A 144179-nucleotide genomic window follows, 5' to 3' on the forward strand; every position below is an offset into this window, starting at 1 on the left:
GACCATGCCCCCTTGTGGCATGACCACACCCCTTGTCCTGATGCTGGATACCCAAATGTTGGGAGGTTTGCAATCAAACTAAAGATATTATTGAGAAAATCAAACATTAAATTGTGCTCTGTGATGTCTAGTACTTTCTTTTAAAAACCCTTATGTAGTATTGAAATTAGCTGTAGGTGTGGATGGAAAAGCCTGTTACTTATTTCAGTGGCTAATCAGAGACTATTTTGGTAGGCTGGGGGACTTCCTACACTGTGATAATATGACAGGATGTGTCTCAGGAGCAGACTGAGAGGTATATTTACTAAACTGCGGGTTTGAAAAAGTGGACATGTTGCCTATAGCAACCAATCAGATTCTAGCTTTCATTTATTTAGTGCATTCTACAAAATGACAGCTGAATCTGATTGGTTGCTATAGGCAACATCTTCACTTTTTCAAACCCGCAGTTTAGTAAATATACCCCTGAGCATGCTCCTGACAATACAAGGTCTTTTCACTCTCATTATTTATTCATAAGTATTTACAGCTGCCAGGGGCGGATCTAGACTATTGATATACCCGGGGCGATTTTAGGGGGGGTGATTTAGGCCCCGCCCCCTTTCTGATTTCTAAGGCTGCCGCGGCTGCACAGTATGTGCAGGTCCGCTCGGCAGTGGCAGTGTGCTGCCCTGCTGCTCTGATTGTGTTTAAAACACAATCAGAGCAGCCGGGCAGCACACTGTCACTACCGAACAGACCTGCACAGTGTGCAGCTGTCGGCAGCAAGCCCCTGCTAGGGGGGGTGATCGCCCCGATCGCCACCCCCCCCCCTGGATCCGCCACTGACAGCTGCCCAGAAGATAACTGTAGAAGAAACTATACAGCTGTAGCTCATTTGTTTAGTTACATGCTATCCAGGAAAATAGACCAGACTTATTTGCTATAAAAAATGTATTGCTCCTTATTCTTACATTAGTTTTTGCATACATTGGGTAACATTTATGAAGCACAATGGGTGCATGCTGCAAATGTGTTGGTTTTGCACGGGTGGCTTGATTATGCGGTTTGCGGTCAAAAGTGGGTGTGGACATTCACATTCTCAAGTTCCATGCACATCGGTTTATATTCTACAGAAGAGGGGTTGGAGTAGGGGTTTGACAGAGTGACACGTAGAGAGGAGGTGGGCGAGGGATGAAGGGTTAGACAGTAGTCTTTTAGGCTTCGGTAAACAAATGAGTTTTGAGGGAGTGTTTGAAGCATTGGAGGCTGGGAGGGAGTCTAGTAGAGCAAGGAAAAGTATTTCAGAGGTGGGATCAGTTCAGGAGAAGTCTTGAAAGTGGGAGTGAGAAGTATTTACCAGAGGGAAGGAGAGGCAGCATTATGAAGGTGTGTGTGTGTGTGTGTGTGTGTGTGTGTGTGTGTGTGTGTGTTAGGGAATTTAGACTGTAAGCTCCAACAGCGCTGCGGAATTAGTGGCGCTATATAAATAATGATGATGATGATGATGATGAAGGTGAAAGTAGAGAAGGAAAGTGTTTTGTAAGTTTGTGTGAGGAGTGTGAATTGGGTTATGTTCAGGACAGGGAGCCAATAAAGGCATTTGCCAAGAAAGGAGGCAGATAAAATGCCGTGAGAGGGTAAGATTAATATTTTTGTGATGTGAAGCAGATACTGAAGAAAAAAGGCAGGTGAGTGAAAGGGAGACCAGACCGGAGGAGGTTGCAATAGTTGAGAAGAGATATGATAAAAGAGTGGATAAGTGTTTTGGTAGCCTCAAGTGAGAAGATATGATTATTCCTGGCAATGTTCTGAAAATGGAAATGACAGTAGTGGGAGAGGGACTGGATATGGTGAGAGAAGGAAAGGGAGGAGTCGAAGGGAGGAAAAGGGAGGAGATAAAACCCTGAAGCGAACCAAAGGAACTGATAATATTGTGGTGTTATCAACAATGAGGGAGAGGTGGGGATGAGTGGAGATTCAATAGGGAAAGAATACAATGAGTTTGGTTTTGGACATATTTAGTTTGAGAAAGCATTGGGGCATGCAGGAGAAAATGGTGGAAGGATAGCTGGAAATCTGGAGGAGGGAGTGGGAGAGGTCAGAGAAAGAGAAGTAGATTTGGGTGTCATCAGTGTAAAGGTGGTACTGTAAGCTGAAGGAACTGATTAGTTCACCAAGTGAGGAGATGTAGAGTGAGAAGAGCAGGAGGCTGAATGTGGAGCCTTGTGGGACCTCAAAGGGAAGTAAGAAAGAGGGAAGGTGGAGCTATAGGCTGGGACAGTGAAACATCAGTTAGAGAGAAAAGAGTAAGCCATGCTAGGACAGGGTTGTGAAGTCCTATAGGATGTAGAGAGCACAGAAGATGGTAAGATCATGGTGAAGGTGTCAAAGAGGCCCCATGAGTTGGAGAACTGTAAGGACATGTGAGATGTAAAATAGGATTGTTTAGTGAATAAGAGGGTTGTAACAGGAGTGGATGAATTCAAAGTAGAGGGATTAAGCAAGAGAGTAACTTCTACCAGTGGCGTTTGTATGAACTGTAGAGTGTTTTTTGAGTATCATAGTTGTTGTTTGGAACGTTAGAGGTAAACTGATGAGACAGGGGTTGCGGACTTGAGGGCAAAGATAAGAATTTGGTTGTACATGGAGGAAGCTTGATTCGGGCAGGCAATGGTAATTAGTGAGATTAATGTTTAGAACTAGGAAGAAAGACTGCAAGATCGAGGGCTTCATGGTTGCATTTGATGAGCAAGGATTTCTGGGAGGGGGAGGTGCCAGAGGTGAGGAGAAGGCAAAGGTAGGAGAGCAGGACAGGAGAGATAGAGAAGACAGAAATGGCACATAGGTGAGAGAAGATGACGTGTAAGGAGTGGCCGAGATGGTAGGTGGAAGAGAGTGACCATTGAGAAATGTTAACAGATGAAGTGAGGGAGAGAAGCTTTGTGGTGGCAGTGTCCATGGGGGAGTGTCAAAGGGGATATTGAAATCATTCAGGTTCAGAGTAGAAAGGTCAGAGTAGAGAAGATTGGGAGCCAGGTCACAAAGTTGTTAAGGAATTGGGAGGCGGGTTCTGGTGGGTGGTAGATGACTGTGACTCAAAGGTGTATTGGGAAAAAAAGACGGATGAAGTGGACCTCGAAGGAGGATAATGAGTGGGAGGGTTTGGGGGAATGATTCAGAAGGTGCAGTGGGAAGAGAAAAGGATGTCCAGGCCACCAGCCTTGAAGAGTGGGTGAAGGATGGCACCTGTAGGAGCGGGAAGCAGGAGAAGTGGTATTGGAAGAGGAGGACCAAGTTTATTTGATGGCAAGAAGGTTAAGAGAGTTGTAGATGAATAGATTACGGATGGAGGCAAGTTTATTTCAGACTGTTCTGGCATTAAAGAAGGCACAGGAGTAGGGGAGACAGGGAAGTGGGGTGATGTAGATTGAGGATGTCAAGATTAATGTTGCACCCAACAAGGGAGGTTTTGGGGTGAGGGGATGGCCGGGACTAGAGGAGGTTAAGGATGATGATGAGAAGGGTTGAGAGGGGGGAGAGGCAGTGTAAGTACCTAGGGAGAAGAATGAGCATGGGATGTATTGGAATGACAATGGAATGTCAGACAGAAGTGCATGAGGAGACAAAAGTGGAAGGCAAGTAGTAAATGATAAATAATGCAATAAGGAGTATAAACTGGTCATTCCTGTCTACTTAACATGATATCAATAAGCATCTGGGAACAGTCAAGAGCAGAACAGAACTAGGCAGGGTGAAGTTAAACGATAAAGTACAGGTAGAGAATACTAAGACATATGTGGCAATAGACAGATGGTCTAAAAGATTTGGACTCTGGGTTTAAAAGCAAGGGTCACCTGATCTAGACGCCCATTAGAAGCCCATGGACAGCTCAGAATGTTCGTGTAAGTCCGAAAGCAGTTCCAATTGGATGGATGAAGGCAGATTGTGAAGCTAATAAACAATTTTGCTGGTTCCTCCTCAGCTGTCTGATTTAACCTCATTTAGGGCTTTCATTAATAATGAGAATAATGAGAATAAGGAGACATCTTGGGGTAAATGCATCAATCTGTCCTTTTAGTAAGTCACTGATATTCGGCAACTTTGCATGGCAGATTTAAAACGGCAATGTCTTTTCAGGCAAAACTGCCAGATTGATGCATTTAAACCCTGGACTTTGAATTACTGGTCACTTTTATGTGTTTTAATACATCATCATCATCATCATCATCATCACCATTTATTTATATAGCGCCACTGATTCCGCAGCGCTGTACAGACAACTCATTCACATCAGTCCCTGCCCCATTGGAGCTTACAGTCTAAATTCCCTAACACACACACACACACACACACACACAGACTAGGGTGAATTTAGATAGCAGCCAATTAACCTACCAGTATGTTTTTGGAATACAATACATTGCTACAAGTGCACCTAGGAAGCGGTAACAGTTATTGCTTCATTGGACCTGTATCTGCAGATGTGCGTATGCGGGAGCCAGGTTGCAGATGTGCAGTTCCAGTTTAAAGGTAGATAATACAATTTTTAAAAACCGTTATACATGAAAAAAATTATTTATTCAAAGAATAAATTATTTGTTTAATTATTTTAATCAGTTATCATCAATCTATACCAGCACAGTACTTGTGAAATAGGTTTTTAAAATCATAGAGATACAAGTTATTGGTTCACTTATATCTATACTGCATCTAAATTGAATTAATTGAAGTCTGACATTGAGTCTCACTCTCATGAGATCTCCTCAGTAAGGAGCTTACAATTTGCAGCGGAAGGACTACAGTTACAGGAGAAAGAGGTAAGCGCTTGGGCACGGGCGGCTCACAGGGGGCCTCACAGGGGGCGTCTCACAGAGGAGGCCTCACGGGGCTTTTGTTAGTGCATTTTTATTTTTATGTTTGTTATGGACAAAAAACATTATGGGCCAGATTTACTAAGCTGCAGGTTTGAAGAAGTGGAGATGTTGCCTATAGCAACCAATCAGATTGTAGCTTTCATTTTGTAGAATGCACTAAATAAATGATAGCGAGAATCTGATTAGTTGCTATAGGCAACATCTACACTTTTTCAAACCCGCCATTTAGTAAATATACCCCTATGTGATTTGGTTTGCACAGTGATTTGGCACCACTAAACCAGGCACATTTAAATTCCTAACAGAAGCACCTGGAAAAAAGGTGAGGTGAAATGACCAGGAGTGAGGCACAGTAAGGAGATGGAGATTGTAGACAGGGACGGTCTGAAGGCCAATGAGATGACGCACCATGAAGAAATAAATCCATGAAGTCAAGAAGGTTTAGAAGTTAGAAGATAATTTACTATGGTGGGAAGGATGCGGTATGGGTCTTAATCAAACAGAATGTCCCAAAATGTAACAATCAGTTCATCAATTACTACTTAAAGGATTTACAGCAACAATCTGGGTCCTATCTTCTCCTCTGGCCTCTGGTCCAAACACCAGCATTTGTCAAGACATCTTCTCAGTTACTGTTGACCCCAATAAATGAGGTTAAATGCTGAGATACCATTTCACAGTGAGGGGTATAAGGATGAAGCTAAGTGGATGGCATCAGTCCACATGAAAGGCAATTTGTTACTAAATCAATAATAAAAAGTATTTATAATCCTACAAAATCAGTTGTAATAATGTATGAGGTTGAGAGCATTAGAAGGAACATTGTGAATTATTTAAAGGATGGCAGGTTAAGAAATATAGGCAGTTTGTCCCTTGAAATGAAGATTCTGGATTCTGAAGCACTGAACTCATTCAGTTTGTTGAACTCAAACCTCTGTCTTATTTCACTGATAAATCTATTCTCGTCGTCTGAGAGCTGTTGGCGTTACACATGTTCATTACCAAACAGCTGGAGATCAATCACCACCCTCTGAGTGTCACAAATAATTAATACTTAATACATTAATTTCTTTTCCAATATAAATATTTTCCATCAGTTCCCCACACTGCTCTCTGTGTAATTCTGATTACACGTCATGGTCTGTTAATAGAGAAGACATACACGGACACATCTGCTGTAAATATCGGGAGGAACGTGTCTCTGCTTGAGAAATGTTAGTTTGCCGGGGTTATTTGTTGATGAGAAGAAATCTCTATTTTCTTCTTTCTAAACAGTGTATGGAGCGTAATCGCAGAGAGGTCAAGGACGTATCACTGGGAGCTGTAAATAGGAATTCATCTCCCCCAGAGACTCTGCAGCTTAGGGATATCTAAAGTCTTTGAAGTGATAGGGTGTGACAAATGGGGTAAATGTCAGGAAGTTTAAGGGAATATATTAGTGATGCCAGAATGCAATACATAGTAAATAAAACCCATCTGCAGTCACTAAAGGGGTGGAAAAATAACAACCTAAAGTACAAGATGCAGGAACTTGTCAGTAGGAATTCACAAAATAGGTTCTTATGTATATGTGTGTGCATGTGTATATTGCAGATGGTAGTTGCACAACAACTTGAGGGCAACAGCTTCCATAATAGTATCCTGCTTAGTCTGATAATAAAGCCTAGCCCACCCCCAACAGTTCAACCCTAACCTCCCCTCAGCTGCCTAGTTCTAATCTCCCCATTAGCCTAGTCTTATCTTTACAAGGCAGAACAGGCCGCTTGTCAGAGGTGTGAGGTTCCGCAAACCAATATTCTGCTTCCGCTTTTGCTTCAACATTCTGCGGAATGGTATTCCATACCGTGGGCAAGGGCAGGCTGGGCTGGGGGGCAGCTGCCCCCTGGGCCGGTCCCATAGAGGACTACCTTGGGCTGGGTCACTGGCCAACCTGCATTTTTTTTCCATTTAAAATAGGCTGTTGAGTTGAGTCTTGCCCCCCAGGCTGAAATTTGCCAGCCCTCCCATGACTGTGGGCATCATTTAGCATTAAGAGTAAATCCATCTATAACGTGCAATTTTGTACATAGGCAAAATGTTGAGGACAGATTAAAGTTGGAAGGGGGAGCTCAACTATGAATCACAGTGAAATAAATAAAGCTGCCCAGTATTTTGTCTTACAAGCAGAAGCAGGTAGCATGCTATATCCCTACAAGTGAAAGAAAAATGGTTTTGCACCACATCTATCACAACATGATCTCTTCAGGTGCAAGTTTGCACCTGTTATTCACGATTGTCGAATCTCGATTTGTGTTTCCAAAGCACAAAGTAATTTAATATCCAAAAGTAGCAGAATAACAATGCGAAATAAAACAAGTACAGCCGTTACTTATTGCAGGTGCTCTGGATCCAGTGAACAGTCATTCAGGTCTGAAGGCTGTGGTCAAAGAAGACTGGTCACTAAGCCCAGAGCCCCTGCTTATATTATGCAGTCAGTGAATACAGTAAAACAATGCAGATAATGTGGCTTGCTTCTATTGGTCCAGGCTTCAGGAAGGTCCAGTGTACTGCAGGTCATAGGCCAGTTCAAACCAAAATATCCAAAGGTGGGGGTCATCTCTCCAGGGGATGTGCTCCAACTTTCCCGCCAAGAATCCAGTTTCAACTAGTCTATTAGCATTTTACAGTCTGTATCACTTTAAACATTTATTCCCTAACATCGCTAACTAGAGAATGCAATGTGCGATCTCTTCGGCGAATGAACCGGACAACTGCTGATAAAAAGGGGATTAAAATGATACTAAACATGACATAGTTCCAGCAACCTGAACCTTTGTTTTCACTAACATGTATTTATCTTATAATATTAAACATAAATACTGCTATATTTCAACATAATTAACTATGTGTTGCAACTACAATTAATGTGTACTAATTACAAATGTGTGTGTTCGTGTGAATGTGTATAAAAGTGTAAAACATGTTATTTCCACGTGTTGCGGCTGGAAACACCCTTCCACGCCGTAGCGTGCTCTACGCATAATTTCAGACAAGGACAACCAAATCTGCTTGATATTAATTGAAATGACTTTATCCAATTTGCTGACTTCGACACACCCTTTAGCTGGACTCGCTCATAACTCTAAATAAGGTCCTATATTTACAAATTCTGCATATAACTGAATTTATTGTCTATAAGTACATCTAGGGCAACAATGGTGTCAATTCAATTTGACCAGAAGTCTGGGCTTAACAAAATTGATAGGGGAATTATGGACAGAATAAAAATGATTAAGGGGACTTCAGTGTGGAGCAATGTGTAAAAGTCTGCCCCCAAATGCAGAATGAGCAGTTTTGAAAATTGTTTTCTACTCTATTGAGCATCCTAACTGCAGTCTCAATTCCATAGTCTACCTTAAACCATTTCCATTACCTGAACCAGCACAGTCATGAAGGAGACTGGAACCAAAGGCAATTATCCATATATAGTATTTGGACTGTATCTCTATATCTATATTCATGTACAGAGAAATTAACAACTATGCTGTAAAACAACAGTGGTAAATGCTGCATTTTCCCCTTCGACGCTAAGTAAACGTAGCCCATGAGAGCCATGACTTTCACAGACATTGACCTATTGTATATATCAGATCTCACCTTCCTGTAAACAACCTGAAATCTGTATTAAGAAAATCCCTGCAAACGTGCAATTTATCTCATGAAAGCTGACAAGATAAAGATTAATGGAAGCTGTCACTAATCACCCTTTTCTCCAAAGGGCACGCTGTTCCAACGTAAGCAGGGTACTGATCTCTCCCGTTACCCATATTGCATCAAGCAACCAATGACCTGGATAAAAATTATTCTTTTATAGTCGGCTTTGTCTTCCCCTGAGCACAAATAAATCAATCGCTATTCCTCTGACCCCACTGCCTCTCATTTTCTTGTGTAGTAATCTACACAACACATGATCTCGCTATCTCTGAAATGTGGCTATTAATCGTGTCATCTTTTCTAAAGTATGCTGTCAAAGCAATTGCATATTAAATACTGAAGTATATATATATATAAATATATATATATATATATATATATATATATATATACATATGTTAGATATAGTGTGGTATATATATATATATATATATATATATATACATGGGTGTTTCTTGGTGACGAGGCATTTGGGGTGTGTGTTTAGGTGTTTTGAGGGTGACTAGAAATGATTTGGTGGGAATGGGTGGCTGGAGGTGATCTTGTTACTGGGGTAAGTGTGGATGTTTTGGGGTGATTTGAGCAAGACACACTGACTTCCCACAAAAGACATGCCCGTTGAGCCATGTAAGACAAGCCCCCCCCCCACTTTAGCGCGCAGCGACAGCTTCCACCCTCTTTCCAATATTTACATGTCAGAAGGTATGAAAAAGTGGAGAGATTATTTGCTCCTTAAAGGGACAACTTAGCTAGAAGTAAAATAAATCTGTAACCAGATGGGTGTTCCTTTACATTCATCCATTTTGTGCAAAATATTTAGATCTGTTGACATAATGTCTTCTTTGACTCATCCAATATGAGACTTGTATGGATTGTTTCACGGATTCTTTCATGTACCCGCTTCCTACAAAGGTGCTCTCGCACTGCTGAACGCCTCTGGAGGAAATCTCGTTACCTGGCTGACTTCCTTCAATTTAAATTCATCCTCTCCTATTTATGCTCTGTCCTCACATCGCTAAACAATCCTTTTTTAAGTCCCTCATTTCTTCTCAGTCCTCCAACCCCCGCTGCCTCTTTGCCACCTTCAGCTCCCTCCTCTCCCCCCTCCTCCTGTCCCGCCCTCCCTCTCCGCAACTGACTTTGCCACATTTTTCTCCTCTAAAATTGAGGCAAACAGACTGAACATCTCCTCCTCCCCTTCTCCCGCCACCCTCATCGCCTCACCTCCCTCCAACAACCAACTCTGGTGCTCTTTTTCGCCCTACAACAGGGGAAAAAGTTTGCTCCCTTATTTTTCCTCTCCTTCCTCTACCTGTCCTCTCGATCCCATCCCCTCCCACCTCCTTCGCTCTCTTTCTCCCACTGTCTGCTCTTACCTTGCACACCTCTTCACCTTATCTCTCTCCTCCGTTGTAGTCCCCTGCTCCTTTAAAGATGCTCTTATCTCTCCTATCCTTTAAAAACCCAATCTTGACCCCACCTCTCTCGCTAATTTTTGCCCTATTTCACTACTTCCCTATGCCTCCAAATTACTTGAGCGGATTGCCTGCAGCCACCTCACAAGACACCTCTCAGACTTTTCCATCCTTGACTCCCTCCAATCCAACTACCATCCACTTCACTCCACCGAAACTGCTCTGGCCAAGGTTACTAATGACCTCCTATCGGCCAAATCCAAGGGTCACTTCTTCCTACTTATCCTCCTTAACCTCTCTGCAGCCTTTGACACCGTGGACCACCCCCTTTTGCTGCAAACTCTTCTCTCTCTCTGCCTCTCCGGATCTGTCCATGCCTGGTTCACCTCATACCTCGCTAACCGCTCCTTCTCTGTATCCACGTCCAGCTCTTCCTCCTCCCCCTACACTTTCCCTATAGGTGTCACGCAGGGCTCTGTTCTTGGCCCTCTACTCTTTTCACTCTATACTTCCTCCCTTGGTGCTCTCATCTCCTCCTTCGGTCTTCAGTATCAACTTTATGCTGACGACATTCAAATCTACATCTCTTCTCCTGACCTTTCTTCCACCGTCCTCTCTCGTATATCTGACCGCCTCTCCACCATCTCCTCCTGGACGTGCGTTTTCTCAAAATCAATATCTCTAAAATGGAACTCATTGTCTTTCCTCCGTCCAGACTCCCATCCCACCATGACCTCTCTATTGTCGCCAACAACACCACCATCTCCTCTGTCACCCAACTCCGCTGCCTGGGGGTCACCCTCGACTCCTCTCTCTCTTTTTCCCCCCACATTCATTCCCTTGCCCAAGCCTGTCACTTCCAACTATGCAACATCGCCCGCATCCATCCCTTTCTCTCTCAGGATGTCACCAAGACTATCATCCACGCACTCATCATCTCCCACATGGATTACTGCAACCTCCATCTCACCGGCCTCCCCCACTCCCATCTCTCCCATCTACGCTCTATACTCAACGCGGCCGCAAGACTCATCTTCCTCTCATGCCGCTCCTCCTCTGCCTCCCCTCTGCCTCCCCTCTCTGCCTCGCCTTATACTGGCTTCACTTCCCCTACAGAATCCTTTTCAAACTCCTCACCACCACCTACAAGGCTCTCTCCCACTCTACTGCCCCTTATATCTCTAAACTCCGATCCATTCACACTCCGGCCCGCTCCCTGTGCTCAGCCAATGATCTCCTCCAATCTTATCACCTCTTCCCACTCCAGAATCCAAGACTTTTCCCATGCAGCCCCCTTCACTGGAATGACCTCCCTAGCTCCATCCGTCTCTCTCATACTCTGTCCTCCTTCAAACGGGCACTGAAAACCCACCTCTTCCTTAAAGCCTACCAACCATCCACATAACCCTTTCATCTCCTCCAGTCGCTCTCTCCCCTTGCCTCATCTGGCTCCCCTTGTGCCTGTTCTGTTTTCCCTCCCTTAGGATGTAAGCTTAGATGAGCACGGCCCTCTTCCCTCCTGTCTCCTTACCTGTTCTTCTGCTCCGTGTTTATTGCATTAGCCAGCCTGGAGTTTCTGAAGTATTGGTATTTTTGTTTACTGTTTTGTACTGTTTCACCCTGTATAGTTTACTGTTTGTACTGTGTACGGCGGTGCAAAAACCTTGTGGTGCCTAACAAATAAAGGATAATAATAATATACTCTGCGAACCAGCAACGTCCAAACAGAAAATTTCCATTGTCTCTAAGCCTAAATATACTTTAGAAATGTTACTATCCACAAAAATATAAATAGAGAAGCTTATTCCAATCCAGAAGATATAATTCTATGTGTTTGTATTGTGGAAGCATTTTGGCTTGACGGAAGCTAGTGTCCAATCAGATTTCATTAATCTGGCCAAACTCGTCTGATAAAAGCTGATATCCAATTGGTTGCTACAGTTTCACATTTCCTTTTGTGCCTTGTAATTAAAAAAACCAACAACATTTATTCTGAAGAGGCTGTTGGCAAAGTTAATTAATCAATTTTTACAGCTTAGTTCACTTTTATATGATGAACTATTTGCATGAATAGAATTTTATCTAATGCTTGTAAACCGAACACTTGAATTTACAATGTTTCCCCTCTAAGTCACTTTTTCTGTGTTGCCCTAAACCACCATTAGCCCCATCTGTATAAAAGGTCAAATGTTTATAATATGAAAATAACATATTGTTAATATACAAAATGTTAAACAGTTTTGGATTTCATATCAAGGGCAAACCCAGGATTTCTAGACAGGGGACTCTAATGCTTGGATTTGGAACAAAACAAAATCAAACTTGCTGCAATAAGTAAGCTTGCAGTAGACACTTTATAGTCAAATTGTTTTACTGTCAATAACAAGTTCAGTTGAGTCACAAAGTCATGTTTATTCACAAATTGTAAGACTTTATCTAATAACAGCTGGCAATTAATATTAGTGGACACATCCGTAAATTAGCACTCATAGAAAAACACTATTAAGGAGCATTCATGCAGAAAGGAAACCATACGACAAATATGTCTGTCTCATGGCTCCCCTTCAACCCAACCCGGCATGACTGGAAGCAACGTGATTGGTCACTATAGCACCGTGGAACGAACAGATAGAGCATGTTATTTCATTCTAAGAGGTAGATGAGATCTAGGGCAAATAGCAAGAACGGAGCCACTCATAGAGCTTCAGCTCTCTATAAAAATACTAGATGCCGAATGTACAGAACATTGAAGAGCACTTGTCCAAAACTGCTGCTAAAAATTTCATAAAGAGAAGTGGTACTGTGCAGTTGTCCATAGGTGCAGCATAACAAAACAATTCAGAATTGCATGTAGATCAGAAGTTAGGTAGTTATACAATAGTCAGGTATGAAAACTAGAAATAGAAAAGTACATAAATGTACATAACTGTAATAAAAAATTAAATTGAAAAAATGAAGGATAAAGTATGTAAAATGTAAATCCCAACATAATCACACATTAATAGTAACCCACTATATAAAAATCATCTTACCAAATTAATAATACTCTAGAAAACTACCTTTAATCTCTCCTCACACCCAATTTAAATTCAGAATATAAAAACCCGGTATTTCCCATCAGGAACCTGCAGAGGAGCACAGGTCATTTTCTTTCTACATTTACATTTTTATATGTCAAATAACACTAGCATATTAGATTCAAAACTGTAAAAATAATTAACTAGAGCCCGATCAGAGAACTCTTACTGCTTCGCCAGACAGTTTTTGGTCCTTCTGATCATGCATGAGCCGGCCATCTGCGCACGTGGAGGCCAGGGCTTGAGCTTCCAATTAAAGATTTGTTAAAAAAAATAAAAAAAACAATCTGACAAAAAAACAACAATATACTATTTTAAAAATGTGCCGCAGGTGCCGCTGTTCATCCACGCATGTGACGTGATAGGAGAAAAACGACATCTCCCAGCAAGCTCCGCTGCTGCTGGGGAGAGGCCAGAGGAGGAATTTAACCAGCCCAGTGTATATGCCTGCTCAAAAGGAGAGAAAATGTGCCAAAACAAAGGGGCGTAATCATAGTTTGCGAGGAAGAATCTGAGTGAGAAAACTGGGAAGATAGAGAAGATGAGGGAGGAAGACACCAAGTTTGTGAGAGAAGAGAAAACCGAGCTGAAACATAGAGAGACAGCAGAAAAGCACTGAGAGAGAGGTATGCTGTGAAGAGAGAAAAAACTGAAGCCTGAGCCTGCTTGAGACAGAGAAAGCGGCCATTGAAGAAGAGTTTAAACAAGGAGCATTGAAGTGGAGGAATTGCAGAAACATATAGCTGGTTATATTGCTTATTTGCTGGTGGACTGAGATACTACTCTTAGGGGTAAACTTATCAAGCTGCGAGTTTGAAAAAGTGGAGATGTTGCCTATAGCAAACCAATCATATTCTAGTTATCATTTATTTAGTACATTCTACAAAATGGCAGCTAGAATTTGATAAGCCACATCTCCACTTTTTCAATCCTGCATCTTGATCCATTTACCCCTTAGAGTGAAGGGTATAGGGATAGTGTGGGGAGTCCCGAAGATGTGGATTTGTGTTATGCCCTTCTACTAGTGCTTGACTGAGAAATATTTTGCAAGGGCATTAGAGATTAGAGAGAGGGTGGTTAGGTTTGAGAGACTTGAGAGTTTGACCTGCCTTAAGTTATATAGATGTTTGCTGAGCTAACAAATTGCTACTGCTGTCAGAAGTTGTAGGACTACAGGAAAAATAAAGCTGCTGAACAGAGGGAAGTGTGTTTGCCACACACAAGTTTGTGTGAATACAGTTCAGCCCATAAGGGGCAACCATTTTGAGATTGCAGAGAAAGTTTGTTATGGAAATCTGTAGCTGCATTTATTCAAGAGTCAAGGGATTTATCCTGTTACCTGCTGTGTGTGATTAAACCATTTATTCAAGTCACTATTTTTGAATTCCAGTTGTTCATCACTATAGAGTGAGAGTATTCAAATGTGCTATTGTTTCTAGAAAAGAGTAATAACTGGATCACAAAGGGATCAATTCAAAGGCACCTGTGTAACGTATTGTGTCCAACTAAAGGATATCTGCCTATTTTAGTTATATGCATAGGGTGCGAAGGATCACAGGCCATCAGTATGTACCAACAAGAGAGCTAAAAGTATTATTAAACATTTACATGTTTAAAGGGTTTGGGTGTGGTACAGTGTGGCGTGAACTGTGTAAAATACTGTGAAATTATTACCTAACCTGTTTAAATGTTAAACTGCTAAGGGAAGGGCTGCTGCAGGCTGTGCAATCAAATGAGGTAGATTACTTAGAGTGCCAGAGGTACCACATCTATAGGCACAAAGTGAGAAGTAAAGGTAGTAGTGCAAGGGAAATTATCAGAGTTGCTATGCAAACTGATAGCTTTCTAATATTTAAATAATTGTTTTCTTTATTATTGTATGTTGATTTGTTTTATAACTTGTCATTATTTCATGTCAAAGATATATTTTTGTTATAAAATACAGAAAAATAGTTGTTGCCCAATCCTCATTTAATAAATGTGTCGGGGTATCTTCTATACCATTCTTGTGTCCCACTAATGTGATTTTCGTATTTGTGGTCATTGTGGTGGGCAAGGGTTCTCTCATGTAGTTCGTAGGCCCAGACACTCAACAGAAGAGAAGCCAATTGATAAGTTTTGGGTGGAGGCACTATTCAGAATAAGAGGTAAACCATCCATGCCACGCTCACAGAGGGCAAAGCCTTTCTTGAGGTATCCCCTCTGCTATCGTCATCATATAATGCAGATAGCAATAGGAGGACAGCAACTATACCACTGATGTCTATGGTAAATAGTCTGGCACAATGAACCAACAGATTGAGTCCAACCGACCAATGTCAAACTTTAAATTTGTTTTGGCAGCTCAAACTTTTAGTTTTGTTTACTCTGATTGGCATTTTCCAATTTCTTTATGTCCTGCCCCATAGAGTAAAATAAATGATGATGATGATGATGATGATGATGATGATAATGATTATAGAGTTAAGCTGCTGGTACTCCAGGTGATCAGCCAGCTGAACCTTCTCTCTGTCTTTGTGGTCGAGGCTCCGTTTCAGATCTTCGATCTCAGGCATGATGGTTCTAGGCTTTGTAATAAACATTTTACAGCCTCCTTAAATTAGCAGCTTAACAGCGCAAATCAGACTGTGGCCCTTGAAAGTGACGTCATTGTAGGCTGCCGGGATCTTTATTTGTCTGTTTTGTTTGATGTCTGTTTTTGAAGCTGTCACTATTACCACTCTGTCGGCAACTACACCTTCGGTCTCATCCTGTCGGGGTATCCAATGTTGGCGTTTTCATCATCGGGATAAGGTACCCAACCCCCTAAGATATCCAAACAACACCACAATGAGGGTAATGGTTTCCACTATCTCTGAGCAGGCAAAAAGAGCGAAAAAAAGAGCTATGCACTGGTGTTTAAATTCCAGAACACCTTGAATGCTACTTTCTTGGCCCCTTGTAGCTTATTAAAAGTACTCTAATCATAATATACAAGTTGCTTCAAATAAAAGAGTTAACATTAGCGGTAACTTTTTTCTATGCACAGCAGACAGCTTATCCTTAAGTATTTTAAAGGATCCTGAAGTCAGGTCCCTGAGATAGCTGGTAACATAGAACCACATAATATAGAGCAGTAGTTTACATTTTATATCTGTATATCAGTTGTACATTCTGTCAAGGTATTTAAAGTTTTACATCTTTATTTGTGACTGTTAGAGGATCTTTTATACTTTTGTGTTTTATATTGCATTTACTGTATTGGTCCCTTAAATATCTTGTTTGCATTAAGCGAAATCTAATCTTTGCATTGAGCCTTTTTGATAACAGGCTATTCACAAAGCGTGCCCTAATCCGTCCATTACTAAGAATAAAAGTTTCTTCTTCGCAAATGATCTTGCACCCCACGGACATTAAGGAGATGACATACTAGTAACAAGTAAATCAGACTGTATAATTCAAGTCTATGTAGACTTAAAATAAGGCAATCCTGCCAAGTACAGTGGATTTATTGTCTGATGTCCGAGTACCCTGTGATGAGACGTTCTTATTTTCATTTGGATTGTGAGTTTATTTTTCGGCTGAGTTCACAGATGGCCTCTTCATCCTCATTTAGAATAGCTGCAGGGAGGTTTTTCATTTTGAGTTTTCATTCCTCCAAATGTACTTTTCTCTGCCTCATTTTAAAGTACTGAGAGCACAGGTAACTGCAAATTGGGGTTACAGGTGCCTGTGATTCCTCTAGGTAAGAAATCTGAAATTGTAATTGGAAAAAACAAGCTGAAAGTATGAACTTCTCTGCTGTTGGTGGATCCTGCTCCAACCACTACTAACTTTGATAACTTGTTCACCGATATGTGCTGGGAAAATCATTAAAGTAACGTGTGCTTGAGAGATGTGTCCTAACGCGTTTCTCTTTTGATACATTGTGCTTTTATCAATAAAATAAATTGTGCTTGGAACACTCAAAGGCACAGAAGAAATTGGTCATGCCCCATTCTAATTAATTTTAAGTCTTCAAGAAAAATTTCATCCTGTTTTTAATGCACTTTTCAGGCCATAGTGGCTGAAAAGCACATTAACAGCGGATAGTAGTGAACAAGCCCTCAATCTATATGTTCCCACTTGCCTCTATTCCCCTCCTTACATTATGTCTGCCCCTGACCACCATAACAGGAAGATGCAAATGTGGGGTCTCCTACCGTAATGAAAACCAGTGCAAGGCTCAAAGACTCCACAAAAGCCTTGTTCACCATTTTATTAAATATAAAAGATATTAATTGAAGTTCAAATTGGAAAATAAAACTACCTCTCATTTTTTCTTGCATAGTTGTAATGAAAGATAAAATCACAAAAACCTTCTTTAAATAGACACACCCGTTGATCAATGGAAATGGTTTACAGCTGGATATCAATCACAAGCATGTTCCCACTCTGGCACCCTGTGCCTGGCAGTCTAGGACTTCACTTCATTGGCCAGTCAATCATAAGTAGCAAGTGGTGACCAAGCGTTTGGGAAAATTTCTTTATACCATTAAAGTTAGTTTAATTTTTTTTAATATTTTTTTAATAATGAGCCACTGCAGAGATCCAAATCCCAATATTATTATTAACATCTGCACCCACAACAGAGATCCAATGTTAAATAGACTCCACAAGCCGTTACATTACATGAGTATTGCCCGCATTACATTAATATCCTCACCAAACCCCATATTACATTAATAGCCCAAACAAGCCCCAGCATTATATTAATACCCCCATTACATTAATAACCCACCACCACACCTGCCCTGAAGGAATTGAATACTCTGTCTACCAGCCAGACCAGGTCGCTTGGCCTCTATCCTCCATGACAGCCAATGAAAAATGTAAAATAAAGTGAAAAAAAAGCCCAGAGCAACAGGCACCTCAGTCAATGGAAGCCCACAGGGATTTATGTGGTATCCTGATGGGTTGGCTAAGCCAATCCCTCACTGCCTTCAATATTATTACAAACCGGAACTCTACTCTATGTAGGAAGTCATTCCAGCAGGGGTCCTCATCACAACTTTGTCTCAAATACCTTTACTTCTGGTAATGTAATAAAACTTTTAAATGTATATTTATGAATGGTATTAATATTTTTTTTTGTATACGGCAGCTTGATTTTTAAATTTAGTAGCTCTTAAATCATCACTTTGCAATTACCCCATCATTTGACTTTGTCCAATGAACAAGCAAAATAGACACTCTTTACTTTTACCTTTTTGTCTAAAATACATACCACTGTAATAAAAATAACTATAGTCACCAAAATTAAGCAAAACAAGATAAATAAAGGTATATAAAAACTTGTTTGTGTAAACTTCGTATCATTTAGAGGTGTGTTGACTCCAAAATTTTCCTACATTACATCACTACTTTACTTATGGAGGACCCTGCCTTAACTCTCAGTCTGTGGCTTCCTGCCTTCCTCCGTTCACTTCTTCACATTATGATACTGACCCTGTCACATCCAGTAATGTCCTCACTAACACAATCACACAGGTTGACAGATCACTGTCTCCTACAACATCCCACTAATCTCCTGGAATGCTATATTATATATAATATATTCCGCTGTGAACATTCCGATGATCTGTTTGGTTACAGGCTGTTCCTTCCTGGCCCACTTCAAATTTGTGGACATATGGATCACCAAGAAATAAATATTGATCATCAGACCCGAGTCAAACGCACCATATATTTATAGATATTTTAAAATAATAATAACCTTATAGTTGAAATCTTAAAATATATGAGGTCTATTCAGAGAAGAATTTACTCCAGTTTCTAGTTTCAGGTTAGGCAGAAGAGAGTTAGATAAACTCATTAAAATTACGTGCATCAAGAATCCTTTGCAAAACAGTTGATGTGTAGACACTGCAAATTACAGTAATCTAGGTTAATACAAATGAGAATTTGGATTGTATATTCATTTGTTCATATGTAGCATTAAAACTCCCTTCCTTAAACAAGAATAACGATGCTAAAAATTATCTTACACTTAGATTAAAGACCAAGTTTAAAGAATTAAAAGGAAATGTCATAATGAGGACGTAAATGCAACAATGCTTCATTCACTGACCTATAACCGCGTAGCCCTTTCTGCATGAGTGTATAAGGAGTGCCTCGCATACAAGTGGGTTAGGACTCCAAGTTGGGTACCTGAATTTGTTTTTGGAGTCACTGGACAGATATGCAATGCGTTCTATTGGGAATCGCATCTCTGGGGGTCCCAGAACAATGGCACATTGACATGTCCAAGAACAATGACACACTGGCACTTGTCACCATGTATTCTAATGGTTCGTACTCTGTATGTAAATGCAAGGATTCTGCTCAAGAGGAATCAGCAAAATATATTGCTCCAAAGGTGTAGACTTCCTTCAGCTAAAATCCTCTATGAGCTGTGGTGTAAGAATCAGATCCGAGGAGCAAGTATAGTCCAGAATACAGAAAGAATCTTTTGCAGAATTCTCTCATTTGCATACAGTAGGCAATGTGTTTGTATACAGTAGGAAGGTGTATAGAAAAACATTGATACATACTGCACTAGTAAACAACTAATCAACCCAAACATGAGGTTTTCTTTAAGTACGAAACAAAGTCATACTTACCTGTACTCTGGTGATATCCTTATTTGAGAGGTCCCGGGTTCCCTGTAGTGATCCAGTATTGGACATCCATTTGTCTACTCAAACAGTTCTTTTTCACACTATCAGCAGGTCAATGTGAAATCATTCGCTGTCACTGCAAATAACTGTTCTCCAAACACAAATAACCTAATATATATATATATATATATATATATATATATATATATATATATATATATATATATATATATATATAAATATATATATATATTCCACAATATACCATATTTTGTCTTTAGCCATCTTACCCGTGTACAAGTAATGACATATCTGTCCGGGGATCAGTAAGCTTCCATACTGTACACCAGAACTTTACATTAGAGCACCTCAGCAACAAGTAACAGGTTATTTTGTGTGCCACTCTGAATTGTTGCTTTGATCTCCCTTTTGTATTTCGGATCTATTCCAACTCTCCCTGTCTATGTGAGAACTTGGGATTTTGTATCTACGGGGAACATAATGAAGATGTAAGGGTGTAATACATAACAGAAGTTGTCCCACCAGAATATACTGAGGTGTTTCACACCAGAGCCGTAACTAGACAGGTGCGGGTGGTGCCGTCGCCCAGGGCGCAAGCCCAAGAGGGCGCAGCAGTCGCCTGCTACCTGCCTCTGTTTCCTAAACCTTTTACTTTCGCAGTGGAACGTATGTGTATTCCACTGACAGGAAGTTCAGTATTTGGAACTCAAACTTGCGTTCCAAATGCCGAACTTCCTGTTAGTGGAACGCACATGCGTTCCACTGCGAAAGTGGATTTTCTCTCTCTCTCTCATTTAGATCAATGTACAGCTGTCTCCTTCATCAGCAAAGAGGGTCACACAAAATCTCACCAATTAACTACCTGATTCACTAAGTGCGATATGGATATCAGGAAGAAATGTATCTATAAATGGCTGGATAAATTTACAGGGAATATCAGATCATGGGAGACCACCCAAAAAGACCTGCTGCTCTGGATCATTAAGTCTAGATTTATTGCCCTGTTTTCTTTAATGACAAGTCGAATTTTGCAGAGGCAGATTCTCCTCCTCACTATCTTCTCATAGTCGCCCCTTATATATCTATGTGCACGAATTTGGGGGTGTGATGGGTGGCGAATGGGACCACACAGTCTCTCTCGCCCAGTAATAATCTCACAGTCTCTCTCTCTTGCCCCAGTATAAATATGTGTAACAGAATTCTTTCAGTAAAGTGCTAGCCACACCCCCACATTAGGTTGGCCACATCCACTTGGCAAATGTCACTCCCACTTAGATGGGGGGCGCCAGTGCCTTGTCTCGCCCATGGCACTAAAATGTCTAGTTACGGCACTGTTTCACACAATAGGCAAAAAGCTGTGGGTACAGCTGAGTACATGAAGAGTAGCGATTTGGTAACGTACAATAGAGTACACAGAGTTTGTAGGCACTGCCTGGGCAGCACGTAGCATGTACTGGGGTACATGTAGCATGCAATAAGGTACATGGATGTGTTGGCACTGTTTGTTGCATAGCGTGCAATAAGCAAGTGGATACAATGGAGGATTTCACAGTGACCCTGTAGAAGAGAGATAGACAGCAAGTTTAGCGGAGTACACACACGCACAGATGACAATAATTAGCAGGTGGGATTGGCGCAACCAAATACACTGGTGCTGAGTCCTAGACCCCCCACCGGACTTCACCAGCAATCACCGAATACAGACTTTGCTCAGAGAGGATCCAGGACGCAGCCCAGTGTAGTTGGTTCCCTCCAGGGATGTCTAAGACTGCTGGTACTGACAGCCTGCGAGTGACCCTGACCATTGGCTTTTATTCTAACATTGGACTTGCACTACTTATCGCCGACCATGTTTGTGTCTCGTACGGTTGTCTAGCGGGGTGAACTTATAGGATAGGACTTGACCAGCGGGTTGCAGCACAAGTCCATGACTTTCTGGTGAAGACCGGGAACATATTTAGACTACATGCCTATCTGCTAGTGGTACAGTGGCTCCACTCCCACAGTCTGTGACATCTCCCAATGCTCAGGCCATGGACTGATGTGCCATTGCCTACATTGGCTATTCATGACCTGAAGAAACTTTAAGACTTAGTGAGTGGAGAAGTTGGATGCTACTAGCAACGCAGTTTCAAATGCATATTCAGTTCCTGCACCATCTGTGCCTCTACAGACAGTCGTTAACCTGCAAATTTCCTTGTTAAAGTGTGGAACTCAGTCCTGCAGGGGTCTCCTCAACCAGAGCGACACAATTCGAGCTGTGCCCTTGGAATTTCGTTTTTGAATTTATGCCTGCCCTGACCTCTCCTATCTCAAACTATGTTTGTGATGTCAAACACACCTCTATACAAAGCGAAGTTCATTAATCCAACTTGTTGATGACACTTTTCCTTTAAAAGCCTAACCTGGCATGTTTAAAAACTGTTCTGCTGCGACTATATCCAGCTCATCATCTGGATACTCCACCGTAAGGTATAGTCCGATTGCTTATCACAATAGCTTCTGTCTGTACGAAACAATTATTAAAAGATGACATTGAGCAGAAATTTTCAGATATATTTTAATCCCAATTTTAACAATTTAAATGGAAACTTCCTGATACAGAATAGCTTTTGACAATAGGTGACCTTATTTCTTAAACTATGATTAAGCTTGTTTTATCACAGCATGCTTAAGTCAGTGAGCGGGTGAGTTGAAAAAGACTTTAAAAACGATTTTGGATGAGTTGGCCATTTTCGTACATGCCATTTAAAACCAAATATAGTTGACCTTTGCAATATATTTTATTAAAAATAAGTGCACATATGTATAGTCTTTTTATTATGTTTGTTTTTTTTCCAGATATCTTTTAGCCATAACCTAAACAGTTAAACTAAATAGCTATTACCAATGGCAAGGTAAGGCAGCACATCATTTGGCAGATCTGGGAGTAAATGTATCAAGATGAGAGTTTCCGGCAGGTTTGAAAAGGGGCAGATGTTAACTATAGCAACCAATCATCATTATCAATTTATTTATGTAGCACCACTAATTCCGCAGCGCTGTACAGAGAACTCATCCACATCAGTCCCTGCCCCATTGGAGCTTACAATCTAAATCCCCTAACATACACAAACCAACATCTCTACATTTTAAAACCGCAGTTTAGTAAATATAGCCTCAAGTGTGGAAACAGTTTTGAAAATGTTTCTCATCTCAAAACAAATGAAACCAATTATATATGTTTTTGCTTTATAATAACTAACATGCTCCTCTCTTCAGCAGCTGAAATCACTGTGAGTTACAGTACATACATCAGACAGCTAATCACGAAACTCTGACCATCCACCACAGTGCAGGGTCCCACGATCCTTAATGCTTTTGCTAACTATGCTGTATATATTGCAGCAGGCATTAAGATACAGTTGCGTCCACCACATTTGCACAGGGGACGGGTGTGAGTGGATGAGCATTTACATTCAAAAGGGTTCTAAAACTTTCAGCTATAATATTAAGCCCCCTTTTCCAACACTAGAGCTTCAGTGGAGTTCCCTCCTTTAGACCCCTTTAATTAATCAGGGTCCAGATACTTACATTACTTATGACCTTTGCTGGTCAGGATCCATAATCCTCTCTGGGCACTGGGGGATCTAACGCACTGGTAAAAATAATCCCAGCTGAATGGTTTTAACACTCTTCCAACTAGGAACTGGCTGTCATCGCTAGCCAAAAAAACAAATCTATCTCTCTTCAGGCTCTCAGGGATCAACATGGAGACTAGCAGAGATCTCTCGTAATTTTAGGTACATGGACCTTGCTAAATTGAGCAAAGGACAATAAAACCAAGCTATTTTTTGTGGTCTCATTTACTAACTTCTTATACAGGTGTAATATTTGCATTGAACCACTGCAACCACACATTTGCGAGTCACGATATTTCCCCACCTACCTTGCAACAGGTAAGTACTATCTGGAAAACTTGATCCACAGGAGTCTACCGGATATTTCAGGTTAGTAGGAAGTCCTGCTTTGTATCCTGTTGTTAGACACTTCTCTGGTGTCAAGCACACTTCATTTTATGTTTTCATAAAGTAAAACATAATCCACAGCTTGATTGCGCCAAAAATACTAGGTCTGCATGGGCTGTGAATGTGTAATGACTTATTATTTTTAAAAGAAAGTTCTTTCTGCATGCTGTCCATCAAAACACTTGACATCCTTCAAGTCTGACAGCTGACAGGTCTCCCGATGAGCATCAGAACCTCCTGCAAAGTCAAGTAAATGAGTTAATTAAATTAATTGATGTGTGGTTCTTCCTGGCTCAGCCTATTCTTATGTTTTGTGCATTATTTTGCATACAGGAAGATATTTATGACAATCAAACACCTGGCAGAGTTTGACAATTACAATATTAAACTTTCAAATAATTTATGAATCCCCGTTAAATTGTTTAGCATTTAAATGAAGGTTCCATCTTTCCGTTCTTGGCAGCCGATCAGAGGATGCATATTCCAGCTGCTCTGTGATCAGCATGCACCTTGTAGAGATACGCTCAGCAACAACCGTCTGCCTCTATTGGACCGTATGTCTCACTTTTTGTATTGCTTTCGTTCTTTGATAGTTTTTTTCTCATTCTGTTATATCCCATAAAACTGGAGACCGTTTGGCCTTCAAATGGAAGCTTACATTTATTCCAGATGCATAACGTCATGATTTCAAATGTGCTTTACTGTTAGTGAATTAGGTTGGCTAAAAAAGACTCAAAAATAACCTAAAACAAACAAATAGTGCAATTAAATAATACAATTTGACAGTGAAATCTGCTCCATTAGCCAAAAAGCAGTATTAGTCTAAAGGTTGCTCCAGTGGGCGAAGTGAGAATTTAAAAATGGTAGCAAATATATTTAGAAGTGGCTGTATGGAATATGTATGTGGATGACATTTGATAGTTTTATAATGAAGGCAGTAGAAGAGGTGGTATGGCCTACCACCACATACCACCACATACCAGCCCACTTCCACCACTGGGTGTCTCCTTAACATAATGACAGGATGCTGTATTTGACACCACACTTCACCTCCATCATTCTATGCCATTACCTTGGCATTCCAAGCTCACTGGCTACCGTGGGAGATGCTCCTGTTCCACGAGGGCTTCTGGAGAAAGTCCTGCTTTGACGCAGACTTTATCCATTTCAAATTCATCCTGTCAGCTTATTACATTGCCATCTCTCTTTCCAAACAGTTCTACTTCAAAGCCCTTATCTCATCTCAAGTTCAAAAAACACCCGTTGTTCCATCAACTCCCTTCTCTGCCCCTCGCCTCCACCCCCTCCACCCACCCTCATTGCCCATGACAGAGAACTCATTCACATCAGTCCCTGCCCCATTGGAGCTCACAGTCTAAATTCCCTAATATAGACACACACTCACACACAGACACAGACACAGGGAGAGACTAGGGTCAATTTTGATAGCAGCCAATTAACCTACCAGTATGTTTTTGGAGTGTGGGAGGAAACCGGAGCACCCGGAGGAAACCCACGCAAACACAGGGAGATCATACAAACTTCACACAGATAAGGCCATGGTCGGGAATCGAACTCATGACCCCAGTGCTGTGAGGCAGAAGTGCTAACCACTAGGCCACTGTCCTGCCCCTAATGACTAATGATCTACTCTTGGCTAAGTCAAAGGACCTTTTCTCCCTGCTTTTGCTCCTTGGCGTTTCTGCCACTTTTGACACTGTTGATCATCCTCTCCTCCTTGATAACCTTCACTCCCTTGGCCTCCGTGGCACTGTCCTTTCCTGACTTACCTACTACCTCTGTGATCATCATTTCAGTGTTTCTTGCTCTGGTACCTGCTCCCCTCCTATCCCTCTATCTGCTGGTGCTCCCCAAGGCTTTGTTCTTGACCAAATACTTTATTTATGTAACAATCTGTCTGCCAGGAACTATATTGGACCTTTGTATACATATATATATATATATATATATATATATATGTGTGTGTGTGTGTGTGTGTGTGTACGAATATATATTTGTATCCTGCCTGTAGTACCACTGTTCCACCAAAGTGGCCACTGTGGTGCTTAGACTGCTCTCTTTCCTGTCAGAGCTGGCTCGTTACTCCAGGGTGCTTAACACCTGTCTCTGGCCTATAAAAGTCTTTTTGTCCTAGCAGCCTTTGCCAGATCATCTGTTGCCTTTACCTGTGTTGCTTTTCCTGTGTGCTATCCTGATTGGTCTTCTGGTATTGAACTCTGCTTGTCCCTCCATTTTTGCACCTCTTCCTGTGACCCCTGACTCGGCTTGTCTGTGACTCTGTACCTGCTTTCAGCTCCCCAGTTATTCAGCATTATTCTGCTGCAGAGTATTGCCACCAAAATTTGCTTTCAGCTCTCCAGTGTTTCAGCATTATCCTACTGCAGAGTATTACCATCAATACCTGTTTTCAGGTCTCCAGTGTTACAGAGGACTAACCTGTTGCAGATTGTTACTAGTAGTCTCCACGCTCACCAGACCATCACATCCTGTGTCTGCTACCCTCAGTGCTTTGCTCCGCAGACCGTCGCACCTAGTGCGTCATCTCCACTACCTCGTGGTAAAGTCTTGTAGATCATCGCATCCTATGTCTGTGACCTTCAGTGCCTTGCTCAGCAGACCATCACACCTTGTGAGTCATATCCACTACTTTGTGGTAAAGTCCTGCAGACCATGTCATTCTGCATCTGTTGTTTACTGAGTTTTCTTGCTATTTCTACCATACACTACCGTACTGCATCCTGAAACCTGTGCAGCCGGTGTTTAATAAAAAACAATTTGTTCACTATGCTCTCTCTGTGGTCTTATATTGGGAATCATGACAATTTACACCTCCTCTCTTGGTCAACTCATCTGCACATTTGACCTCCAATATCATCTGTATGAAGATGAAACTCTAATCTGCCTTTCCTTCCCTGATCACTCTCCCTCCTTCCTCTCCTCTGAGGCTGACTGCTTTGTGCCATGTCAACCTGAAAAGTTAGACGCTACCTCAAGCTCAATCTATCTAAAACTGAGCTTATCACCTGTCCACCACCTAGTGTCGCATCCCCTCCTCTGATCTCCTTTAGCGTTGATGATGTCACCCTCTTCCCTGTCCCCCATGCACACTGACTGTGGGTCTTCATTGATTCCACCCTCAATTTCACTCCCCATATCCAGTAGCTTGCCCCTTCCTGTTGCCTCTATATTTGCAACATTGACAAGACTCACCCTTTCCTATCCCTGGATGCCACCAAGACCCTCATCTATGCTCTTGTCATCTCCCATCTTGATTATTGCAATCTTCTCCTCTCTGGGTTGCCTAACAAATGTCTGTTTCCCCTGAAATCTGTGCTGAATGCGGCATCATGGCTAAATTCCCTTTCCCGTCGTGTCTCTGCTGCTACGCCTTTCTGCAAAGCTCTCCATTGGCTCCTGATTCCCCCCAGAGTACAATTCAAGTAGCTTACCCTCTCTTATAAAGCACTCTATAATGCCTCCTCTTCCTACATCTCCAAGCTTGTCAGGAAACACTCCCCTGCTTGCCCACCACAGTCTGTCAATGACCTTCGCCTCTCTTCATCACCTTTTACCACCATACACTCGCGCCCCTTGCGAACTTTGCACGAGCTGCTCCCCACATATCAAACTTTCCGCTCCAATCAGACTCACCCCCAACCGCGAATGCTTCAAACGCTTCCTCAAAACTTTTCACACTTGCCTACCTGGCCCCATCCTAAGACAATTCCCTCTTTACACTCCACTTGCCTATTCCTCTCCACCTCTATCGTCTCCACCTGCCACCCTAATCCTTTTAATGTTAACTCTCACATATTTGGCCCTCTCTACCTCCTATCTCCATATCCTCTTTGTAATGTTTCCTTTGTTCTAGTTGTGTCTTGTTATGTAGTTGCTTTCTCTATAGTCTCTTGTATTGATTTTTGCTGATCTGTATTTAATCGCAGTCTTGTTTTGTTTTTATTATGTAGCACTGCGGTTTCTGTGGCGCCATCTAAGAAAAGATAACGATGATCTTCAAATATTTACTGACCTTTGGTGTTATTCTGTAGAGGATTTTTGTAGCAACAGGATTACCCCCTTAATGACCAGAGGTATTTTGTACCTCGGTAACCAAATACATTTTTATGCAACCAGATTGCCAGCAATAACTTTTTTTTTTTTATTCTACTAAAACAAACTTCAGATATTTGTTGGTGGACGTTAGGTATGTCTTTTGGTGGCATATTGGAGTTTTGGCATAAATAGATTTTAAATGTATGATACATGGAAATATAGGCACTTTTACTCAACAGATTTCAGCAAGTCTATGTTCACGAAGACAGGACAACTACATTAATTTACCATAATCTTTCATTAGCTTGATGTCCTTGCCTTCAATCAGTGGTTTATATTTCTGCCTGGAAGCGCTGGAGTCATGAGTTTGATTCCCAACCAGGGCCTTATCGGTGTAGAGTTTGTATGTACTCCACATGTTTGCATGGGAGTGTTCAAGTTTTCTCCCACCCTCTAAAAAAAAAAACATGCTAGGCTAATTGGCTGCTGACAAATGTAAACCTAGTCTGTGTGTGCTAAGAAATTTAGACTGTAAGCGCTAATGGGGCAGGGACTGATGTGAAGGAGAAATAATTTCTTTACAGCGCTGCGGAATTGCTGGCGCTATATAAATTGATGATGATGATGAGTAGAGAAAGCACAAATATATCTACTTTTATAACAAATACTGAATCTAGTTACAGAGGGCAGAAACAGAATAGAATTTACTTTCTATCTTTGTACCTATTCTTTGTGGTGCCTTTCAGATTATTATATTATTTGTACAAAAAAAATGGTCGAACTTTATATTAGTCTAAAAATTTAAATGAAAGTTGAGCATGACGAACAGGTTGGTCTTGTTCAAGCTGGTTCAAACATGTTCAAGCTTAATGGCTACATTGTATAGTATTTTTCACAGTTTTCCATACAAACTTCAAACTCAAACACAATAAAGTCTGCTACGCAAATAAAAAAGTATAAAATAACTTGGTATAAAAGTACTTAAAATTACTATAAAATGTAGCTATTTAACCTTGTACAGGAAACATTTTCTCATTTTTAATGTCCTTTAGAACCGCAAATTTTGTACTGCCAACACAAATACGATTGTACCACAAATAAGTTTGAGGCCGGGGAATTAGCCAAATTTGATATAATTTCAAAGAGTTTCAAATTATTTGGGCAGGTCCACTAATGAATCCATTTGTAAAGTCAAAATATGTGTCTATGTTACACCATTGCATCCCACAGATAATAGATTACCTGGAAAATGTTGTGTTGTGCTATATATATAGCCTTATTCTCAAAAAAATGACTGTCTGGTTTTTATATCAATTAATATGAAGAGTATGTCAATATAGAAATGTATCACAAAATATATTTCATTTTAAATATTAGGTGACCCATTGCACACCTGTAAGAAGCATGATTTCATGGCTCACTCAGAAAGATTTCTAAATCCATTTTTTCACAGACCTTTAAGGCAGAGACTAATAATTCCTGGCAGTCTGCAGGCTCATGCTGCAGAAATAGTTAAAACTCCACATTTCTCTACACACAGAGCACAGGGGTGTAATTAAAGTTTCAGCTAGTTAGTGCTTGGGAGGAATCATAAATAGCTACTTTGTGTTGTGAGCGGGGTCAACCGACGCCGGCAAGTGGCCGGTAACTAGTGAGGGGACTGTGTGTCTTGCTAGCAGCAGGGTCCCGTGGAATTGCATACACTTTTGTTTGTTTGAATTGCTGGAACTACAAGAGTTGCTGTCTGTAGCTTTCTGACACCTGTGAATAAAACTACAGCAAAGTGGTTCAGCAAACCGGTGTCTGCAGCATTTGTTTGGCGTGCTTTTCCCAATTATAAATGCATTCTCGTTTCTGAAAATGTAATGTTAGAACGATTAAGTACCTATCTAATATATGTTGTGCACAATTTGTTCTATTAGTGGAGAGGATTTAAAGATAGACACTAGAGTGTTTTATCGCACACCTTGCACAAGTTGTATTGGTGATCTAGTTTCCAGTCAGCACTAACACTGAAATAAATGCACAGTCCGTGAAAAGTATAGAGGACTTTATATTGATTCCACCCACGTCAGAAGACATTGAACTCAAGACTGTTTAGGGGGTTATCTGGATTAAACACCTCTTCAAAGAGGAATCGATTTGCTTTTTCTTGTTCTATTTGACTTTCTTCAACAACTGTCCTAATTTGTATCTGTATAAACAGACAAGATAAATGGAGGTACTCATTAGTCCATATGGAGAATTCTTTAGTCAGTAATCTTCCATGAAGCATCGGGTTATTCTAACTGGTGTATCTGTACTAAACTGATGCATGTTTTGGAGATTAGGTTACTGTACAGAAATACAATTTCCAATCTCCATACTTAAAGGATATCTCCACTCAAGGTTTCCTTTTGTTGCTGTTGTGTTTTTTTTTTTGTTAAACTAATTAGTGCGTGGGAGCAGCTATTTAAAAAAAATAATAAAAATAAAAATAAAGTGCACATTTTTCCTCTTTCCTTTTCCACTTCTGCCTCCCACAGGATCTGGGGTCTTATTCATTAAGGATCTTAACTTAAGAAACTTCTTATTTCAGTCTCCTGGACAAAACCATGTTACAATGCGAGGGGTGCAAATTAGTATTCTGTTTTGCACATAAGTTAAATACTGCCTGTTTTTTCATGTAGCACACAAATATCAACTTTAAATTTCAGTGTACAAATAAGTTATCAAGTATTTGTGTGCTACATGAAAATACAGACAGCATTTAACTTATGTGCAAAACAGAACCCCTTGCATTGTAACATGGTTTTGTCCAGGAGACTGAAATAAGAAGTTTCTCAAGTTAAGATCCTTAATGAATCAGGTGCATGGTTCTTATCCACAGATCTTAAGATAGATTGCTAGATGAATTCAGTAGCAATGACATTTACATGCCGTAAAAGCAGGCGCGGCATGCTGCTGCGTCTTTAAGTGTAAGTATTTGGTCCGCTAGTTACTTCACAGACACATGTAGGGTGGATTAATGTATTACAGATGAAAGACCCTTGATGTAGGTGAGTAATAAAGATGGTTAATGTGTGTGTCTGAAGTCCCTGGACTGAGTTCCACGTGTCCTCTTCTCCCCTGGTATCCTAAGGATTTTAGCTCTCTCACACCCTTTCTGTCTGCCTTGATTTTTCAGTCTGCTCAACCAGTCTACTTCTCGAATGACTTCCCCCTTCCCTTCCCTTTACCTCTCTTTCCTCTCTCTAGCTCCACTCTTCTTTTCCATTGCCCCCATTGCAATGCCCCCTAGTGTTATATTGTGTACGCTATTTGAAATTCTGCCTTTTTCGTGATTACATTGCTATGTGCACCTCTTTTCCATCTCCCTTAATTGTAAAACCCTATAAAAATGTTTATTAAAAAAAAAAGATTGTACATGTAGGTATTGTAAGGGTGTAAATGTTTCTTTTGGGCACTACAGGGCCCAGCATGGCCTTGCGGCCATGGGTATGCTTGTGCTTGACAAGTGCCAGCATGCCCAGCCACTTAATTGCATCCTGGCTTTGCTAGGACCTATAGAGTACCAGAGACAAAATACTTTTATGCATTATACTATTAATATTACCCTTCCCCCCACCCAGGAGTGGGGGAAGGGCCAAAGTGCTTTCAGCCCAGATGAGGGTTCGGAGGCCCACATCTCACTAGGGAATGCAACACAGTGCTGACCTTTCTGGAGTTGGTTGTCAGATTGTGCCAGTACCAGCCTAGGCAGGCAGTACTAGGTTTGGTTAAACTTTTAGGGGGCCCACACTTTTTTTTTTTTTGCATTTACTTGTTTATTGTTTTTAAAAATTTTGACTTTTTTGTCTGTATAAATATAATGACTTATGGAAACATTGTGGCTGCCTCCCCTGTGATGATAATGGCATAATGGCTTTGAGGCCATACACTGTATGAGGAAAGGAAACAATTATCCCCCACACAAACTGAACATCGTTCATAACACTAATAGGGGACGAGTTAATGTACTTATTATCCCTGCTATCCTCATCTCACGCTTTATGTATTTAGCAAATGTGCTGTAGTTAATAACCAAACAAAAGTTAAAAATGTTTTTCAAATTTTAGGTTCAAAGTGTCCCTTCATTATAGTTCTAATGGACCTGACTACACATTTTCCTACTTCAAAAGGAAACACACACAACCAAATTGTAACAAAGATAAACTGTTTTATATATTAAATAGAAAAATAGAAACATAATAAATTCTTAAACTAATTATGCTGGAAAATAACATTTCTCAGGGACATCCATATATTTTTTCGCTTTTTTTTTTAAATAGTTTTTTATTTTTTTAAATTACAATATGGGCAGAGGGGTGGAATTTTCATCTGAGGCAATGGCAACTGGAGTAAGGGGCATTGTAATGTGGATGGTTTCTTTGTCAGCTTAAAAAAATTTGCAATGTTGCAACATTGATAAAACATATCTTAGCTCTATGGGTACCATGTCCACACATTTTCCAAGTGCAGCAGAGTTCTGAAGTGGTACATTTATTAGGGTGCTCGCAATGCATACCAGACTGTCATCACTACTGATCAGGACTTAGACTATCCCTGTAGCTGGAGTAAGAGATACAACAGAACCACAAAGTAAGTTTGAGAGGCTCAGAGCTGGATTTGGACGCTGCTGAGTGCGCTTGAGTTTGGCACGCCCCTACTTTACAGAGACTACTGCAAAACGCCTCTTCCACACCCAGTTAAAGCCCCGAAGCCCAAAATCGGCAGATATGTGCCTTGGTGAATCATGCCTTTTAATTTTCAATGTTGTAGATCATTCATCGTGACATGACAGACAATGGCGTAGAACCTTCATCACTTGGACTGTAGCTTGGGAATTTCTGTGAACTGGGTTACAATAGTGAGACTTAGATCATTACTGCCACAGTACCCTATTGCTAGATAATTACTATGCTGAAGAGCCAATATTGTCACTAAACTAGTGTAATATTGCTGCAAACTAATCTTCAGTCCAATCCAAATGTGTTTGAGTTTTGATTTTGGAGTTAGATTGGAGCCATACAGTGTACAGAAGTTGATCAAGTTGACTAGTCTTAACGGACCAAAATATATCTTAAGCTTATTGTCAATGTCATGCATTAGAAAATTGGCCAATATCAGTGTGTGCATATCTGGATCAAGCTAGAACTCCTCCTAGGGCCCAGTGGGCAATGAGGAGCCCAGATTACCGTAACCCCATTTTTATGTTTTGTTTTTTAGACCAATGGACCGGGCAAGAGGCCCAAACCAGTGTGGGGTATTAGTCCAGCTCTGGGTGTGTGTGGCTCCAAAATCATCTGCATGCTTGATCAACCCAAAATTGATCCAATCATTGTTGCAGTATGCCAATAACCTGGTTGGCAGATGACTACCACAAGCCCGAGTGTGTGGCCACCTGCCAATCACACTGACCAGTTTAGAGAACTCTGTGAAATTCCATTAAGTTCCTTGGCATCACTTGTCTCTTCATAGACATGCGAAGTTCCAGCAATATATAATTTTAGGTCTGTTTTTGTTTCACTATTTCACACTGCATTTCGTGGTGTGAATAGAGCTGGGTTGATGATATTCAATTCATCTATGCAATATGGCAGCGGTAGTACTGGGAACACTCAAGGCCAAATTCTGCTGGCAGAACGTGCAAAACTGTGCCGCCAAAAGTGGAACGAGGCAAATATTGACGGAAAAGTTTCTCTTTTCTTTACACCAGTGTGATCCGAATGTTTGGCCCGAGCACAGAACAGCTGGGTCTGTCAAGTTTATTCACCCACATGTGGGGTTAATTATAAACTAATCTTGTAGCTCAGAGGTCTGACCTCGTAGAAGGATCAGTCAAACTAACCAGCCTTACATATGTAAATCTCAAGAATTCTCAAATGTTCAATAACACAACAGGATATTTAAACTTTTCCAAGAACATGCAAAAGATTTAAGTTGAAGCTGCCCACATACGAAGATTGGTTTGCCAATGTGTTGTCATTTGTTGTGTGAGCAATCAGGTGTAATCAGATCAGATCACATCATATTTAATTAAGCAGAATGGAACATAGAAAGTGCTGGCGACATTGGGAAATTTGACCATTTGATCTTTCCGCCAAACCAAACATGTATTTAGGTCCTGCACACTAAATTGTCCACAAATCAGTCTTCAATCCTTGGCTAAATGACAAGATCTGCCCAGGTGTTGCCTCTGCAGCTTAATATGGATGATTAGAGCTATATGACCAAGCAAAAAATGTAATCTTATCCTTGTACAAACAGCCAGACAGTGTGCAGCCGAGCAAGTCATGTTGAGTTTCAATGGGCACAAATGCAAACATTTTTTGCATGCATGGCAAATACTACACCCTGCCCCCCCCCCTCCCCGCAGCACACAATGGTTTTTACAGGTGCTCATTATGCACCCAGTAGATGGATTTGTTCCTATTTCCAAATCAGCCCCTGTGTGTGTGTGTGATTTTTCCCTGAAAACCATACAACGTTATATAATCACCTGGTTTCCCAATATAGTCCGTAGTAATTTGCACATCTGACTGATAAAAGCTTTTGAAAACCTTCTCTCTCTTTTTCTAATCTTCTTTGGCTGCGGTCCATGGGGAATCTTCCTTTATCCATTGGGTTTAATTAGGAAGAGTCAATCTGCATGGCTCGGCTTTCAAACGGGCAGCCCAAGGAAAAGAGTTCCTGAACTTGATCTGCAGATTCGATTGAAATTCTTACAGCCCTTTTACTCTCGCTACCTGAATAACTCATGCAAATATCGTTAATGGCTAATGTTTACATATCACATATGAACAGAGAGAGCCTAATTCAGAGTGGACCGCATCTGAAGACGTTATATGAGATTGAAAAGTACACACCCCTCAGACACTTGCATCTAATATGTACAAAAAGTTTTGCTTTTTGCATGTGTTAAACACAATTGCCGTGAAGCATCAATTTACACTTAAATAACTTAGCTAAGGAACAAGGTCTCGATATGCATACAAAACACAATTCATTTATTTTTTTGATTTACGGTTTGATAAATCCGGTGTATCATCATCATTATCCGTTACTTACACCTGATACTTCAGCCTTATCTAGGATTAGGTACCAGTCTGAATCCCTACACAATTACTTGAACACGCCCTTACTGTACATTGCATTAGTTAGATCACCCCTTCTCTCCTTTGTCACGGATTCATAAATGCCGAAAAGTCGCAGATCTGAATAGCCGCAGTTTCTGAGCATGCGCAGTCTGAAAAACGCCAATCTGCACTACATTCCACTCTGAATCAGGCCCAAAGTGTTTAAATATCCCAAATATCCCAATATTCAATTGCATGAAGTTGTGGATTGCACTGAAAGCTTTCCTGTGACTTTTTAGAAACTATATACTAGAGATGTTCACTAACACCCGTGTTTTGGTTTTGGTTTTAGATCTGGATTAAATTCAAGTTTTGGTTTTGGCAAAAACACCCTTGTGTGTTTTGGTTTTGGATCCCTATTTTTTTCTAAAATCCATATTATTATTTTTTTTTGCTAAAATCACAGAATTTGACCCTTTTTTTTATTCCTACATTATTTTTCAATAACATTAATTTCCAGTCATTTCCAGTAAATTTTTGCCAAGTGACAAAAACACGACTACCCCTCCTGTTTCTGTATGAGCAATGGCACTGGAGAATGAAGAGTGACAAAAACACTACTAGCCCTGTTTCTGTGTGAGCAATGGCACTGAGCAATGTCACTGGAGATTGGAGAGTGACAAGAACACTGCCCCCCTGTTTCTGTGTGAGCAATGGCACTGAGCAATGTCACTGGAGATTGGAGAGTGATAAGAACACTGCCCCCCTGTTTCTGTGTGTGCAGGGGCACTGAGCAATGTCACTGGAGAATGGAGAGTGACAAAAACACTACTAGCCCTGTTTCTGTGTGAGCAATGGCACTGGATCTCCTGGGGAAGGAGGTACTTATGGAATCCAAAACTCGCGAGATCCGACAACGTACTATGACGTTTTGCCTCAATTCAGATTTGAGGACGCGCGAAAGTACCATTCCGGCTCGCGAGCCTACTCGCATCCCCTAAGTTCAGATGGGCTCCCATTTCAGAAAACCGAGCCTGAGCATCTCTACTATATACACATTTGGATAAAATATATATTAAAATAACACATTTATGTTTCTGGTAATAGCAGGGATATATATTGGCTCCTACTTCTGTAGGGACTTCAGGGAAAAGCAATCATACACCAGCTTGGAGGAACTCTGCAGACAAAATCCTAGTGTGACCAAGCAAATAACAATTGTGGTGGAAAATGTTGTCTCATGCATCCATCCAGAAAATCCCACAGGTGTTTCATATGGTTCTGATCTTGTGACTGAGAAGTCTGTGACATATGCATAACGTCACTGTCATGCTCATCTTACTATTGGGTGACAATAGTTTTAGGCGACTAGGGCAATTCAGTATTTTTATACTGGGCTGTTATTTGTATAATTAATGCATGAGGTACACATGTATGGATCCACTTGGTTTCAATATGCTTGGTGTACCGCACTGCTTGTACATTTCCCATAATGCTCCTGGTGAGCAGCACGCAGCTGAATATTAAGGTATCCTCCAGATGAAGTCTGTATGAGATGAAATGCGTTGAGGACATGTTTATAGGATCTACATCTCTACTGTGACTTACTCACCAGCTCAAATGAGCCTTTATGTTTAAACCACCAAAGTGGCAACCATCCACAGGAAGCAACTGGAGTCCAGCATAAAGAGACACAGATAAGCTTGTTGTTTTTTTCTGGAAGAAATGCGTCACTAACACGTGCAGTATCATTCGATTTATGAGCCTCACTACTTCCTACATCTGGTACACGTATCTATACTACACCTATGGGTTTATTGGGATCACATCTGGTAAAATACTACACTATTAGGCACCCTTTTTCCTTCTTTTTGTATTCTTAGAATATTAAGCTACATTTACCCTAATCTTGCATCAGCTCCGGAGCAGACAGTAGTTAATTCTTGAGGTAAGTGGCAAGACAGGTGCCATTTTGTTTTTCACCTCAGTTATTACAATAGTGTTTCTCCTATGTGTTTAACATGAAACAGTTGAAGTTGCTAGCCTAATTTGAGCTATTATTTTACTTGACATCCAGAGTCGAAAACTAATACTGAAGTAACGACCTTAGTAAAACCATTCTAGACCAAAGAGAGGTTCCACAGAGGCAAATTTCTAAGCCTTAAGCTGTAGATTCAGGCTGTACTTAATGAAGAAAAACATATGGTTTTTTTCTGTGTCTGCTACTAATATTACAAACCTATATTCTACAGAGATCCATATGTTTTATAACCTGCATTATCCTATTTGGAGATAATGACTCTTCAGATCTGGTGAGTTAATGCTTTAATAACTCCTGTAATAATATTTAATGCCAGGAAAGGGATTTGCTAAAACTGAGAGTAGTCAACAAGCCTATGGTTGTTTTTCTGCTAAATAATGACTTGCTAAGGACGGATTTTTCAACTGATGGTGGCCAATTAGAAGACCAGTCATGAACAAACTAAATTTCCTATATTGCAAACGGCAAAAAAAGAAGACATAGGGGTAGATTTACTAAAGCTTCTAAAATGGAAAAGTGGAGGTGTTGCCCATAGCAACCATTCAGATTCTACCTATCATATATCTAGTACATTCTAGAAAATGATAGCTGTAATCTGAGTGGTTGCTATGGGCAACATCTCCACTTTTCCATTTAGTTACTTTAGTAAATCTAACTGACTAGCAGGACTATAGAGGGTCACAATGTAAATAACATGGTTATTGATAATTATTGATTGTCAGCTACTTATTTATTTTGCACTCAAACAGGATTGTGTCACAACGCACCACCGCCAACCAGATAGAAAATCTCTGATGATCCTTTATCAATATATTTATTATAAGAAAAAGTCAGTCAGCATATTTTTAAGAATTTACATCACGGATCATTGCTATTCCCATAGCTCGACTATTGACAAGTGTGTGCTTCTGGTGGCTACGTTATATTGTTAATTTGTTTTCTTTTCTCCTTCACACTTTGATGTTGAATACTACTTGTAGCTCTGAAGCTTGTGTATTCAGGGCTGACTACAAGCAGTGCCATTGTGTCTCCCAGGAAAAAAATCTGATTCTGCTAATTTGCCACAATCAAATTCACCACAATCAAATTCAAACTGCAGACCTAACATCAAGCCCAAACTCTTACTAAAGCATACTTCTTTGGTAAACCCAAAATCTAAATCCTGAGGGTAAAAGTATCAACCAGTGGATTCTCCAAGTCGCCGACATTCGGCGACTTTCCAGGGAAAATTTAAACCGCCAATGGCAAAACTTGCACTTGTCTATCTGTTTAATTTATATTGTAATGTATATTTTCTTTATCAGTTTCATCTATAAAATGTCAAGCTGGTTCTAAGTATGCTTAAGTTGATCCTAAATTCTACAGAACTGATGTGTGCCCATACATGCTGGGTGTTTGTTGGCCAATTAGGCCATTTTAGACCTGATTAATAAACAACAGATTGTATGGGCCCAAAACGTTTGCTGCTTTTGATCAATATCTGAGAGTGATCAGAGCTTACCCTTTTTGCACCAATGGTGTCTTGTTTGCCAAGTGCCGCGCTTCTGAATCTTTCATATTTATAATAATTGTACATAAGAATTGTTGAAGTATCATTTGCAGCTGATTAGTCCCATTTGTGTTGTGAATGTTGTAATGCTGTTACTGGCTCTTGGTTGTTCTAGTGCTGTAAATGTGCTAATGCTCTAACTTACTGCTGTTTGGTATAGTTCTGTTAACGTTATAATGTACTTATTGTCCACAGGTTGGTTTACTCCTGTGATTGTTTTAGTGCTCTGATTGGAAACAGGTTGGTCAACTCATGTGAACCATTGAATGCTCTGATTAACTACAGATAGGTCTACCCTGATGAATGTTCTACTAGTTTGATTGGCTACAGGTGTCCTCCATAGAGCAGGGATGGTAGCCTGTCACTTTCGGCATGAGGCATCCTGTTGCTAGGGAACAGGGACACAGCTTCCCCAGCCGTTCTGGTGCTGTCGGGCGCATGCGCAGTAGTGCGCCCAGTTGCTAGGCAATGGGATGCTATTCTCGGCAATATCAGCGGTCAGTGTCATCACTGACCACCCATCGCTCCTCAGCCAATCAGAGTATCAGGTCTTCCTGTCTAAAGTGTTCCTTGTTCTATTACCCAATTGTTGCTCCTTTGGTATTGACCTGGCTTGTTCCTAGACCTCCACTTTAGATTATGATTATGATGTTACTGTTCTCCTCGTTTAACCTCGGCTATTTTCTACCTCACTCTGGATCTCTCTTGGTACAATTCTTCCTGATTGGCTTGATCCAGACTGTTTGACCATTCTTCACCACTACTACGCTGGTAACTGTCCTGGAGAACCGCGATCTGCGCTCCGCTTACAGCCAAGCCCTTGCCTCCTTGCGGGGGTCCCTGGTGTCTACCAGTGGTGCGTTAGACTCCGTGCCTCATTTTTCAGTTGCGTTAATACCAGTTAGTAGCTCCATCCTGTACACAGTCCTGACAACAGGTTGATCTAGGCCTAAAAATGATTTAGTTCTCTTATTGGCTACAAGTTGGTTTTATCACCTGAACATCTACGAGAAATAAACCTAATAGAACAGGATCACAGTGAAATGCACCCGCAATTGAGATTGGACTAATGTACTGTATATTTACGGTAGAAGTAAAGATTCACTTTGATGCACTCTGCTTAAATACCAAGTGATGTGGATTAAAATGAGACAAGAAAGTCGGACAACACTAAGGTGCTTTGGTCGCTGTTTCCTGTTGTTTTCACAAAGCTGAACAGATGTATCCCGGAGACCTGAAGCATTTTGTTGTTCACTATACAATGTGCGTAGCCAGCCGAACACATTATCTAAAAGTTACGAGCTGCCAAAATCAGCAATGACTTGACAGAACTGGCACTCCATCAAATATACCAAAAAGCAATTTATAGAACTGAAAGTACCATCTGTACTGAAATTGGCTGAGATCTACTTTACACGGCAATTAAGGACTCAGCAAGTCTGGAAATCCCTCTGTTTTAACAGAGGAAATCTTCAGAAAGGACGGGAAGGTTTAGTGCACAACATATACGAAGTCTTTCAATGTTATCTGGGAGTCTCAACTCTGTGATCATTAACTGGATACAAATCATTGGCCAAAAAACAACAATAATGAAGACGTCAAACATCAATGCTTCTTTGGGGGGACTGCAGGTGTCCATACAAATAAGGTTAGATGCTCCCCATGCTTCTAATTGCGCTGGTTTCCCAGAATCCTTTGTTTTTGTTTGTAACATCTTTGGTTCATATATATGCTACTCAGTAATCGAGAGGGACAGCACAAAAGTCATGCAAAAACACAAAAGTGTGTTGATGGACTGTGCACCTATCTGTATGGATGTACATGACAAATCGCAGAGTGAGACAATTTTGATGGGAATATACGCAAATCGAGGAGAATGCATGCAGGGCTCACTGATGTAGGATAGAAAGAATGAAGCTGGAGACTGTGCCCTATCTGCACAATCAAGATTTGGGGCTAGATTTACTAATCTGCGGGTTTGAAAAAGTGGAGATGTTGCCTATAGCAACCAATTGGATTCCAGTTCTCATTTATTTAGTACATTCTACAAAATGACAGCTGGAATCTGATTGGTTGCTAAAGGCAACATCTCCACTTTTTCTAACCTGCAGTTTAGTAAATATACCCCTTGGGGTGGATCTTAGTATCAGCCCAATCTCAAAAGGAAATGACAGTTAGATTACAGTTGAATTTTGGTGTTTTACAAGATTAGTTTTCTAGCTCTAATTTAGAGAGAAGTGAGGGGAAAAAATAAGATTTTGCTATGTAGTAAAAAAAGACAAATCAAGGTTAATAACGACAGATTAGAGACAGGGAATAACTATTAAGTAGTTAAAAAAAATATTATTTTAGGTCATCAAGGGTAATAAATTTGCAACATGGGAAGTTAATTACAAATCAATAAATAATGCCTGTATTAAAATATGGAAATCTGGTGTCTAATTTTGAAGGTCAAACATTTAAATAGATTAGTCATATCACATAATCCATTGCCAAGGTTTGTCCTGTACTTAAGTTATAATACTTGCATTGCATTCTGTGTAATTACCTAAACTAGGACAGTTTATCAGTACTATTTTAAAAAAAATAATATTTCGTAATGGTCTAGAAAATAATAGATGTGATTACTCATGGAAACCTGTTCTTCTATGTAAATATTATCCATATCATTTTAGGGGATATAAGGCACATAGTTACACTTTTACTATGGCACTAGAGGCCCAGATCGGCAACATATAGAATAATAATAATATTCCTTTTAAACTAATTTACTTCATCTCGGTTTGATTGACAACATGAGCACTATATTTTATGATTAATGCACTTGATATTTCAGTCGTATGATCTAAAGTCTGTTTTAAAATAAGCATTTTACTACTACTGAATAAAAATCTGTGCATTGTGAATATCTTCCAATATGACCTTTATATAAAAAGGCCAAATGATAGCAAGAAATAAAGAGTTAGGTATATTGGGTGTCCAATTGAACATTTATTGTAAAAATTAACATATTACTACAAATGCGGAGTCATACCGACAGAGAATACCGATTTCGCAAGCCAGCCCCATGGGGGACATGGCCTATTAGAATGGGGTATTTCGTGATGGGATCTGGGTATGTCTTTGGAGGATTAGACTGTGGTTTGAGTTGGTTGGGGGAATGGCCCAACTTAGCCAGGTTTTTCCAATGTTGTGGGTTATGGCAAAGCTAACATCTTATGCAGGGCTGTGTCTAACCACTCGATATCCCAAATTTTACTCACTCCTTGCAAAAATGAACATAATTATTTGGTATTACTGGAAAACACATACATTAGAGATGGTCACTGACCCCCGTGTATTGGTTTTGGATTCGGTTTTGGATCTGGATTACCGTTGTGTATTGGTTTTGGTTTTGGTTTTGCAAAACCGCCATTGCGTGTTTTGGTTTTGGTTTTGGTTTTGTTTGGTTTTGTTTTGCTATTTTGTTGGAAAATACATGTTTTTGTGCCTAAAATAACCCAATTTAGTGCTCCAACTGTTTTAGAGATAAGTAATCTAATTGTTGAGGTAATAAATCATCCAAAAAAACAGTTTAATTCTTCGTTGGTAGGCCTTCATTTATTCTACACACAAAACAGATTGTCTTCCTCTCCATCTATGCATATTGGCAATGCAGCCGTCTTTGGATTATATTACACCCTACACTCATAGTTAAATATGTAAAGAAATGGAAAAAGACAGTTTGCTTTCTGTCTCTATGGGCACCCCTCAACCTTTTTTAAAAAAACAAAAAATTCAGCCATTATAGACTGTACAATATTAATTGACATGGAGAAAGCCAGTTTGGTTTCTGTCTCTCTAGGCCCCCCTCCACTTGTATAAAATACCAAAAAATCCAGCCGTTATAGACTGTACAATATTAATTCACATGGAGAAAGCCAGTTTGGTTTCTGTCTCTCTAGGCCCCCCTCCACTTGTATAAAATACTAATAAATTCAGCCGTTATATACTGTACAATATAAATTGAAATGGACAAAGGCAGTTTGGTATCTGTCTGCATCAGATCCTCTCTCCACTAGGAGTAAAATAGAAAACTATTCAGCCGTTATATAATCTAGAATATAAATAGAAATTGAGAAAGGCAATTTGGTATCTGTCTGCATCATAATCATCAACATCATCATTAGCGCCCTCGTCGCCTACATAAATCTCCCCCTCATCCTCTTCTAATTCCAAAGTGACATCCTCAATTTGGGTATCACCGGCTACACTCAGGCTATTAAGGCATACATCAGCAGAATGCTCACGATTAGACATCCCACTGTTGGATGGACTCTCCACAGGGATTGTTGTCATTTGTGAATCAGAGCAAATATTCTCCTGTAATGCCTCACTGTTATCTTGCAGCTTGGCTTTGACGCGTAACAGTAGTTGTGCACCAATTGTAGGCTGGGTAACTTTTTGGGATCTGCCACTAATAGCCAAAGGTGAAGGCCTCATTCTCTCTTTGCCACTGCGTGTGTAGAATGGCATGCTTGCAATTTTTTTTTTATCGTCACTTAACTTTTGCTCAGTTACACTTCTTTTTCGCTTCAATACAGTAAATTTTTTTTTGGTTTTTGTTTTTTGCACTAATTTGAAAACACTCTGTTGTTTGACATCGCCTTGGCCAGATGACGTACTGGGAACACTAACATCAGGACTGGTGACAGAACCTGGTTGCTCATTCAGATCATATGTGGACTGCTTTGAATCCATTCTGAGCGCAAACCACTGAGGAGTGCTAAAAATTATTTAGTAGATACTGCTGACAGATATGACTTTTGACAGCCAGAAATATTAATGCACAATTAGGGAGGACACCCCAAAAGCACTGAGGTGTGCTAAAAATTATTTAGTAGATACTGCTGACAGATATGACTTTTGACAGCCAGAAATATTAATGCACAATTAGGGAGGACACCCCAAAAGCACTGAAGTGTGCTAAAAATTATTTAGTAGATACTGCTGACAGAAATGACTTTTGACAGCCAGAAATATTAATGCACAATTAGGGAGGACACCCCAAAAGCACTGAGGAGTGCTACAAATTATTTAGTAGATACTGCTGACAGATATGACTTTTGACAGCCAGAAATATTAATGCACAATTAGGGAGGACACCCCAAAAGCACTGAGGTGTGCTAAAAATTATTTAGTAGATACTGCTGACAGATAGGACTTTTGACAGCCAGAAATATTAATGCACAATTAGGGAGGACACCCCAAAAGCACTGAGGAGTGCTACAAATTATTTAGTAGATACTGCTGACAGATATGACTTTTGACAGCCAGAAATATTAATGCACAATTATGGGGGACACCCCAAAAGCGCTGGGGAGTGCCAAATATGAAGAAAAAATAATAAACCTCTATCCTCCTCTCTGCACTAGCGATTTTGGTTAGAGCAATTGCAAGAACAATATTGTATTCTCTGTCCCTGCTCTAATTAGCCTATGACTACACCCTGCTCTCTCCCTCTGTCAAATGGCGATGGATTGCTGTGGAGGCGTGTATTTATAAAGTTGAAGTATCGCGAGAACCGAGCCCCGAGATCCGACAACGTCACAATGACGTTCGGCCTCGATTTGGATTCGGAATGGGCGGGAGAGTACCGAGCTGCTCAGCTCGGTACTCGGATACCCAAAGTTCGGGTGGGTTCGGTTCTCGGAGAACCGGACCCACCCATCTCTAACATACATACACTTCCTTCAGTGCTTGATGCACCAACAGATCAAAACTTTGTAACCATGAAAATTTGTATTTCTAAACTAATTCCATCAATTTTGCTTTATATTATCTGTAATAGTGCACTCCATACTGTAAATTATATGGATATTAGAAGTCACAGAGTAGTTCTGTGATCACATAAAAGTACAAGGCTGTAGGTCAAGTGTTTTTATATAGGTCACAGACATGCAAAGTGACAGGTAATATTCACAATAATTCCTTATGTCAGTGGATTCCAAACCTTTTCAGTTGAAGTCCTCTTAGGGTGTCCATAATTTTGTCAAAGCACCCCTAAGCCAAAATAATTACTAAGTAGTCCACCGGCTTGCTTGCCACTGGCCCTGGTCAAGGCACCCCTGTGAAAATGCTGAGGCACCCCAAGGAGCCTAGGCACGCAGTGTGGGAACTACTGTCTTATGATATGATCACAGGCTAGGTGGCAGAAGTTTCCCACCTGTAAGGCCTTGGAATTTTCATCCTCCCTTAAATAATTAAAAACATGTGTGACCACACCTATCTGCAGCTTAGTATAGAGCTCATTAAAGAGCCACGTGTCAACCAGGTAAAGCAGAGAGGATCAGTTAATGGGGCCTGATTCATTAAGGAAAGTTAAGTACAAAAATTGAGTAAGTAGTCTCCTGGACAAAACCATGTTACAATGCAAGGGGTGCAAACTAGTTTTCTATTTTGCACATAAGTTAAATACTGTCTGTTTGTTCATGTAGCACACAAATACTTGATAGCTTATTTGTACACTGAAATTTAAAGTTGATATTTGTGTGCTACATGAAAAAACGGCCAGGCGGTGAACTGGTGCTAGGTATACGTTATTTTCAGATTTAACCTTGGAGTTTGCTGGCAAGAAATCCTCGTTTCACACAAAAACACTGGGGACAGACCAAAGGGCTGCTCCCTTTCAGATAATTCCTTAGCTCATTCACGTATAATATGACATTTTTCCTACTGAACACTGAAATGGTGACATCATAACTCCCCAATTATACAGATCATATCTACAGGAGCTTATATATGATATACTGTACCTACTGTAAATTAGAAAGGTGTTACAATGCAGCTCCGTGACCATCTAGAAGCACAAGGCTGCAGGTTATGGAAAGCCAAGGTGACTTGTATTATCCGTCCATAATCAATTACATTAAGGATTGTTTTATTCCTAAATCAACATTATAAGTGATGAAATCAGAACTCAGTTTTTTATACAGATATTATTTATACATTTCTTAGCATCACTGGATTATGCATACATTAATATTACGTGTACATTATGAATGTATATGAATAGTAGTATAATTAATATACTATAGGTCATGACGTAATCTGATGATGGTGGATTTTACCCTACTGGAATATCACATTTGATTGATAAATCATAATGGCAGTGGACAATATGCTCCTATGTAACAGGAGCCGGATCCAGCTGTCTCATCATCAGCAACCAAGTTGTTCTGCATGACTTCCCTGTGTTTGCGCTGGTTTCCTCCAGGTGCTCCAGTTTCCTTCCACACTCCTGCATACTGGAAGGTTAATTGGCTGCTGATAGAATGAACCCTGGTGTGTATGGGAGGGATTGTAGACAGTAAGTTTCGATGAGGCAGGGATGGGTGTGCATGGTTATATATTCTCTGTATAACACTGCGTAATGTGATTGGCACTATAATACAGTATCAGTGTAATATTTGCTTGAGAGATTTGTTTACTCCAATAGGTCATCACCTAACCCAAAAGACATATTTTTTTTTCATGACAGTCTCATTTTAGTTAAAGTGCTCGGTCTAATATTTTACGGCCAAGATAAATCAGAGGCTTCATTAGGAGGATTTGGGCATGGCTAGGATGGTTGTGGGGATTGAACCTAAAGTGTCCAATTTTTGAAATAGAAAGGGCAGGGTGTGCTAAAATAAAGCAATCCGAGGGGGCTGTCTTACATCATCATCACCATTTATTTATATAGCGCCACTAATTCTGCAGCACTGTACAGAGAACTCACTCACATCAGTCCCTGCCCCATTGGAGCTTACAGTCTAAATTCCCTAACATACACACACATACACACAGACACACACACACACACATACATACAGACAGACAGAGAGACTAGGGTCAATTTGATAGCAGCCAATTAACCAACCAGAATGTTTTTGGAGTGTGGGAGGAAACCGGAGAACCCTGAGGAAACCCACGCAAATACGGGGAGAACATACAAACTCCCCACAGATAAGGCCATGGTCGGGAATCAAACTCATGACCCCAGTGCTGCGAGGCAGAAGTGCTAACCACTAAGACACCCTGCTGCCCTGAATGTCTTTGAATGTTGAGGCACTTTTGTAGTGCAATGTTGGAGCATGCTTGCAAAGCAAAGTGAATCCATCATCCACATAGAGGAGCAGCCATTTTGTGGGTAATACCAATATTCAACCTAATCATTTGACACAAAATGGCTGCCTCTGCTACTAGTAGATGATGGGTTAACTTTCATTTAGTCAAGCAGACAAATATCGCCGAGAAAATATTTGGCCAGGTTGATATCTGTGAAAAGGTTTTAATACATCCTTGCTAGTAAATAGAATGTTTCCGGCATAAAAAGTCCAGCTTTATGCGATAGATTCCCATAAAATTAACAGCGTGGAAGGAGGCAACATTCCATAATGGCTCCAGCGGTGGGTTCTCTCAGTGCAAGATGCAGCGATGAAGCTCTCGTATTAACAGCTTGCTTTTAAAGAGGCTGATCTGCGGGGGATACAGAACTTCTTAGATACTCTATAGAGAAAGGACATAGATTATAGGCTGAGGGCTTTGAAATGGAAAACCAATTATCAAAACATAAAAGACGCAGTTTGCTCCTGACATTTTTACAAGCAATCAGAAGGCAGGGAAGAGCTTAAAGAGCCAGGTGGTTCTTGCCGTTCCTGCTGTAACGTTCCTGCCAGACTTTTACAAGTACCATTAAAACAACAGCATACCTTCCAACGTGACTCATGTCCCCCACGGCAAAGTGGTCTTTGCACAATTTTCAATTCACTTTAAATGTAATTGAACTTCATTAATTGATGGTTTAAAACACATGATTAACATCTTCTTTCATGAACAGACAAGACAGTTAGTTTGAAGCTCCTGCCTGTTATTTTCTTGTACATTGATTTAACCACAGTTGTGTAGATATTTTTCTTCTGACACCCCCACCCCCAATCCCATTAACCCATAACCATTTTGGACACTAGAAATTGAGACAGTGGCAGGTATGCAAATGTCACTAACAGTAGCGGGTATGCAAATGTCATTAACCACTGTGCACGAGATTACCTTAGCTGCTATACATCTGTTGCTCAGCTCCTCCTCTGCTTCCTCTCTGTAGCTTCAGACAGAATACTGAATGGATATATTATGTTTGTAGTTGTAGACTTGAGCACCATTTTTATGTAAAAGAGCAACGAAAAAACTCAGGTGCTCAACTCAAAATACGATAAAATAAATTCAATATTAGCTGAATGTTCCACAATGTTGGTGCTTTAGAAGTAAAGGATAAGAAGAAAAATAAATTAAATAATAGATAGACACAGTATGTAGCTAGATATGAGATAGATAGATATGAGAGAGATATGATATATAGCTAGTCATGAGATAGATAGATAGATAGATAGATAGATAGATAGATAGATAGATACTTAGGGCCTGATGCATAGTTGAATGCAACTCGGGCGTAATTTACGGGCAAAAAATGTGGATGCAAAAATAAGATGCTTTAGGTCTATATGCTAAGTCATACCCATCTCAAGGTGCGTCCTGCTCTGCAACTCTAGCATTTGCACCAGGCTTACGTCAGGCATACGTCACCCAGGTATGCATATGCAGAACCAGGTCATAAGTGCAATAGAACATTGTAAACATTTGTCTACATAGCGAATCACACCTCTGCTATTAGGCTTCCTATAATACTGCGGATATAACCTTCCTTCTCGTGTACGCATGACAGTAGCAAAACATTTTTTTCTTTTCAAATATGCACAGAAAACCCTGTAATATAGGCATGAGCAATGAAGAAAGCACCCAGCAGCTTCAGAGGCAATCAGCCAATCAGAAGCGCTTAGCTAGTGCTGTGATTGTCATCATCATCAATGTGTATTTGCACCAAGCCACCATAGAATCCCGGACAGATGAAGGTTTTTTTGGGCACTCATTGGGATCTGATAGTAGCCACTGCGCAAGTCCTGTACTGAGAACCACTGTCTCCCTTGAAGACTGTACAGAAGTGGAAGTTGATCAATCATTTTATAGGTTCACAGCAGGTGCTTGAAAGGGTGGGGTTATCCAGGAAAAATGTTCCGGGGGTGCTTCTTGGTTAGTTAGCTCTCAATTTAAAAACACATGAATGTATCACCCAATATTGGGGCTCTCAATGTTTAGAGTTAGGACCACCCTATTTGCAGAAGATCCTTGACGGGCCGGGTGACTTATGTATTTGAAAATATGTGTAGCTGAGACTTCTGCATTTTATGCACAAGAAAAATAGCAGCTTCTTTACTGGTTCACAGCAGTATGCTGGGGGATGTTTCTCTTTGTTCCTCCCCTAAAGACAATCCAGGGCCTCCTCAATTCTGTGGATGGTGTATTGGTCAAGAACTGTTTTACAATTCAAAGCGCGGTAATCCACACACATCCTAATGTCCCCATTCTTCTTACTCACTACCACTGTGGAAGAGGCATAGGGGCTCTCAGACTCTATGATGATCTCTGTATCCCGTAGTTTCTTCCAATGTTGTCGGACAACTTCCAGGTCCTCATCTGGACCTCTCTCTAAATGAGATGTCATCAGTCATTCGTATATGGTGCTTTTGACAGAAATCAGCATGGACCACACCTCCTCTTGCTATCCATCCTCTCTGCTCATCCGTCATTCACCCAGGCCAGGAGACTCCCTCTGTTAAGGACTATTTTTGAATACCCACAGCAGTATGTTTTAATTGGGCTGCCGTGAAATTTCAATGACCCTTGTAAAACGTTCTACACACTCAGAGCAGTCTCCCTACCTGTCTGTAGACTCTGTTTCACTCTCTATCTCTCTCTCTCCAGTCCTCTTCTCTGACTCGGTCAAATGTGGGGCGGACCAAAGGGTTGTCCTTCATGCCCTGCTGGTCTTCCCACACTCACTGACACTGACTCTCTCTCCTCCCTTAATGTCCTGACCCCTATTATCAGCTTCTCCCCCCCCCTCCCCCACTTTCCTGGACTGTCCTCCCTGCTCTTCTCCTTCTCCCAGCAGTAGGGGCTGCTGTGAGATGTATTTTGCTACTGCCAATCTGGTGGCACCATTTTGTTGTAGCCTGCGATGGATGGGGATACATATATATATATATATATATATATATATATATATATATATATATATCTACATCTGTTAACAGTTCTTGATGTTTTAAATAATTGCATATAACTTTTCATGCCATAGCAGGTCAATAAACTCTGCCCCACCAGTTTATTATATATATATATAGGTGTTTGAGAATCCGTTTTCAGGTAAATAAAGTTATGTTTTTCATGGATCCTTTGTTTCAGGCAGGACTTATTGTTCACATAAGCACATATGAGCTAGCAGCAAGGGTTCTTCTGGTAAATTCAAGGGCTACACATTTTTATTTTGTAATGGAACATTTTACACCTTGTTAATGAACTGCTTCATAGAACTATCCCATAAGTGTCCCCAAAATATTCCTTTATTTTAATTGCAGTGAAGAAAGTGTATGGAATACATTTTTAGTAATTAGATTCAATTGATTGAACCTATCTCCACAGCGGGTGTCCTCCTTGTTATTTTACCAATTATTTTCCATTTTCTCCTCTTCATGGTAGATGTAGTTAAGGTTTTTTTTGAGAAGTGCATTAATTTTATCCTTCCTAAATCTACAATTAGTGCTGCTTGATTAATCTTTAATTACATTATTTACTTTTAACACAAAGTTTTAAGCACTTTTAAACTCTCATTATTTTGCAAGTTAGTACGTGGCATACCGGGAGTCACAGGTTATCCGGTGTTTCTGATTGGTGGGTTTACAAGACGGCCATCTTGTGAGAACACCTTAAAGTAAAAGTTGGTTTTAGTGCATGTGGAAGTAAAATCACATAACGTTGAAAATACGGTTGGTATTACCTATATACTATCAATGAGTCAGGTGTGCACACATTAGTGGTATATTAAACCCCATCCAACAACCCAATTGTTTTTTAGAACAGTCCCTTTATAATCAGGAAAGAGGCCTGGCCTATTATTTTAGCATAGCAAAGACTTGAAGGCTTTGTTGGGAACATATTTGAGCAGCTATGGATGCCGAGCCCTTAGTGTCACAATTTTAAAATTGAAAGTCCTGTAATTGTCTTATAACGAGGCGGCTACAGTGTTTTTAACAATGGTGTCACACAGGTATTTTTGTACGGTGGATGTTTTTTTCTAGCATTTACACAGATTAAATTGGACCCATCATCTCCATAGTGGAGGCAGCCAGTTTGTAAGTAACCAATGTGCAGCCTATCAATTTACTAAGACATGACATGACTGGGACATAAAGCATGACATGCCTCATGATGTCACTATATCAGGTTGGGTTCAATATACCAGTGCTTGGAATGCCGACACCCGGTATAACGACTAAATAATTCCGATGGCAGTATTTCCGATATAGCAAAAATAACTACTATAATGAAGACACAGCAGATGACCGATAACCCTTTTTCACTGCTGGTGTACATAGTAGAACATGGCAGCGCTTAAAGTTGACATCACTTGTAATGCAGACAGTGGTTTTTGGTTTTTTTAAAGCGGCAATAGCAGGAACCTAAACCTAACCCTAACCCCTAACCCTAACCCCTAACCCTAACCCTTGGATTAGTTTTTCGAAGTGGCAAGTCCTGGCATTGCCGCTTTAAAAATGAAAGTATCAGTGTCTGCGTTATAAGTGACGCCAATTTGAAGAGCCCCCATTTCCTACTATCGGAATGTACATCAGCCTTCAAAAAGTGTTATTGGTCATTTGCTGTGCCTTCATTATAGTAAGTAGGTATTTTTAATGTATCGGAAATACTGCCATCAAAATGATTTGGTCGTTATACCTGGTGTTGGAATTCCAAGTACCGGTATAACGACTGCCACCTACTATATCCTAGAACATTGAATATGAGCATTATTTCTGTCTCCCCACTGTGTAGATAATGGCTCCACGTTGTGCCATCTGAAAGTAGCAGGCAACGATCCACTGTGTGCAGGTGATGGGTCCATAGGTCCTCTCTATCTTGGCATTTCCAGTTTAATCCTATTTTCGGTATAGAAACATCTGACAATTAAGAAACTGCACTTTTATAGATGCACTGTTCCAATTTGTCTAAGCAACACTACCCTAAGGTAGCAATATTTAGGTGGATATCAAATTTTAGGGAATATATCTATATACGTTGCCTGACTCATTCCCTATAGAGGTGATATTTGACAGGCGCCGCACATTAATACTCTGTGCTGTTATCAACATTTAGATACACACTTACGTGGAGTTTGAAGCGTTTTCATCTCTTATTTTAAGTGATTAAGAGAGACGTCTTCTGGGATTAAGTATTGAGCTGGGTGTCAAGGTTCCATAAGAAAAGAGCATCCAGGTTACTGATACTGTCTTGTACTGGCTACATCACAATATTGATTGAGCAAAGGTCAAGTATTGTTTGTAAGTGAATCAGAATGTGTAGGAAAGAAAAGAAAATATATATTCACAATATAAAACAGAATACATCTGTACAGGTATGGCCTCTATTATCTGGGGTGTTTGGGGTTTGCAGTTTTACAGAAAAGGGTTTCTTTCTGTAATTTGACTCACCAAGCCTAAACATACTATGTTACATGTAAAAATGATCCGAGCCATTCCCTGTACCCGCAATCTCCTACTTACAGCTACTACAGTAGAAGGATTTATGATTAGATTTCAATGTATCATATTAATCCTATTTTTTTTATTTCTGTTTTTTTGGAACTTTATTGATAACAAGTGATCGGACAAGATATCCAGTACCTGTATACACTTTTTACTGAGAAAATGGCACCCACTAATATAAATTCACAAATCAAATGTAAAAAGGATATAACCTCTGCTTAATTTCCCTACACTGCATTTGTTTGCAAAGATAGATAGATAGACAGACAGACAGCTAGATAGATAGATAGATAGATAGATAGATAGATAGATATGAGATAGATAGATAGATAGATAGATAGATAGATAGATAGATATGAGATAGATAGATAGATAGACAGACAGACAGACAGACAAACAGACAGACAGATAGATAGATAGATAGATAGATAGGTATGAGATAGATGGATAGATAGATAGATAGATATATTGGTATGAGATAGATAGATAGATAGATAGATAGATAGATAGATAGATAGATAGATAGATTGGTATGAGATAGATAGATAGATAGATAGATAGATATGTATGATATAGATAGATAGATAGATAGATAGATAGATAGATTGGTATGAGATAGATAGATAGATAGATAGATATGTATGATATAGATAGATAGATAGATAGATAGATAGATAGATAAGAAAAGGAATATCCTTACACTGCATTTCTTTGCAAAGACTGTATCTCTATCAGAAATACTCTGCAATCAGTAGCAATAACTCCCAAATCAATCAATGTTGACTCTATAGTGTAAGAAAACAAAATGCCAAAAAGGGGTGAATTTTTTTTATAGCGACTGTAAATAACCAGGGGCGACAGGATACACCCATAGACACTGTGTAAGGTGTTGTTGAAATTATGTGGTCAGCAAGTCACTAAATATACGCACACAGAAAAGATAAGCCCAAATACAACATGCATCATAAATAAACCATTTACAGTATATAGTATAGATAGATAGATAGATAGATAGATAGATTGGTATTAGATAGATAGATAGATAGATAGATAGATAGATAGATAGATAGATAGATAGATAGATAAGAAAAGGCAGCATTGAAGTTCTATGAAACAAACAAACTTTACCTGGAGTGCCGTCTTATCTATGGTAGCTTACATCATTTTGGGGGGCTGACAACAGAGCAAATTTAATAGGTAACCCAAAGGTCACAATGTTGTGCATTTTATGAATATATTTGCTCACTGGGAAAGGGCCATTGTTTGGTTGATTTAGTCAATGACCTAATATTTCCTAATCCAATTAAAGTAATAATGTTGGTAGGTATGTCCTGCTCTTAGTCACCATTGCTATTTCAGTGTATAGTAGGGACAGGGGAAACGACTTCACAATGGTCTGAATTTTGTCAGTCCTGATTCTTGGAAGCCTGGGTGGTTGGATTGATTGCTTGGTGTGAGTGATGTTTATTTTGTCTTGTACATTTTTGGGGAGTAAAAGTAAGTATCGGGATGCTCCTGCAATTAAATTTAGGTATTGTCATCTCTAAATATATAGAAGTATGCAATAACCATTAAAATAAAATAAAATATCCTTGAAAAAAGAGCTGACAGCTCTGTTTTTGTTGGTTGCTGTAGGTAAACTAGACTTGAAAGAAAAAGTTGAAAATGAAAAATAATGTGTTGCAATAATCCAAATGGGAAAGGCTGTTTATTGGAGAAAGTTACACATTCTATTCTATACAAATAAAAATGTTTTCAAATATTGTTCAAGTTGCTCAAAAGCCAATCATCCTAAAGTGTTGACTTGCTCAATTAAGAAATACTGAAAGGAAAAATTAATGTGAGCGCTGCAACAAATGTAGTAATTATCCATTTTAATAAATCACACAGGAAGCAGGGTAATAGTATGAGCCAAATTAGACCCAGTATTTATCATTTCCTGAATGCAGTCAGCAAAAGTCAGTCTTGCCAGAATAATTATTGTATTTGTATTAAAAAGGGTCCGGATTCCTTAAGGCAAGCGAAAAAAAAAAAGAAGTAAATTTGCACCTTGGCAAAACCATGTTGCATTGAGGGAGAGGGGGAGGTAAATTTAAAATATGGGGACAGATTTATAGGTGGGATAGGGCATGTCCTAGATCATCTGTATATTTCAGTGTAAAAATAAAGCTATCATGTATTTGTGTTGTACATGAGAAAACAGCCAGTATTTAACTTATGTGCAAAATAATAAACTAATTTGCACCCCTTGCAATGTAACATGGTTTGTCCAGGAGCAAACTTACTCCTTTTTGTTTTGCTTTCCTTAATGAATCAGGCCCAATGTTTTTAGCTAGAGGGAGACAGTATTGTGTAATCTTATGTAAATATTATATCCAAGGGTATTATATTATAGCCCAGGTTACCAAACAGATTTTTGGTGATTATATGCGTATTTCTGTGATTTGTTTTAAATATATTTTGGGTTGCAGGTTAAAAAGGAATACTATGCACAGAGGCAAATGTGTCCTTGATAGAGTTCTCTAAGTAATAATAGAATAAAGAATAAAGAGTTATATTTACCTGGAATGCAGTTTTCCCACAGATTTGGCACTTCCCTCCCCAAGAAATTCTGAATGGTCCAGGATCAGATCTCTGGGTCTGTGTTATGCAGGAAGCAGTGTTTTTAATGTACAGTAGATGGATTCCCCTCTGCTCTTTGCCTATTTATAGGCTGGTTATTGTACTGAGGTTGTTGTCTAGGAGAAAAAGTTATGGCGCCTCCCAGTTAGGTTTTGCTGTACAAATTTAGGGCTTCCTTCTTTCCCCTGTAGAACTCCCCTACACCATTCTCTGCTTCCCCTTCCTCCTTTCCCTGTATCTTATGTGTTTCAACACACATAACCCTTAAACACAAAGGGCCTGATTGATTAAGAAAAGTAAGGCAAAAAAAAAGAGTCATTTTTCTTGGGAACAAACCATGTTACAATGCAAGGGGTGCAAATTAGTTTATTATTTTGCACAAGGAAAATACTGGCTGTTTTGTCATGTAGAACACAAATATTTGATAGCTTTATTTTTACACTGAAATGTAAAGTTGATCTAGGACTTGCCCTACTATAAATCTGCCCCCACATTTTAAATTTACCTCCCCATCCAATGTAACATTGTTTTGCCAAGGTATTATTATTATTATTATTATTATTATCATTTATTTGTTAGGCGCCACAAGATATCCGCAGCGCCACACACAGTACTAACAGTAGACTATACAGGGTGAAACCATACAGAACATTGAACAAAAAGTACCAATACTTCAGAAACTCCGGCTAGTCATATGCAGTAAAGACGGAGCGGAAGAACAGGTATGGAGACAGGAGGGGACGGGGCCCTGCTCATACGAGCTCACATCCTAAGGGAGGGTAAACAGACCAGGCACAAGAGGAACCAGTTGAGGCAAGAGGAGAGAAGGGAAGACGAGCAAAGGGAGGAGATGGGGGTTAAGTAGATGGTTGGTAGGCTTTGAGGAACAGGTGAGTTTTGAGTGCACGTTTGAAGGAGCACAGAGTAGGAGAGAGACGGATGGAATGAGGGAGGTCGTTCCAGAGAAGGGGGGCTGCACGGGAAAAGTCTTGGATTCTGGAGTGGGAAGAGGTGATCAGAGTGGAGGAGAGGCGGCGATCATTGGCTGAGCGCAGGGAGCAGGCAGGAGTGTGAATGGAGAGGAGGTTAGAGATATAAGGGCCAGTAGACTGGGAGAGAGCCTTGTAAGTGGTGGTGAGGAGTTTGAAAATAATTCTGTAGGGGAAGGGGAGCCAGTGTAAGGTACAAAATTACTCATTTTTTGGTATACTTTCGTTAATGAATCAAGCCCAAAATGTTAAACTTTAACAGAGCCATAGACACTCAGTTGGTAACAGCATATGGGTAGCTAAGGACCTATCACTATACTATCATGTGACATAATAGCTTTTTGTTACTGCTAATACAATAGATATTTTTATTAAAAAAATCACCTTTTCCTCCTCCTCTCTTATTTCATTAATGGCACTATGTAAAATGAAGTTTTGTTTTTGCTCTGTCTTGCTTAGTAAAGCATTTAATGATATACAAATTGAGGAATTTTCACATTATCTTTTTTATACTTCATAAATTGCCTACTAAACCACCACAATGTAAGTAGTGCCACAATCTGTTGGGATAGGACCCCACGGACGGTTATTTATTAACATGGCATTAAGACACACATCTCAACATTTGATGTGTCCAAGTTGGAAGTCGGCCATAGCCACTTATTAATACATTATATTAGGGGCACGCTTATCTACCCCTGGGCATAACCATAACACAGTGTGGCATACCTAGCTCTTCTCGAGTTCTAGGCTAACCCAAATCTGCTCTGCTACAAATACCCAAATCTATCGTAGGCACAACAGTCTCATCAAATTGTGAATTTTCTGCTGAAATTGGGACAGTTGTGATTAAGTTACAAATGTTCCCTAAACTATAGCAACGAATCATCAATTAGCTTTTATCTGCCTAGTGCAGGTTATAAAATGAAAGTCTGTATCTGATGGGTTGCTACAGTTTAATGTAAATAAAATTAGCTTTCACAAGACACCCACTGGTGATGCAGATGAGTCTGCACAACATTTTGACATTTGGGGGTAAATGTATCAAAGTGTGATTTTGCAAATCCAGCGATTTTCTTGGGAGAGTTGAAACTCGCCGATGTATGAAGCTGAGATTTCATGCAAAATCGCCAGAGTTCTGCTTCTGTCAAAAGCGCTACTTGCAAAATCCCCAGAGATCAAACTCACCACTGTTTGCCACTGCAGCTATACAAGTCTCCAATGTATGAAGCTGCTAGTTAGCAAACTCAGGAGAGTTTGATTCAAAACACGCCAGATACAACACGCTGCTTGATAGCAGCGTGTTGTACAAACCCATCGCTGTTACACTGCCCTGGCAGTGTCAAAATGGTAAAGAATAGAAGAAAGTTAAAAAAAAAAAAAAACGTGGGCTCCCCCCCTCTATTCCTGCTTAACCCTAGTGCTGCCTGACTAGTGCTGGTCCCGTGAAAATCGGGGGAAAAATTTTGCGTGGGGTCACCCCGATTTTCACTTTACCAGCACTAGGCAAACCAGCCAGGGTTGGCGGCACTATAGCAGGGGAACACGCGGCAGGGGTCCCCCTGCCATAATGACTAACCAACCCTAGACTGTTCAGCGCTGGGCTGGATTCTCTAGGGAGTGGGGTCCGCCGAAAAAAATGAGCGGCCCCCCCCTAGAGACCCCCAGCCCAGTGCTGATAGCACTAGGGCTCTTCCTACTACCCCTGGGCTGTGGGTAGTAGGGTAATACCGGCGATAAAGTGTAAAAATAACAAATGGATGCCATTTTCTTTTGTGGAACTACAAGTCCCAGCCAGCCAGGTTGCCAAAAACAGTGTGGCCATGCTGCTGCTTGTATAACTACAAGCACCAGCATACCCACAGCAGCCAGGGTATGTTGGCACTTGGAGAACCACAAGTGCCAACATGCCCTGACATCCCTGGCTGGCTGGGACCTGTAGTTCCACAAAATAAAATGTTAAAAAAAACCACAACACCCTTGCAAACACCACACATGTTTAATAAAAATAAAAAACTCACAATAAACACAGTAACCACCCTCATTTACACCACAAATATTTCTTAAAAATAATAAAAGCCCAAATACTCACCAAAGAAGTCTTCTTTCTGTACCAAATTGTCCTGGCTTGCCCCAGTCCCACAGTATTTGTACCATCCAAAAGTTTGGGCTTGAAAAATCTCTTCTTGCCTTCACCCAGATGGGGCCCCTTGTTTCTAGTAGTCTTCTTTTCTTCGGCCAGAAGGGCCCCATATTTGTACATCCCCGATTCTTGAGACTTGCTTGAAGAAAAACAAAAAAAAGCTGGAGCCGCCGCAAACACCTCCTACCTAGTAGGAGGTCCGGTACACAATGAACGTACGTTCATTGTGCAAGGTCTATGTACTGCATTAGGTGACTTTCCCACGCTATTGGGGAAATCACCTAATACTGTAAATAGAGCTTACGCAAGTAGCGTAGCACATACAGAATTAGAAGACCAAGCCTGCCAGACCTATTATTTGTATTTCAGCAATGACAATTAGTAATGGAGCTCTCCTGAATGTCACTGGAGACTTTGAAGAACACTGCTACCCCTCCTCTTTCTTTTCTACCTATGATGCTACCCAACTGCACTAGAGACTGCCAAGAACTGTGCTACCCCTTCTGTGTCCCTCTGTGAAAGGGCACTGAATCGCCATGGTGGGCGGCACTTATAGAATCCAAAACTCAGAGATCCGACGACGTAACAATGACGTTTTGCCTCGTTTTCAATTCCGAGGGTGCGCGAAAGTACCGAGACTCGGATCTGCTAAGTTCAGGGGTGTTCAGTTCTCGGGGAACCGAGCCTGAGCATCTCTACTAGGAACCAATGACATCACTGAGGCACTTCATTCATATTCATGAGAATGCAATCTATCACTTCATAAGGAACCAGTGACATCACTGAGGCACTTCATATTCATGAGAATGCAGCCTATCACTTCACTAGTAACCAGAGACATCACTGAGGCACTTCATATTCATGAGAATGCAGCCTATCGCTTCACTAGGGACCAGTGACATCACTGAGGCACTTCATACTCATAAGCATGCAGCCTATCATTTTGCTAGGGACTAGTGACATCAATGAGACATTTATATTCATGAGAAGGCAGTCTATCATCATCATCATCATCATCATTTATTTATATAGCGCCACTAATTCCGCAGCGCTGTACAGAGAACTCATTCACATCAGTCCCTGCCCCATTGGAGCTTACAGTCTAAATTCCCTAATATAGACACACACTCACACAGACAGACAAAGACAGGGAGACAGAGGTCAATTTTTGATAGCAGCCAATTAACCTAGCAGTATGTTTTTGGAGTGTGGGAGGAAACCGGAGCACCCGGAGGAAACCCACGCAAACACAGGGAGAACATACAAACTCCACACAGATAAGGCCATGGTCGGGAATCGAACTCATAACCCCAGTGCTGTGAGGCAGGAGTGCTAACCACTAGGCCACTGTGCTGCCCAATAAACGTCAATAAAAGGCTATCAATAAACGTGACATCACTGGATGAATGTTGGTTCAGCATGTAAAATGTCAGCCTTAGTTCTATCTAGGTGATGGGCCTACATTTGAAACCAATGTATTTTTTAGCTTATTATAACAAAATTGGAGGCCTAAGGATTAATTCTCTGACTAAGAAGTAGTGAGGATCCCCTGTGGTCCTAGGACTTTCGATTTCTCTACAATGGTCAGGTGACTATGCTGACACTAAATGCGAGTAAAGGAACACAAGGAGAGATGAGCGAAAAAAGCTTGCACAAGTTTGGCATCACATCCGTTCATCTCGAGACAAACGCAATGTATCAAAGTCCCTCTCAGCAAAACAAGGAGTTAAGTGTAGCACAGGATTCTCAATGCCATTTCATGTCCCAAGCAGCTGTTTGCATCCAAAGTCTTGCTCATTAAGAACTTTAATAATATACATTTTTTAATAGGCACTATGTTTGCAACAGTGCTGAAATCCATAGGGATAGAAAGCTTTCATTAGCAGGAGAACGGCTGCAATGCAAACTCAGTGCTTTCTGTAACCGTAGCAACAGTCAGATGGAGGAGGGGGGGCGCAGGGTTTAGGAGAAGGGGAGGCAGAATTATCGAGGAAGGTTGAGAGTGAAAGGAAGTGAGAAGGGCTATCAAAAAGGAAAAACAGTTGGTGCTCTACAATAGCAGTATGTGGGGTTCCCAACTGTCTGGAACTTTGCGACAATAAAAATGTGGCGATATTTTCATCTGTCAGTGAGAAAAAATAGAGGTCAGTAAAAATATGTAATTTTCCAGATACTATTAGAATGCATATATCTCCACTTCGATGTCCAAACACTACTTACTATTATTATTGCTCTTTTTATAAAGCACTAATCAAACATGGTTAGTGCTGAACAGAGAATATAAAATGTCCAATACTGAGCTCACACCCCAGTACCCCTCTCAGCATCCCTCCCTCACTGTTGACAGTATTATCCTCTCTCCAACCCCCCTTCCCCACTGTCTTGCTGTCATCTTTTACTCTGCCCTCAGCTTCACATCACACATCAAGGGCTAGATTTACTAAACTGTGGGTATGGAGAAGTGGAGATGTTGCCTATAGCAACCAATCAGATTCTAGCTTTCATTTATTTAGTGCATTCTACAAAATGACAGCTAGAATCTGAATGGTTGCTATAGGCAACATCTCCACTTTTTCAAACCTGCAGTTTAGTAAATATGCCCCCAAGTCTCTTGCACTGTCATGCCTCCTCCTCCTTTATTATTATTATCATTATTATCATAGATATGTAGATTTGAAAGGTGCCACAGCGCTCAGCAGCACCATACAGTAGGGAAAACAGTACATTCATAAAACAGAAATATTTTATATATGTATAATATATATATATATATATATATATATATATATATATATATATATATATATATACTCACCTTTGTCACTCAGAACATTACCAAGACTATTATCTATTCTCTCATTATATACCTTCCACAAAAGCTGCACCACTCTGCAAATCACTGCATTGATTCCAGAAGCAAAACTTGTAGAATACAATTTAAGCTACTCACCCTCATCTTCAAAACACTCACCAGATCTCTCACCTCGTCATAAGATACTCTCCCTCACGCTCTCTTAGAATTGCATCTCACCTGCGCCTCACTTCCTCTCTAATTACCATCTCTCAGTCCTGTACTGCTCCACTCTTTTGAAACCCCACAAAACACCTAAACGGACTTCTAGTGGTTCTTCTCTCCCAAAGGTAGCACCAATAGCAGGAGGCACTTGGGACAAACAGACAGGACAAGCAGCAGACAGCTGGAACAGTTCTGAACACTCCCAAGATACCTGGACTGGGCCTAGCCTCACAGTGTTCCTCTGTACTGAACAGAATCCCTCTTTTCCACTTGGCAAGACCTGTACTCCCTATGTTCCTTACACTAGAAAATGGCAAAGTATCCCAATTGCCACAATATATATATATATGCTAGCTGATGTACCCGGTGATGCCCGGGTTTAAATCTTCAAGTTATTCAGTTATCAATGAGATGGATGTAACTGTCAACATTTTACAAATAAATAATAACTAGGTTGTCATCCAGGTCCATCCAGTGGAAGGATCAGAACAGGCTCCCTGGGTCAAAGTTCTGCCCAGCGTACACCAACGGGAGGTCTGACTGGGACCCCAACCAATCCATTAGGCATCACAGACCAATTGCACCCCTCTGGTAAGTTTTCATCCAAATCCATCTAGTGGAAGGCTCAGAACAGGCTCCCAGGACAAATTTCTGCCAAATGTACACCAACGGGAGGTCCGACCTGGACCCTAAACCCCCTAAAACCTGTCCAGGATCCATCTAGACCACCACACGTTGGTTTCATCCTAATCAGTACAGGGGTGTCCGAATGCAGGCTTAGAACAGGCAAACAGACCAATGATATATATTTATATATATCAATGAGATCTTCCCTGTTGGAGGGGATATGACAAATGTCGGCAAGTATGTTAATACTATTACCATGTCCTCGCTCCATCCCACCTCCTCCTCTGGCCACACTCCTGGTGGACATTGGCACAAATCTGAAGGCAAATATTCAGAGTGGGAATGCACTATTTTTTCTCTGTATATACTGATGGATCCATTGATTCATGATGTTTATACCAAATTCTGACCTTACCGTCTGCATGGCACAGCAGAAATCAAAATTCATCAGCACAGGCAAAGTTTCTCCTCTCTTCGTCTTTCCAATTTTGATGAGCCTGTGCCCACTATAGCCTCAGTGGAACCCGGTGAGGTCTTCTGCTGCTGTAGCCCATCCATTAGAAGGTTCGATGTACTGTGTACTCTTCAGCACCTTTCTGTCTGCTTGAACTAGTCTGGCAATTCTCCTCTGACCTTTATACATTAACAAGGCATTTACATCCACAGAACTGTCGCTCACTGAAATTTTTTTTGTCCACCATTCTCTGTAAACTCCAGAGATTGTTGTGTGTGATATTCCCAGGGGATGAGCAGTTTTCTGAGATACTCAAACCACCCCCTTGGATACCAGCAATCATTCCATGGTCAAAGTCACATTTCTTCCCCATTCTGGTGTTTGGTCTGAACAACAACTGAACCTCTTGACCATGTCTGCATACTTTTATGCATTGACTTGTTGCCGTATGATTGGCTGATTATGTATTTGCATATTGACTTGTTGCCGTATGATTGGCTGATTATGTATTTGCATTAGCAAGCAGGTGTTCCTAATAAAGTTAACACAGAGTGTATCTGCCAACCACATTACAAGGTACAGGCCCACTTTCCATCATTGGACCTGCCACCGAAAAATCAGTCTATGACTAGTTTTGCTGATTTGTTGATCCTCCGAAAAATGTGACTGGTGGAAAGAGTGAAACGTAACTTTGAAGTCCACCCTCCTACCAGTTCAGAGTCACTCCTTTAATTAAATATAGCTTTGTTTTATTCTCCTTTATATCTTTAATTAATCATGGTATTGATGGGTTGTAGATACTGGCATTATTACAGTGTATTATAGTGTCGCTTTTGTGTCTTTAAAAGCTTGTATTACATTGGTTGAAACAATTCCATAAATGTGCAACTGTAAGGTGCAATATATTTCCCATTGGAAGTAAAGGACAAGGCCTGATCTCTGTCATGTCAGAGGACATGGAAAAATCATGTACTTTTGGTAGGAGAAAACTGCTGTATTCCCTCCCAAAAAACAGATAATGCCTCCTTAAAGGCCTCCCTATCTACATCCAACTCTGTGTTAGCCCTTTAGTGACTAGGGATGTGTAATGGACTTTCACAGTAATATATCAGTGTGAAGTGAATAACTTCTCCATAATTTTCTGACTAACCATGGGTGTCTTGACATTTCAACAGCAACTTAATTATCGTATTTCAGATTTATTTTTCTCCTATTTTCTGACAATCCTGCAGTCCAGCAGGAGTTACCCTCCAATCCACAGCGTTTCAGTTAGAAACGCTGTGTTGTCACAAATCGTCAGCATGATAATAGATGATGCCATGCTTTCTGTAATTACACTGATTGAATTCTAAGCATATCTGGCTAAGAATTGGCAAAGAGCGGCATATGTCAGCTGCAACTAGAAAAGCACCAAGGGAATTAATTAAGACACGTACCTGTCTTGCTTAAACAGGTGCCTTTGTAACTGGAATAAACCATAATAGAAAAGATCGGGGGAGCAAGCAAACAACACAAAAAAATGCTAATTAACATTATTTACATCCAATCTATACAACCATCCAAAAATTCTATAGAATACCAGAGATTGTAAATGGATGTGGATGTAGTTATAAGTATGACTTTTAAAGTGATACTTAAACTCAAATGCCCTTTAAGTCATAAACCCTATGTGATTGGTTTAATCCTTTGATTCTGGCTCTACGAACTCAAAAGGGTTTCTGTTTATCGGTAAAAGGTGGAAGGTTGGTAATCTGTTCCTCGGAAGGCCAGTAAGTAATGCTGTTTATGTGTGTGTGTGATTATTATGAGCCGGGTAGGTGGATATACATAATATGATATAAGTGTTTGAGCTGGTAGACTGAAATCTGTGCATTTATAGGTGTGTTTCACTAGGCTCAGAATACCTATTTATCATCAGTTTTCATCTACTACATCTCCGGGTCCCTCTCCAAATTAGAAGTGAAAAGAGATAGAGAACGATTTCAGATCAATGGAAAATTCACAGCCGCACATAGTATTTCAGGGGACAGGTGTGAGTACAGAGCTGCATGTAACACAGACCATGTCATTATGAGCCTGACGCAGAGTTAGACGCATTTCACAACAAAAAATGCAAAATGTGTCAGCATAAGAGATGCAATTACATGTGCATGCTAAATGGGACGCAATACAGACGTGAAATGGTCACATATGTGCCATGTTGACGCAGGCATATATTAATCATGAACTGCCCACCTCTGCATATGTGGCCAGCATAAGATGTGGCTGTTGTAGACTCAGAGCTAACTCACAGATTATGCATTATTATGACGTGTGTATTTAACGTCTACACACTAGGGGGTAAACGTATTAAGCTGAGAGTTTTCCTGCGGGTTTGAAAAACCAATCAGATTCTAGCTATCATTTATTTAGTACATTCTATAAAATAATAGCTAGAATCTTATTGGTTGCTATAGGCAACACTTTCTCAAAACCGCCGGAAAACTCTCAGCTTGATACATTTACCCCCAGATGTTCCATACGACTAGGGTAGTGCTCCGTCAGCAGTGTGTATGACTTGGGGACTGTTTCTTATATTCCTTTCATAGGTCTAGGATTGTATACTTTGTGTGATGCACCTGACACACACTTCAACCAGACAATTATTCATACCTTTCTCCTCTGATCTAGATTACTGTACTTTGCATGACACATGACTCATCGCCTAACAACACACTCTATAAACAAACAATTCTCAGTGGATTTCTGATGTACTGTATGTCAGGATTCCGAGCCTTATATGTACAATATTTTCACGAATACGTCTCTACATCACTAAATGATAACAAAAAGATAATGTAATATATGCAAAAGAACATCATTTATGTGTTTTTTTAGCAAACTTTAATGTTTTAACAAAAATATTTAAAAAATGCATCCAGCGCTATAACAGAAAACCCCTCAAAAAATATTCCTCTAACAGCGACTACAAGGTCTTGGAGTACGTAGCTCCAGGCATCCTTGTGGGTCTAAGGTGTTGCATTATCGACCGTAGGATCGCACAATGTCTTGCACTCCATTCAGGCAAACCTGTGTATGACAAGATAAATATTGTCACAAGATAGGTCATGTAATATGACTTGCTCTAACTTCCACTAACATCGCACTCTCGTACTAGACACTTCTTAAACAAATTTAACAAAAATGCCTTTTTGTGTCAACATTTCGTTGGGGGAGGGTATATCTTCGTACGGGATGTGACAACATTTCCAAGTAAGTTATAATGTTCTCTGAAGTCAATTATTGAGAAGCAGGTAAGTCAAGGAAAAGAATAAGATATAAATAAATATATATATATATATATATATATATATATATATATATAATTGATACTGCTGCTTCTAAATTTCCATACCGCCACTTCCAGATCTCCACTTCAACCACTGTATAAATATATATATATATATATATATATATATATATATATATACACACACACACAATATATATATATATATATATATATATATATATATATATATATATATATATATATACACACACACTATATGGACAAAAGTATTCCGCCACTTGACCATTACACCAACAGGGACTGTAATGACAATGTATTCACATACATACTGTATACTTTAATATGCATTTGGTCCCCCTTTTGCAGCGATAACAGCTTCCACTCTTCTTGGAAGGCTTCCACAAGATGTTGGAGTGTTTCTGTAGGAGTTTGTGCCCATTCATTCTGTAGAGCATTTATGAGGTCAGGCACTGATGTTGGACGATAGGGCCTGGCTCGCAATCTCAATTCCAGTTTATCCCAAAGATGTTTGATAGGGTTGAGGTCAGAGCTCTGTGTAGGCCAGTCAAGATCTTTCACACCGAACTCATCAAACCATGTCTTTGTAGCCCTTGCTTTGTGCACTGGGGCACAGTCATGTTGGAATAGAAAAGGGCCTTCCCCAAACTGTTACCACAGAGTTGGAAGCATAGAACTGTCTAAAATGACTTGGTATGCTGAAGCTTTAAGATTGCCCTTCACTGGAGATAAAGGGCCTAGCCCAAACCCTGAAAAACAGTCCCATTCCATTATCCCTCCCCCACCAAACTTCACAGTTGGCATAATGCAGTCAGGCAGGTAACGTTCTCCCGGCATCTGCCAAACCCAGACTCACCCATCTGACTGCCACAGAGAAGTGTGATTCGTCACTCCACAGAACACGTTTCTAGTGTCGGTGTGCTTTACACCACTCCAGCCGATGCTTGGCATTGGTCTCGGTGAAGTGAGGCTTGCATACAGCTGCTCGGCAATGATGGAAACCCATTCCATTAAGCTCCCGCCGCACTGTTTTTGTGCTGACATTAATGCCAGTGGAAGTTCAGAACTCTTCAGCTATGGAATCAGCAGACTGTTGGCAACTTTTACGCTTCATGCACCTTAGCAGTCATTGACCCTGCTCTGTGATTTTACGTGGTCTTCTGCTTTGTGGCTGAGTTTCTGTTGTTCCTAAACGCTTCCACTTTCTAATAATATCCCTTACAGCTGACCGTAGAATATCCAGCAGGGATGAAATATCACCAACCGTCTTATTGCACAGGTGGCCTCCTATCACAGTACCTATCACAGTACCAGGCTTGAAGTCACTGAGCTCTTCAGAACGACCCATTTTGTATCACAAATTTTGCAAATGAAGACTGCATGACTGGGTGTTTGATTTTATACACCTCTGGCAATGGGTCTGATTAAAACATCTCAATTTAATAATTGACAGGTGTGGCCAAATACTTTTGTCCATATAGTGTATATATATATATATATATACAGTAAATATATATTCTGTATATGCAGCACCCTTATATTTTTTTGTTTGTTTTAAAAAATCTTTGTCAAGTCACCAAAAATAATATAACAATGAAAGAGAACTGAAAACCGTTTAATAAACATTTAAAAAAAAAAGGAATTATTAGAACATTGTCTTACAAACAGTTGACTAAATACATTGATTTTAAAATGGACAATTGCACAGATACATTTTGTTATCTAAAGGCAAGGTAAGGATGGAGGATGGGAGGAGAATGGGTGAGTCATTAAGCAGAGCAAAAAAAAAAAAAGGAGTAAGTTTGCTCCTGGACAAACCATGTTACATTGCAAGGGGTGCAAATTAGTTTATTATTGCACACATAAGGAAAATGCTGGCTGCTTTTTATGTAGCACACAAATAGTTGATAGCTTTATTTTTACACTGAAATTTAAAGTTGATTTAAGACATGCCCTGTCCCAATTATAAATCTATTCCCACATTTTAAATTTACCTCCCCCTCCAATGCAACATAGTTTTGCCAAGGTGCAAAGTTACTCCTTTTTTATGCTTTGCTCTCCTTAATGACTCAGGCCCCTAGAGTTTATTTTACTGCAGAGTTTAACATGTATCTGTCAACTTCAATAATGTAATATAAAAAGGCATCCACAGGTCTTCTTCAAGTATTAAAACAATTCAGCTGCAAGTATGTAAAATAAAAAGCTATACTTCTTTCAGCGCTCAAAAGAATGCCACCCAGCTATCCTCAACCAGTGCCACCACACTTAACAATAAAATATACATAAAAAGGATAAAACTAGCACTTTCTCTGTACAAACATATGTGCAAATAAATTGAATTCAAAATGAAATTATGTGATCAAACATAAATTGTCCAACACAAAAATAAATTAAGTCCTGGGGCAAGCCTAGGGTCCTGGTAAAGTTATATAGATAATGTTGTTTTTGTGTGTAGTGGGGATAGACAGAGCCTTGGCAAGTATTGAGCTCATCTAAACGGCAATGTTGGTAATATAAAATTGTCATATGAAATAAGTGAAAATTGTGTACATTTTTTGGATCTCAATGTTTGTGTTAAGGAGGGCGGCTTATACACAAAAATATACAGAAAGCCCAAGTACTCCAACTCCCATATTGCAGCCAATAGTGGAAACCACCTTAAATGGCTCCGCAGTATAACAGTTGGACAATTTAAGTGATTAGTAAGAAATGTTAGTGTTGACTCTGTTTTCAAGGTGCAGTTAGGTGAAATGAAGACCCAGTTTCTAACTAAGGGATATTTGGCGGCATTAATCTTTAAGGACAAATTAGTAAAAAGTGTCTTACCCAAGGGCTTCCATAGATGTAAAGTAAATAAATGTACTCAGTTCATAGTTAAAATTCTAAAGTTTGAGGTCAAGCATTTTATAACCTGTCATAGAAGTAGTGTTATATAAATTCTTGAGTGTGAATGTGAACCCCTTTATGTGGGTCGCATCCCTCGCCCCTTAAAAGTCTCAGATTAAGAGAATATTTTAGTAATATTATAAAAGTCATGGGTATACTTTATATATCATCCCATTTCAAAAAGGATCATTATTGTTCTGTAGGATCCCTCGAAAACTTTTTAGGCATAGATAAAACTGAAAATGATTGGAAAACCAAAGATGGCCAAGTTAGACATGCTACATGTAAAATTAAATTTATACAAAAATCGAAGACATTGTGGCCAAGTGGTCTTAATCAAAATTAACGTAAGTAGCTTCCATAATTCTTTTTGTATTGTTGTATAGTATATTAGTGCCCCTTTTTAAACATTTTATATTTTTATATATCAGTTGCTTACTACCATAGGTAGGTTTCCGAAGGATCGTCTGCATGGATTTTACCTGTGTGCTAGCATTTAATTTAGATGTCATATAATGAACTAGGATTATTTTAATTATTTTAATCACACCATGATTTCATATGGTTTCCAGGTAGATGTGTGAATGGCCATATATTTGGTTGTTATTTTGATTTCCACTAAATCGAAGACTACGACACAAGTAACAAAAGGACACCATCTATATCATGACTTTATTTATTTTTGGTTGAAGTGCTGGATAGTTTATGTTTGGTCACATAATTTTACTTTGGCTTTAATTTATCTGCACATATGTTTATGCAGAGAAAGCGCTTTTTTAAACTTTTTATACATAATTCAGCAGCAAGGTTTCTGAGATCGACTTACTCCTTTCTCGAGCTACACTCCATCTCCAAAACATTGCTGCTGAATCTTGCTATGTTTTAATTGGACAGGATAAATGACTTATTTTCTTCTGTGCTGCCCTATGTAGCCGCAAATGAGTGTTGCCTACAGGAAAAAAAAGAGAAATCCCTATCTCTCCACAAAAGCTAAAAACCAAAGACACAATGTTATGATATATATTCTGAGTGGTTTGTTTGTAGATAGTCAGAATACTAAGATTGGTGGTATGTGTAATGTACCAGGGCTCTGATATAACACTATACGCCAATGAGAGTCAGAATGGTAAATTAACACTCTGAGGTAGATTTATCAAACGTTCTAAAATGGAAAAATGGAGGTGTTGCCCATAGCAACCAATCAGAATCTAGCTATCATTTATCTAGTACATTCTAGAATATGATAGCTAGAATCTGATTGGTTGCTATGCGTAACACTTTCACAATTTTGGTAAATCTACCCCTCTATGTTCAATGTATTTCTCCTGAAATAATAGAAATGATGTATAAAGGGGCAAGTCTTTCTCTGAGACACCTCCATTTTCAATTTTTACCTCTGCAAGGGCTATTCTTATTGAGCAGAGAGTGGAGTGTTCTCATGTGCAGAAACTACTGCTCGGGAAGTGTTGTAAGTAATCCTGTGTTTTTCGGCCATCTTATATCGGCCTTCTTCAGGGATGAGTTAATGTGTCCAGTTGCTTGTGATTTGGGGATATTCAAAGAAACCTTAGTTGAGTAGCATAATTGGGACTGTTGATAGGTGCAATTTTATTGGTCCGGTCCCATGCTGGGTGGTGTAAATAGACCGAGAGAGCCAAGTTTCAATAAAACAAATACATTCTCATCATTGTTCAATGCATTCTTTTTATTCACCCTTAGGGCTAGATTTACTAAGCTGCGGGTTTGAAAAAGTGGGGATGTTGCCTATAGCAACCAATCAGATTATAGCTGTCATTTATTTAGTACCTTCTACAAAATGACAGCTAGAATCTGATTGGTTGCTATAGGCAACATCCCCACTTTTTCAAACCCGCAGCTTAGTAAATCTAGCCCTTAGTATTCAATTGTCAAACATTCAGTTTGGCTGTCAAAAACTATTATGCTTAAATTGCTTTAGCGATTCAATATTAAAAGGTTTTAGTACAGTAGTAATAAAGTGATATGGATACCAACCTGTCATAGTAGGAGCAGCTAACTGTAGCATATGAAACAAGTATCACCACAAAGGTTACAACATTACCAGGGAAGTGTTCTCTTTTGCAAGACAAAATAAAATACTGTGTTTATCTAATATGCCGCCCGTGCCTTTAGAACTCTGTTGCTAATTGCATTTGTGTATCTGTTGGTATTTAGTATGACCTCATAATTAAAATTACAGTCCAGTTCAAGTAAAGTAGACAGCCTTATCCATAAACATATCCTAACCTTCAAATATCTCAGAGTGGGTAGCTCACAAAGTACCTCATTCTCTTATGACTGATTTATGTGACTCATATATTTATTTATTTTTTGCTAAGAGATATATAATCGTTTCGGGGGGATTAACTGGTAAGGCCTGTTTTACAAAATGTAAGGAAAACATATTTTATAATGAATCATCTGTCTAGGCAGATCATATTCATCACACATTTTAAATCAAATACGTTACCAAGTTGGATTTTTATTATGTCTTTGATGTGAAACATATATTGTGTGTTTGAGAAATTGCATTGAGAGTTCTAGAATGTCTATATCAGCTGGTGAGAATGTTCCACTGCATTTGAACTTGGTGGATCCATCATTTTTTCTCACACCATATAGAGGTGTGCAGAAAAATGAGTCTAGATTCCTACTGTATTTGTCGGCAATGTGTGCAGCCGGAAATTGAATCTCCCCCAAAAAATCCACAATGGTGTTGTTTTTGTGGTTATTTCGTGGGTGTAGCTTTAGGAAAATATATATTTCTTATTTTGAGTGGTTGATGTAATAAAATAATTATTAATTAGAAACATCCCCATCTCTGTCGCCTTATACACATACGGCTACAATCGTAATCTTCTGTGTCTTTGATTGAAGAGCTTAAAAGTAAGGAATTCGAACAGACACATGTCATATAGCCATGACACAAATTATTTAAATAAGAAGTTGTAAGTGGAATATGTCACAGAATCTGCACATGGAAGGAAGTGTAAGTCTTTTTTTTGCACAGTACAGAAATACATATTTTATTCAAAAAAACAAAACAAAAAAGATGGATCCATCCACCTCTACATGAGCCCTTATGTGAGGAGAGAAGCAGGAAGCCACAGACTGAGAGTTAGATAGTGGAAGGTGCAAACTCCACAACAGCACAAAGAAGTGACAGACTGATATGTTTGATACCATAATCTTCTTTCCAACTTACTGGTAAACTTTTAAGGGCCTGAGTCATTAAGGCACGTATCTGCCGATCTTGAGCGTATTGTACGCAAAATCAGCCTTGTCCGTTCTGTCTACGTACGCAAAAGACACTTATTACAGCCTATGATTTCAGGGAGGGAACGGGAAGTGAATGGGGCATTTGGCTGTAGTCAATTTATAGTAAGGGCCAAGCTTGAGCGCACGCAGAGCCACGTCCAAAACAAGCTCTTGGCATTTCAAAGTTTGTTTTTCTGCCGTATCCCATGCTCCAGCTACAGGGCTAGTCTAAGACCTGAGTCCTAGTTATGTCAGTATCGTATCATGCTATAACATGTGTTTGCAATCAGGAGCAAATGTAAAAATGTCTGTTGTGTGCAGTAGACATTAAGGACAACCTAAAAAATCTTTTTCCAAAGGAAAAGAATGGGGGAAAAAATATTTTTTAAAAAAATGTCAATGTATATTCATAAATGACTATATTATTGACAGGTAACATTAGTCGCTTAATATATGGGGGGGGGGGGGTGAGCAATTTCAAATGTTAGAATATGGTTAGAGACAGGAGGAGAGTGAATCCTAATTTAATACTAAATTGTAGTGTAAAAATATCGCAGTCCAGTATTAGTGTGATACATGCTGAAGTAGTGCGCAGCGTTCTGCATGAAATGTGTACATTTGCACCCTTTGCATTGCAAAATGGTTTGTCCAGGTGCATATTTGCAACATTCAGTTGAACCTGCCACTCACTGTAAGTGAAGCTCAAAGTTTACAGTTATATCTTATTTCAGCACCTTGGACAGCAGTTTCTCAATTATCCTTTGTTAGGTAGATCTAGATTCACTTAATTTCCAAATATATTTTTTAGCTTTCTTAGGAATTGATAGTTCATATGAATTTTGACCAAGCTATGCTGAGCAAACGTCTGCCGTAATTTTTATACTGTACTGTTATCGACATCAATATAATGTAGGACAACTAAACCTACACTACAAGGTGCCTTATATACAGATGGCTCACAATAGTTTTTAGTTAAATGGTACCATCCAGAGTTGGATCGCATTGCAATAACGGAATTGCAACCCTAAGATACAGTCTCTTCTGCTGTATCTGGCTTCCCCCAGTGCTTTAGGCAATGGGGATAGTTAGGAAAGTTTGGAAGCACAATAGATGATAAGGCAATGGGAGAAGATTATGGCTAGGCTGTTCTGGAGAATTCATAGCCAGCTGTGTGGATGGTTACTGGACTGCATAAGGGGAAGGTTTGGGAAATTAGAGTTATGCAGGAGGTTAGACTTTGGAGAGCTGCAGTCTGCATTTAGGCTGCACAACGGGAACAGAATTGATTATTGAGCAATCATCAGTTCTCTGATCAGGTGTCAATTGCAAGGGAAGATTTTTCCTTCAGCCCTCTGTGGGCTCCTATGGTATCTGCTGCTATAAGTCCCTTGAACAGACAGTGAACTGCTCATGTATTGCATTATGCAATAGCAGCTTAATGCCTGATACAAAACTGTTCCTTCCATTGTATCTCAGAGGATTGAAAAGCCCTGGGCACCTCATCACTTTCTCCATAACTTCCCTATTATAGTGGTGATCCGGCAGCAGCCTCAGGTCATGCAACCTACACACCCCTTAATGGATTCAGTTACAACTTCTTCCCCTCTTACCAATTGGTATGAAAAGTGATATTTCAAAGGTTCTCGATTTCCCGGTGCAGATCCAATTGTAATTTATCATCAGGGTTGTACCTATACTGGGGCAGTTGCTTAAGTTGGAAGATTTGAGGGGCAAAATGTAGTACAAACAAAAAAATACAGTATTTCTTGCTACAGAAACTACTGAAATTCAGCCTTATTGTATTCTATAATAATGATCATAGTGACTGTATGTTTATGCCAGCTTGTGTGAAGATACAATTTCACAGGACTTTGGAGTTGCTTTCACACAAGCAGTGTTGCACCCTATGGAGCCTGCAGGCAGTGCTCGCAGAGGCTATCAGTTCTAGTAGGGCAGGAACTCGATGTTATGTGACGGAAGATGTAGTCTATAAGCGATGAGTTCCCTAGGCTAAAATGCTGGTGTACAAAAGGGCCCATGTGATATTAGCCTAATGAATACGAAGGTCACCATTTAAGTTGCCAATTCAGATACATCTAAGCCAGCACCCTTCCATGCAGCAGCACATTCTGCAAATGTTTGGTTCAAATATTCTAATAGTAGCCAATTTTCCAGTGATGGAGGCTACAGTTGCCCGTGGTCACAAGACATAGATGGTGAACTTGCGCTTTTGCATGCGCATCTGCCAGGAAGATTTCAGTATTACCACCAGGAACTATAGTGTATATTAATTTATTTAAGGTCTGTAGGTGTGTCTTATTATAGTGTATGCTAATCTTTTTTCATAACAAATATTAAGTGCCTGACAAAGGTTAGCCAAAGCAGGCGAAGGAGAAAAATGTACTTCTTGCAGCTACTAACTTAGGGGGGAGCAATTTTATACAATTTGCACAAAAATGCTGAAATTCTGTTATATATTGACATTATATTTTGTTTATTTGTATGTTTCCGTTAAACATGTAGCACTAGTTCAACTAGGATATTGTAAACCTCATACTTGGAGCCCATTACTAACTATTTTAGGGCATGATTTTGCAATCCTAGGGGTGGTGGGTGGTTGTCCAAAACATTCTATCTGTTTCATAACTGCTTATACAGCCATATACATTAATCATAGTTCCATTAGGCAGCCAGGGGATGTAGCCGTATAATACTATTATTCTCTTACAGTCACATGAGGTGGTAGAAACTCCTGGCTTAAAGGAATATTTCTTCTTTTGGATAAAGAATTTTAAAAAGCAATCCCACCACCAGTGGCAGAACTACCATTGGTGCGGTCGGTGCTGTGCACTGGAGCCCATGGAGATAATGGGGCCCACTGCATGGCAGAAGAAGAGGGTCAGGGGCCCCGGTTCTCTCCTCTCCGCCTCCCGGCACCGGGGCCCACAGCTCACTAGTTACGCCTTTACCCACCACAACCCTCTTGTTCCTCCTTAGCTTAACTTTGGAGGACCCTCCTCTTAAATCCCTATCTTCATCATTGGAGGGGTTTTTTAAATTGAACCGCTACACAGAAATTTGTCTCCAATAATGTTGATCAGTCTTCAATAATGTTTAGTGCTGGGATATTGAATGTTGTTAGTAGCAAATCTCAGTGATGCATATTTAAGCACCTCTGGGGGTACTCTGGGGGCCCTGGCAAAGTTTAATGCTAATAGTTTCTCCAGCAATGTAGAGCTGCCGGTGAATGGAGAAAGTGCTATGCGCACAGTGAGGGATCCAGGGTAGCCAAAGAGTCTTCAGCTGAATCCGATAGATAATGACAGGTAACGTCATCCTGGCGTTACCTTTCTGTGAAATGCAAAGCTTGATGCATTGCAGAACTTTGCAGTCCCCATATTAATCTATGGCTACTGCGTTAAGAAACATTAAGTCAGTTGTGGCAGGAGAAATCTTTGATTTTTATGGAGAAAACTGCTGTTTTCTCCATTTTAATGGCTGATTGCAGTCTAATACATAGACCCCCTAGATCACTTCTGGAACACACTGGGAACTGTTAGTGCGGTTGGAAGATAAAGACACCCATAGTCCAATAGAGGTTATCTTTCAACCAGATTTACTGGCACATCAAAAATAAACTGAACTCTTTTGACCGGAACAGTATTGGGCATAGAGCTTGACTTGGGCCCACACATGGGGCAATATTGGGACAATTTACTGATATGACTTCATAAATAGCTACCTTAAGAACCAGGCACATACTGCCTGATATACTTCCTTAATCAACTATATAGTAGACTCCAAAGACAACAGTCAATAAACAGGCGCTGTGACTCTAAACAGGTTCACTTGGTAAGTATGAAAAAAATATATCATACAGACAGATCATGGGTACAAATAACACGGTTCTGCCTAATTAATATAATATATGATTTATTCAAACTATGGAGTCACCCGGGCAGGGGTGCACGCAGGATTGTCAGGGTTCTGCACGCCAACAAAAACTGTTGTCATCAAGAGATCATTATCAAAGTGACTAATGTAAACTTTGTGATTATTTAAAATAATTGGTGACGAAAACATTGATATTTAATACATTATGAAACAAATTACCGTTCTGCATTATCGCAATGCAATCGTCATATTATAAACTTAATTGAGTTGTGCATACATATAATATGATTTCAAAATGAAAATTACTGTCATGTTTTTTCACATAAAGGCACATTTTGGTGGGATGGTGGTTGTCATCTGCAAACAAAGATTTTTTGGAATTGCCCTAATGTCCTAATATATATATATATAGATAGATAGATAGATAGATAGATAGATAGATAGATATATGTGTATGTGTGTACATATATATATATATATATATATATATATATATATAAATATATATATATATATATATATATATATATATATGTATAAATATATATATGTATATATATATATATAATTAGTTATATATATATACACACACACACACACACACACACACACACACACACACACAAATTGCCTTTACTTGATTATATGTTCAGGTGTACTGAACAACTATGTACATCCTGATACCTGATACCTCTGTTACCAGCAATGTTCCAGAGAACCTTTTGATTTAAGTCCCAGAAGACTAATTACTGCAGCAGAGTATTGCTTGTACATTGTGGGTGCCATGGTTACACCACAATGAGGGGCTTTCTATATTAGGGGTGGTCAATATTGCCCCTGCCCTTCAGCAGCAATAATGGCAGCCGGCTGACTTGCAGAGGTGCAGGGAAATCAGACTGTATATCAGTGTATTCCTGCACTCTGGAGCAAAATAAGAGTAAAAAATTTAACCAGAACACAAATGTAAAAAAAATAATCTACTGCCTGTGATGTATTTTTCTAAAATAAAGCAATTAAAAAAACCAGTATAAAACTCGTGTGACTTGGCATTATTTGTGAATGAAATATCTGTTGACTCTAGTGCACTTACTGACAATTAGAGACAATTATGAGCTTTTTGGCCCAAGCAAGCTTCCTTAGTCTGTGGTACACACAGGTCAGGTGTGAATTACCCTTGGTCCTATTAACGCTCTTTTGTGATGTCTCTCGCTTGCACCCAGTTCTATGGGCAAGCGAATAGATTAGCTGGCCAAGATGGAGGTGTTTGCAGGATGAAATTATTTATTTAAACTTGAAAGTTAGTTCATACTTGGCAACCTTTTTAAATTTCTTTCTGGGAGATCCCAGGCAGGGGGGCGTGGTTGGAGGGCGAGAGGGGTGGGACGCGTCATTTTGGCCCTGCCCCCCTGCGAGAAAATGCCATTTTGGCACGGGGCGGGGCCAAAATTACGCAATTCACCGCGAATCACGTCATTTTGACAGCATGATGCCATTTGCGGGATATTTGCCTGCTCTCCCGGGAGTCCGGGAGACCTACCCGAATTTCGGGAGTCTCCTGGACATTCCGGGAGAGTTGGCAAGTATGAGTTAGTTTGGTCTCAGTTGGCACACTTTCTCACATAAACAATGTTTGTAGGCCTGCTCGTTTTTGCAGTTCGTAGATTATCTCTAATAAAAATAAAGTTTGTGATTTGTTGCTATGGTTAAGTACACATTTTGCACCTAAATGCAGAACAATTTAATGAACCAACTCTTCTGTCTCCTGTCCTGTACTTAGGCGTTGTGTACACCAGCTAATGAGAGAGAGAAAAGACATTTCTTTAACAAATGGCTGATATGCTTTATAGGGCATTTATGTTATGTGGAATTAGAAAGTGTTAATTCATGAGGTTAATTAAACCACATATCACAGAAGAATACTCCGCTTGCTGTGTATGTGAAATGGGCCTTTGTTCTTTAAGATAAATGGTTTAAAACATTTTCTTTTAATAAGCCTCAGAGGTACCATAGTAAATCCCATTATAGCAATCAAGACATAATACAACGCTCACCTATTTCGCACACTGAGGTAAAGAAAAATAAAAGTCACTGTCATTGATTTGAATGTGGAATGTGAAAAATCTCTATTATTTTTTGCTATGTTTTGACATTATAATTTTATGAATTGTTCTAAAAACCTTTCCCATGTTCCTTTGATGTGTCATTTCCCGGGGATTAAGCTAGGGAGACGAAGAGGGTACAGTATCCCAGCCTTTATTTTTTTTCCTTTGTTTGGATTATATTTTAAAAAGAGATTTCTAGAATTTCTGCCGTGAGTTGAAAGGAAAAGTACAAACGCTGCAAAGTGTCTCAGATTAATGGAAAATTACCTGTATGATGATGATGAGCTAAAGGAAGTATATCTGATCAAATGGATGTTACAGATAGAGGCAGCACGGTGGCTCAGTGGTTAGCACTTCTGCCTCACAGCACTGGAGTCACGAGTTTGGTCCAGCTGCAAAGACAGTTGGGAGGTATGTCCCGCTTCACACCGCTCTGCTCATGAAGGGAGAGCTGGTGCACCTAACAGTAGTGTATTTCATGTGTATTCTTCTAAAATGATAACCATATTATATCATAGGGGACCCTGTCTTAAGTGTCCCTGGACCCCGGAACCATAATCCAGCACTGAGTCCATGGGGTATATTTACTAAACTGTGGGTTTGGAAAAAGTGGAGATGTTGCCTATAGCAACCAATCAGATTCTAGCTGTCATTTTGCAGAATGTACTAAATAAATGACAGCTAGAATCTGATTGGTTGCTATAGGCAACATCTCCGCTTTTTCAAACCCGCAGTTTAGTAATTCCAGCCCCATGTCTTACATATATACTAAGCATAGAATATATTTGAGGTTACAGAGCTGAGACCATTATTTGGCAATCCTTTTATGGCACTCCATAGATTCACTGCCAAAAGAAGAAGGGCACGCCATTAATAATGTTGTTTTCTTGCTAATTTGAAGTAATGGGATTATATTAAGTACCTGGGACACGTGTGTTATCTGTTTTCTTTCGATAATGGAGTGTAGCTTTAGTTCACAGTTGCAGTGTCTATGAAAAGAATTTATCTCCCCCCCTTTGACATTTTTCCTACTTTATTTTCTTACAATATCGAATCAAAATTGATTTATTTGGAAATTCTTTCCACTGATCCGTACAAAATAATGTTTTGCCAAATTAAGAATAACCATTCACATTTTCTCTACACTAGAAATAATAAACAGACAGTAATTGATTAAGTATTGTTCTTCTTTGTTTTTCCTTGGTAGAAGCAGCATTAGCTGCAGTCACAGCTGTCAGAGTATTTGGATAAGTCTCTACCAGCTCTGACACTGCAATCTTCACACGTTCTTCTACAGTATTGCCCGAGTTCCATCAGATTAGATGGGAGCTTTGAAGTAATACCACTTTCATACTGCCGCCCCGGCAATATCCCGGGTTTTTCAAGCCGGGTTTTTGCCCGGGCTCGGAGCGTCCCAGCTCAGAAACCCCATTGATACTGCACCTCGGACCCGGGAATTTCCCGGGTTGACCCCATTCATACTGCACAAGTCTGTGCCCTGGCAATTTGTGGGAGTCACCAGAGCAGTTTTCATTGGCTGAAAAATGGTGATGTCATTGAAAGGTGACTGTTTTTTTTTTCTTCCACGGGCTCCCACTGATGACATCATCCTCCAGAGACAGGCAGACAGCCAATCAGCATGTTTTCTGTGCAACCCGGGTTGAAAAACCCGGGTTGCACCATTCATAGTGCAGGCAACCCGGGTCCGACCCGGGAATTACCCCTCGATAAATCCCAGGTTGAAGACCTGGGTTTTTAGACCCGGGATTTTTGACTTGTACCATTCATACTGCACCAAGACCCAGGTCGTTTGAGCTCGCCCCGGCAAAAACCCGGGATTTTGGTGCAGTATGAATGGGGTATTATTCCACATATTATTGATGATGTTGAGGTTGGTCTGAGCTTTGACTGTCGTTCTAGGACTTTGAGATAGATTTTTTTAATTGAAGCCACTCGTACTACATGTGGCTTTTGTCGAATGTTTTGGGTCATTGTCCAGCAGGATTAGAGCCTGATTAAGAACCCGTGGGGCCCTAGACAACATACTGGTTTTGAGCTTCTTTCCCTCATTCCATTTGGCAAAAAGAACTTAAAATGAGTAAGAGTAATCCGGGACCCTCAGTAACCACCCAGACTGCCTAATGAATGATCCAGGTCTGATCAGGAATATACATCTCCCTAGGTTCTTGTAGCATGTTTTCCTCCAATATTGCCTATAACTTGCTCCATCCAGAGTTTAATCATGGGGCTAGATTTTCTAAACTGCGAGTTTGAAAAAGTGGAGATGTTGCCTATAGCAGCCAATCAGATTCTAGCTGTCGTTTTGTAGAATGTACTAAATAAATGATAACTAGAATCTGATTGGTTGCCATAGGCAACATCTCTCCTTTTTCAAACCCGCAGTTTAGTAAATATACCCCTTGGTTTCATTAGACCACAGAATCACTTGGTTTGTGGGTCTCCCCATTGCTTTCTGGCAAACTAGGTGAAATTTCAGGTGAGTACTCTTTAACCATGATTTTCATTTGTCACCCTACGATAAAGCCAATATGGGAAGCACCTGGGGCTAGATTTACTAAACTTCGGGTTTGAAAAAGTGGAGATGTTGCCTACGGCAACCAATCAGATTCTAGCTTTCATTTATTTAGTGCATTCTACAAAATGACAGCTAGAATCTGATTGGTTGCTATAGGCAACATCTCCACTTTTTCAAACCCGCAGTTTAGTAAATATATCCCCTTGTCTTGTTTCTCCAATGACAGTTTCCTTAATCTCTGCTAAGGAAGACTGTATCTCTATCAGAAATACCCTGCAATCAGTAGCAATAACTCCCAAATCGATCCATGTTGATTCTATAGTGTAAGAAAACAAAATGCCAAAAGGGGTGAAATTTTTTATAGCGACTTTAAAGAACCAGGGGCGACAGTATCCACCCATAGACAAGTGCAAGTGCAAGATGTTGTTGAAATGAGGTGGTCAGCAAGTCACTAAATTTATGCACACAGAAAAGATAAGCCCAAATACAACATGCATCATAATTAAACCATTTACAGTATATAGTAACATAGATAGATAGATAGATATGAGATAGATCGATAGGTAGATAGATATTAGATAGATAGATAGATAGATAGATAGATATATAGATATGAGATAGATTGATAGATATTAGATAGATATGAGATAGATAGATAGATAGATAGATAGATAGATAGATAGATAGATAGATAGATAGATATGAGATAGATAGATAGATAGATAGATAGATAATATGGATTGGAGTAGATAGATATATATATAGATATTAGATAGATAGATAGATAGATAATATGGATTGGAGTAGATAGATATATACAGATATTAGATAGATATATACAGATATTAGATAGATATATACAGATATTAGATAGATAGATAGATAGATATGAGATAGATAGATAGATAGATAGATAGATAGATAGATAGATAGATAGATAGATAGATAGATAATATGGATTGGAGTAGATAGATATATACAGATATTAGATAGATTTATACAGATATTAGATAGATAGATAGATAGATAGATAGATAGATAGATAGATAGATAGATAGATTATATGGATTGGAGTAGATAGCTATAGATAGATAGATAGATTGATTGATTGATTGATTGATAGATAGATAGATGGATAGATAGATAGATATGAGATAGATAGATAGATAGATAGATAGATAGATAGATATGAAATGGATTGATAGGTAGATAGATATTAGATAGATAGATAGATAGATAGATAGATAGATAGATAGATAGATAGGAGATAGATAGATAGATAGATAGATAGATAGATATGAAATAGATTGATAGGTAGATAGATATTAGATAGATAGATAGATAGATAGTTAGATAGATAGATAGATAGACTGATAGATAGGAGATAGATAGATAGATAGATAGATATGAAATAGATTGATAGGTAGATAGGTATAAGATATATAGATAGATGATAGATAGATAGATAGATAGATAGATAGATAGATAGATAGATAGATAGATAGATAGATAGATAGATTATATGGATTGGAGTAGATAGAGATAGATAGATAGATAGATAGATAGATAGATAGATAGATAGATAGATAGATAGATATGAGGTAGATAGATAGATAGATATGAAATAGATTGATAGGTAGATAGATATTAGATAGATAGATAGATAGATAGATAGATAGATAGATAGATAGAAGATAGATAGATAGATAGATAGATAGATAGATATGAAATATATTGATAGGTAGATAGATATTAGATAGATAGATAGATATGAGATAGATAGATAGATATATAGATAGATATGAAATAGATTGATAGGTAGATAGATATTAGATAGATAGATAGATAGATAGATAGATAGATAGATAGATATATAGATAGATAGATAGATATGAAATAGATTGATAGGTAGATAGATATTAGATATATAGAAAGATGATAGATAGATAGATAGATAGATAGATAGATAGATAGATAGATAGATAGATTATATGGATTGGAGTAGATAGATATATACAGATATATATATATATATATATATATATATATATATATATATATATATATAGATAGATAGATATACAGATATCTAGATATCTAGATAGATATTTCATCATCTTTAATCATTTACAGCACTAGTAAGACTGAGATGGTTTGATGTCAGAAATGTAATTCCTCCCTTGTACTGTAGGTTAATAATTAGCTGAGTGCTATTGCATGTCAAGGACAATATGCTGCACTTATGAGTAGGGTTAATAATCTTGTCATGACCAGTGCTGGGTTAAACAGACAGACCTTGCAGCAGTGAATATATTATTCTTGGCTTGTGCAAATTCTCCTAGAAGGTTATCATACCAATGTGTGTGTGTGAGGTTACTCCTGTATATTATATCCATTTGGTTGGATTACATTTACTATGATCACCATCCAGCTGGCGGTATAAGGACATTGGGAGGGAGTTGTAGTTTTACAACAAAATGATCTTCCAAGAAGTATAAAATAAAGGCCCTAACCATCAGCATAGAACGCACCATGTGGCACTATGGAAGGACTCTACATTTAACTATACAGAAATATCTCTTATTCTGGGGGTTCTTTTGCGATGGAAAAGTTTACTTCAAATTAATATCAAAGTTAATTGGTGTTAAAATGAGAGCAATTAGCAGCACATTGTCCATAATAGATAGTAATTAGGTAATTAACAATTATGTTAAATTACAGTGTTCGTCACCTTTTTGTCTTTCTTTGTGACTGCCCTCATGTTCATCTACAGTACTCGGAGATCTGGCTGCATCTAGGATCGGCTCATCAGAGGGATTTAAGGAGAATGTGAATAGTCTCTGCATAAAGAGAGAGCAATACGGATATATTTTGGATGCACAGGGATTCTGAGAAATAAAAGCAGAGTTTAATAATAAATACATCTATAGTTGCCAATATTTAGGAGAAAGAAGTTACCCTTAATAATCAGTCCCCTAATCCATATTTGTTATGGGTTTTTTTTTGGCTTGTAAACTACTTGCTAAAATAGAATGAAAACTCCTATTATGTTTTTATTAGATCTGTTCACATAGATTCAATGTAAAAAGAAAATGCACAAAAACTGCATTGAGCTGCATTGTCAAAACTGGGCACAAGACAGAAGACAAGAAAAGCGATATAATATAACAGTCTGTGTGCATTGGTATTTCTTTTATCGTAGCAGAACACTATCTGAAGGTCCAATGTATAAAGGTGCAAGAAACAGACGCCGGTGTGCACAAACCCTACTGAAATCTTAGCGTGAAGAGGTGGCTAATACTGTGACGTTATTATTAGTAGCATAAATGTTGGAAGCACATAGGTAACTGATTTCAATGTGTTTTATGGCACATATGATACATCCAACTGTATACTCAATAAATTGGCCCTGCTTACTTATTTGATTTATTGATTAATCGATTATCGACTTTTTAAAAAGTAATATGTGTTAGTCGAAATGCTGAATACTCCAAGATGAAAAACACATTGTATGTTGCAGTATCACCATGAACATAATAATATATAGTTTAGAGGGGAAATGGGAGGTACTTAAATCTCATATCGTTCAGGATAGAATGTTCTCCTCAGCATATGATTTATTGTAGAAACTGCTTCACTGAAACAATGGGATATTATTATTATTATTATTATTATTATTATTATTATTATTGTAGATTTGTAAGGCGCCACAGTGTTCCGCATCACCGTACAGTAGGGAAAACAGGACATACATGAAACGGGAATACACATAAAATAAGGACATATAAGGCAGACAAAATAAATGCAGACATGAAAACAAACGGTATGGAGGACCCTGCTCATTAGAGAGCTTACATTCTAAAGGGAAGAGGGCACAGCTGAAACAAAAGGAGCAAATGTGGCTCAGAGTGGAGATTGGGACAGTTGTGAGGGTGCATTTGTGTGAATAGTAACTTCAGGGATAAGGTAAGCTTTAAAACAGAGATGGGTTTTTAGAGAATGTCTAAAGTTTTGAAGGCTGCGGGAAAGTCTGATTGAGTGTGGTAGGGAATTCCATAAGTGGGGAGCAGCACGGGAGAAGTCTTGTAGGCAGGAGTGAGAGGTGGTTACCAGAGATGGGACAAGGCGCAGGTCAGAGGTAGATCTAAGAGGTCGGGAGATTTGAGATAATGAAGGGTTGATGTTATTGTTGAGGGCTTTGTAGGTAAGGGTGAGTAATTTGAATTGGATTCTGGAGGACACAGGGAGCCAGTGCAGGGGCGGATCCAGAAGTTAATTGTACCGGGGGCGATTTAGGGAGGGGGGATTTAGCCCCGCCCCCTTTTTGACACCTAAGGCTGCTGACGGCTGCACGCTATGTGCAGATCCGTTCAGCAGAGAGAGTTAGGGAGAGAGTCCTGCCCGGCTGCTCTGATTGTGTCAATCAGAGCAGTTGGGCAGGACTCTCTCCCTAACTCTCTCTGCTGAACGGATCTGCACATAGTGTGCAGCCGTCGGCAGCAAGCCCCTGGATCCGCCACTGAGCCAGTGTAGGGATTTGCAAAGTGGAGCAGCAGATGTGGAGCGGTGAGAGAGGAAGATCAGTCTTGCAGCAGCATTTAGGATGGATTGAAGTGTGGATATATGGGAGATATTTAAGGAACCCTCTAGTGACTACAAATAAGCCACTTGTTCAAGAGAATAAACTTAATTTACATAAATAGCCCTAAACAGGGCTGTCATTACAAATGTTTATGCTGATACATAATGTTAAAACGGAAACCAGTGGATATAGCATTTTATTAAAGAACTGCAATTTTCCAGAAGTCATTTACCCTGATTTGTGATTATATATCTTAAAGATGTCCCTAACTATTCTGATTAATTCAACAATACTTACACTGAAATTCAGGATACCTAATTTAGTACAATGCAAAGTTACTAGAATGCTGTCCAAGGTTCTGAATTATTTTATCTATCTATATGGTGATACTATATATTGTTTCATTCCATACATTTTGCCAAAAGTGATTTAAAAGAAACCCACTTCCACAAAGCTACACATACTGTATCTGTAGTGTTGTACTGCTTTTCACCACCTCACCTCAAGGCCTCATCACTTTTACAATATAATATGCTTGTTCTGCCACTTTTAATATCACACTCCTCTCTGCTCTTCTAGCCCAAACAGCTAGTTGTACGGGTTTCTTTCCTAAACTATCATTTTACTCTCCGCTTACTCCGTAACCCTGTTGAACGTTAACTCTCAAGGGTTTGGCCTTCTCTAAATCCTATCTCCTAGTCTGCTTTGTAAGGTTTCCATTGTTCTAGTTGTATCCTGTAATGTAGCTGCTTTCTCTTTTGTTCCTTTATGTAGTGATTTTTACTGATTCTATGGTTTCTCTTGTCTCTTACTTATCTGTATGTTGTTCTGTTTTTATTTTGTCAATTGTTGGACGCTGTGGATTCTGTGGCACATTACAAATAAACTTAAATGATGATGATGATGATGATGATGCTACACTGGCTGTCAGAGATCAGTGCAGGGCACAATGAGCGCCAAGAGTCAATGCGGTGGGTGGAATCACTCACTGGATGGATGGGGAAACAAATATGGCTCTCTATATTAGTCTTGGTGCCAGATAGAGTTCTGCACAAGATATGACTCTGCATGTTAGTTTTCACACCAAATATAACTTTTTGTTAGTCTCCGCCCCAGATATGGCTCTGCATGTTAGTCTCTGTATCAGATATGGCTCTGCATGTTAGTCTCTGTATCAGATATGGCTCTGCATGTTAGTCTTAGTATCACATATGGCTCTGCATGTTAGTCTTTGTATCAGATATGGCTCTGCATGTTAGTCTCTGTATCAGATATGGCTCTGCATGTTAGTCTTTGTATCACATATGGCTCTGCGTGTTAGTCTCTGTATCAGATATGGCTCTGCATGTTAGTCTTTGTATCACATATGGCTCTGCGTGTTAGTCTTTGTATCAGATATGGCTCTGCATGTTAGTCTTTGTATCACATATGGCTCTGCATGTTAGTCTTTGCACCAGATATGGCTCTGCATGTTAGTCTTTGCACCAAATATAACTTTTTGTTAGTCTCCGCCCCAGATATGGCTCTGCATGTTAGTCTCTGTATCAGATATGGCTCTGCATGTTAGTCTCTGTATCAGATATGGCTCTGCATGTTAGTCTTTGCACCAGATATGGCTCTGCATGTTAGTCTTTGCACCAGATATGGCTCTGCATGTTAGTCTTTGCACCAGATATGGCTCTGCATGTTAGTCTTCGCACAATATATGACTCTGCATGTTAGTCTTTGTTCCCTCTGGGTTTAGCCCTGCTGATTACTGAACCTGAACGTATAGCATGAGGTAGGCATGGTAAGCGCCAGGAGATGCCAATATTTATGTTTTAATGCAACTGTATAATAGATGGTTGTTGCAATGGGGTTTACTTTGAACAATATAGCTACCAATGAAGTATGTATAAGACAGGTCTGAGCGAGGCATGTAGAATAGCCTCAAGCCGTTGGTCCAGTATTCTGTGTGTAGGGAGCCCCAAAATAATTTTTGACCCATTTTATCTAAACATAAGTGTTGCACAGCTACTACCCTGTCCAGTGATGATCCATTTCCCCTCATTTTCTGTGTCCCAAAGGCTTTAGCTGCCTCTGCAACGCATCCTGTTCTCAGCACTGCCCTGCAGACCAAATGCAGCGAATACAATTCCTTCTACTTTATTAGCGAAGAGTTAGGAACCCAAACATCTAACTTTTTGATTGTTAAGATTTGTCCTCACATTAAAATCACATTCATTGCTATGTTACCTGACAACCCTCCACATCTATCACTTTCAACAATTGTACAGAAGTCATCAAACTCTTCGCAAAACAACTTTTTTTTCCAAAACCAGACTAGACATAGATCATCATATTGACTCAAGCGATATTTTATATTTTTAAAACACAGCACCCAGGGGAGCATTGAGTGTCTGGAGAGCCTGTGTTTTTATTTATGTTTTTCTTAGATAATTACCTTGTGAGATATGTGGGAGAAAATTCTGTCAAAACACAGTGGTAAATTCACACACAACAGAAGTAAACTAGAAGATTTATTTCTGCATACTTAGAAGCATCTTCCTAATGGACTATAGAATATTAGTTAACTTTTTCCTAAAGTGTAACTCTAATGAATCGCATAATTTTAAATGTTTTTCTCAGTTTATTGCTTAAAAAGGAAACCGCGGACTAGAACAGGAACAGTTTGCAGTCTTCCCTGTTATTTATGTATTTATGTCCATATTTATATTAATGTACTCTGTTTTCTGTTATATGTATTTTTATTTTATCCAATCATTATATGTCTGGATTTACTTTTTATTATTCTTCCAAACACTTCCCCTTCTTCTATTATCTTTTAGAACTAATTAAGTGAATACAATTTTGCACACAAATTTAGAAGTGGCGGTATGAAAAATATATTGGGAATGAGAGTGATCGGAATATAATAGTTTTACAATGAAGGCAGTAAGAGAAGTGGCGGTATGGGCACGCCCCTGTATACCAGCCCACTTCAATCGCTACATATATATATATATATATATATATATGTATATATATATATATAATATATATTAATATTAATACAATCATTCTAGTTAATATATATTATATAGAGAGAGAGGGCTATAATATATTATTGTTGCCATTTTCATTATGTTTTTCACCTTTTTATATTATATTGTTTTTATTTATATTTATATTTATACTTCTCATTTGTTCAATGTTCCTATTATTCTTTTTACTCTTACCTACCCTGAATTACTTGCATGCCATACATTTTAATGATTTATTTAAATATTTTATTTACTCTTTATCTGTACTGTCCATTTAGCTCCGTGAAATTTTCTCACGTATAATATTTTACACTGATACATTTACAACATCCTATACATCCACTCACCCACCATCACCATCCACCCCAATACCCACCATCACCATTCACCCCAATGCCGACCATAACCACTCACCCAATACCCACCATAGCTACTCACCCCAATACCCACCATTACCATTCACCCCAATGCCCACCATAACCACTCGCCCAATACCCACCATCACCATTCACCCCAATGCCGACCATAACCACTCACCCAATACCCACCATAGCTACTCACCCCAATACCCACCATTACCATTCACCCCAATGCCCACCATAACCACTCGCCCAATACCCACCATCACATCCTCAATCTATCTATTCCACTTACGCTTCGTCTCTAACCTTCCTTTCTGGCTATTACACATATCAATCTACATACAAGGTAATTTCCAACACTCACACTAGATCAATGCTCTCCCACCATTAATTCTCCATTTCTTTAACTTTCCCATTCCTTTTTACTTTACTCCTTCTTTTCTTTGCTCTTTCACTTTATATCAAAGTAGTCCATCTCTCTGTCACCCTAACTGCACACCTGCTACCCACTTGTTCATACCACCCTTCTCCACTTCACTGTCTCCCAGTAACACACCAGTTCTTAATTATTTTATTTTCCATACTTTATTTATTACTTTCTACCACTCATATTATGTTCTTTTATACCTTTTTGCAGTTAACTCCATCCATCTTCACTATTTCACTCTCCTACTTCTTCCACCAAACGACAAGTTATGGACCTCTTGACTTTTGTGCCACAGCACTCCAGGACATCAAGCTACTCCACGCAGCACTCAACGGCTACAAACAGCTAAGTTTATTAGCAAATCCGAGGTCTTTCATCTGCCACCTCTTTGTCGACTTTGTCGTATTTGCAGTCCCTTCTAGACCTGGTCTAGAGATGTCTTGTGTATAGAGATAGATAAAGGGATTATCAAGAAGAGAGAAACAATGGCAATTCTATTGAATGGTGAGCATTGCAAGACTTTGTATTATAGAAACTAGGTAAAGACTTATAAAAAATACTATATAATATTATTATATACACAGTAAGGGTCCTTTTAGCTGTGCAAAAAGTAAAAGCAATTAATGTAATATATTTTAAAAACATTTTTTTTCTTTACCTTCCAGATTCCATGGGTGCCATCCTTAGATCTCTAATATTCCTACTGGTAATTGTTAATCATGACAGATTGATGGTGGTAGCTTGTCCTACAGGATGCAGTTGTGCTTTATCTTCCATTAATTGTTGTGAATCAGATAGATATATTCAGATCCCAATCACTGGCTTTGATAACGTTACTAAATTAAGTTTGACTAACTGTCCACGCTTCGTTATTTCGAAACAGACCATCTGGAATTTAAAGTCACTTGAAGAAATAACTATTAAGAGGACAGCGGTTGCATACACTGATGCATATGCATTTGGTGACCTTCCCAAGCTGAAGAATTTGATTTTAAATGAGCTGAACCTAAGTGAAACAAATATCCACCCATCAACCTTCATTGACCTTCCCATTCAGCAGCTGGACCTAAAGGATAACAACTTCAAGTTAATTCACAGTCACATGTTTAGTGGTTTGAAGAACCTCAGAGTTCTAGATCTTTCGAGGAACAAGATTGCTGTCATCCACAATCAGGCTTTTGAGAGCCTGCTAATGTTATCTGTGCTGAATCTAGATCATAACCGTCTACACTCAGTCACTCCTCTCTGGTTTAAGCCTTTTAGTAGCTATTCCACATTGCTGATCAGTGTGATGGGAAACAACTTAACTAACGAGTGCGTGTTTAGGGGTATTGAACTTACTGAAAATCAATGGTTTAAAATGTCTTTATTTCCCAATGATTCTTTAGCTACCTCAACAGCCACCGTCCCTGTTTGCACTAAACCAATGTTTAATAATGCTTATCAAGAAATATACGTGCAGGAATCTGTGTCACTAGCACTTCTATGTTCTGCCAGCGGCATTCCAAGACCTACTTTGATCTGGATACTTCCAACAGGATCGGAGGTCACCTCCTCAACCTCTCCTTTCTCTGTTAGCAATGGGAATTTAAATATAGCAAGAGCCAGGCCCAATGACTCTGGTATCTATGCATGCGTGGCTAGCAACAGTGAGGGGTCTTCAGTGGTCCTAATAAGACTTTCAGTAATGCCAAACACCACAACTTTGACGACACTTGACCTGGCGGTAACGGACGCACCAAAGAAGAGATCATCTTTCACGTTGTTGATTGTATTTATTATACTTCTCTGCGTAGTTTTGTTCTTTGTTGTGGGTTATATTTCAAGATTGATATACAATATAGCAAAGAAGCCAAACAGCGATAACTTTGAGTTTAGTCGTTTTGTCGACACCCCAAACATCCTTCCTGTTCCGGAAAACCCTCAGCCAATGCCACATGTATAACAACTAATTAACTGAGGGTACTTAATAAAGAGTTTATTTACTCTACCACTTTACAGCACTAGTGGTTACACATGAACACACCAACATGTCAAATATCTACCTCTCGGGCAGATGAGTGATTAGTAGTAGAGTGTTGTAGAGTGTTGCCTTGACAACCGAAACTGTTCATCTTTGCTGCACCAGCCATATATAGCCATTTGCCGAACTATGGTCCCAAATCATAAAACATTGGTTCATACAGGCCTTGCCATGCCACTACTTTTTAAATGACAAATGGTCCATGAAAGGAGTTATCTTAGCCCTGTTCCCCCTTTCAAGTTAAAGCATAGAAATCAAACACAGGAGAAGTGAAATTATTGTGTGGTATCAAAAATGTATAATATTAATAATAATTGAAATAAATGATCTTATATGCATACCTCCCAACATCCCAAGTGGAAAATTGGGACAAACTAAACCGCTGTGGACTGTTCTGAAAAAAAAGCCTGCACTTTTGGATCATATGTACAATTAGCTTGCACAAATGCTGAGCCTCTATGCTACTAATTCTATTTATATCTACCCATACAGGTTACTTTAGATATCTTGCAAATTCAACTTTAAATTAAGACTTTGGGCCTGATTCATTAAGGAACATAAGATCAGTTACGTTGGCGTATTTTGTGCATTTTTGCTTTACGCATGTGCGAAACTGAGACTTGTGCCAAAGAACGCCGTTCATGTTCACACATAAATGATGCATACAACTGCCGGCGATTTTAAGAACAGAATGGGAAGGGGAAGAGAAGGTCTAATGTAGGCAATGTACAGTGAGGGTGTGCCGAGGCCAAGTGCACGCACCAGTGTCCGATTCAAGCTCTGTTACGTGGTATCCATTACAGGGCAGGTGTAAGTGCTGATTGCCGTGTATGCATGCTATTACATGTGTTTGCAGTTGCATTAGGAGCAACTGTTAAACATCTTTCAATACACAGTACACATTGAGAACATCCAAATAAATGTATTTGATGGAATATTTTTTTAATGTCTTTTCCTTAATGATTATATTATAATAGGTGACAATCATTGAACACTTTTCTATCTGTGCGTTCTTCTGGGACTTTATATTCCATGTATGTATTGTTTGTATCCTGCAGTGTGTTGTGTCTGTTTGCATACGGCAAGTGCTGTATACGCAGAGCGTACTTATACCTGTATTCACCAAGAGACGTTTCTTCCGATCCAGTTGTAGATGAATACCACCGTACGGGCGTTAAAATTGTGTGCATTTTTAGTGCACACAAAGTATGTTCATTTGTGCCTTCCTTAAAGAATCAGGCCCTCTATTTTTAAAATCATTATGCTGCTGGAAAAAAAAGTAAGGGTTTAGGAGCAAATAGAGCGGGACAGGTGAAGAGAGAGGTGAGGAGATCCAGCATGGAGAGATGGTTAGCTAGATGGCTGGTAGGCTTTGAGGAATAGTTGAGTTTTGAGTGCCCGTTTGAAGGTGCACAAATTAGGGGACAGTCTGATGGAGCATGAGAAGTCATTCTAGTGGAGGGGGAAAGCCCAGGAGAAATCTTGAATTCTGGAGTGGGATGATGTGGTCAGAGTGGAGGAGAGGCAATGGTCATTGTCCGATCACAGGGAACAGGAGGGAGTGTGAATGAAGAGGAGGTTGGAGATATGGGGTGGTGGAGTGGGAGAGAGCCTTGTAGGTGAAGGTGAGGAGTTTGAAAAGGATTCTGCTTTGCACATAGATTGTAGTGTCCATTGTTCTGCAAGTCATAAAAAGAACAAACTTGTCACCTTCACCAACGCATTTTACCAATCTTCTCTCTCACGTTGTCCCGTCCTAAGCAGTTGCTGCAGAAGACATTTCATTATATATTTTGGTTCCAATATTTAGCAACCATTTATTCACCTTTGGTAGCTGAAATACTTAAACTCCTTCTTCAGCCAGCACCAATATAAGTGCAAGTTACTGGCAGTGAAACATTGTCCCTCAGCAAGATGATGGTGAGGTGCAGGTTTATTGTGAGCCACATTTCGGAAGCATTATATCCACTTGTGTTGTGATATAGAGTGCAGAGGATAAGATCCCGTTTAGGGTCAGGAACAGTGAATTCTGTTGTCATTGTGTCTTCCTCGTTATTATTTATAATACAAACACACACCTCTACTATATTCTCCATACAACATACTGGCAGCCTCTCTGATCTCAAAAAAGGTTCTAATTTTATTAATTTTAGAAGTTTTTTTTATTGATTTACGTGTTTTTGGTCTGCAGTATAGTGTAACATAAGACATTGTGCTCCAGCCTTGTGGGGTTCTGTGTAATTCAGCCAATGTAAAGCAGAACGCGCTGCATCTATAGACCTGAGAAAAACTCCCGCAGTTGTCATTTAGTCAAATTGATACACAAATCACTTATTAGTGGTTTAAACAACAACAAATTGTTTAAACCATGTTTTGAGGGTATAAAATGTTATTTTGAAAGGACGACTGAATCAAAAACAAAAGTAGGATAAATAAAAGTGCCACTAGTAGCATTCACAAATACAGTATATGTATTGAAAATGGAATTGAATAAATATATACCTCTAGAGGGTTATAGAGATTGTCAAAAATTAGTTGTCAGAATTAAGGTCACCACCGGAGGAAAAATTGCAAAACAGCCGAAATATTTTTCAATGAACGAAATGATAAAACTCATGTATGCACAATATCAAATATTAGGGTTAATTCTAAATATTCCACTAAGGCTCAGGACCGATGGAGAATGTGCAGAATCCTTACTACGAGTAATGTGGCCACAAAGTGATTTGAAGCAGTTTTGACCATTAATCAGGGAACAGAAAGATTCCACTTCTGAGGTGCTTACTAGAAATGAGGCTATTTAAGGTAATATTGTGATTGTAGTGCTCATTTTTGCCTCAATTCTCTGATTTTGATGAAAAAAAAAAATGAGTTACAAAGAATGCTGTGAAACTTTTAAAAGGCAAAGTAGAGCTGAGTTTTGAAAGTAAGGGAACATAAACTTTTGGAGGGGGGAAGGAAGCTGGATTTTAAAGGACAAATTTGTTTTTACCTACCACGTATTAGCCTGCTGTGGAAGGCGATGGAGTGCTACAAGCGTATTAGCCTAGGGCTGCCTGAACCATTGATCAGGCCCTGTGTAAAGACAATGTCATACAGCTCAAATTATTATTAATTTTTAATATAAGGACACTTGTATATTAAATTTAGAGGTCTGCTAAGCTACACAAACGATTTTCAGATGCTCAATTCCAGGTGGGGAATAGCTCACCAGGATAAGACATTTTGCAGCAGCTTGTTTCCTATGGTGCAAACTGCACAGTAGATTTGTAAACGGATACAGTGCAACAATTTAATCGCACTCACAATTTAGCTTCATTGCATTGGCTTAAAGTAATTAATCTCGCCCATTGACTGTAATGGGATGAACGATTTAGTTGATCATTCATATGATTTATTATTGGGGGGGCAATCAGGGCAGGAAATGCTGCTTCTGACCGGTGTCATGATATTTCAGAAAGACAATTAGTCGCATAAAGTCGCATAGAATTGTACAAGCGATTATTCTCATGAGATTTAATTGCAGAAACTAAAGGTCACCAGCATAGATTAGGTCTAAATGTAAATTTTCTCAGTCTGTCCTTTTTCACTTTTTTTCGGGAAAAAAAAAAAAAGAAAATAGAATTAACTGTTTAACAGATGAAACTTAAACAAAAAAACTATTTTGATGAAAAACCTTTTTTAAATGGACACAATTGTCCAGAATTCTGACCGCTGTTTCATGAAACAATTCACCAATGTGAAACACAGATGTTCATACAAACTCAAAAATGTCTAAAATGTTTCACTCCTCTCTTCGGGCCTGATTCATTAAGGAAAGTGAGGCAAAAGAATGAGTGACAAAACCATGCAAGGGGTGCATTTTAGTTTATTATTTTGCACATAAGATAAATACTGACTGTTTTTTCATGTAGCACACAAATACTTAATAGCTTTATTTGTACACTGAAATTTTAAGTTGATCTAGGACATGCTCTACCCCAACTATAAATCTGCCATCACATTTTAAATTTACCTCCCCCTCCAATGCAACATGGTTTGCCAAGGTGCAAAGTTACTCATTTTTTTTGCTTTACTTTCCTTAATGAATCAGACCCTACATGTGTATCATTATTAAAGAACACTGCATGTTGAACGCATCCAGTAAAGTTTTCTTTCTTTAGTTTTTATAACATTCCAGATCTAAAAACAGCAGATTAATTGATTCCAGGGGGTAAATGTATCAAACTGAGAGTTTGCCGGCGGGTTTGAAAAGTGGAGATGTTGCCTATAGCAACCAATCAGATTCTAGCTATCATTTTGTAGAATGCACTAAATAAATGATAGCTAGAACCTGATTGGTTTTTCAAACCCGCCCGAAAACTCTCAGCTTGATACATTTACCCCCAGGTCTTACTGACCATCATCAAAGAGGGCACAGCTAAAGTGGTTGTCTGTGACTTATTTTATGGCTTGTATGTGCCGTTGTTAAAATTCTACTAAATACACTGCTTTTTCTACCCTTCTCCATTCTGTGTGTTTCACCCATGTCTTCATATCAGCAGGAATAGGTTTTATTCCCTGAGATAAGAAAAAGTTGTTCTCTGGATCCATTTGTGTCCCAGAGAGAGTGGCAGAGCTCTGTTTGATATAAATACCTGGCTAAAAACTACAGGAGGAAGTCAGAACATTGTATTTTATAAAGGTTACAGGTGGGAAAAAGCCAATAAATTGGTTATATGAAGGTGCACAAGCCCTTTAAATGGTCTAGTCTCATCCATACAAAACTATGAATGCAAATCTGTTGTCTCTGGGCCAACATCTTCATAGTCCTATTGCATATACATGATTCAATTAATAATTGTTTTACTATCCCACTTCCCACTTTTCAAAAAGCTTTAGGGGTAAATGCATCAAGCTGACAGTTTTCCGGTGGGTTTGAAAAGTGGAGATGTTGCCTATAGCAACCAATCAAATTCTAGCTATCATTTTGTAAAATGTACTAAATAAATGATAGCTAGAATCTGATTGGTTTTTCAAACCTGCCGTAAAACTCTCAGCTTGATTCATTTACTACTTAGTCTACTTTTCACATTTGTTTCATTTTCTCTTATTTTCTTAGTTAGATATTTGTATTTTCTAGATTGGAAAAAATGAGTCCAATTTAAAGTGTTAGCCAATTATTGTTGCCTCGTTTATATGCCCGTGTATACTTTCATAGATGCTATGTTGAGCTCTTAAAACAGTACAGGTTCCTCAAAACTTGAGAAGTATGATTTTTATCTCAGACATTATCTCATCTGTTAGCCTGGTTACTATATTTCTTTAGAATTTTGTTGACCAGAACAAAACAAAGAGTAGTCAAATTAGTAATATGATTCCTGTATTCACATGCGGAATTCTCTTTCATTTCTAATTCAGTGACCTGAGCAAAATTGTAAAATTGTAAATATCTGTCTAGGAATGAAATGATTTTGTATGTATTAAAGTTTACAGATTTAACTTAATAATGTTTTTCGTTTTATGAAAACCGATTACGGTATTTAACTGTCTAGCGCATTTTATTTTTCTAACAATGTCTATGTGTCTTGATTGTAATCCTATTATTTAAAACAAAGTAAAAAACAAAGAAATAGAAATAAATAGTTTAATAGTAACCGGTCTTATCATTTATGATGCCCAATTAAGTGCTGCTGTATGATACTATGGGGATGGTCCAAGTCCGAACGCAACTTGTAGGCAACTTGCGCTTTAAAAAAGAACTTGAGAGGAGTTCTGACCATATTCAAATGGAAGCGGATCTCAAGATGCGTTCTGATTTGAATCTGGGTATAAATACGCTCTGCCTTAACCTTACATGCCATATGCAGACCGACAGGACAGACTAAAGCATACACACAAGCATATGTATGATATAAGGTTACATCAGAACACATTAAAAACAAATTATATTATAAACTCTTAGCGGTATGATCATTAATAAAAATATGGGTGGACAAATAAAATATATAATTGTTTTTACATTAATACATAAATCAAATGCTTTTGATGTGTACTATACATACAAGCAGTTGTTTCGTGCTAGCTAGTGGCACGCATACGTGTAATTTTTAAAACAAAGACTCTGCTGTGTCAGTAATCACTATCAGTCGGCACTGACACCTGCCTTGTAGCTGGTGCAAATGATATGGGTGAAACCAGAGGTACTTACGAGACACCCAGGACTTGAATCAGCCGCATCTGCATTGGCACAACCTTATTGTACATTGTCTATGTTAGTCCGACCCTTTCCACCCCCTGTTCCACGCTTCAAGTTATCAGTCGGAAGTGTCATGTCCAAGCCACCATGAATTACATGCATTTGCGTTCACCGGCCTAAGTCCCGTTCTGGAGCATACGCAGAGAGATTTTACTGAAGATGCGTTGCGCAAATGGATTTGTGTTCGAAGAGGAATTAGGTCCACAATATTTAATAATTGTTCAATACTACCAGTTCACCAGGGCGTTAAAAAACATGGTTACCCGTATTGGTAACTTGAAGATATTTTCATTGAGGGGCACATCTGGTTTAACAAATGTAGAGACAAGTGGTGACAATTGATTTGAAAAGTCACACTACAAAACAAGGTCCCAGTAGATAAATCTTTTCACTCTACTGTGCATTTCCTAATTGTGGCCTTCTTAATCAGAACATTTCATACCACATGTAGAATTCTCTATGAACCAGTAACATATCTCTGACATCTCAGAGATAACGTGTTGTGGCAAGTCTCTCCTCAATGCAGGGCCTAACATTTTCTACATGAAATAATCACATCATAGAGAGCCTTCACTATAATTATTTCTAATGTGAACTTGAACCTTAAACGCAGCTGGTACATTAATGTTCTCAGATCCAATTAAAACTTTTAAAAAAAAAATACTATAAAACGTAGTTCAAACAGGCAACATTTTATAGTTATTTTAGCATCTTTAATAGAAAACTCAAATGTAAACATAAAATGTGAACAGGGAATGAGAGAAACCAATTTCAAACTGCAAAATCAGCATATGTTGAATACTTGAAGTATCCCAAAAACATTCAAGACCCTCAAACAGGTGAAATTCTGGAAAAGAAAATCAAGCATCTAGCAAGTATGTTCACATCTATGCTTCAAGCATCACTGAAATGCAATTAAACTCCTGCTAATTACTTCACTACTTAGTGGGTGAATAATGTTTTACTAACTTGGTGCACCATTTTCCTAAACCACTGGGACCGCAGTACCCTCGTCTTATTGGTAAAGGTAGAGATGATATCATTCATCCCCTGTGTACTTTCCAGTCAGATGATTAATGCTTAAATTAGGGAGGGGCATCAGTAAATAAAATTAGGATTAGGTTCGCGTCATAGGGTCCATTCCAAATGTAACGTTCTTCAAATTCACCCATGTATAAATTAGCAAAACTCTGTGCGAATCTAGTCCCCATTGCCGTCCCCAGAATTTGCAGATAAACACAATCCGCAAGCAAAAAATAATTATGTGACAACATAAAAGAAATAGCTTCCAAAACGAATTCTCGCCTCCTGTCCGAGATCTCCTCCTCCATTTCCAGAAAGGCTCTTGAGGCTCTCACACCATACTCATGAGGAATGTTTGTGTATAAGGCCTGGACATCTAACGTAAGAAAGCCAAACCCTTCCCCCACTCCACTGTTTCAAATAATCTTAATATGTGAAGGGTATCTTTGATGTGGGATCTCAGACGGGAGACATGCCCCTGTAAATGGTGATCCACAAAAAAGGATAAATTAGAAGTAAGTGACCCCACACCCGAAATAATAGGTCTCCCAGTAGGTGTACTAACAGATTTGTGGCTTTTAGGAAGGTGATAAGAAACCTGTGACAATTGGGTGTTCAGTGAATAAAAAATGATGTTCCTGCCTGAATATCCCTCCATCTGCCAATCATTTATCAAGAAGATCCTTCAATTCCTCCTGGAAACCAAGGGTTGGGTCATTCTTAAGGGGCTGATAAAAGAGGGCATCTCTTATTTGCCTCAAGGCTTCATTGACATATGCTTCACGGTTCATCACTACAACCCCCCCGCCCTTATCAGCCTGTTTAATAATCAATCGAAGATCATTCAGAAGTTCTTTCAGGGCTTCTCTCGCTTTCTTACTCAAATAATGAAAACCCATATTTTTAGATTCTCTGCTAGTATTATTAGAAGAGGAAACTCTATCTTTTAAGCTGCCTCTAGCTCGAGTCCTGCATAAAAACATAAAATCTTCCAAAGTTTTATTAGAAAATATAGTAACCGCTGGACTTTTATGGCTAAGAGGAAAAAGTTTGATTTGGATCTAAGTAAAGAACTCGTTTGTGTATTGGCATTATCACCATTTATCATTTTCCCATTAATATCAAAGATCAAATTTAATATTCCCATCTAGTATATTACCCTCCTCCCATAAACATTCCAGATTCAAAAATCTATCTAAATCATCATTATCCAAAGCAATCAGTGAGGCACTATTTATATGGTCCCCTATTTTTTTCTGGCCAAAATACCTCTTTCTGCCAAATTTCTGATACATTTATTTATCTTGAGAAAAAGATCAAATATATTGGGTTCTCTACTATGGGCAAAATTCAGGCTTTTCGACAGTAAATTTAATTGATCTAAATTTAAATCCTTACTTGAGATGTTAAAAATACCTGTAGTTTCTATCCCAATTTCATTTTTCTTAGAGCATTTTCCTCTTCCCCTCTTTCCTCTGAATCTCTTAGTCTCTTGGGTGTTCTTTAGTATAGTGTCTCAAACCTGTTTCCCTGTCTGATTGACTTCCAATTCTGGCTCTTTTCTAAAAAATCATTAGAACTTGTATGTTGATGTTCAGAACTTTTAGGCCTCTCTCCTTCAGTATTAAACTCATCATTTGTTTTATATCTATACCCCCTTCGTCTATCAGACTCAAAATGATTCCTTGAGAAATTAGTTCTATATTTCAGACTTAAATTAAACCTCTGTCTTCTAGAATTCCGAGATCTAGCATCTTCTTTTGATTTATCATGACTTTTGGGTATCTTCCAAGTAACTCTTATATGAACTCTTATATGAGATGGAACAATGATCTAATATACCATTCCATTTGTCAAGTAACTCTGGATTATCATTAATCGCCATAATTTTATAAATTCTTAAGCCTCTTGGGATTCTATTGGAGTCGACACACTTTTGCAGAGATACACTGTCCCACCAGTGTCTCATTTCAATTTTTAAAAGTTCTTCCAATCTATAAAACAAAGAACTCATCTCTTTAGTATCTTCTGGGATTTCAACAGAATCATGAGGCTTTAGAGATCTCTCCTATTCAGTCTCTCATTATAACTCACAAATTCCACCATATTTTGTCCGGAGAAACACTAACCTCCGGGCAGCCAGGAGTGACAATAGAAATAAATAATAACAACCTGTTTCCCTTAAAAGGGAAAAACTCAGGCGCTCATGACAGAGAAGAGTACTCTGGTAATATAGGCAAAATAAATCTGTATTATTAACCAAGAGAGGAATAACAAAAAATTCAATACTTTTAGTAAAAAATACTCTATCCACTCACCACTGCAGCTGGTTCAGGGCCTATTAATTCCTCCGAAGGATGTACTGTTTAGAACTACTTACCGGTAAGAGAAGTTTATTTATTCTTCTTCCCCTTTTCCTCCGCGTATGAACTATCAATCCTGGTTAAGTGTATCTCTACAATAGACACAGGAGATTTACATATCTGGAACGCCCACCTGGAATATATTCATATATGCATATCTGTCATACCAACCTCTACTCCAGGACATTATCTGGGGATCGACACTCCAACAGAATGGTACTGATTTTTGAGAATGCTTTTTTTTCTCTAATTGCCTATGAAGGATTCCTTATGAGTGCTTTTTTTGGTATGTCTAGGAATTGAGGTTTCACGGACTAGACATTATTCATTTAGATTTAGCAGCACATTTGGGAGCTTGCTCCATTTTATTTGTGTTTTCGGTTTATATATGTTTAATATGTGTTATATTTATTGTGGTGCAATAAAATATTTTTATATACAAAGAACCAATCCTTTTCAATTTGGGAGTAGATTGGCTGTTATACATCAATCTCTACTCTACTCTCCACAGCGTGGTTCTTTCCTGTATATCAGCAAATAAAATATCAAATCCACCCAATACTTGATTGGAAGTTTTGTGTTGTGTTCTACATTGAAGTACATCTCTATCTAAACACTTTAAAATTTTGCTTCAGTAAGTTAGAATAATATAAATAATTGTACTTTGCAATGTCTGCATCGTTCCAGCGATGCTCTCTTCTCCTATACAAAAGTGGGCTTGTTTCAAACACACAGGAGTGTAGTCAACAACATGGCAGAGAGGAGTCATTTCTGGACTTTTGAAATTTTGTGTGGAATTCTTTTTTAAGTATTTCAATCAGGCATGTTTCATATGTATGCGCTACGACTGCCGTTTCAGAAAAATACAACCTATTTTAGCTTCACACTTGCCTCTTCCTTTGGCTTTTCAAAAATGGCTTCTCTACATATAGTTCAAGAGCCTGAAAAAATGCATATTTGCAAGTTAGGTATACATTTTTCCTGTAGAACACTGTTTCATACATAAGCTTTGTTTTTGTTTTTATTCTTGAATTAGAATGATAAGTGTATTATAGAAAGATAGAAGATAAAATATGCATAGACACGGTAGATCACTGTCCACTACAGATAGATGTTTTAACAAGGCCAGTGGATGATATTTGTCTTCTCTTTCAAATATTTAGCACATGGTTGATAATGGATAGTTCTAATGCTCTGATCAGCCTCAGTTTGGTTCTAGACCCGCCATTTTAACATGATTTAACACATTGAAAAAATCTGTACCCCACTCAAATGTGCCTAATTGAGATTGTCACCATGACTTGTTTTTTTCTGACTGAAAAATATGAAAACAATTACATGGTTATATACCTGGTTAAGAGCCAGCAGTCATAATCCACATTTCAGGTAGTTTGATCCAGTTACCTCATTGGGAACAAGTTAAACAATAGATTTTCATCAGTGAAAGTGGCTAAGGATTTCCTCTGTCACAAAATGGTGCCTCAGAACCAGTTGCAATGTGACATAACCTTGACCACGGAGAGAGAGAGAGAGTGGAATTGTGGCAAAACAGTCCACTAAGAGGCAGAGTTTCAGTGATATAATCTTAGGGGTATATTTACTAAACTGCTGGTCTGAAAAACTGGAGATGTTGCCTACAGCAACCAATCAGATTCTAGCTTTCATTTATTTAGTGCATTGTACAAAATGATAGCTAGAATCTGATTGGTTGCTATAGGCAACATCTCCAGCTTTTCAAACCCGCAGTTTAGTAAATATACCTTTAGAGTTCAACTCTTATTTCGCCATTCCACACTGTATTTGCATATTCACATTTCATAGGGCTTATAGTCTATGAATAGAGAATGGACGACACCAGTGTTTTAGTTGTGTTGTATAGTTTTGGTCGCGATGGGAACACTTAAAGCCAAATTCTGCCAGCGAAACTTGAAAAATTTTGATGTTAGATGCGGAATAAGATGAATATTCCTCAGTACAGTTTTGAAAGATTTTATATACTGTATCTCTCTTCACTTTTTTGTTTTTATAACTATTAAATTTGTTTCCACTCTGTCCTGCACACACATCCTCCATAATGCCAGGGGCAGGAGTATTGCCAATGATGTGGCACACTCAAGCAACTGCCTCAGGTGGCAGGGTTTGGGAGGAACTTTGAGGAATTCATTTCAACATGAAAATTCTTGCTGAAATAGTTTTACATTATCCCGTTGGTACATGTCATAATGAAGAAAGGGTACATTTTTGTTTTTACAGTTATGAAAGCATTTATGTAAATATGTGCATAGGGTCAGAGATGTGGCCCGCCTCAGGAATTAAAGTGGTTAAACACATCCCTGGTACAGGGCTCCAATATGCACACTTCCCAACTGTCCTGATTCAAAGGCCGTAAAACGCGTGTGGCTTACAAAACTGGGTGGAGCTTCATCCCAAAGTGGGCGTATCTGGTGGGAATTGGGTGTTTCTGGATGGACTTTCTGGTCTTGGGGTGTAGGGGTGAGGTGGGCCTTTTGTTGTCCCGATTCCATGTTGGGACAAAGGTGACCACCAACATTTTACCTTTAGCTAATTTTATTACATAAGTTCCTCTCTTATTTTTTATAAACAATAACCTAAGACAATGGAGTAGTTTTCTAGGGTGTTTGCAGATCATCTTTCCCATAAACATGCAAAATGTCTTCACTTTATAATCACAAATTCTGATAAACATGAAATTTTCCCCCTGACTAGTAGCACCTTAGATGAAGAAGGCCTGGAACAATCCAGCACAGGTATTATTCACCCCACCGACATATGAAAAAATTGCTTCTCCAGGCATAACGTCTTGGGAAGAAAACGTGAAAATACCAAAGCTGCACTGAACACTTGTTGACACAAACCATATTGACAATCCATCGTTTCAGCTAAGGTTTGCCAATTTCATAGTTAGTTTACCAGTGACTACAAAAAAAAAAAAAAGTCCCGATCAGCATGCCGATTTATGTGTACACACTATACACATTGTATGTGATTTACCTTCAGATCTGTTCTGTTCATCTGTCATAACCGTGGCTGAAAAGATGTCCAAGTCCAACTATTAATACCGGATAAACCTTCTGCTACAGTGCACTATTATTTTCCAACGTTTAAGGCTATCTGAGCCCCTTACTTACTCACTCCTTGTAATAAGTGCATGCCACTCAAGAAGACACACAGAGCACACAACTACTAATACAGCGGTAGCTGCAGCCTGTCCCGGGAGGTGAGTGCGGGCCCCGGGGCTTTATACAACACTGACTGCAGAGAGAATCGGAGGCTGCACTGTGCTACTGTTCCCATAGACAAGAGAAGCGGGGCAGTTTGTTTCTTCTTATTGAGCAGTTTCTGAGGTCAGGACAGACGTAATAGCTGCGTCTGCGTCTTTAGGAGGATACACAAGGAGATGATAGCGGACCCCTGGATACCTCCAGTGACCATTGAGTGCAGTTTCATAGCTAAATTGTCGTTCCAATTCTGCAGAGTACATACACACTGCAGAATTGGAACAACACGGTCCCATCTTTGAACAAGATTTTTAGCTCAGTTTAACACTCTTGTTCAATGATACGAAGTGCTTTGGAACTATAATCATTCCTTGTTGCAGGGAAGACACTACTGTGATATCGGGCCAATCAGTTGTTTATCATCTGATTGGCCCAATAATCTGCTGAAAACACAGTAGTGTGTACCCGGCCTTAGACTGACTCATGTACTATGGGATGAAGGTCACCAGTCCTTGCCTGATTTATCTGACTGGCTTTACTTAGCCGAGACACTGTAGGGTAATATGTTTTCCTCTAATGTTAACAGTTAATATTACAGAACAACGTACAATGATGAATATAATAAAGAATACATTTAAATATATATTATTTATCTTCCCCATTATTTGCAATGCTCATTAAAACAGCACCACATTTTGTCTGTAAGTAAATGCATCATCCTCAGACAAACCCTGGCAGTTTAATAAAGTTAATAATGAAGGTAATATTTTATGTTGCTTGTTGAATTATTAAAGTATTATCTCCGTTTATTTTGCTTTTTTACATGCACTGTGCTAAGGTGAGTAATCTGAGGCTGAGTCCAGAGTGTACTAATTATGAAGAATACAGTTTATCTGTAAGGAGTTTAGAAAACAGTGTACCACTGTGCCCAGTAATAGTGACTGCATTAACATAAAGCAGAGAGTTATAATGCTGTATGGAACAATACTACACATGATCTAACAGTAAATAGATGGGAAGCACTTCATCATGCACAGAATTCTTTACAGAATTTTGCTAGGATTAAAATGCTGATTTATTTTTTTTAAGTGCGCTTGGCTCGCTTGAGAGCACCTTTTGATCACTCTCCATCTCCTGCACTTCTAGATGCACCCGGTTAACCAGTAACCAACCAGATAATTGGAATGCCTCAAACTAGCACAAATTATTTTAGGAATTGGGTGTGCTGATCCTTTGGGTGGCAGTGACCTGTCCACTTGTGTGATTGTGTCAGCGAGGACAACACTGTAGGGACAGAAGATATGAAAAGAGGAATGCAGACAAGTAGAAAGAAACATCCTGTGATATAGATATTGGAAGTAACAGGGTCCTCCAACAGCACAGAGCAGGCCACTTACACATAAATAATTTCTACTTCACCCCTAACACCGACCAAACATAGACCACTTATTAGGCAAGCCAGCTTGTCCAGTATTGATTACCCTGCCCCGGGAAACACAAGCCTTATAAAGCTCTACCCCCAGATATAGCCTGATTGCCACTTGTCAAACCTATGTCTTCCTCCACATGGTGAGATTTACACATGGCCAATCAGTCATTTTGTCACACATAGAAACATAGAATTTGACGGCAAAGATTTCTTCAGATTTAGGATAGCCTTATGTCTATTGTTTAAATTCCCTGGAACAAGATGGGCTTACTCTGCCGCCCTGTCTGGGGAGGGAGGTGGTTTAACATTCTTGGCTTGGGTTTCCTATAACCACCAGTAACCTGCCATTACTGACCACTCCTACTGGTGCAAGTGTCAATTGCACACCAGTTGTAGGAGAGTAGCAGCTGCCACCACCAGACTCCTTTACCGGCACTTGGAACTGCTTCCTTCTGTGTGGGGTGCGTAGATCAGTGAGGGTAACACGCGGTCCTTTGTAACTTCACCTGTAGCCCCTTCCTGCTTCATTTCAGATTTGGGTTTTTTATAGTTTGCAACATTTGTTTATTTATTTTATTATGTTGAAATTGTATTACTGAAAGTTGTCTCTTTCTTTGATTAAATGTACCGTCTTAACTTGCTACTGAGATTAAGGGTACTGCGCAGTTCTTTTGAAGGATAGAGAGCTGCTCAAGTGGCCCCTGCAGTGTATCAGGTTGTCTGTCACCGATGTAGCTGCTGCAGCACCTCTTTGATGATGACTGTGGCTGGTTCCTCCGGTATTACTTAAGATCAGGACTGCAGGGGAGTAGGCAGAGCATTGACTCAGGATGCTGGGTTCAACATAGGACAGCTGGAAACAGATTACAGTGGTAGCTCCTATCTGTAGGTCATAGCAGATAATATATGTCATGCAGGACTACAGCAGGAACTTGCAGAAGATTAGTGCTTATTGCTCAATAGCAGCTTATAAAAGAGAGGTAGTGATGACACACACACACAAGCAGACTGAATACAGCAACATGTGCTCTTTATATAGAGACAAAACAGTTTCCATCCCTGCCATAAATTCAAATTACTTGAAATATTTGACCAATCCTAGTGTGTTATGGGATTAGTGTGACCACCCTGGGGTAGGGGGTAGACTGCAGAAAGCCAACCAATCAGGATTCGATTTGACTTGGCCAATGGACAAAGACCATGCCCATATGCATTTAATTTGTCTCCTGGTTAGTCACGAGCACAGGACTCTCCTCTTACAAACATGAGAACTTCTAGCCATAGAGATACTGCATATTAATAGTTGACATCAGGGGCAATGTAAATACTGTCAATATGTATATGCAAGTTAAGACCAAAGAGGATGGTAACCCCTAATACCCGACAGTCAGTCTCTGTAGATACAGAAAACGCATATCGCAAAATAAAGGTACTACAGACCTGATGTGAGGTCTGGAGTTGATTGAGAAAGGCTACAGTCTTGTTATATACTTTGTGATATCAATCTACTAATAGTTGGAGTGTTCGAGATAACATTATAGCAATGTTCTAACACAGCTCCTGGAGGATTCTGGTAAAAACTCAAAGACCCTACTACCGTAGCAATCTAGTTTTCCAATAAAATAGCAGTAGTGATGTCCACTATAAAGTTCTGAAGAGTAGAATATGTATATAACAATTCCCTAAATCTGAAGCAGCAGTAATTATTGCGGTACAGGATTACTGAATGTCAGCTCTCCTGCAGTGCCAGAGCAAACTGCAGTGCAAGCAGTGACAGCCAGCGGGATGCAAATGAGACTTGTTTCAGCACTAAAGAGAGTCAATTATAATAGGTCTACCATTAGACTCATGAAATCTGGGGTAGCATGTAACAATTAGCCATGTATGCGGCGTTGTCACAGCAGGGCAGGTGGTGAACATCCATTATGAAGTCAAGAAATTTGCTTCACCATTAAGTAGGTTCAGGATTAAAAGGTTCAGGAATTGGTATCATCAATATCACCATCGAGTTCCAGGACAGTTTACAAGTCAAGCACCAACAATGCAGGAGTAGCCATGGTCAGCATTGGAAATTGGATAAGCATAGCACTGGTAGACAGACGGTGGTCAGATCAAGCAGCCAAGTCAGTATGGCAGGCAGCAAGCAAGCGATGGTCAAACAGAAGTCGGATCAAATACACACAGCGACAGTAACAGGTTTGCTGGACACTAATCAGATAGACTTCACTGACAGGATCCTATAGCCTCAGGTATGTACCCTACACCTGTATGATGTCATACTTACATGGTATACTATGCACATAACACTCAGGGCACAGAATTCAATATCACCTGTGCTTCCATTGACCCTGTTCAGCTACCAATCTCCCAAAAGTCTGTGAATGATAACATTTTGCCTTAGTGCCTTATTACATATGTTACTCTGGCCTTCTGAGCGTCAGAGAAAATCACAGCTGACAAGGTTTGTGACAGGTAGCTATAGACACAGGGAACAATGGATTGTCTAAGATAAGAATTTAAACACAATTTACAGTGATTCCTAAATAACTGCATGATTTATCACTGGGACAGTTTTCACGACTTAGGCTAGGTACACACTACTGCGTTTTCAGCCGATTATTGAGCCAATCAGATATCACAGTAGTGTGCACCCTGGAACAATGAACAGTCATCGTTCCGAAGCACATAAAATCATTCATCCAGATGTTCAAACTGAAAATCTCATTCAGCAATGGAACAATGTTGTTCCAATTCTGCAGTGTGTATGCACTCTGCAGAATTGGAATGGCAGATGGGGGGAAGACAAGCACACATACCTTGGTACGTAAGCTGAGGTCATGGCGCAGATCAATGCTGAGTGACAGTCTGACAGCCCACCGATTATTATGACAGAGGAAGAGCACAGATCTGAAGGTAATACAATGTGTACACATGAATCAGCATGCCGATCAAGATTTTTTTTCCCTTTCGTTGGTAAATTGCTAATCATTAGAATAATTCTATAGTGTGTACCTAACCTTAAGCTAGATATACACTATAGGAAAATTCTAATGATTAGTGATTTATCAACGACATACACACAGGAAGACTCCCTGGGTTCTGAGCACAGACCAGGTGCCTAATTAACATTTGATATCCTGTGTTACAGTGTTACACCAACAAGCTAAAACAGTAATACACTTTCTGCCTTTATAATAATATGCAAGGCTTGCTGCACCAATAATAGAAATTAATGTATATAATAAGTTATTTCTTCTGATTTCATGTGGGGGAAGATGGATCCAGCCACATTATCCTATTGTATTAGCCACCAACCTCTCTTTCTCATATTTTCCCTAAACCCCATCCAGTTTTAGTGCATGTCCCCTTGTTCCAATACAAATGCTTCCTTTTTGTACCATGTTAAAACTTTGATATATTGAAAGTTTCTACTCCCTCCTCTTCTCTGCTCCAAGCTATACATGGTTAGATTCTTTAATATTTTCTAGTAAGTTTTGTTGTTTAGACCATGCACCATTTTAGAAGCCGATCTTTACTTAATCTCTGACTTAATTATTAATAGAGGTGCTCACTGGCCCTTGTGTTTTGGTTTTGGTTTTGGATCTGGATTACCTTCGTGTTTTGGTTTTGGTTTTGTCAAAACTGCACTAGCGTGTTTTGATTTTGGTTTTGGTTTTGTTTGATTTTGTTTTGCAATTTGTTAAAAATTTCTATTTTTTTGGGCTAAAATAACATAATTTACCGTATTTCCCATGTATAAGACACACCTTTTTCCCCAAAATTTTGGGTCTAAAAACTGGGTGTGTCTTATACAGGGGTAGTAGCACTTACCCTGTCAGATGATTCCTCTGTCCGGTAAAGTCTTCTTTCTTCTGTCCGTCTGATCCTGATGCTGGAAAGCCGCTTAAGGCCCTCTTCGCGATGACCGGATGTCCTTTCAGGACCTTATCAAGGTCACAATCATCGAACTTCTGAACAGCCTTCAGGGTGGAAACTGTTTTACTTCTATTTGGATGTTTAGAAAGTTTAGAAAGTCCCACAAAATTGCAAATGCATTCAAATATGCATATTGTTTGCAGATTGGAACTGTTTTGGTTGATTTTGGATACTAAGAATGATGGACAACCACAAGTGGGGAAATAGGAAGTGATAAGTTAGGAAAGGAACTTATATCAGTTCTTTTTTTTTTATACGTAAAAACAATGCATTGGATTTTTATAATTTAGTTGGCTCCCATAATAAAAAAGTTTGGTTACTGGTTCCGCAAGAAGCCTAATGTTGCCAACCTATTTATACAAAATTAGACTATGCCTTATTTTTGACAATTTATGTGGTTCAGATTTGTGGCAGATATATTGTCTACACACGGGTAACTTTGACTTACTGTCACAGATGGCTCTGAGGACTGATGCATAACATTCTGGAATAACACAGAATGAGAACGGTTTTCACAGTGACTAATTTATTAAAGATAGAGATCTTAATAGTTTACTTTATATATATATTTATATATTTTCATTGCCTCTTTAAGAGCCAACTTATCCGAGTCAGGCATATCTCTCCAACTGATAATAACTATTTTACCAAGATTGTTGACAAATTGGTTCAAAAGTGATATGACAGAAATGATCTAGAATTTGCAAAGCCTTTCCTCTAATAATACTTTACATGAAAGAGAGTATTAGTTGTTTGGGATGTTTACACAGATAAATCCTCTATTTCCAAGATAATGGTTTTGAAATATTGGTACTAGGTAAAACAACAATGTTCTCTGAGAGCCAAAACAAATAGAATATTTCCCTCTTACAATTGGCAAAACTGCCTTGTCATTATTATTGATTATAGGGATCAGCACCGAACCCAATGTGCCTATAGCCTGTTAAAAAGCTTTATGTTACTTACAACTCTATAGGCATCAAATACCTTTTAAAATTATATAAACAGGGCAGATATATAGTTATATAAAGATAAGCAAACTACTTGAAACTCTTCTATAAAATTTTCGCCTTGTTTTGCATTTGCCAACCAAATTTGGCATGTTTTGCCAGCACACGAATTGACAATCGTCGTTCCCAGCTTTATTCATAAACTTTAAATTCAGTGGAAAGCACATTTATAATACAGTGTGGAATGCAGAAACAAAAGTGCAGCTGAAATACTGTGCCACTGGATCCTTTGCGCAATAACCTGTTCAGTTTGTGACTAGCAAGCAGTTACTTATCCTTATGTGTTTCTACTTTTGGGAGGCTGTTAGTCACAGATCAAGTTCTGTATGGGATTGGAGTATATATTAGGACCAGGGCCGGATTAACCAGAGGTCTAACTGGGCTATAGCCCAGGGGACTCGGGCATCCAGGGGGCCCTTCAAAGTCCTCAGCAGCATTATTGTTCCCCCGGCCCAATCAATGCTGCTGAGCACTGTCAGTGCAGTCATCCGTCCCCAACGCTCAGTAATCTGCTTACTGAGGAGATCTCGCGAGAACTCCTCAGTAAGGAGCTTACAGCGCGCCGCGGAAGGAGGACTGCAGTGACAGGTAAGCGCTTGGGAGTCCTCACGGGGGGTGGCGGGCGGCTCACATTGGGGGCCTCATGGGGGAATGGAGGACCCCTTAGCCCAGGGGCCTCCATTCCCTTAATCTGGCCCTGATTAGGACATACAGATGGCCTGTTTGGGGTCATAAAGAAAAATATAGACTGCATATAAATGTCTGTGTGCCCAATCCTTAACTATTCTACCATATACTCTCCTCCCAAGCCAGTGACTTGTGTGTAATGTCAAATATTCTAAGGGTAATGACAACGATCAGGGGAGCAAAATGAATGATTTCATTATCAGAGTAAGCAAATCTGCTCCAGGAAAGCGGAGACAGTGCAGTCCCAAATTGGTGATAATAATCCCTTTATAAGATGATTTGGTTAATTATATCTTAGATGTAATAACATTGTATACAATGGTGGTTTATTTTTGTTACTCTGGGATACTCGGCTACTCTCTGAATACTTTTGTAATCAAATCAGAGCACAAAACAACATTTTCCTGATTATATAAATACATGAGCGGGAAGCACAGAAGGAAGCTAGAAAGATAAAGTAATTTAGTAAAAGTTACAAGAGGGCCTGTATGAGCCAATAAATGAAAGTCATCTGAGGGTAGAAACCCTTTAATATTATGCCCCTATTAATTCTGCACGTCACAAGGCCCGGAGTAATGTGCTGTATATGTAATGTCTATAAATTATGCCAAATATCCAACAAAACAATATTCTAATATTCACAGCAAAATATTTTAGAGGGTTTGCAGCTATATTATTAATCGTTACCTTATATTGTACATTTACCTCAGTCAGGCCTCAATCTATGATAAAGCCATATTTCATCATCATTTATTTACCTACCAGTCTATAATAAAACAATGATTATCTAGTTACTGGTAGAATACATTTATTTGTCAAGGGTACTATATAAAGCATTAACACCCATTGGCTTTTTCCCCATTTTATTTTATTTTGTATTTATTCAAGAATCCTTACAACTGATCAATACATAATACTCCTGCTACCATGCTTCACGGTACACACAGTCTTATCGGGATGTTAGACATAGGGCTAGATTTACTAAGCTGCGGGTTTGAAAAAGTGGGGATGTTGCCTATAGCAACCAATCAGATTCTAGCTTTCATTTATTTAGCACCTTCTACAAAATGACAGCTAGAATCTGATTGGTTGCTATAGGCAACATCCCCACTCTTTCAAACCCGCAGCTTAGTAAATCTAGCCCATAGAGTCTAACAAAACGTTCATCAGACATAGGGGTAGATGTATCAAGCTGCGAGTTTCCAGGCGGGTTTGAAAAGTGGGGATTTTGCCTATAGCAACCAATCTGATTCTAACTGTCACTTTGTAGAATGTACTAAATAAATGAAAACTAGAATCTGATTGGTTGCTATTGGCAACATCTCCACTTTTCAAACCCGCAGTTTGATAAATTTACCCCATAGACTCTTCCTCTACTTGGAATCTCTTGAAAGCTTTCTGGCAAATTGTAGGAAACATTTCATGTGAGTTTTCTTGAGCAATAGTTTTCTTTTTGTCATGCTTCCAAAAAGTACATTTGTGAAGTTCCCGAGCTATTGATGCCCAATAACAGTTCTCTTTTTTTTAACCATGGAAGATTGAAGATTTGCCTGCAATACCCGAGGCCTTTGGGCAGAGCCGGATTAAGGGGGGAGGGGGGGCACTGGGGGCATCCAGAGACTAGACCTTAAATAAAGTTGATATGATATAAAATGATTATCGCCTCATGCCATATTTCATTAACCCCCTCAGAACAAACAAGGGGCCTGATTCATAAAGGGACACATACTGAGCGCAATGTGTGTTTGTTTCACAACACACATAACTCGGGTCTGTGCAGGCCAGAACTCAACAAGGAGCGTATCTGAAGATAGGTGGCTGATGCATATGGATCTAGGTCTGCTCTGCTCTAGTGCATAGGACACTGCAGAATATGTACAATATCTATTTGGAATATAAATTCTCAAAATAATGCAAAGAAGAAGAAAAAGATATCAAACAAATATCACCTGATAATAATAATAATAGGCATTAATGACAAAATATTAAACATATTTTTAAAAACTTCTTTTCTATGAAGTACCTTTATTAGTATGTTATTAATGTCTACTGTACATAAAATAAATGTTTACAGTTGCTCCTGATTGCAAAGACATGTAATAGCATAGCCGTCATCACTAGTAATCGGCACTTAGACTGGCCCTGTATCCGGCTAAGAAATAAGTCCTTGTGAGATGTCCAGAGCGTGGATCGGATGCTGCTGCTGCTGCATGTGCACAAGATTGGCGCAGCTTTTACTGTACATTGACCACGGCCAAACATCTCTTCCCACCGCGTTGACTCCCTGAAATCGTAGGCTGCACAAGTGTCCTTTGCACCCGAAAATGAATTGAACGTGGCTGCATTCTGTGGCACATAAGCCAGTTCTGGGCATGCGCAGAGTGATGTCTCGAATTGTAAACACAAAATTGCAGCTTCCGTTCGTTGATGAACCAGGCCCGAGGTGTTTGGTGTGTTCCAACCCCACAAATATGAGATTTTACTATTATTTTTAACGTTTTAAACAGATAAAAGGTTATCATAGTAAGACTCGAGGGAACTGCTGGCAGAGTAAAGGTTAAAGATATAAGATTATATATTGCAATAAGATAGATCTTTTAAAGGACGGGTTTTCAGAGCCTGACAGGTTCAGTCTACATCAATACACGCCGGCTTCCTGATTAGTGTACTCTGGAGAAAGCTGTCAGATGCTGTAGAGAGTTCCACCTTATTAAAGGGTCTGCAAGTTAGAGGCAGCGGGGAGTGTTTCACAATCACACCTGGTAAAAAGGTCACAGTAGAAACAGCCCTGACTTGTTTTACACAGTCACCATTGCCTCTAACAGGCCTTAGAGAATAAATGGAGATGTTAGCTCCTGCATGGTTTCATGTTTGTAATGTGGTTCTGGTTCCTGGGTAAAGCAAATGGGATTATAGATACTCTTTTAACCTGCTCCATAAATTACAGAAGGAAACTGCATGTCAGGGCTTGCTGAACACTGCTAACGGACCAGGGGCGGATCTAGAGAATACTGCTACCCGGGGCGATGTAGGGGGGAAGCGATTTAGGCCCCGCCACCTTTTTGACATCTGAGGCTGCCGGCGGCTGCACATTATGTGCAGGTCCGTTCAGCAGTGACAGGCAGGGCCAGTGTGCTGCCCGGATGCTCTGATTGTGTTTAAAACACAATCAGAGCGGCCGGGCAGCACGCTGGCCCTGCCTGTCACTGCTGAATGGACCTGCACATAATGTGCAGCCGCCGGCAGCAAGCCCCTGCTAGGGGGGGCGATCGCCCCGATCGCCCCCCCCTGGATCCGCCACTGTAACGGACAAAGTGTAGGAAGGTATTACACAATTACACAATTAGTTTTTCTTTCAGCATTGAAAGGGTTACACAATGCATAGTTTCAGCAAGGGCTGCAAAATGCAAATGTATATCTAAGATGTGGATGAAAGAAACTCCATTGTAATTCTTGGAGTGTACCAAAGTGCAGAATCTCAATGATGCAATCCCCATCCATGCTGCAGAACACAGCAGCATCTTTAGTAGGCTCACACAAACAGACACTGCCTCACCTGCAGCCCTTTCACATGGTGGCCTCCACTTCACTCCTCCAGGCCTGGAGGCAGACAAGGAGGTGGGGTTGGAGTACTCTTTTCCTCTCACTGCACAATTACAGTTCATCCAACTGTTCCATCACATGTGTTCCCTTTGTTTTTAAACAAATACTATCTGGATTTTCAACCACTTCTCTCTACATGTTGCAGTGATCTATCACCCCCCTAGATCTCACCAACAAGTCCTTGAGCATTTCTCTGCTTGGCTCCTTAATCTCATATCCTCTGACATCACCTGCACCATCGAGGGTGATTTCAAAATCTGTATTTCTTCTTATTATTGTTATAATCCTTTATTTCTTAGGTGCCACAAGAGTTCCGCAGCGCCGTACACAGCACAAACAGACTAAACAAGGTGAAACATTACAAACAGTAAACAAAAATACCAAAACTTCAGAGACTGCAGGCAGGCTAATGCAGTAAAGACGGAGCAGAAGAACAGGTATGGAGAACAAAGGGAAGAGGGCCCTGCTCAAATGAGCTTACATCCTAAGGGAGGGTAGACAGAACTCAGGCACAAAGGGAGCAAGTTGAAGTAAGTGGGGAGAGAACAGGAGGGCTGGGAGGGGAGAGGGGGAGAACAGGCGGAGGAGATGAGGGGGTTAGGTGGAAGGTTGGTAGGCTTTTTGGAACAGGTATGTTTTGAGTGCCCGCTTGAAGGAGGACAGATTAAGAGAAAGACGGATGGAGCGAGGGAGGTCATTCCAGTGAAGGGGGGCAGCACGGGAGATGTCTTGGATTCTGGAGTGGGAAGAGGTGATCAGAGTGGAGGAGAGGTGGCGGTCAGTGGCCGAGCGCAGGGAGCGGGCAGAGGTGTGAATGGAGAGGAGGTTAGAGATATAGAGGGCAGTAGACTGGGATAGAGCCTTGTAAGTGATGGTCAGGAGTTTGAAAAGGATTTTGTAAGGAATGGGGAGCCAGTGTAGGGCAAGGCAGAGAGGAGAGGCAGACGAGGAGCAGCGAGAAAGGAAGATGAGTCTTGCAGCCGCATTGAGTATAGAGCGGAGGGGAGCGAGATGGGAGTGGGAGAGACCGGTAAGGAGGAGGTTGCAATAATCAAGGCGGGAGATGATGAATGTGTAGATGATAGTTTTGGTGGCATCTTGGGAGAGGAAGGGCCGGATGCGGGCAATGTTGCGTAGCTGGAAGCGACAGGCTTGGGCAAGGGATTGGATGTGGGGGGCAAAGGAGAGAGAGGAGTCGAGGGTAACGCCCAGGCAGTGGAGTTGGGTGACAGAGGAGATGGTGGTATTGTTAACAGTGATAGAGACGATGTGGTGGGAGGGGAGTCTAGGGGGAGGAAAGACAATGAGTTCAGTTTTGGAGATGTTAATTTTGAGAAAGCGTGAGGACATCCAGGAGGAAATGGCAGAGAGGCAGTCTGATACACGAGAGAAGAGGGTGGAGGAGAGATCGGGTGTGGATATGTAGAGTTGGATGTCGTCAGTGTAAAGGTGATACTGAAGACCGAAGGAGGAGATGAGAGCACCCAGGAAGGAGGTGTAGAGCGAAAAGAGTAGAGGGCCGAGAACAGAGCCCTGAGGGACTCCAACAGGGAGAGGGAAGGGGGTGGAGGAGGAGCCAGACGTGGATACAGAGAAGGATCGGTTAGCGAGGTATGAGGTGAACCAGGCGAGGACAGATCCAGAGAGGCCAAGAGAGAGAAGTGTTTGAAGCAGGAGTGGGTGGTTCACGGTGTCGAAGGCCGCAGAGAGGTCAAGGAGGATGAGCAGGGAGAAGTGACCCTTGGATCTGGCTAAAAGTAGATCATTAGTAACTTTGGCCAGGGCAGTTTCGGTGGAGTGAAGGGGGCGGTAACCGGATTGGAGAGGGTCGAGGAGGGAATTGTCCGAGAGGTGTCTAGTGAGGCGGCTACAGACAATCCTCTCAAGTAATTTGAAGGCAAAGGGGAGAAGTGAGATAGGGCGATAGTTAGCAAGAGAGGTGGGGTCAAGATTAGGTTTTTTGAGAATGGGAGAGATAAGAGTATGTTTAAATGAAGAGGGGACTACACCAGCGGAGAGTGATAGGTTGAAAAGGTGTGCAAGGTTAGATCAGGCAGTGGGAGAGAAAGAGCGAAGGAGGTGAGAAGGGATGGGGTCGAGAGGACAGGTAGAGGATGGAGAGGAAAGAATGAGGGAGCAAACTTCTTCACCCGAAGTGGGGCATCCACATTCTCCTTGTGCCTCCATAATACTTTCTCTACCCTCCTCTCATGGCCTCTCCCCGTGGACCGACTCTTCTACTCATCGTGACGGCCACTGCTTTGATCATGTTTTCTCCAGACTAGGCTCCATCTCTGATTTCTTTAACACTCCTTTCATTCTCTGACCATCACCTAACATAAGGAGTGTCTCTGACCATCAACTAACACCAGGGAGTAAATGTATTAACATGCGGGTTCTTCAACACCCGCGAGTTCAGTGTCTTCGGCGATTAAATTTAAAGCGGCGCTGCATTGTAAAGGGAAACTTCCCTTTACAATGCAGCGCCGCTTTAAATTTAATCGCCGAAGAAGCTGAACTCACGGGTGTTGAAGAACCCGCATGTTAATACATTTACCCCCAGGAGTGTCTCTGACCATCACCTAACGCAAGGAGTGTCTCTGACCATCACTTAACACAAGGAGTGTCTCTGACCATCACCTAACAGAAGGAGTGTCTCTGTCCATCACCTAACACAAGGAGTGTCTCTGACCATCACCTAACACAAGGAGTATCTCTGACTATCACCCAACACAAGGAGTGTCTCTGACCATCACCTAACACAAGGAGTGTCTCTGACCATCACCTAACACAAGGAGTATCTCTGACCATCACCTAACAGAAGGAGTGTCTCTGTCCATCACCTAACACAAGGAGTGTCTCTGACCATCACCTAACACAAGGAGTATCTCTGACTATCACCCAACACAAGGAGTGTCTCTGACCATCACCTAACACAAGGAGTGTCTCTGACCATCACCTAACACAAGAAGTGTCTCTGACCATCACCTAACAGAAGGAGTGTCTCTGTCCATCACCTAACACAAGGAGTGTCTCTGACCATCACCTAACACAAGGAGTATCTCTGACTATCACCCAACACAAGGAGTGTCTCTGACCATCACCTAACACAAGGAGTGTCTCTGACCATCACCTAACAGAAGGAGTGTCTCTGTCCATCACCTAACACAAGGAGTGTCTCTGACCATCACCTAACACAAGGAGTATCTCTGACTATCACCCAACACAAGGAGTGTCTCTGAATATCACCTAACAGAAGGAGTGTCTCTGACCATCACCTAACACAAGGAGTGTCTCTCACCATCACCAAACACAAGGAGTGTCTATGAACTTCACCTAACAGAAGGAGTGTCTCTGTCCATCACCTAACACAAGGAGTGTCTCTCACCATCACCTAACACAAGGAGTATCTCTGAACATCACCTAAGAGAAGGAGTGTCTCTGACCATCACCTAACACAAGGAGTATCTCTGACTATCACCTAACACAAGGAGTGTCTCTGACCATCACCTAACATAAGGAGTGTCTCTGACCATCACCTAACACAAGGAGTGTCTCTCACCATCACCTAACATAAGGAGTGTCTCTGAACATCACCTAACACAAGAAGTGTCTCTGACCATAACCTAACACAAGAAGTGTCTCTGACCTTCACCTAACACAAGAAGTGTCTCTGACCATCACCTAACACAAGGAGTGTCTATGACTATCACCTGATCACCTGCAAACTGTCCTTCACCACGTTAACCACTTTGCATTCTAACTCTAGCAAGCTTCCATAGAAATCTAAACTCTACTATTTTTCAACAACTTTCCATCCCTCTAGATCAAATGATCTCCACAATTTTACAATCTACTGATCTGATAGTCCCACATCTTGAGCAAACTCTATGTGGCTTGAGCTACTCCATTTTCTCTGTGTCAACCACAATCTCAGCTGTGGCCTACTTGATACCTCTGAATCTGTAGACAACATAAAAATAAACCCTACCCATGTTGTCACTGCCTAGTTGTCATCATTGACCCAGAACTGTCTTTTGTTCCACACATCAGTCTGTATCCAATTACTCTTGCACCCCATTCTTTACATTAATTAGTTCCAACTTGTGTCAGGTGAGTCTCAGGTCTCCCATGGCTGCTAGTGCTTGGGAAAGACTTGCTTCTAAAAGCTGTGTACAGGTAAGACTTTAGCCCAAATAAAAAGCATAGCATTTGATCATGTTAGGACTGACCAGAATGTGAAGACTTTGGCGTGAGTTGGTCAGCTTAACATATATTGCAATATGTGGAACTAACATTCCCTGTTTTTAATATAGAAAAGTAGTTAGTACAGCATTAATTATGTGTTTGGAGAGTGCAGAGTATCCCTGTTTTTTGCATATACAATGTGGTCAACCCCCTCTTGCACCCAAGTCTTTTCATGGAGAGTGTAGAGGATCTACATCTGTTTTTGTATCCAAATCCTGTTACATACAACTAAGAAACATTTCCAGAATACATACATATCTGACACTAGATACTGCAAAAAACTTTAATACATGCACTCATCATCTTCCGCCTTACTGGTCTTCACCTAGCCAGAATTTCAGTCCTGCAATCTATATTGAATGTATCGGCTAGACTCATTTCCTTTGCAAAATATTCTTCTTTTGCTGCTTCGCTCTGTCAGTCCCTTCATTAGATGCCTGTATTTTCTTTGTGCCAAATTAAATTTAAAATACTTATACTTTGCCCTGTCCCGATTACAGAACTTTTTCTGTGTACTTTCCCCTTGCATTGAAACCTTCAAGCGTTCCATTTAATCTCATTTCTTTAAGCAACTATAACAAATTCCTGAGTCACCTAATTAATCTCCCTAGTCCCATCTACCCGGTTACCAACACACTACACAGTACACACAAACTTACAGTTATTCCTAAACACTTTTCCCCATTGCTATCTGGTGGCACATATATACAGTAAGTGGCACTTAACATTGTTTCAAACTCCTATTTCCCTGTAGATTGTAAGCTCGTGAGCAGGGCTCTCTTACTGCTTTGTCTGTTAATACCTAGTCTTGCTTAATTATCGTATTTGTCCCCAATCGTAAAGTGCAATGAAGTATGATAGCACTCTATCTAGAAATGTTATTAAATACATGAAAATTTATTCCTTGTGTGACAAACCTCACCTGCATAGGTGAGGTCTCGGAGAATCTGCCGTTACAGGCTGCAGAGAGGGTTAAATTCTCTTATAGTAAGACCCCTGGGTTGAATGCACAAAGGTGCACCACATGGGTCTAATGAGGCAATTAGACTAAAGGGAGGGGTTTATTGTATTTAAACCTGAATTGCTCATTTGTGCAGTGTGACCGATGCCAACGAGTTGGCCAGTGACTAGGCAGGAGGTCTGTGTCTAGCCAGAGTTAGGGTCGCCAGGTGTCATCCTGACAAAAGTCTGATGTGCCATTTGTGAAGTAAATAATTAAAGCACCGTTTATACAAGCAAGAAGTTGTTGTGTCTGCTATCTGCCGGGTGTCATCATCACACTTGAATAAAGCATGTCTTTAATGTACGTATAAAGGTTTTTAAATATTTTTATATATTTATCTATAAGAGTTACTGCACATTCAATATTACTTAGAGCATAGAGACAGATACTGTATACTCATAGAGAAAGGGTCACCGACTCACCGTACACATAATAACTACAGCGTAGAAAGGGTCCCCATGCATACAGCATTACTCCAAAATATATATCTCGCAATTAAAAACTGCACACATGTACACACTTACTAATTAAGTGTAAATTTGCAAAAAAACCACAGCAAGCAATAACACCTTTGCTTTGTCTGCAGAATGGCTTACTACCTGCAATTATAACGTATTCATTATAAAACAGATTACTGAGCACAGCTTTACTTCAGCACAGCACAGGGTCCTGCACATGATAAGAGACAGTGCTAAAAAGCATTTGTGAATTAATGCAAGAGCAAGTACGGCTTTCAGTAAAGCTCCATGTCTATGGGTGGGAACAGAGGTGTAGATTGTTAGACCACAGAAAAATACTTATAAACATTAGACATTATTACAGTTAATGTCCAGCAGCTCCTGTTTAGTACAGCTTTTCTATGGATATATTTTAAATGTAGTCCATTGTTTTACTTCAGTTTAGGACTGGTTTGTGTAAGCAGAGCACTATTTCAGTATAGAATGAGTTATATAAAAAGCATCCCTTTGCCATGGTACGTATACTGTATTGTCCATAGAACATGTCACTCTCTATGATTTTCTGAGACAGACCTAAGGAGCTATTTATCAATATTCGGCGATAAAGTTGATTTTTTTTTTATTTATCGATGATTAGACAATCACTTATCGCCACACTTTATCAATAAAATATTGGCGTGGAGATATTGGCACACAGAGGTAATGGCTCATTTACCACATCGCCAGCGCTGTCTTAAGGAAAATGCGTATGTGTGTGTCCTGGTTAGCGAGCTCACGCAATCACAGCGGAACTCAATGCGCAGGTTTAAAATTCCAATAAAAATAGACTACAATGTATTCCCTATAAGAACTAAGGTTTATTGAAGTGGAATATTTAAAAGATGGTGTATGTAAAACTGAAAAATGTATGCAATTTTTTTTATAAACATTACTTAAGAACTGAACTGGCAACTTTGTACCCAGCTGTACTTCAGCATAGAAAGGATAACTGTACACACAGACACAGCTCATTTTAGCATAGAAAGGGTTACCGTTCACACAGATCACATCAGCATAGAAAGGGTTACCGTACACACAGATCACATCAGCATAGAAAGGGTTACCGTACACAGCTTACTTCAGCATAGAAAGGGTTACCGTTCACACAGATCACTTCAGCATAGAAAGGGTTACTATACACATAGTATCACTTCAGCATAGAAAGGGTTACCATACACAGCAAAATTCAGCATAGAGAGGGTTACCGTGCACAGCTCACTTCAGCATAGAAAGGGTTACCATACACACAGTATTACTTCAGCATAGAAAGGGTTACTGTACAGTACACACAGATCACTTCAGCTTGGTGATGAAGAAGGGTTTGTCTACAGCACACAATGCTTTTTGCAATTAAAATCTGCCCACACAAAGTATTTTGTGACCAAATTGGCCCCAAATTGCTGCAGTTGAACACAGCATGATCAGCAATCCTGGTCAAAATGTGATTGGGATTGATCAGATGCCTAATAATCCAGCTTTCTGATAACCACCATCTGCCAGGGTACATGTTCATTGGCCAACTGCAACAACTGTCTCTGTGTCTATGGACTGTGTTTATTAATTGGGGGAAAGCCCTATCTTTCACCGGAGATGGGGCTTTTAGCTATTGTCGGTGGTAAACATCATTGGCGATAAGACTTTTTTAACTTATTTAAATTTTTTATTAGTATTGTATTAGTGGAACTCAAAGCTCAAGTCTAGGCTTTCAGTTCCATTACTCATGCACATATCACGCGAGACTGGACTGGCTCCCGGTAAGGATTAAGTTAGCTGGGTATTGCTCAACTGCGTCACCAAGTCCTTAATGATACATCATGGCTCTAGGTGGTTTTTATCGCTGTGATAAGCAGCTCCATCTCCATATGTGGGTATGGCAGATCAATTTTATTAAACCTTTGGCCAGCTGCCAAATTTGCAAAGATGTCTTCAACTCGTGGAAAGGGGTATTGCTTAGTTTGTAGGGCAGGGTGAACATTGACCTTGAAATCACCACACACTCTCACTGTGCCATTTGTATGGCTACTATTATCACTACTGGCTCTGCCCAAGGACTCTGATCCACTTTGGACAAGAAACCTTCTTTTTCCAAATGTACTACCTCCACTTCATCTCTCTGACTAACTGCATAGGGCAGGGTTTCCCAAACCCAGTCCTCAGGTCTCCCCAACAGTGCAGGTTTTCCATATCTCCTTGCTGGAGCACAGGTGTATTCATTACTGGCTGACACATTGTAACAGATCCACAGGTGGTCCTAATTATGTCAGATGTAATCCAGAAAACCTGCACTGTTGGGGAGCCCTGATGACTGGGTTTGGGAAACCCTGGCATAGGGTATAGGACATGTCTTAGGAAACTTAGCAGAGGTTCTCTCTATAATTGTAAGTGTAAAAGTCCCTTTTATACGTTGTAGGGTTCCAATTGCCAGGGTCGTCTTTCCCATTGGGCACGCTGGGCAGGTGCCCGGGGGCCCTGCAGCCCAGGGGGGCCCTCCGGAGGCAGGAAAAAAAAAAACCCTGCAAAAAAAGAAGAAAATACTTACCGTGCTGTCAGCTGGCGATCCGGCTCCCTCCCTGGTCTCCTCCTCCGACGCGCTGGCAGTGCATGTCGGGCGTGACGTCATCACGCCCGCCCGACATCCATTGCGGAGCGCGACTGAGGAGGAGACCAGGGAGGGAGCCGGATCGCCAGCTGACAGCACGGTAAGTATTTTCTTCTTTTTTTGCAGGGTTTTTTTTTTTCTGCCTCCGGAGGGCCCCCCTGGGCTGCAGGGCCCATATATATAATCTTTTTTTTTTTTTTTTGTATATATAGGGGCCCCGGTGCACTGCTGTGCCCGGGGGCCCAAGAGGTTCTTAAGAGGGCCCTGCCAATTGCTCCCTGGAAAACAGGCGCTGCCGTTGTAAGCACTGAGTCCAGAGTCAGAGGAGTGGATCATGAGGAAGACAAACGTTGTATTAACCCCCAATCCAGCTGGAGTTTCTGCAGCCAATCTCATTCCCACAGTACCGCCGGACCGTCTTTCTTAACAATATACAAGTCCAGTATACACCACTGTTTATTATATTGAACTGTTATGGGCAACACCCCCATGATTATGTACCACAACTCATGGCATCTGTTGATTTGTTTTTCTAAACTTCCTAAAAATCACGATCAACAATGGAGCGATGGCGGGAAAATGTGGAAGTGTGTACGGACTCACGACCAGCAGCGTCGGCAGATATCTGTAGAGTGTACAGAGTCAGGATCTTTTCAGCAGACGATTATGAGAGATAAAGATTACAGATCATATTCAACCAAACAGTGTGAATCAAACAAAACACATATTCAACATGAGAAAGTCTGTAGATTCAACATTCACATAGGTAAACCGGCCAATTTGTATTCGGACTTGAATCAGGTGTCCAGTTGAGTAGGGTACGAAATAATGATGCTGATTATTCCTACAAGACTTACTCCGACGTCTTGACACTGAAGGGCTCCTTCCCGAAGAGGCTCCAGGACGACTGATGTGCCAAGCGACTGGAAGCAATCGCGACGAAGAAGTCGCCGCAACTTGACGACGTCACTGCCAACCGTGACGCTGTTATCGGTGCTGTTAAGGGGGCAATGTAACTATGCGGGCATGGACAATGTACAACGCTTTGTAAAGTACATTGTCCATGCCCACATGGACAATGTACTGACCCCAGACAAGCTTCTTCTAAGCTTGTCTGGGGGTCAGTGCTATGCGGCCTAGCAATGTCATGCTCCACCCCTTTACTTCTGGACCACAGCCTAAGACATTATGGAAAGTAAGGGGAAAAAATTAGCAGGTTTTCTTCTGGACAAAACCATGTTACAATGCAAGGGGTGCAAATTAGTTTTTTTGTTTTGCACATAATACTGGCTGTTTTTTCATGTAGCACACACATACTTGATAGCTTTACTTTACACTGAAATTTAAAGTTGATCTAGAACATGCTAGACCCCAACTATAATTCTGCCATCACATTTTAAATTTACCTCCCCCTCTAATGCAACATGGTGTTGTCAAGGTGAAAAGTTACTCTCAGGCCCTATATCTCCAGTTGTGAGTGCAATATTACAGTTTTTGATTGTCAAGCTGTACACTAAAGGACACCAGAACATACGGTTTGATTTTTTTTATACCAAAGTGAAAAATAAATAAAAAGATAATACACAAAAGGGGTATATGTCTATGTCATTTATATTTTATATTGCCAATCAGGGATCCTATACCATGCACAGAATACAGATAAGCAGGGTTGTATTTGCCAAATAGGCAGCTGAGGCATATGCCTAGGGCTGCAGAGTTTAGGGGAAAAGGTTTCATCTTGAGTTTAATTATTTTTCTTCAAGTAATCCCCCACTTGCATGGATGTTTAATGTGGTAGTATACCCTCCCTGACACCTACCTGGCAATGCCCATGGGTCAAATGCCCATCTGTAGCTTAGCCTCTTTCTCTCTTCCGTGCCATGGTGTATGGATCAGTGTGGGCAAGCAGAGGTCCATGCCTAGGTAGGTGTGAATAATTAGGAAATACAGGAGTTGCAGGTGGGTTGGTGCACACACATAACTGATAAAGATAATTAGTACCAGGTCGTCATCTTGAATAAATAAATTGGGTGTTATTTACAGTTAGGAGCAGAGCAGAAAAGTAGCAAAGGGGAAGGGCAAATGTAATAGGTGCGGACATATTTAGAGTTGAGAGGTGGAGTCAATTCAACTCTAAATTGCAGTGTAAAAATAAAGCTGCCCAGTATTTGTTCACTACATGCAAAAGCAGACAGCATTTCCCCTGCAGGCAAAAGCAAAAAATAAATACATCTACATCCCTGGCCTTGCAACATGGTTTGTCCAGGAGTAAATATGCTCCTTTATATTCAGTGGAGCATAAGCCAATAATCCACTTTACATCATTGCAGCGTAAGTCACATCAGTGCTTGGTACAAGAGCTAACACTGGCTGGTTGTGGGGCTGTCACTTTCTGCTTCACTTCTCTCCTGCACTGTAGCTTAGGTAACGGATTATTGTTCCCCCATCACTCCACTTACAGCGATACACCTGGCTGTTCCTGCTGATAAAGGCAGCATGGATTCCTTCACATTAGCGTACTCCCACGCACTTGGATTCCTACAATCTCTTATAGACCAACTTTAACTGCACTACGGGTTAAATATTCACAGTCTCAATCTCACAGGAACTTCTCTTATGGGCAACCAGGTCCCCAGCATCCGGCTCACACCCAGATTAGTGTAGATGTAGTGTGCATGTAACACTTGACTTTGTCTTCCCGCATCTCCGTCTCAGGTACATTTATCTAATATCAGCTCCTGGCTTTGCATTTATTTTTATGCAACTTAGGGGCAAATTTATCAAACTGTGGTTTTGGAAAAAGTGGAGATGTTGCCTATAGCAACCAATCAGATTCTAATTATCATTTATTTAGTACATTCTACAAAATGACAGCTAGAATCTGATTGGTTGCTATAGGCAACATCTCCACTTAATAAATTTTCCCCTTAGCCTTTACAGATCTTGTATTTTTCTCTATAAACGTAATAAAGGAGAGTGTGTTAGAGAGGTATTGACATGTGTGTTGTGCAATTTATAGTGATATAATTGCATTTAATGTCTATGGCAGCATTAGCTCTAAATAGGGCTATATATTAGATTATTGTACGTCCCGTCCTCTTGGAAAATAAGGACAACTTAGGTCATGCCTCCCGTCCTCCTCCCAGAACGCATGAGACAACGTCCTTTTTAAACACGAATAATCAAACTGTCCCATGATTCTAACATATTACTATTAGTCCCTAAACACAGTCTATAGATCTAATATATGGGTTTTTATATTAGGTTCCTGTGACCCCACCCACAATATAACATTACCCACAATGCACCTATCGCTTTTACAGATATATATACGGTTGGCCCTTGTATTAGCCCGATAGCATCCCAGCCTCTCCCTAGGCACTGGCAAGTCTGCAAGTAATACCCGGAACCAGCATCTCTATCTGAAATTCACTTACTGCAAATTGAAGTAATGCAATGTACAAAATGAAAACAATGCGTGCCACTATTTATTATACATATATGTGACAGACACCAAAGGAACTCTGTATCCAGCCAGCCAAATGTACACAAGACGAAAGTGTTGTGAACCCCAAGGGAAATAAAAAAAAATATTAGTCAACTTTTACATTTCTGTAGTCTGGGTTTCATCCTGGAGGAGATGGAAATTAGAAAAGAACCAGGAATGGTGGAACAGCTCCCCCTACTGGATTGTAAAGGCTCAATCCAGCACAATAGCCAAAAAATGTATTGGTGCTGTGGGTGTATAGTGTAGTGTCTCTATAAAATGTAATGTCAGCATTTTTCAAAGCAATGCCAGTCATTTCATCAAATTGAACAAATCATCAATGAGAAATCAGATAATATGCACGGAGTAAAGGACTGATGTGAGTTAGAACTCACATCAGTCCTTGGAGCTTACAGTCTAAATTCCCTTACACGCACACACAAATGCAAAAATTGATAGCAGCCAATTAACCTACCAGTATGTTTTTGGAATGTGGGAGGAAACCGGAGCACCCGGAGGAAACCCAGGCAAACACGGGGAGAACATACAAACTAAACACAGATAAGGCCATGGTCGGGAATTGAACTCATGACCCCTGTTGGAGATCCTGCTTCAAATCCCAATAAATCTTCTTGAATAATTCACTTTGTTTCTCTATGTCTCATGCACCAGAACAAGGCTACAAATTCAATTGGGCAAGAAAACATTCTTTGAATTATTGGATACACGCTCTCTATATAAAAAGAATATTGGGGCCAATTTAAGACATGCACAGTGCAAATAATTTTCTATTCGCACCTTGTAGGTCTGCCTAGAGTACATCAAGGTACAGGACTACTCTCTGCTTCTGGGAATGCCTCCACAAAATAGAAGTGTGCAGAGGGGTGTAACGTAAAAACTTTTTACCCTGGTCAATTTAACCTCATTTATGTCTTAAATTGATCAGGAGAATGGTGCAACTGAAAAATGGAAAATGCATCTTGTAGAAAGCATAGGACAAGACAAAAATTCAGGTGCGCTTCTTTGCACAGCAAGGAATGCCGCTATGGTGGTGGAGGAGAGAGCAGTCAGTACGCCAGGCAACCAGGATATCCCAGCATTTAACATGAGATATCTGAAAACTGGGGTGGGTAACCAAACACCAAACAGCACCTCCGACGCACACAACTACCTTACCGGGACACTCAATCCCGGGCACTCCATGAACCCGCAACTCTTCTAGGCTGAAAAGAGCGCAACCACAAACCTACCCACGGGGGCGATACTTGCACCAAGATTATAGCGGGTTCGGCATACCCATTACCGCAATGTGTGCCCCAACCACTGGCCGTCGACTGCACTGCGTTTTCTGGCAACACGCCATCCAGGACCCCTACCATCAAACATCGGAAACTGGCAACAGGCAGAGAGAGAACAGCCTGACAAGCCATAGCAGATACGGAGGTCCATCCAAAGAAGAGATAGTGAGCGGGCAACGTTAAAAACTACTCCTTAGCCCTCCCCTATGACATCGGATGGGTCTAGACCTCCCCAGTTAAACTTTTGTCCTTAGAGGGATAAATTTAGTTACATTTAGTTACATGTAACAGCCTCAACTTTTAATTACCTTCATGCTTATTTCAGTCCTCAGTTTTTACAGTCGGCAAGATTAACGTGGGAGAGGCTGGTAAAATATGTAGCCAATACAAGGATCTAATTGTTCACAACAGCACAGAGTAATGATATTAGGCTCTCGACACAATGATACTTAAAAATTGTGTTGTCATACATAGCTCTCTATGAAACTTCATACATATTATTTATTTATAGTAAACTTGCTTTATTATAGAAAACTAAGTTGCTTTGTGCCTTGTCCATTTGGACTTCGCAAAGGTCATTGAAACATAGCCACTAATAAACATTTAACAGGTTGGTCCTTTTGACTTTGATCTCCTTCCTAAGATAATGCTGCTTTAAACTTCACTTCTTGAGTTATTATTCAATCATTTAATAGGGGTAGCATGAGGAACTGGAATACTAATGTGATAATTGGCAATCTAGATAATCAACACTAACCTTCTTAACAGGCAGATTTCCTCTGTCAGCTCTTTATAATAAATGCTTCTAGAACTCTGTGCATCTTTATTATATCATGGAGCTAACTGAAGTCTTTGAGATTGACAGGCAAAAGGGATTTCTGCTTAAATTGATCTGCCAGTATTAAAAAGTGGTGTTTTGCAATGGTATTACACGGCGCATATAATGAAAGTCACTTTATAAACTCAAACTGCTGATGAGTACAAAAAAAAAATCAAGTCTGCATTGATAGACCTCATTAAAATGGAATATTAAATGTGAATGCTGGTAAAAGGAGACCTATGTGGAAACTCACCATAGAAACGAGCACCTCGTCTGAAACTCACCTCTAATTTGGTCAAACTTTCAGAATGAAAATTCTGTTGAGCTGCCTCTTAGGAGTAAAAATATCTATCTTCGTATTGAGGAAGATGTGAAATGGGTCTTCTGCTTTTATCAGCATTCTTAACTAGTAAAACCACACGATACAATAATTAGACCGCCCAAAAAAAATTTAAATACTGGTGGTTAGTATGCTATATATGCCCTGAATTTCTAGTGAATACTATAGACCAATTTAATGGTGGCTAGTGTACCATATAGACATATATTGTGTTTGTGTATGAACAAGACAACTTTATTTATTGGTTAGTATACAATACAGACCTATTTCCTGATGGCTAGCGTACAGACCCATCTCCTGATGGCTAGCATAAAATACAGACCCATTTCCTGGTGGCTAGCATACAATACAGACCCATTTCCTGGTGGCTAGCATACATTACAGACCCATTTCTTGGTGGTTAGCATACAATACAGACCCATTTCCTGATGACTAGCATACAATGCAAACCCATTTCCTGGTGGCTAGCATACAATACAGACCCATTTCCTGGTGGCTAGCATACAATACAGACCCATTTCCTGATGGCTAGAATACAATACAGACCCATTTCCTGGTGGCTAGCGTACAATACAGACCCATTTCCTGGTGGCTAGCGTACAATACAGACCTATTTCCTGATGACTAGCGTACAGACCCATCTCCTGATGGCTAGCATACAATACAGACCCATTTCCTGGTGGCTAGCATACAATACAGACCCATTTCCTGATGGCTAGCATACAATACAGACCCATTTCCTGGTGGCAAGCATACAATACAGACCCATTTCCTGGTGGCTAGCATACAATACAGACCCATTTCCTGATGGCTTTCTTACAATACAGACACATTCCTGGTGGCTAGCGTACAATACAGACCCATTTCCTGGTGGCTATCTCACAATACAGACCCATTTCCTGGTGGCTATCTTACAATACAACCCCATTTCCTGGTGGCTAGCATACAAAACCAGTCCTTCATTCTTTGGTAGTTAGTATACAGTGCAAACCCATTTAGCGGTAGTTAGTGTATAACACAGAGTCCTATCTCTGCTAGCTTCTATACAATAATCACCTCATTCTCTGATGACTAGTATACAATACAAACCCTTTGCTTGGTGATAAGTGTTATCAGCAGGTGAGAAGAAAAAACAGCAGACAGATTTATGTCCCGCTACCTACCCATCTCAATTATATTTAACAACAGACAGTTTTAATAACCTGTGGGCAGGTAAGCAACAGCCTTGGTTTTGCTAGCTACTTGGTCGGAGCAGGATCAAGAACATATGAGACTTTAGACAAGATACTGGTTTGCACCCACCCACCATACCCAATCCATACATGACAAAATGCCTTTCTATGGCGTTCCTCTGCCCCTTTTTACAGTTCAACTCTATTTACAGGACAGAAATTAATGAACTGTTGTACTCACTTACATATCATCATTTCCCAAAAAGAACTCCCATCCCAGCCCCCACTATGCTCCAGCAGTTGTACAGGCATGCTGGGACTTGTAGTTGTGCAACAACTGGAGAGCAATAGGATGCAAACAACTGGTGTTCCAAAACTGACTACAGACTGCTCAAGTATTAAAAAATTAAAAGACTTTGTCTGCCTTCCTCTACTCACAGACAACTCTCTATATTGTTCCTGCAGTGGTAGGGCCTGAATGCAGTCAGATACCAATGCCAATGCCCACATGTAATAATAGAGCTGCCATGGCGGTGTAGAGCATTGATGTATAAGCTGTCCTTTAAAGTATGGACATGGGCAAGGGTGGCCTTCATGCATGCAGTGCATGCATCCCCCTTTCACATGCAGAGCGGTGTGCAACGGGACACACCTCCTGACTATTCCTGTAAAACTCGTGTGGGACAGTCCTCCAAAATCAGCACCTACCCACCAGCATTGGACAGTTGGCAGATTGTGCTGCTCTCTCCTATGTGTTATCGTAGTTTTCACTACTTGCTGCTGAATGCACCCGCACCGGAGGACGCACGAACCTCCGGCCCATACCTACCGTCTGACTGTGCATATGACGGGCTCTGACGGATGCTGTGTAATAACTGTACCTACAACACCAGGGTACGTGAACTGCCAGAATTATTCTATTGCTGATAAGTGTGTGCTGGAGGAGTTGGAGTTATTATTGAAAATTTGTCTGCAACCATAATGATTATCATGCTGGAGGAAGAGGAGTGTAATAAGTTTATTTCTATTTTGAATGGAGATGGCCAAGCACCCAATATTTATGTGCATTTGCACTGCACCGCCACTAGTGGCCACTATACTGTAACTATGATTTAAATCCCTGGTGGTGGATGCTATTTCCACGCCATAGCCAAAGTAGTAGAGAAGGACCTGGAATGTTGTGGAATTTTGTGGCTCTGTTTGGAACAAGGAGATGTTCTCTTCATCTTTTGGAAAGCAGAGCATTGAGTGAAACTTATAGGCCTCCCTCCCCACAACCAGCCCCAACATTAAATCAAGAACACCCATATTTAATAATCGTGCCTCCTTCCCACCAAGCCCCGACATTAAATTAATAGCATTCACATTTAATGATTATGCTTCCATCCCCCTCAATAATCAGCGCTGCCATTAAATTATAAGCAACCACATCAAATAAATAGGCCTATCTCCCCAACATGCCCTAACATTAATAGAATAGAATATAATTCACATTGAATAAATAGGCTTATTTCCGCAATAAGCCCCAACATTAAATTAAATGTGGGGGATATTGAATTAATTATCCCTCACATTTAATAAATCCCATATTGTATTAATAGCCACACCAATCCCACACTGAATAGCCCACATATGTAGTAAAGTGCCACAACATAACATTGATACCCCCATCCCCCTAGCCTGCTTAAAAAAATATTTTATTAAAAAAAACTGAAACATTTAATAAAACGAGTGGTTCTTTAATGATAGGAGGTTGGACGGATGTAAAGTTGACACCGTTAGACAACGCACCTCTACGCTTTGGTTGCGGGGGCATCTCTTAAAAACATGCACCTTTATGTACTCTGAGCTAACAATCTACGTGCAAAAACTTGGAGGTATATTTACTAAACTTCAGTTTGAAAAAGTGGAAATGTTGCCTGTAGCAACCAATCAGATTCTAGCTGTCATTTTGTAGAATGCACTAAATAAATGACAGCTAGAATCTGATTTGTTGCTATAGGCAACATCTCCACTTTTTCAAACCCACGGCACATATAGTATGTTTAATAAATGAGTTCCTGGGTGGACTGTGATTAAAGTTCATAATTAAGTACATCTGGCTGTTCCTTATTTGCAGTAAACTACCCCCTAACAAGGATCTGAGTGGTGCTTTGGGTCATAGCCACTAAAATCTAGAAATAGTCTCATTCACAGTGCAGAACAGTTCACAGCCTCAGCTCCCCCCATTCCTCTCCTTATAAGTGTCACCCTGCTAAAGCCTAGATTCAGTGTGACTGTAACTCTAACTTCTCTTTCCCTTGCCTATGATAGATATGCGTGAGATAAATAAATATACAGAAATGTTTGAGAAAGTTATGAGCCAGAGAGAGAGAGAGAGAATTGTCTGTTTTCATCCTCTAAGAATCTCTTTTTATTTCTTGTCTCAGTTTTATTAAAAACATTATTCTTAATTAAGCCAGAGGGCTCAGTGACTTTATTACTAAATGTTACATCTTCAAAGTGGAGGAAACTGCCTCCTCCTTGGAAACAAATTTTCATTATAATCTTATTCTGAGCAAGCTCCTGCTTGTGATGAACATTAGATTCTCTGCATTTGGAATCAGGAATAAAATCTATTCCAATCAAATCCTTTGACACTGAAGCTTACAGTTCCAGGAAATGACAGGGAACTGCAGGCTCACCGATGCCTTTAATATATGGCAACCGAGAATTGTTTAGTTCTCATGAGTCATTTCTACATCTCAGGTCCAAATCTATGGGTTTCGTTGAAAAATTCCATGACGGTCATATGTAGTGGCTGTCACTAAACCCTTAAGTCAGCTCCTCCTAGAAAAATGATGGGAACAGTGGACTATTCTGGTTTAATTCAGATGGCACTTCCTTTATCAGGTACCGACATACTTGCCAACTCTCCCTGAATGTCAGGGAGACTCCATGAAATAGGGGTGATCTCCCTCACTCTCTGAAGAGTCTGGCATTCTCCCTGATGCTGAGCCAGTACAAGATGTGGTTGGCTTCGCCATCTGTGGCATGATGACACCATTCAGAAATTGTGTCCTATGTCCATGTATTGATGCCTGTAGAGGTGGCCATTTTCATGGAGACCAAGATTTAATCAAAGACTGACAGGTAAGACAACATGACTTCAGTAATGGAGACAGAAATGTAAAAGACACTTCAGTCTCTAGAGATTCATTAGCTGCTTTTCTTTAACGTATAGTTGCCTACTCTCCCGGAATGTCTGGGAGATTCCCGCATTTCTGGGAGACCTCCCAGGAGAGCAGGGCAACCTCCTGGTTCTCGCCCCCGCAATAGATAAGTGGCGGGGGCAGAGCTTAATGACCCAAATATTGTGTCATCTTAGCCCCGCCCCCTGCTGTAATTGGCCAAAATTGTGACAGTCGTTTAGGGGGTGGGACAAAAATGATGCGATTCATCAAGCTCCGCCCCCGCACGCCCACCTCCCCCAGGATCTCCCTGAAGCCAACGAGGAAAAGTTGGCAAGTATGGGTACCAAGGTAGTAATCTACTGAGTGTCTACTGGGTTTGGGAATTAAAGGAGAACTCTGCTCTAAAATGATTTTGCCTAAATAAAATCAATACACTGGATACTCTAACTTTGACCACTGAAATAACCCCTGATACTTGAAATAGGACTTCGGGACAGAAATAGTCTGTTTAAAAATAAAAACACACTGTTACTTCCATTTGACAGATATGTAGTGAATAACTGATTTTCCTTAAAAACAATGGTAGCAAACTTGACTTATTTTTTCCATGGTTACATATTTTGTTAAAGTAGGTCTGTCATTCACAACCTTTCATTCAAATGACAGCAGCCATGTGTTTCTGAGATTTAGATAGATAATTTCAGGCACAAGTTTTATTTCAAGTATCATATTTATTAATTTTACATAGAACTTGTAAGTAACTGATAATTTTAAAAATAAATAAAGTGTTAGGAATTGGAATTTCTACCCATTTTGAAAATTGCCATTCAAGATATTGTGACCGATTGGATAGGTCTTATGCTCCTAATAATGCTTGATATTGGTATTAATAGAACAAATTCCTTAAAATGTCCTTTCATTCCCATACAGTTGATTGTTTCCTTATCCATATATATATAAGGTGCAACAAGGCTTCCGCATTACAGTACATAGGGAATTAGAACATACAACAAAATTACAAATTACAGGAGTACATACAGATAAGAACAATCAGTAAAGATAAGCAGAATAGTAAATTAATGCGTGCAATTAACAGAACATATCACATGGTATACAAAAACAATTCAGCATAACACAAAGCAGGAACAGTGAGGAGAATAGAGATTGGGCAGACATCAGACATAGGGTACAGACATGAGACATAAGGTAGAAAACCATGTCCATAAGAGTTTTCATTGTAAAGGGAGGGGGAAACGAGAGACAAATGGAGCACATGGGACAATAGGCATAGTGCCATTCACTATGGTACTGAGGCGAAGATGTAGAAAAGCCTAGATGGGTACATGATGGTGCAAGGGCCTACGTGGTATGGAGCCTTGGAGGGTCCCGATGGTGCAGAGGTCTATTTGGGCAATGGTCTGGATGGTGGAGGGGCATAAAAGATGCAGAGACCGGGATGGTGTTTGGATGTAGATAGTGTTGAAGCCTGGATAGTAGCAAGTGAGTTATAATAGCAGGTAGGAGTGAAGCGGTGAGAAAGTAGTGGTGAGGGAGTCTGTGGAAAGCAGAAGAAGTAAGTGAACAGGTAAAGCTCAGAGAGAGAGAGCAGGAGTTGAGCAGCTGACTGTTGAGAGTGAAGCAGGGAAATAAAGAGAGAAAACAAAGATTTAATTACAAAGTTACAATGTTCAGGACAATGAAATAAGAAGTGCAGTGGCAGCTGCAGCAGGTGAAGAGGTTGTTTCATGACTGTTCAACTCTCTCACACACACCTTTACCATTTCCTATCACTAGAGGGAGTATCTTTCTTTATCCCCAGCTCATGTCTTCAGCTGGGTCAGCTGACCCCTGTGAGAGTTGAATCTGTGAGTGAGCACTCAAATCTGCCATCCTCTTCAACATTTCTGTTTTCAATTATTTCTGAGCTGCAGTGCAGGTAACCCTTCCCCTGTGAGTTTATTGGAACACTTCACTATTTAAACCCTGACTGGCCATGCACTCATCACCAGTGACAGTGTTTGATAGAGTTTGATATGTATGTTCTTGGCTCCTGTATCCTGACCTGTTTGTTTCTGTCCCTGCACTGGTTCCTATTAGTTCCTTTAATGATTGACTCTGATATTTGCACCTCCATCCATTAGAGGTCTCTGCATTGGTAAACGTGCCCTTAGATTAACCCTTTTCCAAGATATGGCATTAAAGAGAAGCCCATCTTGGATCCTGTTTCCTGTTTGGGCCTATAATAGGCACTTCCTGGATCAGACATGTGCTTGAGTATTCTGCCTGCTCAGCCCCTGCTACCTGCCACACTTCCATTGCATCCATGATTAAACACTTGTGGACTGACCCGGCAAACGTTTGACTACCCTCTTGTGTGCCGACCCGGCAGATGTCTAACTACTCGCTGCATATCTGCTTAGCCATAGGACTTCAGCTAATACCACCAGTATTGTTACAGTTCATGTCCCTGAACCATTTCCTGTTTCAGCTTTAGTTGTATCTTGATCTCTACACTGCACCATACAGTTTTATTGGTTCTGGATTTGCTCCTTTTGGACATCTGAAAACTAATTGCATCATTTAGTTTGTTTCTTCCTGGCATTGTTGTCTCCTGTCTTCTGGTCTGCATCATCTCAGGATCTGAAGATACAGACTGCGGTAATTATTATTTGACCTCCAGTAGGTCTTCGCAGTTATTGTTGGACCCTGTGAACATTTGCACCAGCCTTACTACAAGAGACATTAATTACTACCTCGTATTGCTAAAGACTCTGTTACCTTGCACCAGTAATATCTTCAGTGTCCTACATCATATTTTGCATTCCCTCAGACTGTCATATTACTGCATGATTCCTGTATAACCTTGTGCCTTATCATCATACCAGCATTTCTGGTCCTGTCTGATTTTGAGCTCTTCAATAAACTCCATATTATTTGTAACTACAACAAACCTCATTAATCGTGTGACACTTTCCTACCATGAAGCACAGTAAACAGAATCCGGCAACAGTCTCTGTTTTCATCATACAGAACATGTGTTACATGATTGACGGTGGAATTGGGGGAAGTACAGTGAAAGGAGAATGCTTCCTGTCCCTCACAGAACTTGTACTCACACTGTTAGTCATGGTCCTGTCCATACAATATCTGCAGGACTGATCTATGTGTCAACATGTGCAGTCACTACATGAGGAAATGAAGTAGCCAACATCAGAAAGTGGCTTAGTGGTTAGCACTTCTGTCTCACAGCATTGGGGTCGTGAGTTCAATTCCCAACAGTGGCCTTATCTGTGTGGAGTTTGTATGTTCTCCCTGTGTTTGCGTGGGTTTCCTCCGGGTGCCCTGGTTTCCTCCCACAGTCCAAAAACATACTGGTAGGTTAATTGCATACTTGCCAACTCTCCTGGAATATCCGGGAGACTCCCGCATTTTGTGAGAGTCTCACGGACTCCCGGGAGAGTGTGGCAATCTCCCACATCTGGCAGAATTCTGCCCACTTCCTAGTGAATTGCGGCATTTGGCCAAAATGACACTAATTTTGGAGCCCCGCCCCCATCACGCCACCTCCACCGGCAGGCTCCCGGAAGCCAACTTGCTGAATTTGGCAGGTAAGGTTAATTGGCTCCTATCAAATTGACCCTAGTCTGTCTGTTTGTGTGTGTGTCAGGGAATTTAGACTGTAAGCTCCAATGGGGCAGGGACTGATGTGAGTACAGCTCTGCGCAATTAGTGGGGCTATATAAATAATTAAATGATGATGATACCTTAGGTGTCATTTCTTTTGTTCCATGAATAATCTTCATGTCACCTAAAATCCAAAAGAAACAAAGTTACTGTTACACTAATCTCTAATCTAAGAGAGATTATGGGGGAAGGGTAGGATTGTAACATTTAACATAGGCAAATATTAAAATATCTCTGCTACTTCAAGCTAAGTATTTGTGAACATACACCACATGACAGTAGAGGCAGAGAAATATATTTGACTTGTTGGAGGCCTGATGTACAGCACATAAGAAAAGGTTAGAAATGTGCAATGTGCACTTAAGGTACAATCACAAACACATCTGTTAATGACACTGCACACTGTGAAATATGACTCATTCACTGATTCAAGAACAGCCTGACCCTTCTCTGACAAACAATCATTGGAATTGCTGGTGCAGGTTATACAGTTCATGAGCTCCCAACACTACAGTGGCACCTAGTGGACTGATCACAGAATGCAGCTATTTATAGAGAAAAATGATATTACTAAAGTAGAATAAGAACACAAAAAGTATGCAAACCACGTTCTTATATTAGGCTGCCTTAATGAAAATTCCCATTGGAAGTAAAGAACGCGTTGACCTTGGACAGTTGTTGTTTTTTTCATATATTAAAATTATAGCTGACCTGCAGTTTTGAAAAATCGAACATTAATAGAACAGCCTGAGCAAAAGCCTAACTACAATGAACTATTATTAATACATATTTACTGAGAAAATCTGCTCAAAAATGATGTTCTATTTGTCTTATACTCTCTGATACACAGAATTTGGCATTATTTAAATTAATTCTTTGTGTGAACTGACATGTGGACTGATGATGCGACTCTAATGTCATGATCATCCAAAGCCAATCAGGAGCCTGCGCTGAAAGCTGGTCTTAGACTACCTGCAGTTTGGTGATGTCATATCTTGTATCACAAACACAGTGAGCATGTTCCTACCAGTATATGGGATGCTGCCTCACTTTATTAATAATCATGAATATTTATATATGAATAATTAATGCAGACATTTTAAAAAAAGTGATTATAGAAGAGTCAATACAGCTTTAGCAAGCAATAAACATAACGGGCCTGATTCGTTAAGGAAAGTAAGGCAAAAAAATGAGTACGTTTTCTCCTGGACAAAACCATGTTACAATGCAAGGGGTGCATATTAGTTTATTATTTTGCACATAAGTTAAATAGAGGCTGTTTTTTTTTCATGGAGCACACATACTTGATAGCTTTATTTGTACACTGAAATTTAAAGTTGATCTAGGACATGCCCTACCCCAACTATAAATGTGTCCCCACATTTTAAATTTCGCTCCTCCTCCAATGCAGCATGGTTTTGCCAAGGATCAAAGTTCATTTTTTTACTTTACTTTCCTTAATGAATCAGGCCCAACATTTTTATTTACGCTTCTCCATTACCTGTATCAAGAAGGGGAACAAATCCTACATAGTACTTTGCTACAGCGTTCAACTTGCTGAATCCAAATGATTTTGTAATATATTGCTGTGTTAAGTCCTAACTGATCTTTAAATTTATTTATTTTTATTCCTCCCTTCCAAGAACTTCTAATCTGACCCCTGTAACCCTAAAGGCTGGGGGTCTGATTAATCAAGGCAGATATCCGCCGAATTTAAGCATATTGTCCACAAAATCACTCTGCGAATTCCGAGAACCAGGAGATAAGTCGATGAACGCAAAAGACACATACTACCGCCTACGATTTCTCTCTCTCTCTCTTTCTCCAGCTACAGAGCTAGTCTAAGTCCTGATCAGTAGTGATGACAGTATCGTATGCATGTTATAACATGTGTTTGCTTTCTAATAAATGTATTTCATGGGGGATTTTGCTTTTTAAATAAACACTTTTTTTTTAATAACTGTTTTATCTTTATTCCTATATTATGAATATAAATTCAATATTTTTATTCTCTGTACGTTATTTTGCAAATTTATAACCACATAAGTATTGTACGAATCCTGCAGCGTCTTGTGTAGTAAAGCACAGAAGACCTACCCCAAATTTCAAAAGCACACGCATCTTGAGATCTGTGCCTTGATGAATTCGGAAGTACACAAAGCCTAAATACGTGTGTATAATACTAAACGCGGGTTGCGCTCAATTGCGTGCCTTGATTAATCGGATCCTAGAGGTGTTAAATGTGGGGGCTAATAATTTAGCGGCGGGCTAGTTGGGATAAAGAAGCCTATTTATTAAATGGAGTTACTATTGAATTAATGTTGGGGCCCATTGAGAGAGGGAGGCCTAGAATATTCGAAGGTGACTAGCACCCTTTTCCAATCAGGCTCACAACATTCCAGGATCCGGACAAGCAGCGACTGAGCAGGAGAAAGTAGTGATATTTGCAAGAACAGGGTGAAAATTTCAGTGTGCAGAATGTCTGATTCTGGTGGCACGGTGCAGATTTTGGGGACTGTCCCACACAGTCAAGGCTATGTCCTGAATGCAGGTACAGTTAGAAGGTATCTCTCGCTTTATGCTGCTCTCCCAATTTGCCCAAACCAGCCAGAAGAATCACAAATTATGTAACCTAGAGCCCGGTAGCCCTGGGAAGGCCACTACCTTTCACCATCTGCATTTCTTTTTCTTCTATTTTGTATTCTGCTGATGCTCCCACTCATTCTGAGTGGGGCCCAAGATTAGGATTGGTAGGTTTTGTCCTATCACAAATGGCTGCCTCAGATGTTTAATCCTCACTGCCGCTTCTTACATTATTAGAAGCATAATTTGGTCCCACCAAATATAACCACCACAGCTACATTGTGCATGCAGCAGCTTTTTATCTATCGGCATAAGGTTTGATGCAGATGATGCATGCGCAGGTTATATGCTGTGCATGCACCTACATGAGTAAGATATATGATGACGGTTATCACCAATGATCCTCATTTTATTTGTTTCTATTTAGCGCCATATGGTGAATTAGTGTTAGCACTTGTGTATATTTGATTTTAGATTTGGCAGAAAATATGTCTGTGGGTGATGGCATTTTTGTACTTTTTTTTTTGTTTATAAGTACTATAAATATCAGAAAGGTTATTAATCATTTATCTTCCTGTGGAAATTCAGCTTAAAAGTGAAACGCATAGGGTTCATTGAGGGGACAAATGTCTAAGACAAACACATGCCTCCATCACAGCATCCGGCTTGTGAGTGTAGCTAAGAACTTACCCATAAAAGTATATATATAATTTGTTTTCATTGTTTATTATTGTTTTATGGTTTGTGATACATAAGTAAAAATTATTGCTGCAAAGAGGCTGACACATATCTGTATATGCCATGTGTAGGACATGGTTTTATTTCACATCATAAACATAAATGACAAGCTTCAGATACTAATATATTTCTTATCCTATGGTTCAATCAAAAGGTTCATCCCAAAGACAAGGCCAGACACCATACACCCTGCCAGTCCAGCATGAGGTGGTAGCAGGTGAGTCCACCTTACCAAAAAATAACAAACTTATTGTAATAACCTCCTCTGCGCAACAAAAACAAGTTGCAGTCAAATAAGAAAAAGTTCTCTATATTGTGATACAAGTATTCCTACTTTTACATAGGTTCTTATTTACAGGACCATCACACCAGTAGCTCACTCACGCTGTGCAGCACGACCCTGGGAATGATGATCTGCAGAGATAGAGGAAGACACCCGAATAACACTTTAATTTATTTAGCAAGAATCTGCCACACCTGCACCAGTGGAAATGCAAGCATCTCCGCAGCCTGTACAGGAGCTCACTACTCCAGCACCAACTTTTATGGAGTTCCAAAATTCACAGATGTCAGTCATCAGCCATCAAATAAAAAGGATCTTAAAGATACATCATCATCATCATCTATTTATCTAGCGCTGCTGATTCTGCAGCGCTGTACAGAGAACTCACTCACATCAGTCCCTGCCCCATTGGGGCTTACAGTCTAAATTCCCTAACATACACACACAGACTAGGGTCAATTTGTTAGCAGCCAATTAACCTACCAGTATGTTTTTGGAGTGTGGGAGGAAACCGGAGCACCCGGAGGAAACCCACGCAAACACGGAGAGAACATACAAACTCCACACAGATAAGGCCATGGTCGGGAATTGAACCCATGACCCCAGTGCCATAAGGCAGAAGTGCTAACCACTTAGCCACCATACTGCCCATGTGTAATATCAATTCCCAAAATTGCACTGCAAATACCTTGGACCACATACATAACTCTTTAGTGCAGTTGACATCAGCATTAAATGCATTGACAGGGGCACTGAGTTAAATGCCAATTTTGTGTCAGTGGCTGCCCAAATACAATACACAATATAATTACATGGTTACCTGGTCCATACACTTGAAGTAAAAGCAGTCAGCCGAGCACCCCGGCAATCTCTGCAATCACTACTCCGCCAGAGAGCACTGTGCAGACAAGGCAGGAGCCTAGATAGAGGCCATGGTGAGGATCCTGGGGATGAATCAACTTCTAAAAGACAAAAGTAAAAAGAGCTGCCCATATTATTAAATAGCCTATGTTGGTACATTCTGTTGCTCTACAATATTCTTAATAATAAATATTCAATGTTCAACATTACAAATGCAACTTTATTTTGGTTATATTTACCTATATTAAGGATACAGGGCGTGAGTCATTAAGGAGAGCAAAGCAAAATAAAAGGAGTAAATTTGCTCCTGGACAAACCATGTTACACTGCAAGGGGTGCAGATTAGTTTATTATTTGGCACATAAGATAAATACTGGCTGCTTTTACATGTAGCACACAAATATTTGATAGCTTTATTTTTACACTGAAATTTAAAGTTAATCTAGGACATTCTCTACTCCCACTATAAATCTGTCCCCACATTTTAAATTTACCTCCCCCTCCAATGCAATATGGTTTTGCCCAGGTGCAAAGTTGCTCATTTTTTATGCTTTGCTCTCAGCAATGAATCAGGCCCCCAATGACTACTAAATTACTGGTTCTTTCTTATTAACAAAGGGACCTAGGTACACATGAAACAAATTTTGCATTATCAGTTGCATGAAATGTTGCCAGGAGCTAGGCCCATGTTAATTAGATAACCCTGAATAATGATGGACAAAATGTGTTTCCTCGCTTTCTTTTCCCTTTCCACCACGGGAGAAGAGCGGGATGAGGAGCTGCCATGGATGCCAACCTGCTCTCTGCCTGCTGTTCCTTCACATTCACAGTCTGTGCATCTCCTGGACGCAGTTGAAAGAAGTACAGTACCAACAACAGCAAAGACATGCTGAAAAACATTAACAAAAGCCTCCATGACTGTGCCAACTCCCTCCACAACTATAGAGGGAGTTGGCACAGCATTGGTGGCTCTCCTCTTTTGGACGGACCCCACTGACCCAAGGTCTGGTTCTTCATCTGGTCCCAGTGAGCTTGAACCCGAGGGACCAGAGGACTTAAGAGCTGCCTCTGCTCCTACAGCCCCCAGTGCTCAGGCCACATGGATACAAGTGCGGAGGCCAACATCTAACACAGCATAAATATTATTATTAAGCACATTCTGTTGGTCCTTTTCAACTAATCCTAATTAGTGAAGCCAATAACTCTGTTTTCATGCGGTGTGCATACATAATTGTGTAAAAGCATCATCCCACCAAATAATCCCAGTTTCGGTAGTCAGTTATTATATGTTTTAGGTCCAAAGATAAATTGGGATAATATCCATCATTTGTTTTTCTGTATATGTCTTTTTATCTTGCACTTACAACTGAAGTATTGTTGAGTAACAATCTCGGAAGCTGAGATGCTCTTCCTAGGGGTAAGAATCTACAGTGTAGTCGCCAGCCTCCTAACCAGCAAGTTTGACCTCCTTCTCCAAAAGCACTCTACTCCTTTTTGCAATGTTAGGAGACTGGCACTCAGAGCAATAATGTCGTACACAACAATCAGAGCATATATTAGTTCTCTCCCAGACCGGTCAATGGCAACAAAAATGGTCTTTGAGAAACCCAAAGGTTCCTTCAATGACCAACCTAGTAGAGGCATGTGTGGAATTGTGTGCAACTTGTTGCTCTGTGGAAAGGTAGGCGCTGTCTCCTAAAAACAAACACACTTTGGGGGAAAAAACCCTCTGTGTGTGGTTCATTGGTATGTTACTACAGATGTTTTAGGGGCATATTTAATTGACGGCGGGATCGCTGAAAATCCAGCGCTCAAAAAATATTACCATTATTATGGTAATTCTGCGCGGGAAAACCATTAATACAGTAATTTACTCGCTGCGCTTCAGCTCGCAGCTCAGAGAGCTGCGAGCTGAAATCCAGCGAGATATTACCGTAATAACGGTAATATTTTTTGAGCGTGGGATTTTCGGCGATCCCGCCGTCGATTGAATAATGGCCATTAGAGTCTTAAAAATGTGTAGCTTTATAGGAGGACAGAATTATCTAAAATATATTTGAAAAGTAACATTTTTCTCAAAAGGGTTAACTGCATAGTGAAAATTAGCTTAAAATACATGGAGCGTTGTCCCAATCCTCAGTTAACCATGTATGTTTGGACAAAAGTTGTCTTACACCTGCCTGGTGCTTTGCACAAAATATGGCCAGCTAGCGAAGGTAGTCCCACAAAGACCTTAGCCAGCGGTCAGCACAAATTCTTAGGTTACCTCCAGGCGATTTGGTTCCTGTTCAAAACAAGGTGAGGAAAAGCCACCTGGTGACATTTAAGAACAAGTAAAACAACATATATATATATATATATATATATATATATATATATATATATATATATATAAAACACAGCACCACTATACTGCAGTATATGATCAACAATAAATTAAATACCCTGCTCTTGCCACACCGTTATGATGGTAATTCTCCCATGATGACGATCCTCAATCATCCTATCAGAAGTGACTAGCTAGTGGTCCTGATCATCATGAGCGCGTATTTGTACCTGCCCAGTGGCTGATGAAAAGAAACGGCTCCTAACAGAAGTATCTGCGTCTCTGTGCCGGTCTACCTCAGCCGTATTAGCGATAACTTGCCCTACCTGCACTTGGCCTACGTTAGTCTGCCCGTTTCCTCCCCCATCCCTCCGCCACAGTCACAAGGAGACACGAGTGTCGGATGGACCCAACTCTGCATGTGTGCCTAGCCGAGCTTTTTCTTTGTGGGCATGAGCTGTGCAATTTTGCGGAATTTACCAGAACAAGCGTAAGTTCCGTCTGCTTACACAGAGAGTTGCAGGGTTGAAAGCTTCGAATATCATTGATCTTAATCAAACCTTCAATCAAGCTAACTTAAGTTTTACTCTATTTGAGACATTTTTAATGAGTTTGTCTGTATAACTACGATCTTTCTAGCTTGATTTGGTTGAATATACATCTTAGCTCTGTCTTTGATTTCTGTATTAATATTAATTAATATATTGGACCTGATTCATTAAGGCATTGTTATTAGATAGAAGGATCAATATCTACTGTGTGTAAGTATGTTATGTAGTCATTTACCAAAATTTTTAGGGAGACATGTGATATCATTAATTTTAACAATAAATATAATATGGTTAACTATCTTTTATCCTTACACATCTAAAGGGATGATGTAATCATACTGACAGTATGGTTACATTTATAATAATAACATAATCATTCACACTAAGAATACTATTTGCGCTTCTATTTTAATTGTGGTTTGGATAACTTCATCCAAGTTAGAATCCGCAGGAGAAACTTCATCCATGGAGAATCCACTGAAGGATCCCAAAGAGGTCCGCCAACAGAAATTACAGGCCCCAGATCAGCAACTTCCTGGGGCCCCTTCCACTGAACCCAGAGGGGGCTCCTATACTTTGTACATGCTTCCTCC

General features: G+C 39.9%; 1 long non-coding RNA gene across 1 annotated transcript; it reads left to right on the forward strand.

Moving 5' to 3' along the window:
- The first annotated feature begins 138640 nt into the window (after window positions 1-138640).
- LOC142160562 (uncharacterized) lies at window positions 138641-140154 on the forward strand. The gene is made up of 3 exons (XR_012693274.1): window positions 138641-138795; window positions 139720-139782; window positions 139924-140154. It is a non-coding gene; the product is annotated as an uncharacterized LOC142160562 (long non-coding RNA).
- The last annotated feature ends 4025 nt before the right edge of the window (window positions 140155-144179 follow it).

This window comes from Mixophyes fleayi, chromosome 6 (assembly GCF_038048845.1).
Source record: "Mixophyes fleayi isolate aMixFle1 chromosome 6, aMixFle1.hap1, whole genome shotgun sequence".
In the NCBI taxonomy this organism is placed as follows: Eukaryota; Metazoa; Chordata; class Amphibia; order Anura; family Limnodynastidae; genus Mixophyes; species Mixophyes fleayi.